At 40.2% G+C, this 132978-nt stretch overlaps 2 protein-coding genes across 2 annotated transcripts; one reads left to right on the top strand and one right to left on the bottom strand.

Annotated features, from left to right (window-relative positions):
• Positions 1-919: 919 nt before the first annotated feature.
• On the top strand, positions 920-93827 carry PPP2R5A (protein phosphatase 2 regulatory subunit B'alpha). Its single transcript, XM_081254857.1, has 13 exons — positions 920-1229; positions 48029-48225; positions 50895-50996; positions 76896-76988; positions 80420-80550; positions 82046-82105; positions 83025-83133; positions 83942-83995; positions 89113-89163; positions 89457-89576; positions 89665-89792; positions 90714-90815; positions 92609-93827. The coding sequence occupies exons 1-13, from the start codon at positions 1046-1048 to the stop codon at positions 92739-92741; spliced, it is 1464 nt and encodes a 487-aa protein (XP_081110983.1). The 5' UTR covers positions 920-1045; the 3' UTR covers positions 92742-93827.
• Positions 93828-94362: 535 nt separating this feature from the next.
• On the bottom strand, positions 94363-127866 carry PACC1 (proton activated chloride channel 1). Its single transcript, XM_081254871.1, has 8 exons — positions 127694-127866; positions 123544-123640; positions 108836-109045; positions 107264-107415; positions 102267-102409; positions 100915-101059; positions 98303-98410; positions 94363-96641 (listed from the first exon to the last, which is right to left on the bottom strand). The coding sequence occupies exons 1-8, from the start codon at positions 127727-127729 to the stop codon at positions 96480-96482; spliced, it is 1053 nt and encodes a 350-aa protein (XP_081110997.1). The 5' UTR covers positions 127730-127866; the 3' UTR covers positions 94363-96479.
• Between the last annotated feature and the right edge of the window lie 5112 nt (positions 127867-132978).

The raw sequence follows: 132978 nt of genomic DNA on the forward strand, positions 1-132978 counted from the left end.
ACGTGAGAGTGGCACTCCGCTTGTCATCCTCACTAACGATTGGCTGTGGCCGAGGTCCGTCATACAACCACGCCCCATTCCTCTGCCTAACCCCCCAGTTTGATAGCCCTTGCAGGAGGCCAAGCTTCACCCCGTTGCTGCCGCTTAGCCCTGCGATTGGCTGAGGTAGCTGGCATGCTTTCCCACCCCTTACTCCTTCCCGGGTCTCCGAGAGGCTGGCGGGACCCCGCGGAAGTTGTCAGTCAATCTCCTCCCTCCCCATCCCCCGAGCGGTCCCTCCCCCTGGCCGCGCGCCCTAGCGCGCGCGCACACACGCACTCACACTCCCCCCTTGCCTCTACCCAGCACCTTCTCAAGTTGTAGCGGTCGCCCGCCAGGGGTTCTCTGTTGGCTGCGGAAGGGCGCGTGGGGGAGGGGGTTCGGACTGCTCGGCGCTTCGAGGAGCGAGTGTGTGTGCGCGCCCAGGGCCGGGGCGGCGGTTCACCGCCCCGGGAGATGAGGGGTCGGCGCTGACAGGGAAGATTGGACACCGCGGCGGTGGCGACAGCGGCTCGGAGGGGACCCGCGATGGCAGCGCCTCGGGAGGAGGCTCCAGGCAGGGCGGGCTGCGCTAGCTGCGGCCACTGAGGTGCTGGCGGGCCGGCCGGCTGGCGACCCGGGCTGCAGGGACGAGAGGCGCTTTCGACGTCCGCACCCCAGTGTCCTCGCCTCAGTTGTCTAAACTTCGGGCTCCCGTCCACCAGCCCTCCGAACTCGGAGTCAACAACTTCTTCACCCCCCCCTCTACCCCCGCCCTCGCCTCCGTCAGCCCCGGGAGCTCGCCGCGCGTCGGGGACCAGGAACCTCCGGCATTGAGATGTGGCCGTGAGGCGTCGGTGGGCGGCGAGGAGAAGCTCGGCGGCGCCCGGGAGCGGGAGGGCAGTGCGGCCGGGGGAACGGGGCGGAGGGGCGCGAGCTCTCGGCGCCTCTCCCCCGCCTTCTCCTCCTGCCGCTGCCCGTTCCGTGCAAGCAGCAGCCGGAGCTGCCAAGCGCCAGGGCCGTGGTGATGTCGTCGTCGTCGCCGCCGCCGGCGGGGGCTGCCAGCGCCGCCATCTCGGCCTCGGAGAAAGTGGACGGCTTCACCCGGAAATCGGTGCGCAAGGCGCAGAGGCAGAAGCGCTCGCAGGGCTCGTCGCAGTTCCGCAGCCAGGGCAGCCAGCCGGAGCTGCACCCCTTGCCCCAGCTCAAAGGTAACCTCCGAGGGCGCAGCCCGGGGAGGAACGCGGGCGCTCGCCTCCGCGCCGCCAAAGTCGTTTCTTCATTTCTTTCTGGGGCTTTCTTCTGCCCAGCTGGGGCTCGGAGTGTGTGAGTCGCGTTCCCCATGCTTCCTTGGCGTCCTCCCACCCCCTCTGATTCAAACAGGTTTGCTGTTAAGAGCCTTGCTTTTCTCACTTCTGGGTTCACCTCAACTCTTCCGGTCTTGGAGGAGGTCAGCACCCCTCCCCACCTGCGCGCTCTTTTAGCTGCCCTTGCGACTGGAACTCTCCTCTTGCGTCCCGAGGGGTAGAGTTCTTCACTCTTCTTCCCCGAGCCTTGCCCTTACCCATCTTGCTTTAACAAGCTGTCTTACGTTCCGACCTTCCCTTTCTGAGACCTGCCTCCTCTTTTCGGCCACCCTTAGCCAATCCTTTCCTTTTCAACTATAAAGCGCCTGTACGCACTCTCTCCCTAACTTTCCTTCCCATTGATAGTTCCTAAGAGTCGTACAGACCAGGAATCCTAATGCAAACACCGGTTAGGAGTTACCTGGTCTTCAGATTTATTTATAAAGAAAAAGCCTAAAAAATCTGACCAGTGTAGTGTCTTACTTACTGGGTCATTAGATTTAAATGTTCCCTTTAGCCCAAAGAATAGAAAGACTTAAAATACTTTATCGTCTGAGAAGATACACACGGTAAACTTGGAGAGGTGTTAAGGAGTAGTGTCGCTTTGCAATGGAATGGGAACTTAGTTCGCCAAGCAGTGATTCCAGGGACTTTGTAGGTTTGTACAGTAATTCAGATTGGTATCCGTGTCAATGCCTTGCAGGAGAACTTGGCACTCCTTTTGGCTCACTCCTTTTTCCCACTAGGTTTAGAGGATTAAAAAAAGAAAGAAAGAAAGAAATTGGTTCCTGGTGTTCTAGTTTATTCTTTGTGGATTACTGCCTTTTAATTTTATAATTTTAATGTCTTTGCTTTTTATGAAATAGGCATCATCATGGAACAAGATGATAATGGTCCTAAACATTCGAATTTTTTTTTCGACAAAAGAAACCTGATAGAAATCTAGATCATCTGTTTTGCAAGGCCAGGAAATGAAAAGTTCATACTGAAATAGATAAATGTTCAGCAGGTTTTTCTATCAGTTTGAAAAAGCTCCAGCATCCCCTTTAAGGCCAGTCCGGTTCTGATTTGTCTTTGGGCCTATGAATCCAGTCTTAGTTTGGCTAAGAGTCTAAAGAAAACCCCAGCTCAAATCACAGTTGACCTGCAATAGCTCTGGAACCCCATTCAGATCCTACACTGCCCTGCCTCTTGGGGTGCTTCTAAATTACAGACATCCCACAGCCAGAATCAAACTGACTTTTTTTTTTTTTTTTTTAATATTTTCTCCCATTCTTTTTTTTTTTTTTTTTTCTTTGCGGTACGCGGGCCTCTCACTGCTGTGGCCTCTCCCGTTGCGGAGCACAGGCTCCGGACGCGCAGGCCCAGCGGCCATGGCCCACGGGCCCAGCCGCTCCGCGGCATATGGGATCCTCCCAGACCGGGGCACGAACCCGTATCCCCTGCATCGGCAGGCGGACTCTCAACCACTGCGCCACCAGGGAGGCCCCAAACTGACTTTTGAAAGAAGGTTTTATTTAAGATGTGTAGCCTGTGGTACTGCATTTATCATTTGCTATTTAGCATACAAAAATTGTGAAAATTTACATAGCATAGTCAACAGTAGACCACAATGGTAGGCATTGCCAAGACTAATTCTTGAGTGATGTCATAGCTATAAAAGAATATCGTCTTACCTATTAGGACATTGAACTACTATTCATGAATTTAAAATTTTAAACTTAACTAAAACATAGATATTTTTACCTTTTTAATTTTTTTTCATTAAATTGGCAAATTATTTTTGCAATTTGAAGGTTTGGTGCTAGTGTTTTTCTTTCATGTTTCTTTAATTTGCTTTTTAGTAAGATGTTCCTTATATTGTCTTTTTAATATAATATTTACTTATATTTAATAAAAATAATTGAATATTAGATATATGGTTGCTTCAAGTCAGGAGATGCAATTTGAATATATTTTGTTTTTAAAAGCCTAGCAAAAATATGCAGAGTCAGTATTCATCCAGGTTTCATGGTGTATAGTTCAACAAGTTGAAGGTGCCATTGAATGTTTTATTTATAGTATTTTGCTCACTAGTAGAGAAAAAAATAAAATTGGAACTTTAATTTTATTCTATGTTTTACATGAAAATATAGTATTCTTTATAAGGAAAGTTACGTATTCAGGATAAATTTATGTAAATTTAATTGAGGAATAAGATTCTTACTTAGATTACCCACTAGGAAAAACTAGTTTTACTCCAGATGCCAAAATGCTTGAAAAGTGGTTTTTTAAAAATTCAGTTGCTTCACTTGGTACTTTGGCAGTGTCTTTGATACCACAACGTTGAGTGCTTTTTCTGTCAGTAGTAGTTTTTTCCATTTGTGGCCTTAACAAAAACCAGTGGAAAGCCCTGTAATACATGTATAAAAGAGAATTTTTCTTCCTGCTCTGAAATATAATATTGCTGTGGAGTGATTCAATGTCTGTAGCCATCCAAAATCTTTTAAGTGTTTATGCCAATCTGCTTATGTTACACTTTGTCCACATGAATCTAAACTGGAAAGGTGCCAGCTATTTTCCTTAAAGCATGCTATGGGTAAAGAGTAACAAAATAATCCCACTTTTTAATCTATAAGAAGTTTATTCGTGTGAAATAATTTAGTAAGTGGGTTGCAGGATTTTAATGGTGAGAATGTTCAGAGAAAATTCTGTTTTATTACAGAAACTATTTAAAAAACAAGCCTTGTTAAAAGGATGTTTTAAAAATGAGAAACTGTTATGTGGGTCATCAAACTTAACTATCTTATATTTTATAGCTTAAAAATTTTTTTTTCCAAAATACTTGAAATTTCTTATGTTAATTCTGTAAGTTCCTCTGAGAACTAGGTATTAGAAAATAAAGGTAGGAACATTCTGTCAATCATTTTTTTCTGTATTTAAATTTACATTAGTATAGTACTTAATTTTTCTACCTTAAACTTTTCCTCTGGTAACCAACAGTTAGGAGACTTTTAACTTTAAAAAAAAATCAGTTAATTGGAAGCTTTTCAGTCTGATTAACCTTTTTTGTGTAAGTCTCTAGAAGGATTGGTTTGGTAAAATAGTAGATGCCATACAGTTATATAACATTTAGCATTTACAAATTAATTTACACTTTTCTTTATATTTTTAAATTACAAAAACAGTATTGCTCATAATAAGTGAAATAGTCCAAAGTTGTGTAACATCTTATCCCCGATATCCCTTGCTTTTTCACACCTAAGGTAATATTGTGACAATCCATAGCTCAATGTATTTTTACAAAAATTATATTTCATTGTGTTATCCCAGCAACTCTGTGCAAGACCAATATTGTTCCCAGATGAGAAAGCTGAGGCTTAAACAGCTTAGTTTCAGGCCTGTGATTACTTATCTGGATGGTGTTGCACCTGACACCGGAACCCAGGTTAAATGATTTCAGTATTTTTGCTGTTATCCTGCTTTATGAAATTTGGGCAGTATGATAGAGTTGGGTCTTTGGGGTCAGCCCTGGGTCAAAGGTAAAATTTTAATCTTTCTGAGTTGCTTTCCTTATCTGTAAAATGGGGATAATACCTTCTATCTCCCCAGGATTTGGGGGATTAAGTGAAATAATGTAATTAGTGCCTAAAAATAGGCAAAGAATGTTAGTTCCCATTCTCTTTGATATTTGAAAATCCAGATCAAAGGTATTTTCTAAATGAAGGATTCACATAAATTGTAAACTTTGCTAGTGTACTTAATGTATAATTTGTTTATAATCAGTTTTCACATATTCTTTATGTGAAATGAGGTGAAGCTGTAACATCAGCATAAGTGTGGATGTGGAAATAGGGTAGAGTGACTATTTAAAATATTGGAAGTTGTAGTTAGAAGTTTTTTATCAAGCAGAGAAATTGAATTAACCAGTAAAATTGTATAGATGTGCATTTCTTATGGGAGACAGCCAGTAAATGGCAAAGAATAGAATGAAACTGGATTTGAGATTGAAGTCCCCTTCAGATGAGGTAAAGAACTTACCAAGTTTCCTCAGTTTCTTGGTTGGTATATTCTTAGAAGCTGGGTCCCACTGGAGGTATTGAGTCCAGTAACAGTGGTGCTCATTTGAAGTGCTTTGCTTACCTATAGGGAAAAATTTTTTTTTGTTTTTCTTGATGTATGTGGTCTTTTAGGGTATCTGGAACAAGAACAATGACACGATTTGAAATTTCATAACTAACTTAACTTCTTTGTGCTGGTGAGGGACACTACTGACTCAACTTTTAAGGTTTATAGATTTCTTTCAAAATTAATTTCATTCCATCTAAACCCAAAACCCGTTTTAGTAATTGGGGTGGCAATAAAGGAGAGTTGAAATTCGTCTGAATATGTTAAAAATGTTTGTTTACAAAGGGATATAACATTTTACCTATTTTAGGACTGTCTTCTGGAAGTAATATTATATTTCTTCTGGTAGACTTACATTTAAATTTTTAAAAACTTTTTAAGGATATACTTCTAGAGAAATTAATATAGTGTCTGTTGCTGGCCTTCACAGGAAGGAAAAACTTCCATTTAAGTCTAACTTAACATCTTCAGAATTCCTATTTAGGGTCAAATTTCTTTTTCCCCCAATGTTATTACCTCCTCTGATTCTTAATTGAATTTTGGATCCTTTTATGAAGTGCCTGTAAAGTGAGAATCCAGTAAAATGTATTTAAGTAAAATAGTGTGATCACTGGGATAGAGTACCATCCTGTAAATAGTACACTTAAACTGTCTTCCTGTATCATTGATGAGTCACAGTTGCTTTGGGCTAGTTGTTTAACCCCTTTGGCCTTCAGTTTACTCATTTTTACTTGTAAGAATAATATTTTCCCCTAATAAAATCACAAAAATGAATTAGTCTTTAATGACGTATTGCCTCTCTTTGGATGACAAAGACAGGTTTATCAACAAAAATCATAGATTTGGGAAATAATAGATTTTCGTGTGTTTTTAAAATTTTAACTTTTTAAATTGTAAAAAGCTGGGGATATAAAGTAGCTTATTTTTATTGTATGTGTTTAACAGTGTTCTCAACCTGGCTGTGCACTTAGAGAGTTTTAAAAAACATCAGTGCCTGGGTCCTACCCTCAGGTGATTCTAAATAAATTGGTCTAAGGTAGGATGCAGGCATTTGTATTTTTGAAAGCTCCCAGGATGATTCTGATATGCAGCCAGGGTTGAGAATCACTGGTTTGGCATTATCTGTCTATTGATTTAATTCATTAATTGAGACTTTGTCCTTTTCTCTGGATACTCGCGGCTCATTACCCAGCCTATTAACATTTCCTGCCCTCACTTCACCTCGTGCTATTTACTTTTCACTCTCTTAACTTTACTGCCCCCTATGGCTAATCAGCTACTTTCCTGAAGGGGGATAGTGCTCTTGGATTCTGGAGTTTTAGGTGTGATGAGTTGATTCTATTGGATTTTGCTGTAGTTATCGTAATTAAAACTCAGCTATTATCCTTTGATACAAGGTGGTCAAGTTTTTTTTTTCTCTCTGTGATTTTCGGAGCTGTGGCTGAGCTGTCAAGTAAAAGTGAGAACATAAGACAGCAGTTTGCCTAGTTTTAATCCCATCATTCAGAAATGTAAAGCTGATACTTGCTATATGTTCACAGCATTATTCTGCCTCTTGAAGATTTAGAACTAATATTACTAGTGTATATGTTGACTATTAGGTGTTGAACAGATGAGATATTGTTGATCATAACTGTTTTTGGTCATGCCTTATATTTATTTAGCGTCAAGTAATGTTTTTCTTGTGGTTGCTTTGACAGCACATACACTAAAACTGAAACTATTGAAGATTAGCATGATTCCTGCACAAGGATGACACACAGATTTGTGGAGTATTCCAGATTTTTGCAGAATAAACAGGGCGTTTTAGAAAGAAAAAGAAAAAGAAATGTTTTTCGTCAGAGTGTTTTTACATCTATCATCTTAATCTTGACCACAGTTTTTTACTGAAGGTAGGGCAGCAAGGACCTGGGGCCACTTATATTCCATAACTCTCTTTTGTCTTTGGCCTTTCTGCTCACCAGTTTGAATGATACCTGTATTTGTTGATTTGTTGGGCTGAGTCAGTGTCAGTTATGAAGTGATGTTCTCCCTCCAGAATGAGATGGTAAAATTTTTGTGAAAGCAGAAGTCATCTGTGTTTTCATATCCTATTACAGTACCAAATACAGTGTCCTGTGCATAACAAGTGTGGTCATGTAGGCGGAGTCACTGTTTTGATTAAGAAATTACCTGTTGGCCCTCCCTCTACACACATTCCCCATTATTGATTATGCTTCCTTCAGTGGTGTTCCGTGCTATCCACCACCAGATTGGTTCTCTTCTGTTTGTGTTTTGTTTTAATATATTTGTGCCTAAATCTGATTCAAAGTTATGTATTTTGGGTTTTTAGTAGCATGATAATAAATAGTAAATGTAGGTTTGAAACAAAGGATTGTTTGCTGCTGTATTTGTGCTTTGCCAGTGACTGGTTTAAGTGACGTGTAACATTATTGATAGATTTATTTCTAGGAAAGGTATTGTGTAAGGTCTGTGTGGAAAAGTAATACTGGGTTGACTTCCAGATGTGGACAACTGTATATAAATATTGGGTAAACTGAAATAACTAGTTTCCAGTAATTTCTAAATTTGAGGCTCAATTTTTATTTATAAGGATGTCCTTGAAGGAGATGAAAGGAACAGATTTTAAATATATAATTACTTTCAGTGCATTATTATGTAATAGGGAACCTAAATGCTTTACTGAAAGAGTTTTACATGACAGGCTAGGTTTATGTGAAATAAGCTCTGCTTGTCTGGGCAGGATATTCACTAATGAGCAGTTTCAAACCACTTTTTATATATATCTTTTTGAACTTTTCCTTGAAGGAATTTGTTTATGTGGGTTTTTCGTGTAATGGTGAATTTTAGAAATCCTGCAATTTTGATCAGATTTCTTAAATCTATTAGGATTTTTTTTTGTAGTTTGCCAAATATGATAGGTTCACATTATAAAATTCAGAGAACCTATTTCTAACTTGGATACTGAAGGCAAGGGATTTCTTGGGAACTCACTCCTCCTACTGGAATGGTGATGCTAATTGCATTTACTGTAACATTATTGTGATGTTATATCTAGTTGAGCCTTCCAGTGCTGAATGGGACCTCAGAAGTCATTCTGGTTTAGCTTTCATTGGGAATGAGTTTCACTCTTGTTCTAAATAAATAGCCATCTTGTCATTTCATCAGAAAAGCTTTCTTTAAGGTAGGGAGAAGAAGTACAGGGTTTTTAAGCTCTTAGATACTCTCTCAGATTTTGCTTTAGTTAGTGAGGAAACTGCATAAACAATAGTTAAAAAGATGTTAGGTGTATGAAACTAGAATTTTTTAATGACTGGGCTTAACTTGTAGTACAGGATAATAAAATATTAAATATAGCTTCAAAAATGATACATTTTCTCTTTTTAATTGGATTTGCATTTGATTCTCACTCATTGATAACGGATATTCTAGAATTATAGCTGTTACCAGAAGATGATGATTATTTGAACTCATAGTTAATCCTGTGCCTCTAAATTGATAAAGTCAAAAGGATGAGACAGTTTTTGTCATAAGCTCTGAATTTTGATTTAGCAAAACTGGGTGTTTTTTTAAAGCATAATTTTCCAAACAGACTTTTCTAAAGATAAACATCTGTTGAAGTCATAAGTAAAATAAAATATAATTTCTATAGGAATATATATTTGCTTTTTTTTTTTTAACTTGTACTACTGTTCTTCTTATAATTAGCCAGAGGAAAAAGATTTTGTTTGCCTGCTGTGAAACTAGATACATACTTTGCTTTCAAAATCTAGTACAGAAATATTTTCCTCTTTGATGTTCATCGTGCTTAAATTTTAGGTGAACCATTGTAGAGATTAAAACTTTTACTCAGTAAAGTGAATAAAATGATGAATGCTTTTTCTTTCGAAATTAAATGTCTTTAGGGGCTTAGAGTCTGGTGGGATAAATATAGACATGTAAGCCAGTGGTTTCAATTAGAGACAAGTGCTGTGATAAGAGTAAGCAGTGAAAGCCTAGGGGAGTGTGTGAGGGACCCAACTCAGTTTTGGTATGTGAGGAGAGAGATCAGGGAAAGCTTCCTGGAGAAGGTGACAGGTAAGCTGAGACCTGAAAGGCCAGAGGTGTTAGACCAAGACACATGGGTTCTAAGAGGTCCACCTAAAGGACAGTATGGGCAACCCCAGAGGTAGGTGAGCATAGCGTATGTTGGGAACTGCCAGCAATATATGTGGCCGTGATAAAGATTATAATAGGGAACTGGCCAGACAAGAGACTGGAGCAACAATTAGTGTCTAGGTAACAGCCTTGATGCCATGTCCTGCACTTATTCCTGACAGTTGTGTGAAGAGTGTATTGGGAGATGAGAGTGAAGAATACTAGTTAATGCTGGCACAGTAATCCAGGCAAGAGATGATGGTGGCCTTATCTAAGTGGGGATAGGTGGTATTACAGGGGGACTTGGTGAGAGGGAAAAATCAGTGATGATACATTTCTAACTTGTGCAACTAGATGTATGGTAGCAATTTACTGAAAGGGAAGAAGAGTGGAAGATATGATGTGGGAGAAGATAATGGTTCTACATGTGGGACAGGTTGAAGTGCCTGTGAAAATAGAAGTGAAGAGTCTAGTAGGAAATCAGATATTTGGGTCTGGAGCTAAGTAGAAAAATCTGTGCTAAAAATAAGAATTTAGGAGCTTTAGATTAAAGGTGGCATTTGAAGAGATGCAACTGCTTACTGAAAATGTATATAGAATGAGAAGAGGGCAAGGAATACCATCATTTAGAGGATGATCAAAGAAGAAGGAGCAACAGCTTGAGTGGAAGACAGGAGAGAGTAGAGACAAGGCAGTCAAGGGAAGAAAATATGTTTTTAATTGGTAGTGGGGTGGGGCTAGTAACAGTGAGAAGAGCTGCTAGCAAGTCAAATAAGAATGGAAATGTTTCCATGGGTTTGGTAGTCTTCAGGCAACATTTGTGACTCTAGAGGGGTTTCAGAGGATTGATAGACTTGAAACCAGACTTCTCTAAGGAGAAGTGAGGAGTGAATGGAAATTGGGAAAGCCAAGTCAGTAAGTATGGACATCTCTTTCAGGAAGCTTGACAATTAAAAAAAAATGTATCACTAGCTGCTGGGTGGAGAATGGATTGTAGCAGAGCAAGATTATTAGAAGGAGGATCAGTTAGGAGGTTGTTTTAATAGGCTAGATGAGGCATGATATGGCTGGGGCTAGGGTGGTAGCAGTAAAGATGGAGAGAAAGAGATGTATTCACAATATAACTAAGCTACGACTTGTTGATGAATTGTCTGGGGGAGATGGACAGGCAAAGGTAGGAGCCAAAGATGTTTCCCAGGTGTTTTAGCTTGGACAGCTGCGTTGCATAGGTCTACCCCCACTGAGAAGGAATACATTAGAAAAAGAACCAGATAAAGAGGGAAAATCCAGAGTTATATTTCAGAGATTTTAAGTTTGAGATGTCTTTTGGAAACCTAGGTATAAAGACTTTTGGATGTGTGAATCACAGAGTGCCCATTGGTAATTTCTGTGATTTCTAAACATTCATTAAAATATTTTCAACGGGGCTTCCCTGGTGGCGCAGTGGTTGAGAGTCCACCTGCCGATGTAGGGGACACGGGTTTGTGCCCTGGTCTGGGAAGATCCCACATGCCGCGGAGCGGCTGGTCCCGTGAGCCATGGCTGCTGAGCCTGCGCGTCCGGAGCCTGTGCTCCGCAACGGGAGAGGCCACAGCAGTGAGAGGCCCGCGTACAGGAAAAAAAAAAAAAAAAAAAAAAATTTCAACGTTGTTTATTAGAAAATGTTCATAGTTTGGGATGCTGGCCACTTGGTCTTTTGGGCAAAATGGGATTATATATTCCCCATTCAGTGGAATGTCTGTGTATAAGACATTGTGCAGTGGTAAGATGTCCTTGGTATATGTGTGAGGTAGATTACAGAATTTGTTGGGACAGGTTCATGAGTAGGGTTAGTTACTTAAATCGGCTGTTTTCTGCCTTTAGACTATAAGTTAGTTGGGACAGGTATGAATAGGGTACTTAATCGGCCGTTTTCTGCCTTTAGACTATAAGTTAAGTGCTCCAGGACCTGAGATCCATAGTACGCGGGGCTCTCACCGTTGTGGCCTCTCCCGCTGTGGAACGCAGGCTCCGGACGCGCAGGCTCAGCGGCCATGGCTCACGGGCCCAGCCGCTCCACGGCATGTGGGATCCTCCCTGACCGGGGCACGAACCCGTGTCCTCTGCATCGGCAGGCGGACTCTCAACCATTGCGCCACCAGAGAAGCCCCAGTACCTGGTTTAATATTTATTGAATGAAATAATGAAGCAAATGCTATTAAATTGATTTAAAGAAAAATACCGTTTTGTGTCATGCAGTAATTCACAAATGTATAATGACTTATAATTGAGTAATAGTTTACATACAACCCCAAATTTAGCATTTTGTTGATGAAGAAACCAAAACAGGTAGGTTATATTCTTGCGCAAGTCATTTATAGCTTCATCTTCTCAATTGATTCGTATTGTCTGCACTAAAGCAAAATTAGCATGTTATTGTCTAACAGTGCAAAGGAGAAATATTTGTAGTTGAGAGCCTTACAAGAGAGATAATGATTTCTTTTAGATCCTGGGCAGGTAGGCCAGTACTGAAAGTAGGTTTTTCTAAGACCCTGTAAAGCAGAGCATCTTTATTTTTTTAAGTTTTCTGGTATAAAAATGCTTCATTGATCTTTGCAGGTCTCCCTTTTAGCACAATTCTTCCCTTTTTTTAAAGTAATGAAGTTTTTCTGAAGAAGAAATTGGAGAACGGTTGTTTTATGAATGAGTACTGAGAAACAAGATGAAATGAACTTTTAATCACTCCGCACATTTGTGTCAGAGCTAGATTTATAATTTGGAGTCTCTACTCACTTAAAGTTTTAATGATATGTAATGAGCAGCTTTGAGGAATTATGGAATTATTATGGAATATCAAGACTGATTAGATTCTACTTATTTTTGCTTCTCTGTTCTATACACAAGCTATGTACACACAGTTTTTGAAAACTTTTTTTTTTTAAACTATGACCACATTAACAAAGTACTGTCTTCCTGATCATTATTTCCCAATTCAAGGGAGGAAAATAAATTGGTGCAAGATAACTGAGACTTGGATATAAAAGTCAATTGGTCCAATTCATCTATCACTTTACTGATTTTATTCTCCTGAAAACTGAGAAAAACTGAAATTAGACAATATGTCATCTAAGTAGTTTTCTACATACATTTGTGACTAAATTTGAATCCAAAGTGGAAATAAAGTAGCAAATGTAACAATGAATGCTTTTAAGGTGCATTTAATTTTCACAGTCATATTTCCTTCATAGGAAATTTCTATCATTCATGTAGGAGAGGTAAAATATAACCCAGGTTTTACTTAGCTACCAGATACCCAGGCACTGATTTTGGTATTTCATATATTTTGATAATTCTGTTTTTAATTTGAACCACCTGTATAAGCTTACACATAATCATATTTTGATATTTTGAGAACTTCTTTTTTTTAAAAAAAAAGATCTAGAAAAGTAGCTTCTCCTGTGGAATAGGAATGACTATTTTAGGATACAGTGCTTGCTGTGAGTCATGAGTGAGTCTCAGTTTTCATGGTTTTCCAAAATAAAGTCATTTAAAGACTATGCAGTGAGAAATGTCATATTCTTAACTACCCTATTTCTTGTATAATGGATTTATTATTTTTGTAAAAACTTACAGACTCACTCTTAAAAACAAGTCAATAGAAAGTAAAAATCCCCAAGCAGAGGAAACTTCTAAAATTTTGAACATCTTCCTATATTTTCCCATTAGTGAGATCATATAATGTATGTTGTTCTATAACCCATTACTTTCACTTTAATGGAATGCTATAAATAGCATGTTTCTGAAAGAAAAAAAATCTATTTAGAATTGTTTCTGATTAAACTTTTTATTTTTGGAAATACTGAGTGAAATAATTTTAAACCTTGATTATGAAAATTCATTATGTTAAAAGGAGAGGAAATAACTTCTAAGAGTACTGGTGTTTAATTTTAGGGAGATTATACATGGATCTCCTAGAAAATCTGATTAAAGGAATCCATCATCTCAGAAAATATCATATACAATATTTTGTATATAATTTCAGGGTCCTTGGATTTGTAGCACCACCGGCATGCTGAAGCCCGTCTCTGGTCAGATTGAGGAGGGAAGTGGGTGGGTTGTTTTGTGGCCCTTAGGCCCTGCTCTAGAGACTTGAACCACCTTGTTAAAGTAGGTAGTCCTTTTCCTAACACAGTAGCAGGTGTTGCTTAGGAGTTGCAGGTAGAGTTAGCTGCAAGATGGAACCTCATCACAGCTATGGAAACCATCTATAAAGATCTGTTTTAACACTTCTTGTTCCCCAAGGGTCCCAAATGAAACGAAGATGCTTCTAAAAACCTTTATTTAATGAATAGATTTTATATTCAAATTGAATTAAACAGATGACACAATATTCCATTTATTTTTCTAGGAGACTTTTTCAGTATTCTGCTTCTCAAGGTTCTACATTCCAAGAAATCCATATAACATGCCCCACTAGCTCATCTTCATTTCTTGTTCTTACCTTCTTTAAAGTGGTTTTGATAACAAAAGGTAACATAATTTTTTGAAATAAAAATTGAACAGTATATTTTAACCCTTTTGTAGTATAGTAGTTGTGAATGTATCTGCATTTGAATGGTAATTGAGTAAAGCATGTAAATATTTATGTAAAGTTTTAGATAGTACTCTAGGGGTTTTCTTAAAATGGTATACATTTGTATATTAGAATGCATTATCAAACTGGTAGGGTTCATGTATTCAAATTCCCTAAGATGTGATATCTACAATTTTTCCCACCATTTTCAAGTTTAATGAAATCATAGACCCTTACCTAAGTCATATTTAGTTACAATGCTGTGAATCATTTGTTAATAAACGTTTCCATTGTTACCTTATAAAAGCTTGATCCTCTAAAGTTTCAAATAAAAGCTGATTTTAGACTCTTAGTTATTAATGTTCTAGGGGTATTGCCAAAAAAAGCTGCATGTCCTATATTCTGTGCCAGTTTCTTAAATTAGAATCTTGGATTGCATCCTCAGCGTGTCACTGTAGTGGTATTGCTGGGTTGCTATGATACGGTGCTTGTTCTGTAATTTGTAGCATGAATCTTATATGAGAGCCTACTTTAGATTTCAAATATGTGAGCAACAGTAATTGGGAATATGTTATCTTTTTTCTTTAAGGAAAATTATACCTATAAAACTGTTATTTCTGTTACAAATTACGATATCTAGTACTTCAAACTATTCTTAGATGTAAAATAGAGGATTAACAATGAACAACTTGAAATAATTTGGTTATCCCTAAGAAGTTTAGTTTATCACATTGACTTTTATGAAAATGGACAAGAAATGGAAGGCTTTGTGATAATGAATATTTTAAAATTTTAGTGTTCTTGATACTTGAGGTCTTGAGAGAAACGAATATAGACTAGATTTTCTGGTAAGATTCATTTGAGACCGTACTAGCAAAACTATATTACGAGGGAAAACTCAAAATTATCTTACTGTACTGAATTTAATATTTTTTATTCAATGAACTGTTCTTAAAACCAATACTACATAGCCATGTTAATAAACTATTATTATTATCTCTTTATAAAAAAATTTTATTGAAGGATAGTTGATTTACAATGTTGTGTTAATTTCCACTGTACACCAAAGTGAGTCAGTTATACATATATATATTCTTTTCCATTATGGTTTTTTTTTAACATCTTTATCGGAGTATAATTGCTTTATACTGGTGTGTTAGTTTCTGCTTTATAACAAAGTGAATCAGTTATACATATACATATGTCCCCATATCTCTTCCCTCTTGCATCTCCCTCCCTCCCACCCTCCCTATCCCACCCCTCTAGGTGGTCACAAAGCACCAGAGCTGATCTCCCTGTGCTATGCGGCTGCTTCCCACTAGCTAGCTAGCTATTTTACGTTTGGTAGTGTATATATGTCCATGCCACTCTCTCACTTTGTCACAGCTTACCTTTCCCCCTCCCCGTATCCTCAAGTCCATTCTCTAGTAGGTCTGCATCTTTATTCCCATATATGTGTTGGCATACGGTATTTGTTTTTCTCTTTCTGACTTACTTCACTCTATGACAGCCTCTAGGTCCATCCACCTCACTACAAATAACTCAGTTTCGTTCCTTTTTATGGCTGAGTAATATTCCATTGTATATATGTGCCACATCTTCCTTATCCATTCATCTGTTGAGGGACACTTAGGTTCCTTCCATGTCCTGGCTATTGTAAATAGAGCTGCAATGAACATTTTGGTACATGACTCTTTTTGAATTATGGTTTTCTCAGGGTATATGCCCAGTAGTGGGATTGCTGGGTCATATGGTAGTTCTATTTTTAGTTTTTTAAGGAACGTCCATACTGTTCTCCATAGTGGCTGTATCAATATACATTCCCACCAACAGTGCAAGAGGGTTCCCTTTTCTCCACACCCTCTCCAGCATTTATTATTTGTAGATTTTTTGATGATGGCCGTTCTGATGGGTGTGAGATGATATCTCATTGTAGTTTTGATTTGCATTTCTCTAATGATTAATGACATTGAGATTTCTTTCATGTGTCTGTTGGCAATCTGTCTATCTTCTTTGGAGAAATGTCTGTTTAGGTCTTCTGCCCATTTTTGGATTGGGTTATTTGTTTTTTTGATATTGAGCTGCATGAGCTGCTTGTAAATTTTGGAGATTAATCCTTTGTCAGTCGCTTCATTTGCAAATATTTTCTCCCATTCTTTTTTTTTTTTTTTGCAGTACGCGGGCCTCTCACTGTTGTGGCCTCTCCCGTTGCGGAGCACAGGCTCCGGACGCGCAGGCTCAGTGGCCATGGCTCACGGGCCCAGCCGCTCCGCGGCATGTGGGATCTTCCCGGACCGGGGCACGAACCCGTGTCCCCTACATCAGCAGGCAGACTCCCAACCACTCCGCCACCAGGGAAGCCCTTTTCTCCCATTCTGAAGGTTGTCTTTTAGTCTTGTTTATGGTTTCCTTTGCTGTGCAAAAGCTTTTAAGTTTCATTAGGTCCCATTTGTTTATTTTTGTTTTTATTTCCATTTCTCTAGGAGGTGGGTCAAAAAGGATCTTGCTGTGATTTATGTCATAGAGTGTTCTGCCTATGTTTTCCTCTAAGAGTTGGATGGTGTCTGGCCTTACATTTAGATCTTTAATCCATTTTGAGTTTATTTTTGTGTATGGTGTTAGGGAGTGTTCTAATTTCATTCTTTTACATGTACCTGTCCAGTTTTCCCAGCACCACTTATTGAAGAGGCTATCTTTTCTCCACTGTATATTCTTGCCTCCTTTATCAAAGATAAGGTGATGATATGTGTGTGGGATTATCTCTGGGCTTTCTATCCTGTTCCATTGATCTACATTTCTGTTTTTGTGCCAGTACCATACTGTGTTGATTACTGTAGCTTTGTAGTATAGTCTGAAGCCAGGGAACCTGATTCCTCCAGCTCCGTTTTTCTTTCTCAAGATTGCTTTGGCTACTCGGGGTCTTTTGTGTTTCCATACAAATTGTGAAATTTTTTGTTCTAGTTCTGTGAAAAATGCCAGTGATAGTTTGATAGGGATTGCATTGAATCTGTAGATTGCTTTGGGTAGTAGAGTCATTTTCACAATGTGAATTCTTCCAATCCAAGAACGTGGTATATCTCTCCATCTATTTGTATCATCTTTTATTTCTTTCTTCAGTGTCTTATAGTTTTCTGCATAGAGGTCTTTTGTCTCCTTAGGTAGGTTTATTCCTAGATATTTTATTCTTTTTGTTGCAGTGGTAAATGGGAGTGTTTTCTTAATTTCACTTTCAGATTTCTCATCATTAGTGTATAGGAATGCACTAGGAAGGAAATTTCTTTCCTTGTGCTAACTTTGGGGTTTTTTTGTTCTTCTTTCTCTAGTTGCTTTAGATGGTTTATTTGAAATGTTTCTTGTTTCTTAAGGTAGGATTGTATAGCTATGAACTTCCCTCTTAGAACTGCTTTTCCTGCATCCCACAGGTTTTGGGTCGTCGTGTTGGCATTGTCATTTATTTCTAGGTATTTTTTGATTTCCTCTGATTTCTTCAGTGATCTCTTGGTTATTAAGTAGTGTGTTGTTTATTCTCCATGTGTTTGTATTTCTTACAGGTTTTTTCCTGTAATTGATATCTAGTCTCATAGTGTTGTGGTCGGAAAAGATACTTGATACGATTTCAGTTTTCTTAAATTTACCAAGGCTTGATATGTGACCGAAGATATGATCTATCCTGGAGAGTGTTCCATGAGCACTTGAGAAGAATGTGTATTTTGTTGTTTTTGTATGGAATGTCCTATAAATATCAATTAAGTCCATCTTGTTTAATGTATCATTTAAAACATGTGTTTCCTTATTTATTTTCATTTTGGATGATCTGTCCATTGGTGAAAGTGGGGTGTTAAAGTCCCCTACTATGATTGTGTTACTGTCGATTTCCCCTTTTATGGCTGTTAGTATTTGCCTTATGTATTGAGGTGCTCCTATGTTGGGTGCATAAATATTTACAATTGTTACATCTTCTTCTTGGATTGATCCCTTGATCATTATGTATTGTCCTTCTTTGTCTCTTGTAATAGTCTTTGTTTTAAAGTCTATTTTGTCTGATATGAGAATTGCTACTCCAGCTTTCTTTTGATTTCCATTTGCAAGGAATATCTTTTTCCATCCCCTCACTTTCAGTCTGTATGTGTCCCTAGGTCTGAAGTAGGTCTTTTGTAGACAGCATATATATGGGTCTTGTTTTTGTATCCATTCGGCCAGTCTGTGTCTTTTGGTTGGATCATTTAATGCATTTACATTTAAGATAAATATTGATATGTATGTTCCTATTACCATTTTCTTAATTGTTTTGGGTTTATTATTGTAGGTCTTTTCCTTCTTTTGTGTTTCCTGCCTAGAGAAGTTCCTTTAGCATTTTTTGTAAAGCTGGTTCGGTGGTGCTGAATTCTCTTAGCTTTTGCTTGTCTGTAAAGGTTTTAATTTCTCCATCAAATCTGAATGAGATCCTTGCTGGGTAGAGTAATCTTGGTTGTAGGTTTTTCTCCTTCATCACTTTAAATATGTCCTGCCATTCCCTTCTGGCTTGCAGAGTTTCTGCTGAAAGATCAGCTGTTAACCTTATGGGGTTTCCCTTATGAGTTATTTGTTGTTTTCCCCTTGCTGCTTTTAATGTTTGTTCTTTGTACTTAATTTTTGATAGTTTGATTAATATGTGTCTTGGCGTGTTTCTCCTTGGATTTATCCTGTATGGGACTCTCTGTGCTTCCTGGACTTGATTAACTATTTCCTTTCCCATATTAGGGAAGTTTTTAACTATAATCTCTTCAAATATTTTCTCAGTCCCTTTCTTTTTCTCTTTTTCTTCTGGAACCCCTATAATTCAAATGTTGGTGTGTTTAATGTTGTCCCAGAGGTCTCTGAGACTGTCCTCAATTCTTTTCATTCTTTTTTCTTTATTCTGCTCTGCAGTAGTTATTTCCAGTATTTTATCTTCCAGGTCACTTATCCGTTCTTCTGCCTCAGTTATTCTGCTATTGATCCCTTCTAGAGAATTTTTAATTTTATTTTATTATTTTTTTTGCGGTACACGGGCCTCTCACTGTTGTGGCCTCTCCCGTTGCGGAGCACAGGCTCCGGACGCGCAGGCTCAGCGGCCATGGCTCACGGTCCCAGCCGCTCTGCGGCATTTGGGATCTTCCCAGAGTGGGGCACGAACCCGTGTCCCCTGCATCGGTAGGCGGACTCTCAACCACTGCGCCACCAGGGAAGCCCTTCTAGAGAATTTTTAATTTCATTTATTGTGTTGTTCATCACTGTTTGTTTGCTCTCTAGTTCTTCTTTAAACGTTTCTTGTATTTTCTCTATTCTATTTCCAAGATTTTGGATCACCTTTACTATCATTATTCTGAACCCTTTTTCAGGTAGACTGCCTATTTCCTCTTCACTTGTTAGGTCTGGTGGGTTTTTACCTTGCTCCTTCATCCGCTGTGTGTTTCTCTGTCTTGTCATTTTGCTTAACTTACTGTGTTTGGGGTCTCCTTTTCGCAGGCTGCAGGTTCGTAGTTCCCATTGTTTTTGGTGTCTGTTCCCAGTGGCTAAGGTTGGTTCGGTGGGTTGTGTAGGCTTCCTGGTGGAGGGGACTAGTGCCTGTTTTCTGGTGGATGAAGCTGGATCTTGTCTTTCTGGTGGGCAGGTCCACGTCTGGTTTTGTGTTTTAGGGTGTCTGTGGCCTTATTATAATTTTAGGCAGCCTCTGTACTAATGGATGGGGTTTTGTTCCTGTCTTGCTAGTTGTTTGGCATAGGGTGTCCGGCAGCTTGCTGGTTTTGAGTGGAGCTGGGTCTTCGTGTTGAGATGGAGATCTCTGGGAGATTTTCGCCGTTTGATATTACATGGAGCTGGGAGGTGTCTTGTGGACCAGTGTCCTAAACTTGGCTCTCCCACCTCAGTGGCACAGCCCTGATGCCTGGCTGGAACACCAAGACCCTGTCCTCCACACGGCTCAGAATAAAAGGGAGGAAAAAAGAAAGAAAGAAAGAAAGAAAGAAGATAAAATAAAGTAAAGTGAAATAAAATAAAATAATTAAAATAAAAAATAATTATTAAGAAAAAAATTTTTTAATTAAAAATTAAAAACAATTAAATTAAAAAACACCAAAATTAAAATTAAAAAAACACCAAAAAATTAAATTAACACCAAATTAAAAAACACCAATTAAATTAAACACCAATTAATTAAAAAAACACCAAAAACGGACAGACAGAATCCTAGGACAAATGGTAAAAGCAAAGCCATACAGACAGAATCACACACAGAAGCATACGCATACACATACACACTCACAAAAAGAGAAAAAGGGGAAAATATATATATATCATTGCTCCCAACGTCTACCTCCTCAATTTGGGATGATTCGTTGTCTATGCAGGTATTCCAGAGATGCAGGGTACATCAAGTTGATTGTGGAGATTTAATCTGCTGCTCCTGAGGCTGCTGGGAGAGATTTCCCTTTCTCTTTATTTGTTTGCACAGCTCCCAGGGTTCAGCTTTGGATTTGGACCCACCTCTGCGTGTAGGTCTCCTGAGGGCGTCTGTTCCCTCTCAGACAGGACGAGGTTAAAGGAGCAGCTGTTTCGGGGGCTCTGTCTCACTCAGGCTGGGGGCAGGGAGGGGTACGGATGCAGGGCGAGTCTGCGGCGGCAGAGGCTGGCGTGACGTTGCACCAGCCCGAGGTGCGCCGTGCGTTCTTCTGGGGAAGTTGTCCCTGGATCCCGGGACCCTGGCAGTGGTGGGCTGCACAGGCTCCTGGGAGGGGAGGTGTGGAGAGTGACCTGTGCTCGCACACAGGCTTCTTGGTTCCGGCAGCAGCAGCCTTAGCGTCTCATGCCAGTCTCTGGGGTCCGCGCTTTTAGCCGCGGCTCGTGCCCGTCTCTGGAGCTCCTTTAGGCGGCACTCTTAATCCCCTCTCCTCATGCACCAGGAAACAAAGAGGCAAGAAAAAGTCTCTTGCCTCTTAGGCAGCTCCAGACTTTTTCCCAGACTCCCTCCCGGGTAGCTGTGGTGCACTAGCCCCCTTCAGGCTGTGTTCACACAGCCAGCCCCAGTCCTCTCCCTGGGATCTGACCTCCGAAGCTGGAGCCTCACCTCCCAGCCCCCGCCTGCCCCAGCGGGTGAGCAGACAAGCCTCTCGGGCTGGTGAGTGCCGGTCGGCACCGATCCTCTGTGTGGGAATCTCTCCACTGTGCCCTCCGCACCACTGTTGCTGCGCTCTCCTCCGTGGCTCCGAAGCTTCCCCCCTCCACCACCCGCAGTCTCTGCCCACGAAGGGGCTTCCTAGTGTGTGGAAACCTTTCCTCCTTCACAGCTTCCTCCCTGAGGTGCAAGTCCCGTCACTGTTCTTTTGTCTCTGTTTTTTCTTTTTTCTTTTGCCCTACCCAGGAACGTAGAGAGTTTCTTGCCTTTTGGGAAGTCTGAGGTCTTCTGTCAGCGTTTAGTGGGTGTTCTGTAGGAGTTGTTCCACATGTAGATTTATTTCTGATGTATATGTGGGGAGGAAGGTAATCTCCACGTCTTACTCTTCCGCTATCTTGAAGCTCTCCTCCTCCATTATGGTTTATCACAGGATATTGACTATAGTTCCCTGTGCTATACAATAGGACTTTGTTGTTTATCCATCCTGTATATAATAGTTTTCATCTGCTAATCCCAGACTCCCAATCCTTCCCTCCCCAACTCATCCCTCCCTCTTTGAAAATACAAGTCTGTTCTCTATGTCTGTGAGTCTATTTCTGTTTTGTAGATATGTTCATTTGTGTCATATTTTAGATTCCACATACAAGTGATATCATATGGTGTTTGTCTTTGTCTTTCTGACATACTTTGCTTAGTATGATCATCTCTAGGTTCATCCATGTTGCTGCAAATGGCATTATTTCATTCTTTTTTATGGCTGAGTAATATTCCATTGTATTATATATATATAAAACACATCTTCTTTATCCATTCATCTGTTAGTGGAGATTCAGGTTGTTTCCATGTCTTGGCTATTGTAAATAGTGCTTCTATGAACATAGGGGTGCATGTATCTTTTCCAATTATAGTTATGCCAGGAGTGGGATTGCTGGATCATGTGGCATTTCTAGTTTTTTGAGGAGCCTCCATACTGTTTTCCATAGTGGCTTCACCAATTTACATTCCCAGCAGTGTAAGAGGGTTCCCTTTTCTCCACACCTTCTCCAACATTTATTATTTGTAGACTCTTTAATGATGGCCATTCTGACCAGTGTGAGGTGGTACCTCATTGTAGTTTTGATTTACATTTCTCTAAAAATTAGTGATGTGCCTTTCGGCCATCTGTATGTTGTCTTTGGAGAAATGTCTAGGTGTTCTGCCCATTTTTCAATTGGGTTGCTTATTTTTTTTGTTATTGAATTGTAGGATCTGTTTGTTTATTTTGGAAATTAAGCCCTTGTCAGTTGCATCATTTGCTAATACTTTTTCCCAGTCCGTAGGTTGTCTTTTTGTTTTGTTTATGGTTTCCTTTGCTGTGCAAAAGCTTATAAGCTTGATTAGGTCCCATTTGTTTATTTTTGCTTTATTTCTATTGCCTTGGGAGACTGACCTAAGAAAACATTGGTATGATTTGTGTCAGAGACTGTTTTGCCTGTGTTATTATCTCTTATGTGATGGTTTTGAATTTTCATTTACATGTTCCGTGAAAATTTCTAATTTAGTATTATAAATTAGTATAGGCAACATAAAGACAAAAACAAGGGTATTCTAAGCATCCATTGTATATATTGTACATTTATGGTGGAATGAAGTTTATGTTATTTTTACGTGTATTTGATCTTTAAACTACAATTGATCTTTAAACTTTTACTCTCTTTCAGTAATGTCTTAGGTATTTGATATGAAAGTATTTTAGAGACCAGGACTGGACTAAATTTTTAAAACACATTTATTTAGATATAATTTATGTACCATACAATTCACCATTTAAAGTATACAATTCAGTGGCTTTTGGTATATTCACAGATATGAGCTACTATCACTACAGTCAATTTTAGAACATTTTCATCATCTCAAAAAGAAATGCCATACTCTTTAACTATTACCCCCACTATCCCCTCATCCCTCCCACCCCTACCCTAAGCAATCACTAATCTACATTCTGTTTCTATAGATTTCCCTATTCTAGACATTTTACAATAATGGGAGCCTATAATGTATGGTCTTTTGTGACTGCTTCTTTCCACTTAGCATAATATTTTCAGAGTTTGTCATGTTGTTGTACATATCATTACCTCATTCCTTTTATGACCAATTAATACTCCATAGAATGGCTTTAACACCACATTTTATTTGTCCATTCATCAGTGGATGAACATTTGTGTTTTTTCCTCCTTTTAGTTATTATGAATAATGCTGTTATAAATATTTGTGTACAAGTTTTGGGGTAGACATATGTTTTCATTTCTCTAGGGTATACCTACACGTAGGAGTGGAATTGCTAGGTCATGTGGTAATTCTGTGTTTAATCACTTCATAAACTGCCTCACAGTTTTCTGCTGCAGCCCCACCATTTTACATTCTCACCAGCAGTGTATGAGGGTTCTGATCTTTCACATCATCACCACACTGTTATTCTGGCTTTTTGATTATAACCATCCTAATGGACATGAAGTGATATCTCTTTGTGGTTATGATTTGCATTTCTCTAACGACTATTGATGTCAAACATCTTTTAATGTGCTTATTGGCCATTTGTTATACCTTCCTTGGAAAAATGGCTCTTCAGATCCTTTACCCAATTTTTTAAAAATAAATTTATTTATTTATTTTTGGCTGTATTGGGTCTTTGTTGCAGTGGGCAGGCTTCTCATTGCAGTGGCTTCTCTTGTTGCGGAGCATGGGCTCTAGGCACACGGGCTTCAGTAGTTGTGACACATGGGCTCAGTAGTTGTGGCTCGTGGGCTCTAGAGCGCAGGCTCAGCAGTTGTGGTGCACAGGCTTAGCTGCTCCATGGCATATGGGCTCCACACACATCCCAGACCAGGATCGAACTCGTGTCCCCTACATTGACAGGCGGATTCTTAACCACTGCACCACCAGGGAAGCCCCTTTGCCCAATTTTTAATTGAATTGTATGTCTTTTTATCATTGAGTTGTAAGAATTCTTTATATATTCTTGATATAAGTCCCTTTGTCTTTTCACTTTCTTGCTGGTGTCCTTAGAAGCACAGATGTTTTTAATTTTGATGAAAACTCCAAGTTATCTTTTTTTTTCCCTTACTGCTTTTGGTGTCATATCTAAGAATCCTTTCTAAATCCAAGGTTATGAAGATCTACCCTTATGTTTTCTTTTAAGAATTTAATGGTTTTAGTTCTCACATTTAGGTCTTTGACCCATTTTGAGTTAATTTTTGTATGGAATATGATGTAAAGATTAAAATTTACTCTTTTGTGTGTGTCCCAGCACTATTTGTTGAAAATACTATATGTTTTTCTCATTGAATGGTCTTGGTTCCTTTGTTGAAAATCAGTTGGCACATGATTTTATTTCTGGACTCTTAATGCTATTCCATTCATCTGTCTATCTATCTTAATCAGCACCACACTGTATTGATTACTGTTGCTTTGCAGTGTGTTTCGAAATGGGGAAGTATGAGTCTTTCTACTTTATTCTTTTTATGTTTTATATCTTGCCTTCCCAACCTGCCTCTAAACTCCTGAAGGCAGTAACTTGTCTCTGACTTTCAGAATTAACCCCAAAGGATTGGTTTTCAAGATTGTTTTGGATATTCTTGGTCACTTGCAATTGCAAGGCTTAGGTTATTGATTTGTGATCTTTATTCTTTCTTATATAGGCATTTACAGCTATATTTGTCCCTCTAAATACTGCTTAAGCTACATCCCGTATGTTTTGTGTCTTCATTTGCATTTGTCTCAAAGTATGTTATGATTTTCCTTTTGATTTCTTCTTTGATCGACTAGTTATTTAATACTGTGTTGTTTAATTTCCTCTTATTTTTGAATTCCCCAAATATTCTTTCTGTATTATTGAGTTATAATTTTATTCCATTGTGGTCAGAGAACATGCTTTGTATTATTTCTGTGTTTTTAGATGTTTTGAGGTTTGTTTTATGACCTGGCATATGGTCGGTCCTGGAGAATGTTTCACGTGCACTTCAGAATATATATGCTGCTCTGATAGGGTGGAGAGTTCTATAGTAAATAAAAATTCTGTAGTGTTCTTTAGAAGTCTGTTAAGTCTAGTTGGTTTATAGTGTTGAACAAGTCTTCTGTTTCCTGTCGATTTTCTGCTTCAATGTTCTATCCATTATTGAAAGTGAGATATTGGACTTCCCTGGTGGCGCAGTGGTTAAGAATCTGCCTGCCAATGCAGGGGACAAGAGTTCGATCCCTGGTCTGGGAAGATCCCACATGCCTCGGAGCAACTAAGCCCATGCGCTGCAACTACTGAGCCTGCACTCCACAGCCCGCGAGCCACAACTACTGAGCCTGCGTGCTGCAACTACTGACGTCCGTGCATCTACAGCCCATGCTCTGCAACAAGAGAAGCCACCACAATGAGAAGCCCATGCACCGCAAGGAAGGCTAGCCTCTGCTCACCACGACTAGAGAAAGCCTGCATGCAACAACGAAGACCCAATGTAGCCAAAAGAAAAAAAAGTGAGATACTGAAATCTCCAACTATTATTGAGTTGTCAGTTTTTTCTTCATGTATTTTGGCATTGTGTTAGTAGGTGCAAATATCTTTTTAATTGTTTCATCTTGCTGATGAATTGACCATTTTATCATTATAAAATGGCCCTCTTTGTTTCTAGTAAATTTTTTGTTTGCATTAAAGTCTGTTTATCTGATATTAGGATAGCCACTCCAGCTTTCTTGTGATTGTTTGCATGATATATCACTTTACATCCTTTTACTTTCAATCTGTTTATATCTTTGAAGCTAAAGTATATCTTTTGGAGACAGCATATAGTTAGGTCATTTTTTAAAATATCCAGTCTGACAATCTCTGCCTTTTGATTGGATTGCTTAATCCATTCATATTTAATGTTATTGATATGGTTGGATTTATGTCTGCTATTTTATTTTTTGTTTTATATATATGTCATGTCTTTTTTGTTCTGTATTTTCTCTTTACTGCTTTCTTTAATATTAAGTTTATATTTTCCAAGTCAGCATTTATGTTTGTTTAATTTGTTTTCACTGTATCTTTTTTAGCTTATTTTTAGTGATTGCTCTTGGGCTTACCATATGCGTATTAATTTATTGGAATCAACTTCAGATTTATATTAATTTAGTTCCAGTGAGATAATAGAATCATTACTCTATATTCCTCTATTTCCTTTTCCTCCTTTTTGTGGCATTATTGTTATACAGTTATATTTATTGATGTTACAAACCCAATCATACATTGTTATAATTATTGTTTTACCATAAGTAGTTATTTCTTTAGCCCAGTACAGTTTTGCTCCCACCCACCTCCTTTGTACTGTTACTGGCAAATATATTAGGTATCTATATGTTAATGACCCAACAATAATACATTGTATACATATTATTTTATATAATTTAAAATATCAGTTAAGAGGGGCTTCCCTGGTGGTGCAGTGGTTGAGAGTCTGCCTGCCGATGCAGGGGACACAGGTTCGTGCCCTGGTCCAGGAAGATCCCACATGCCGTGGAGCGGCTGGGCCCGTGAGCCGTGGCCACTGAGCCTGCGCGTCCAGAGCCTGTGCTCTGCAACGGGAGAGGCCACAACAGTGAGAGGCCCGCGTACAGCAAAAAAAAAAAGAAAAAAAGAAAAAAAATCAGTTGAGAGAAAGAAAAAATATGCATATACTGTCTTTTATAATTATATAATTACCTTTACTCTTGCTCTTTGTGTGTGTGTGTGTGAATTTGAATTACTTTCTGTAGTCATTTGCTTTCAGCCTGAAGAAATTCCTTTAAGGAAGGTTGGCTAGTGATAAATTCTCTCATTTTTTTGTTTATCTGGGAATGTCTTTATTTTGCCTTCATTTTTTAAAGAGAGCTTTGCAGGATTTTTGGTTGATGGCTTTTTCTTTGAGCAGTTTGAATATGTTATTCTGCTGTTTTCTGGCCTCTACTGTTTCTGCTGAGGAGTCAGCTGTTAATCTTATCCCTGTACAATCTATTTGTTTTTCTTTTGCTGCTTTCAAGATTTTCTCCTGTCTTTAACTTTCAGCATTTTTACTATGATATGTGTATTTGTGGATCTCCTTGAATTTTTCCTTCTTGGAGTTTGTTAAGCTTCCTCAATGTGTAGGTTAGTGTTATTCAATAAATTTATTTGTTAATCAAACCCAAGATGTCCCAAGATGTCCCAAGAAGCTCTATTCATTTTTCTTCACCTCTTATCTTTTCCTCTCTGTCTTCTCATTTCCTAATTTCTATCATTCTGTCTTCAAAGTTCTGTAATTCTTTCTTCTGACAGTCATGTCTACTGTTGAGTCCCTCTGGTGAATTTTCCATTTTGTTATTATACTTTTTGATGCAGAATTTCCATTTGTTTCTCTCTGTGTGTTAATTCTGTCTCTTAATTGGTATCCTCTGTTTGATTTGACATTGTCACATCTTCTCTACTTCTTTAACCATGGTTTCCTTTATTTCTTTGAACATATTTACAGTAGCTGCTTTGAAGTCATTTTCTGTTAAATCCAACATCTAATTGCTTTCACAGGCAGTTTCTGTTGCCTTTTTTTTTTCTTAGTGTATAGGTCATACTTTCCTGTTTCTTTGCACAGCTTGTAATTTTTTTATTGTAAACTGGTCATTTTAGACAACATAGTCTAGCAACCCTGGGTACTGGTCCTACCCTTTGTTGCCTATTACTTTTGTTTGTTTGTTTGTTTGTTTAGTGACTGGGTGACGTTTTCCTCCACCACAGCATTAAGCCTCTGGTGTTCCTCAGCAAGGCAGCTTTGGGTATGCCCATAGTCCCCCTGAGATAACAGTAGTTGTGACAGGGCTCTCTTTGTCTCCTCCTGACCACAGCCCCAGCTTTAAATTCCAGTGACTTTCACCTAATTGCTTACTTGTTTTCAACAATGCCGTGGAGCATACTTCTTCTACAGAGCAATCCAATCAAATTTGGGCTCCTTTGAAGGAATATTTCCTGACATCAGTGTTTGATATTTGTTCTGACACCAAGAGGGCTCCTCCAAGCTGTTCCTCTACCTGGTGTTGACCTGCAGAGTAGCCAGCCTAGAGTTTAGCCTTATATCCTCTTTGAATCTGCAAATCTCTCCATTACCTTTTACCACAACCTCAGTTGTTTTGAGGGGTTAAGCTTGAATTTAAGCTTGAACTTTCCCATGCTCTGTTGAAAATGAAGTCTTTGGAAAGAGACATGGCTTGCTTCCCCCCTATCCCACTGCCCCAGGCAAAATCTCTGAGCCAGGGCTCTGGAGCTGGTGGTGGGGAAAATGACAGACTTCTCTCTGAGGGACAACACACTTTAGGAGCTGAACATGAGGTGGAGAGGGGGCAGTAGCCTGATATCTTGGCTTTTCCTCTTCCAGTATGGAACCATAGCATTACAGGCCAAGACTAAGGTAATCGGGGCTCTAGTATTCTCAGTGAGTGGTTCTGCACCAAAAATAGAGTCTCTGTCCCAGAAATACAGGTTGGGCAGAAGAAGGGAGCCCCTCTTTTCGACTACACTGGCCTGGAAATTGGCCTCAGCAACAGGTAGCTGTGGGCAGAATGAGAAATGCCAGCATTCTGCTCCACATCTGAAGAAAGCTGTCTGACTGGGAGCTGGAGGTAGAGGGAGCCTTATGTTCTCTCTTTTTTTTTAAAATTTATTTATTTTTTACTTTTATTTTTGGCTGTGTTGGATCTTCGTTGCTGTGCGCGGGCTTTCACTGGTTGTGGCGAGTGGGGGCTACTCTTCTTTGTGGTGCACAGGCTTCTTATTGCGGTAGCTCCTCTTGTTGCAAAGCAGGGGCTCTAGGTGTGTGGGCTTCAGTAGTTGTGGTATGCAGGCTCAGTAGTTGTGGCTCACGGGCTCTAGAGCGCAGGCTTAATAGTTATGGCACATGGGCTTAGTTGCTCCGCGGCATGTGAGATCTTCCCAGGCCAGGACTCAAACCTGTGTCCCCCGCATTGGCAGGTGGATTCTTAACCACTGCACCAACAGGGAAGCCCCAAGCCTTGTGCTCTTGACTGCACCTCTCTGGAGTGGAATTTCTGCCTACTGAGCTGGGAGGAGGCTGTCTTGGTTCAGATACCAAGACTGGCTTTTCTTACCAAATTACCATAGATATTCTTGGATAGATGTTTCCTCATTTACTTTTTTGCCTTAGGACCATTTCCAGAGGCTTTAAAAGGTTGTTTTAAAAATGGTTTTCATCAGCTTCACTGGAGAGCAGGTCTGTGGAGCTCTTAACCTTGTCTTGCTAAAAGTTGATCTCCCTGTGGACTAAAAATGTAGCTTCTTTTATAGTGAAAATTAGTACTTTACAATTATCTAGGATTTCATAGCTTACAGGTATGTAATAATGCCAGTAAATTTGAAAACTTAGAGGAATTGGGAAAATCCCTTAATAAACAGCTTTCTCAAACTGACACAAGAAGAAACAAAAGTCTGAATAAGTCATATCTATTTAATTGAATCCTCATTAAAAACCCTATTTTTAGGACATTATAAAAAAAGATAATTACAGACCAATATCCCTTATGAGCATAAATGGAAAAATCTTATACAAAAGTATAGCAAATTGAATTTAGCAACATATACATAGGATGATACATCATGATCATGTGGGATTTATGCCAGGAATCCAAAGCTGGTTTACATTAAAAAACGATTTGCTGAATAAATAAAATAGAAAAATCATATCATTACTTCAATATAAATAAAAAAGTAGAAAATTCCTTTTCTGTATAGTTACCTTCTCTCTAGTACTTTTCCATACAAATTCCAGCCACCTCAGTAGCCCTGATCTACACTATTTAGCTCAGTAAGGCTGCTGGCTGTTTTGAAGCTATATTGCTTCTCCCTATGCTGCAATCTGGAAAGTGTTAACAGGTAGAACTGGTGCAATTATGGGACTCACTCTGTTTTCCTTCTCTCAGGGATCGAAGTCCCATACTGCCTGATTTTCAACATCTGAAAACAATTATTTCATATATTTTGTCCAGTTTTCAGTAGTTTACTATAGGAAGATTAATCTGCCAGAAGCAGAAGTCTTGCCCACACTTCTTGTCATCCTTATGCAATGGGTATGAAGTGATGTATGGCATTTCATACATAAATTCATATGTATAGTTTATATAATACATATTTACATTTTTCTCCTTACCAGTGTGGTTAAATATCTTTTCATATGTTTATTGGTCAGTTGTGTTTCATGTGCCCTTCTGTAGGTTTATTTGCCTTTTTCTTACTGATTTATAGGTTTTTTTGTGTGCATCTCTGGATACCATCCAGAGTTGGTTATAAAACGCTTAAATGTTTTATAATTTTTCTATTCACATTTAATTCTCTTAGAATTAATTTTTATAAATGATGTGAAGGAGGGAATCTAATTTTTTTATATGAATAGACAGTGGTCCTTGCATAATTTATTTTAAAATTCCCCACTGACTTTTTAAAACACCAATTCTATTATATATTAACCTCCTATGTATGTACACTGGCATGTTTCCAGGTGCCTTATTCACGCCCCCCCACCATGGTCTTTTTGTCTATTCCTGCACAATACCATTTAATTTTGTTTTTTAAAAATAATTTTATATATTTTATTTACTTGGCTGCATTGGGTCTTAGTTGTGGCACACGGGCTCAGTAGTTGTGGCTCACAGGCTCCAGAGCGCAGGCTCAGTAGTTGTGGTGCATGGGCTTAGTTGCTCCACGGCATGTGGGATCTTCCCAGGCCAGGGCTTGAGCCTGTGTCTCCTGCATTGGCAGGCGGATTCTTAACCACTGTGCCACCAGGGAAGCCCCCACCATTTAGTTTTAATTACTATATGTGGTAAGATGACTGTTCCCTTCTTCATCTTAAAAATCATCTTGGCTATTTTTGGCTCTTTATTTTTCCAGACAAATTTTAAGATTAAGTCTTCAAGTTCCAACAAAACACCCTGTTGCAATCCAAACTTTATTCCCTGTATAGAATCATTGGGGAAGATGTTGAATATTCTCATCCATGGATACAATGTATGTTATTTACGTCTTCAATATATTTCTTAAAAGTCTTATAATTTTCTTCATAAAAGTCATTTTTGTCCTTTGTTAGACCTCTCAAATTACTTGCCCCTGGAACCCAGTCACCGTATTATGAGGAAGCTCAGGCCACATGGAGAGGTCACATGTGGGGGTTCTGGCACTAGCCCCAGCTAGTCCTTCAGCCAAAGGCCAGAATCAACTGCAAGACATATGAATGACTGAGTCCTCACATGAGTCTAGTCCCTAGCTTTCTAGTTTTCTAACTGAGGCCTTAGACATCATGGAGCAGAGATAAGCTGCCTCTGCTGTGTCCTATCTGAATCTCTGACCCAAAGAAATCGTGATAGATAGTATAATAATTGTTGTTTTAAACCACTAAAGTTTGGGATAATTTATTATTAAGCAATAGAAAATTAATACACCAGACATCATTCTGATTATGGATTGGTTTCTCCTGTAGGTCTTCCTAAGGTCTAATTATATTCTAATATAATAAGAATATTTTAATATAGTACATGGAATAATTTCTCATCCTAAATTAATACATTTGCATTTATTACTGTGTCATGAGCTTGGCTAATTTATATTTGTATTGTGTATAAGAAGAAACCATGTATTTGCATGTGTAAGGCAGAGGAATAAATTCAGACATTGAAAATTCATCATGAACACCATGAGAAACATACCCATGTGGTTGAGAATGAGAGTTTTCACATTCCATGATATTTCTGTAGTCAGATACAGTTGTACAATGTTAGAAAACCTGAACTTGTCTTAAATACCTCTTGATTTGGTGGTACAGTCTTTCTAAATATGTTTCATAGACTGACACCAAGAGAGTACAGTGTAAACTTCCTTATATTTTTCTAAAGACTCTAATTTACTTCAAGAAAATTCTTACGAAGTTTTCTAATAACAAATGAGTCAGTGTGATCAGCTAGGCTATGTACTCAACTACATAGGTATTATTTTTCTCAAATAGTTTATTTGTGAACCTTGAGGTCTCTCATGACGCCAAGGTATTTCCAGGAAGAATCCACCTTGGAAGTCACATAGCCTCACTTTTATGACCCAGACTTGGAAGTCATGTAGCAGCACTTCTGCAATACTCAGTCTGTTCCCTAGAAGCAAGTCACTTTAGTCCAGCCCACATTCACAGGAGAAGTAGACTCTGCCTTTTGAAGAGACGAGTGTCAAAATAATTTGTGGACTAATTTTAGAACTAGTACACTTGATAAGCATGGAATTAGAACAAGGGAAGTTTTATAAATATTTAATGGTATTAGGCTTAACATAACCTGATTCTCTGTCTCACAACAGAGGACGTAGTCGTGTTTAATTGTCCTGGTAGACTTAAAATCCTTTGGCTAAAGCTTTTTACTCATTGGGTAGTGTTTGGATGGGCATTGTCTTTATTTGCTTCTGCAGAGAATGAAGAAGAATGATGGGAGAGTGCATCCCAACCAGTGCATGTGCAAATAGGCCATTTGGGGAACTTTAAGTATCAGTATAAATGGAACATGGGATGTAAAGGGAGGAATGATGGGAAATGAAGTTGAAAAAGCAGTGCCCCTCAGTTTCTCCTCCTCTCCTTTTACCCTCACCTTTTGTCATCTTTACATTTTTAAGGCTAATAACATTTTCTGTAGCCATAATTAAGTTTTCTGTAAATTGTAAGTTAATTCTAAAAGTTGAAAGCCAGTGAACAAGGTCTATATTGTGTGACTGTGTAGGCTTCAGAGCTGCATAATGTAATTATATTTCCTTTCTTATATACTTTTTTTTAGTATTTCCTGGAGTTTCTAATTGTCTTTTTTTTGCATCTTTAACATACTCTTGGTTTTTTCCTCCAAATCTTCATGTGATAAGATATCCTAATGATTCTGCTTTAGAGACCACTCTCATGGGGCCTTCTTTCCTCCTGCTCTAAACTGATCCACTTGTTCTCTAGGCCTGCTTTCTTGAATTTCCCTAATTCCTGGATTCCATTCCTTTCTCTTTCTCCCTGTTGCTACATCATGTCCTCAGAATTTCCTATGAAAGGATATGAGGGTGCTAAGTTTTCCAAGTATTTGTATGTCTGAAAATGCCCTTTTTGAACCCGTATACTTTACTGATACTTGGCTAGTTACAGAGTTCTAGATTGGCATAAGAATTCTAGTGGCAGAGCCCCATTATATTCTGGCATCACTCTTGCTGATAAGAAGTCTGATGGAGATCTGCCTCTGGTTCTTTTTTGAGCGACTTTTTAATTTGAAAGCTTTTAGTCTTTTTTCATGGGCATCTGAAATTTCGGTGTTAACTAAATTATCCCTTTGTTTAGGTTTTTTTCCCCTGCTGATTTAGTTTTTTTTCATGTTACAGGCTTTCCTCGAATACCTGGTGATTCTTTATAATCTATTGATATGTATGAGTGAACAAAACAAAAGTCACTTCAGAAGTTGGATGGGATTTGTTGACGGTCTAGTTTTGTTTAGAGTAATTGGGCAGGGAACTAGTTAAAAGCTAGAATGTATGAATATTTCTCTGGGACTATACAGTTTCTTTAGGGAAGAACTTTCCATGTTTTTTTTGTTTTGTTTTGTTTTGTTTCTTGGGTTTTCTTTTTGTTTTTGTTTTTGCCTGGAGCATGAATGCTTCACTGTCTTTTGGAGTGGGGTACTAAACTGCATAGCACATACAGATTTATGTCATCCCTCCTATTTTCAGTTCACTTCTTAATCCGTCTTCTATTTCATCTGATGTTTCTAATCTGTAGTTCTGTAGGAACCTCACCTGTAATACCTTTTCTGTTTATTCTAGGATGTGAGTTCCTCTCTTTTGGGTTTGTCACTTACCACTTAATGTCCTTCGAATATTCCAGAAATTTGATTGTCTTTTGCCTGGGGGGACCATTCTTCTATTCTCTTTGATATTGTGGATTTATCCCTCTCCCTCCCTCCCTCCCTCCCTCTTTCTCTCTCTCTCTCTCTCTCTCTCTCTCTCTCTCTCTCTTTTTCTGGTCTAATCTTTTAGAGCAGGGGTCCCCAACCCTGGGCCTCAGACGAGTAATGGTCTGTGGAACTGGGCCGCCCAGCAGGAGGTGAGCGGCAGGCGAGCAAAACTCCCCATCTCTCGCATTACTGCCTGAACCATCCTTACCTTACCCCCAAACCCCCCACACCCCCCAGTCCGTGGAAAAATTGTTTACCGTGAAACCAGTTGCCAAAAAGGTTGGGGACTTCTGTTTTAGAGTAAAGGGAAGGAGATAAACAAATTTACCATTTTTAAGTATATTCATTGTGATCTATAAGTGGGTAAAGATTTAGAAGATAGCTATTAAAAGAACAGTTGATATTTCAAAGACAGTAGTCTTATATAATACTTGTTTTCCTTACATTCTAGGTGATTTGGATCCCAGTTTTATTAGGGATATTCTTTGTGATATTGGGCATGCTATGTAGTGTGGGATCATATTGTACAGCAGTGGTTTTCAGGTTTTTTTTTTTTTGACTGAAAACTACAAGAAGAAACACATTTTACTTTACAACTCAGTTCTCATATAATGTTTCATAAAATAACACTCTTACATGTAATATGCTGGTATTTTATATTTAAGTTCTGGTTGTGACCCACTAAAGTTATCTTATTCTACCCACTAATGCATTGCAACCCACACTTGGAAAAACAGTTCTATCGAGCACTATTTTTTAAAGTGTGACCCAGATACATGATCAAGTTGAGTGTTGAAAAAACTTAACAATTTAGAGATAAGAAGGAAAAATCTAGCTGGGCTTTTGTGAGTTTTAAAAGTTGTGTTAACAATTCTCCAAAGATGAAATGCCTCACTTCCCTAGAATTATCTTGATTCTCTAAGGGCATGGATCTCAACAGTGGTGAGAATTCTTGAGTCCGATCAAGTTTCAGTCATAATAATAAAATAGAAGACAGTTAAGTTTTTAAAGAATTCATCTTTGAATTCTTTGAGAGGGCAGACAGCAGAAGCAAGAAGAACTACAATCCTGCAGCCTGTGGAACAAAAACCACATTCACAGAAAGATAGACAAGATGAAAAGGCAGAGGGCTATGTACCAGATGAAGGAATAAGATAAAACCCCAGAAAAACAACTAAAGTGGAGATAGGTAACCTTCCAGAAAAAGAATTCAGAATAATGATAGTGAAAGAATGGAGGCAAAGATAAGGAAAGCTGCAAGAAATGTTTAACAAAGACCTAGAAGAATTGAAGAACAAACACCTAGAAGAATTAAAAAACAAACAAATGGAGATGAACAATACAGTAAGTGAAATGAAAAATACACTAGAAGGAATCAATAGCAGAATAACTGAGGCAGAAGAACGGATAAGTGACGTGGAAGACAGAATGGTGGAATTCACTGCTGCAGAACAGAATAAAGAAAAAAGAATGAAAAGAAATGAAGACAGGCTACAAGACATCTGGGGCAACATTAAACACAATAACATTCACATTATACGGGTCTCAGAAGGAGAAGAGAGAGAGAAAGGACCTGAGAAAATATTTGAAGAGATTATAGTCGAAAACTTCCCTAACATGGGAAAGGAAACAGCCACCCAAGTCCAGGAAGTGCAGAGAATCCCAGGCAGGACAAACCCAAGGAGAAACACGCTGAGACACATAGTAATCAAATTGACAAAAATTAAAGGCAAAGAAAAATCATTAAAAGCAACAAGGGAAAAAATGAAAAATAACATACAAGGGAACTCCCATAAGTTTAACAGCTGATTTCTCAGCAGAAACTCTATAAGCCAGAAGGGAGTGGCATGATATATTTATTTATTTATTTATTTATTTGCGGTACACAGGCCTCTCACTGCTGTGGCCTCTCCCATTGCAGAGCACAGGCTCCGGATGCGCAGGCTCAGCGGCCATGGCTCACGGGCCCAGCCGCTCCACGGCATGGGGATCTTCCCAGACCGGGGCACGAACCCATGTTCCCTGCATCGGCAGGCGGACTCTCAACCACTGCGCCACCAGGGAAGCCCGATATATTTAAAGTGATTAAAGGGAAGGGATTTAAAGGGATGAAAGGGAACCTACAGCCAAGATTACTCTACCCAGTAAGGATCTCATTCAGAATCAACGGAAAATCAAAAGCTTTACAGACAAGCAAAAGCTGAGAGAATTCAGCACCATCAAACCAGCTCTACAACAAATGCTAAAGGAACTTCTTTAACTGGGAAACACAAGAAAAGGACCTACAAAAACAAACGCATAACAATTAAGAAAATGGTAGTAGTAACGTACATATCGATAATTACCTTAAACGCGAATGGATTAAATGCTCCAACCAAAAGACACAGGCTTGCTGAATGCATACAAAAACAAGACCCATCTATATGCTGTGTACAAGAGACCCATTTCCAACCAGGGAAACATGCAGACTGAAAGTGAGGGGATGGAAAAACCATATTCCATGCAAATGGAAATCAAAAGAAAGCTGGAGTAGCAATACTCATATCAGATAAAATAGACTTTAAAATAAAAGAATGTTACAAGAGACAAAGGAGGACACTACATAATGATTAAGGGATCAATCCAAGAAGAAGATATAATGATTATAAATCTATATGCACCCAACATAGGAGCACCTCAATACATAAGGCAACTGCTAACAGCTCTAAAAGAGGAAATCGACAGTAACACAATAATAGTGGGAGACTTTAACCCCTCACGTACATCAATGGACTGAGCATCCAAACAGAAAATTAATAAGGAAACACAAGCTTTAAATGACAAAATAGACCAGATAGATTAAGTTGATATTTATAGGACATTCCATCCAAAAACAGCAGATTACACTTTCTTCTTAAGTGCACATGGAACATTCTCCAGGATAGATCACATCTTGGGTCAGAAATCAGGCTTCAGTAAATTTAAGAAAATTGAAATCATATCAAGCATCTTTTCTGACCACGACGCTATGAGATTAGAAATCAGTTACGGAGAAAAAAGACATAAAAACACAAACACGTGGAGGCTAAACAATACGTTACTAAATAACCAAGAGATCACTGAAGAAATCAAAGAGGAAATCAAAAAATACTTAGAGACAAATGGCAATGAAAACACGACGATCCAAAACCTATGGGATGCAGCAAAAAGCAGTTCTAAGACGGAAGTTTATAGCAATACAAGCCTACCTCAAGAAATAAGAAAAATGTCAAATAAACAATTTAACCTTACACCTAAAGGCACTAGAGAAAGAAGAACAGACAAAACCCAAAGTTAGTAGAAGGAAAGAAATCATAAAGATCAGAGCAGAAATAAATGAAATAGAAACAAAGAAAACAGTAGCAAAGATCAGTAAAACTAAAAGCTGGTTCTTTGAGAAGATAAACAAAATTGATAACCCATTAGCCAGACTCATCAAGAAAAAGAGGGAGAGGACTCAATAAAATTAGAAATGAAAAAGGAGAAGTTGCCATAGACACCAAAGAAATACAAAGCATCCTAAGAGACTACTACAAGTAACTATGCCAATAAAATGGACAACCTGGAAGAAATGGACAAATTCTTAGAAAGGTATAACCTTCCAAGACTGAACCAGAAAGAAATAGAAAATATGAACAGACCAGTCACAAGTAATGAAATTGAAACTGTGATTAAAAGTCTTCCAAGAAACAAAAGTCCAGGACCAGGTGGCTTCACAGGTGAATTCTATCAAACATTTAGAAAAGAGCTAACACCCATCCTTCTTAAACTCTTCCAAAAAATTGAAGAGGAAGGAACACTCCCAAACTCATTTCTATGAGGTCACCATCACCCTGATACCAAAACCAGACAAAGGTATTACCAAAAAAGAAAATTACAGACCAGTATCACTGATGAATATGGATGTAAAAATCCTCAACAAAATACTAGCAAACAGAATCCAACAGCACATTAAAAGGATCATACAGCATGATCAAGTGGGATTTATCCCAGGGATGCAAGGATTCTTCAGTATATGCAAATCAATCAATGTGGTACACCATATTAACAAATTGAAGAATAAAAGCCATGTGATCATCTCAATAGATGCAGAAAAAGCTTTTGACAGAATTCAACACCCATTTATGATAAAAACTCTCCAGAAAATGAGCACAGAGGGAACCTACCTCAACATAATAAAGGCCATATATGACAAACCCACAGCAAACATCATTCTCAATGGTGAAAAACTGAAAGCATTTCCTCCAAGATCAGGAAGAAGACAAGGATGGCCACTCTCATCATTATTATTCAACATAGTTTTGGAAGTCCTAGTCTCAGCAATCAGAGAAGAGAAGGAAATAAGATGAATGCAAATCGGAAAAGAAGAAGTAAAACTGTCACTGTTTGCAGATGACATGATACTATACATAGAGAATCCTAAAGATGCCACCAGAAAACTACTAGAGCTAATCAATGAATTTGGTGAAGTTGCAGGATACAAAATTAATGCACAGAAATCTCTTGCAGTCCTATACACTAATGATGGAAAATCTGAAAGAGAAATTAAGGAAACACTCCCATTTACCATTGCAACAAAAAGAATAAAATACCTAGGAATAAACCTACCTAAGGAGACAAAAGACCTGTATGCAGAAAACTATAAGACACTGATGAAAGAAATTAAAGATGATACAAACAGATGGAGAGATATACCATGTTCTTGGATTGAAAGAATCAATATTGTGAAAATGACTATACTACCCAAAGCAATCTACAGATCAAATGCAATCCCTATCAAATTACCAATGGCATTTTTTACGGAACTAGAACAAAAACTCTTAAAATTTGTATGGAGACACAAAAGACCCCGAGTAGCCAAAGCAGGCTTGAGGAGAAAAAATGGAGCTGGAGGAATCAATCTCCCTGACTTCAGACTATACTACAAAGCTACAGTAATCAAGACAATATGGTACTGGCACAAAAACAGAAACATAGATCAATGGAACAGGATAGAAAGCCCAGAGATAAACCCACGCACCTATGGTCAACTAATCTATGACAAAGGAGTCAAGGATATACAATGGAGAAAATACAGTCTCTTCAATAAGTGGTGCTGGGAAAACTGGACAGCTACATGTAAAAGAATGAAATTAGAACACTCCCTAACACCATACACAAAAATAAACTCAAAATCGATTAGAGACCTAATGTAAGATTGGACACTATAAAACTCTTAGAGGAAAACATAGGAAGAACACTCTTTGACATAAATCACAGCAAGATCTCTTTTGATCCACCTACTAGAGTAATGGAAATAAAAACAAAAATAAACAAATGGGACCTAATGAAACTTAAAAGCTTTTGCAAAGGAAAGGAAACTGCAAACAGAGAACCATCAGAATGGGAGAAAATATTTGCAAACGAATCAATGGACAAAGGATTAATCTCTAAAATATATAAACAGCTCATGCAGCTCAATATTAAAAAAACAAAAAACCCAATCCAGGGGCTTCCCTGGTGGCGCAGTGGTTGAGAGTCTGCCTGCCGATTCAGGGGACACGGGTTCGTGCCCCGGTCCGGGAAGATCCCACATGCCGCGGAGCGGCTGGGCCCGTGAGCCACGGCCGCTGAGTATGCATGTCCGGAGCCTGTGCTCTGCAACGGGAGAGGCCACGGCAGTGAGAGGCCCGTGTACTGCAAAAAACCCAATCCAAAAATGGGCAAAAGACGTAAATAGACATTTCTCTAAAGAAGACATACATACAGATGGACAAGGAGCACATGAAAAGCTGCTCAACATCACTGATTATTAGAGAAGTGCAAGTCTAAATTACAATGAGGTATCACCTCACACCAGTTAGAATGGGCATAATCAGAAAATCTACAAACAACAAATGCTGGACAGGGTGTGGAGAAAATGGAACCCTCTTGCACTGTTGGTGGGAATGTAAATTGATACAGCCCCTGTGGAGAACAGTATGGAGGTTCCTTAAAAAACTAAAAATAGAATTACCATATGACCCAGCAATCCCACTACTGAGCATATACCCACAGAAAACCATAATTCAAAAAGACACATGCACCCCAATGTTCATTGCAGCACTATTTACACTTGCCAGGTCATGGAAGCAACCTAAATGCCCATCAACAGACAAATGGAGAAAGAAGATGTGGTACATATATACAATGGAATATTACTCAGCCATAAAAAGGAATGAAATTGCGTCATTTGTAGAGACGTGGATGGATCTAGACCCTGTCATACAGAGTGAAATAAGTCAGAAAGAGAAAAACAAATATTGTATATTAACACATATATTTGGAATCTAGAAAAATGGTACAGATGAACTGGTTTGCAGGGCAGGAATAGAGACACAGATGTAGAGAACAAACGTATGGACACCAAGGGAGCAAGTGGTGTGGGGTGTGGTGGTGGTGGGATGAACTGGGAGGTTGGGATTGACATGTATACACTAATATGTATAAAATGGATGACTAATAAGAACCTGCTGTAAAAAAAAAAATTCATTCTCCAGTCGGATTTTAACTGTTATGTGTTTTGCAAGACATATCTGTTTTTCAGATAATTCCTTGATTGTGTAGCTTTTCTTGCATCTTTAATACTTTACATGAAGAGCTTTTTATATTGAGGATTTAATAATATTTTTCAGAAGAGTACTTTTAGTAAATCCTTAGCTCTGATATTGTTAATGAAGAGATGCATATAAATATGAATATAATATATTGGTGTTTCAGGTCTGTTACATTGTATTCTTAAGTTGTGATTAAGTTTCTTTGAAGCAACATAAAGACTTAAGACATTTAAGATTGTTGAATATGCTATATTATGATCATAAATGGTGGTCTGAATTGCTCCCAGATCAATACTTAGGGGGAGGTCAAGCTATGCTAATAGGTTTATGTATAGGACTGGGTTTTTCTCTTTATTTATTTATGTTTATTTTAATATTTATTTATTTGGTTGCTTGGGGTCTTAGTTGTGGCTTGTGGGCTCCTTAGTTACCACATGTGGGCTCCTTAGTTGTGGCAGGCAGGCTCCTTAGTTGTTGTGGCATGCGAACTCTTAGTTGTGGCATGAATGTGGGACCTAGTTCCCTGACCAGGGATTGAACCAGGGCCCCTGCATTGAAAGTGCGGAGTCTTATCCACTGCGCTACCAGGGAAGTCCCTCTCTTTATTTAAATGGCTGTCACTAGGATCTTAAATGCTCATCCCTTATTTGCTCACGATTCATATACACATTTTGGAAGAAATTAATATTTATTTGAAATAGGAACAGTGTCATCTTTCCAAGAAGACCAGATTTAAACTGCTCCAACAAAATTTTGGGGTCTCCTATAATTAATTTCAGAGTGACTAGCAAATACTGTGTTGTACTTGGGGCATGTTGCAAAACAATTACATTGTCAGCATCCACCATTCCAGTTGCTATATGATGTAGCACTGTAAGGTTTTCTGAACTTTTCCTGTGAATTAGTATGTTTCCAGGGGTATTTTTATTTTTGAACCTCTAAATGGAATTCTGATGGATAATATCAGTTAATATTGCAGGGAGAATCCCAGGTAAGGAAGTTATCACTATAGGAATCAGAATGGACATTATTATCCACATTGAGAATGGCAAGTGGATAATCAACATAAGCCTAGTAAAAATAGCCAAGTAAAAACAGCATGTGACCTAACTGCCTTAAAGTAAGGCATTGCCATACTGAAACACCACTGAGTGTGACAGACTTCATTTGCAGGCATGCTTGTAATGGGGAAGCTGAAGTATAAAGTGGTCAGTAGATACTGTTAGTGCTTTTTACATTTAGTGAACAGAATTTTTTTTTTTTTTGGCTGTGTTGGGTCTTCATTGCTGCACACGGGCTTTCTCTAGTTGTGGCAAGCGAGTGCCACTCTTCGTTGCAGTGTGCGAGCTTCTCTTGTTGCAGAGCACGGGCTCTAGGCGCACAGGCTTCAGTAGTTGCAGCACGCAGGCTCAGTAATTGCAGCACACAGGTTTTAGGGTGCATGGGCTTCAGTAGTTGTGGTGCGTGGGCTCAGTAGTTGTGGCTCGCGGGCTCTAGAGTGCAGGCTCAGTAGTTGTGGCACACGGGCTTAATTGCTCCACGACATGTGGGATCTTCCCGGGCCAGGGATCAAACCCGTGTCCCCTGCTTTGGCAGGTGGATTCTTAACCACTCCACCACCAGGGAAGGCCCTAGTGAACAGAATTATTACCCATTCTTTTCCTCACAAAGTATTTAATATTCATATTTATGAAATATAGCCAGAATGTAGTCTGATCTTTTTTCAGCTTACTGAAATATAGTTTTTGCTTTTTGTCTCTTTTTCTTATAAGAAAATTCTGAAAATTGATGTTTCAGAAAGGTGCCTAAGAGTTGGGATTATATTAAACATTGACAAGTGCGAAATATTTTATAATTTTTTAATGATAAAAACAATGATCTCATCTTTTCTTACTAGGGTAACCATTATAAGAATGTTTTCGATCTATATGAAAAGGTTGCTTGTCTTGAACCTAGAAGCAGGCCAGCCAACAGTAGACGACAGGAGCATTCTCTTCTTTCACTTAACCTTTTACAATCTGATCACCTCTTCCACCGCTGTTTTACCTTAGTTGCCAAGCAGCTCAACACAAAGTGATTAAATATAGCAGTCAAATATCTTGTAATATCTGTAGCTTTCCTGCTTTTAATTAATCCTGATTTTATTTTTAATTGTTCTCCTTATATTTAATCTTGTAAGTGCTCTCAAATTCTTTTTGACTCCAGGTTATATAGAGAATAGATTGTGTGTATATGTGTGTGTGTGTGTGTGTGTGTGTGTGTATACATATATATATGGTAAACAACCATACCTTTTACATTTGTTTATCGCCTGATAGCATTATTTTTTAATGTTTTGTATCTTGCCTTCCCAACCTGCTTCTAAGCTCTTGAAGGCAGGAAATCATCTCTAACTTTCAAAACTAACCTTAAAGGACTGCTTTGAAAGTTAAATAAATAGACATAGGAAACAGAGTTGTATTTGGCATGAAGGAAGCGCTAATGTTAGCAGCATTATGTTTTATTATGTAGCACAGTAGACTGTTCAATAGAACATGGATTACCTACAGGAGGGGTTAGGTAGGAAAAGATTTTTCTATTCCCTAATACCTAAAAATAATTGAGGTTTGGACATTTCTATTTCAACTCAGAGCCAAAGAAGTTGAAATGTTAACTGCTTTCTAAATATATCTAATGTTTGGGAAAATTCAGATGTGACCTGTTCCATCCAAATATTAGGTAATGCTGGGATATAATTCTGGAGGAGAAAGCAACTTCAAAGAAATCTTTAGGCTAAGTAGCGGATTACTGAATGGAGTAGCTATGAAAAACATTAATTTCTTCCCAAGGAGACTCAAGAGTTAGGTGCCCAGAAAGAGAAACTTCCTAAAAAAAAGAAAGAAAAAAAAAAGAAAAAGAAACTTCCTTTTTATATATAACATGTTCCTGAATCTACTGTTTGTCAGTCTTGAAAATCATTTTGTGTCTTTTAACATGTTAGCTGTAGGCTACTAGCCTGTCGTGTAAGAGAAAAATGCCTTCCATTTGTATCTACTTTGACATATATGCACTCACCTTCATGATCATTATCTCATTTAATCCATTTAAATCAACCATCAAGGTAGGGTATTGATAAAAATGGTCATTGTTATAAATTCTTAAGCATAGATATGTTGTAATAATTCACTATTTATGCCAGCTTTGATATGCAGCCTCTTTTCCTTGTTCTATAGCCTATTTTAATTCAGTGCATAATCTTTTTTTTTTTTTTTTGTGGTACACGGGCCTCTCACTGCTGTGGCCTCTCCTGTTGCAGAGCACAGGCTCCGGACGCGCAGGCTCAGCAGCCATGGCTCACGGGCCCAGCCACTCCGTGGCATGTGGGATCTTCCCAGACCGGGGCACGAACCCGTGTCCCCTGCATCGGCAGGCGGACGCTCAACCACTGCGCCACCAGGGAAGCCCTCAGTGCATAATCTTATTCTTCAAATTCAGAGTTTTTTCTACCATCAAATACACATTTGTTGGCTCCTTATATACCCTATGCTAGAAGTAAAAGAGATAAAAAGGAAAGCCTGCTCAGTGAATGATCCTTGCCCTTGAGGAACCTGAATTCTTTTGATGAGTGCTAAAAGAAATATTCATTAAGTACAGGCCCAAAGTTAATGCATGCTCAAGTGTATGATTGAGATTGTATTATAGATGTCCAGAGAAGGGAGGGACCAGTTTATCCTGATCTACCTAAGGGAAATTTGGTGGAGAATGTGAGATTTCAGTTTATTCTTAAAGGATGAGTAGGATTCGGAAGCATAGGGGAGGAATCTGGTAAGGTATTTCAGGTAGGGAAGAGTCTGAACAAAGATACGGCCTTTGGAGAACAGAGAGAGGAGTGATTTCACATAGAGAAGGTGGTTTGGAGGTGGAAGGAGAGAATAGCGCTGGCTATCTAAGGTGATCTCTGATTGAACTGGGATATTGTATGAATTTGTATTTTTTTAGCATAAGGAAAAAAGCTTAAAAATATTTTAAAACTCTCTTAAACTGAGTTACCTTCTAAAGGTATGGCACCTATTTCCCCAAACCATCATTATAATGTAATTTCACTTATATAGATATGTGTTATAATAGACAGTATAAAGCTATACAATAAGGATGTAGATATATTTATAAATAGATAGAGATATTACTGAGTAATGGAGAGAACTATGGGGATTTCTTGTACAGTGTGAGTTGAGTTTTTTTTTCTTTTTTTTTTCACCACAGAAAATATTTAATAAATCCAAAAAATGGAAAGAAGAATATAATGACAGAAGAGTTTCTGTCTCAGTTCTCTGAAACTGAGTCCCCCATAGGAAACTGGTCCCAAAAGTTCTTGAGGGTTCACTGAAGAAACCAGTTTGCTAATGTTTTTCATCCTTTCAGTGTTCAAAGGTGTAGAACGACTCCTTGCCCTTGTCAGTTTAAACAGTCACATCTCCGTCCCCCAAAGGTTAAGAGTCTGGTGCAGATCCATAAAAACGGGGGAGGGAGGAGTGCTGGGGAAGGCCTGTCACTTCAGGAGGGGCTCCACCTCTCCAACGGCAGGAAGAGAAGGAACCACGCAGGCTCCAGCACCTCGCTCCTGCAAATGCATAATCCGGTCACATGGCCAAATTCTTACAGCCCAAATTATCACCCACTTCTCTAATGAATAATACATACCCAATCTAATAAGTTTAGCCTGATTAGGAAGCTTACAAAAAGGACAGGTGTCCATCTTCTAGTTTTTCAAGCCAAGTATTTGTATTAAGCAGACGTCTATTTAGTAATTGAAATAAACTAAATGCCAATCTTAAGTGGATACCTTTTTTTTTTTTTTTTGTGGTACACGGGCCTCTCACTGTTGTGGCCTCTCCTGTTGCGGAGCACAGGCTCCGGACGCGCAGGCTCAGCGGCCATGGCTCACGGGCCCAGCCGCTCCGCGGCATGTGGGATCTTCCCGGACCGGGGCACGAACCCGTGTCCACTGCATCGGCAGGCGGACTCTCAACCACTGCGCCACCAGGGAAGCCCAAGTGGATACCTTTTTAACTTTAAGGGAGAAAACACCAAGAGAATTTAAGAAAAAGGCCGTTTAAGATACAGCTAACTTCTCAGGGAATGAGCAGATTCTCCTTAGAATAACTAATGGTCGTTTTGGGATGAACTAATATAGTGAATTATGACTGGTAAGATTATATGCAGTATGTATGCCGGATGGTGCTTCACTCTCACCTGCAATAGAATGAGGTTTAATAAACTTCTGGGTAAAGATAACTGTTTAACAAATTACTTGGTATTGAAAGTAGTTGCAAATTTAATGGTCTTTTTTTAAAAGGATACATAAAAATGTTCCCACAAAAGAACAGTTCGAATAAAGGTGTTCTTGAATCAAAAACTTTATGGAAGTGATCATCAAAAATGTCATGTACTCTGTCAATATTACATGAACTCTGATGCCTATCTTAGGATTGTAGACCTTGGCTTTCATGTAACAGAGAGCCATTATTGATTTTGGAACATAGAATGTTATGCAAATTCTTTGTAAGTGTGGCACTACCACAGAAGAAGTTGCTGCTGGCATAGCCATAAATGGGTTGCAGCAAATTCAAAATTTTTTTAGAATCTTTATATTTTTACTTCAAAAGTCATGTGAATTTTGTTGTTCTTTATAATACATATATGTTTGGTTTTTTTGTAAATATTATGTTTTAAGTTATTGACCAAAATTGACTAATCAAAAAGATATGCTGTATTTGTCTTTTTTGTGTGAGTGGGCTTAGGGTATCTGACCTCCTATATTTTAGCAGTACCTTATCTAGCTCAGCTTTTTAAGGACAGCACTTGAATATAGCTGCAAAGTTATTTCACTTGGTTTCCTACCCCAGAGGAATTAAAAAGCATGGGCATCCTTGGTTAGGTTAGCATCTTTGTGAAGATTTCTACCTCTATCTTTATATAAAGCAGGCATTGGTTTTGAATGCAGGAATACTGTTGTATACTATGAGCTCAATATCAGTATTGGAATACATGATTTTTAAAAATTTAATCTCAGTAGTTCAATAAACAAATAATTGAGCTGAATAACTGAAGGTCCTTGTTTATAGATTTGAAATTCAGAAGTGAAATTTCATTACTTTTTGAATGTTGCAAACAAAAAGATTTAATACATTTGTTAGAATCAAATGATTATAATGTGCCCATATTTTTATACTCAGTAGAAGATAAAACAATAAACATTTACTGAATGCATGTTGTGTGGCAGGTACTGTGCTAGATAATGAGAGGGCGGAGGGAGGGGGAGAGAGAGAGAAAGAAAGGGAGAACACTTGTTTCCTGTCTTTGGGGGCCTCGTAACCTAAGAGTATAATACATGTAAAATATAACTGCCATATAGCACAGTAAATACTACAGTAGAGATAGCACCTAAGATACATTTGGGTAAATGTGGATTAACCAACCATTTTAGCTTCAGTGCCATAGAGAAAGCTTCTGAGAATGGAATATGCTTATGCTGAAACTTAATAAATGGGGAGAATTCTCAGGGTGGAAATGTGGGAAAAGGGCATTCCAGGCAGAGGAAATAGTGTAAAATCTTCAGGAAATTGCAGAGAGCGTGATTTAACCAAAGTGAAGGTGCATGCTAGATAGTGTTGAGAGCTGACTTGGCCGTAGGCAGCTTCATTTTGTATACAATCCTAAGGAGTTTGAACGTCATTCTGTAATTTTTGGAGGATCATTGAAAAGTATTGAGTATGATCAGAATGATTCTCATTTTAGCAAGATTTTAGCTTTTGAAGTAGTTGAGAGGATAAATCAGGAATCGCAGGTTATGGCCCCAGGCAAGAGAAGCAGTTAGGATGTCATTGCTGTAGTCTAAATGATGAATGTGAGGGCCGTTACGGTGGCAGAGGGAATGACAAGAAAAGGATAGATTCCAGATAAGTTAAAGAAACGGAATCAATAACATTTAATGATTCATTGTGGGTAGTGAGAGAGGAGGAAGATAGAAATTCATGTCTGGTGTGAATAATGGGATTAGATGGGTAAATTTCTCACTAGATTTTTGAGAGAAATTTTACTTTATGTATGTGAATAGCTTCTACAAAATTGGTAAACATATGAAGGTAACTTCTGAGTAGGTCATTTCTAAGTTTCTCTTTATTTTTATTTACAGATGCCACTTCAAATGAACAACAAGAGCTTTTCTGTCAGAAGCTGCAGCAGTGTTGCATACTGTTTGATTTCATGGACTCTGTTTCAGACTTGAAGAGCAAAGAAGTTAAAAGAGCAACACTGAATGAACTGGTTGAGTATGTTTCAACTAATCGTGGTGTAATTGTTGAATCAGCGTATTCTGATATAGTAAAAATGGTAAGCTTCTAGACTTAAGTTCCTCAGATTTATATAAATTCAAGTAAGATCTGAGGTGTAATTATGATTTAATGAGACTGATTTTTAATAAATATACAATAATTAATGTGCTCAAAAGAATGTTTTTTTAAAATAGTCCATTTGAAAGATTATCCATCCATTTCAATGATGGTGTCATTGCTTTATAATAGTTTGGGGATTCAGTAGCCACAATGGCTGGTGGCTACCACATTGGATAGTGCAGATCTAGAGCTTAGGAGAAAGATATAAGCTCAAGATCATACAGATTGATAGATAATTAATGTGCAGCTGAATAGTTGCGGAGAAAGAACATCTAAAGGGGGAAGAAAAGACCAATGAAAGACTATGGGGCTCTCAGCATCTCAGCAGTGGATAAGAGAGTCAGGTCTAAAATAAATCTTATTTAGGACATTTTGATATCATATATGTAGATTCTATAACACTGAATTTTAATCAAAACCTGGGACCTTTAAGAAGTTAAATGATATAAACAAAAGTTTGAAATATCTGATGTGAAAAGTATTGAAGTAAGGTTGTTTAGGATACTGTTTATTAATTATTTAACCATATTCTCCATCAAACTGTAGAAATTTGTTTCGGACTTGTGGTTTTTGTATTTTGGTGCATAACAAAATACAAAAAATTCATTTGGAATAATTAGAGTCACTGAGTACACAATTTAAGCTTAAATGTTGCTTATAGAAGGTTATAGCAAGTATAATCTAAGCTATAAACTATACAAGTTAGTTGCCTTAATTTCTTTCCCTGTGCCTCATATATGTTCTGGGGGAAGAGCAAAATGTGTAAGAAAGTTAAATTTGACCCTAATATACTAGTTGAGTTTTCTTTCATCATATTGTACTAGAAGACCAATTAAAAGGACTTAGGACATTTTGGTTAGTTTTTTTCTTTTTAAAAAAGAAAATAAAAGCCTTAGGATTTTTTTAAAGATTATCTCTAGAGAGAACATTAATCAAAATGAAATTAGCTTCCTCAATTCCACAGATAATTAAAAGAGACAGTTTGAGAATATAAGTATTGATTATTGATAGACTTTGTATTTTGTTCTTTGTTTTGTGTTTGTCATTAAAAAATGTTCAGGGACAAAATGCAGTATTTCCACTTTATTGATTTCAAATGGTTTGTATTCAGGAATTTTGAAAATCCTAGGGAAGATATTTTTATCTCTAAAGTTGTTGCCTCAGATATTGAAAGTACTCAAATATTTGAGTCAAGTTATTTTGTAATTTTCTATTTACTAATAAATTCTGAGATTTAATTTCTTTTCCCAAGTAAAAAGATGTGTGTGTTTTGTCCTTTTTTTTTTTTTTTAACTTCTAGGTACTTAATTTCTAGATAAGAAGCCAACTCACCCACTTAGTTCTTTAAAGCTCTTCTGTGTATTTGCTGTATACAGTTAATTTTATTGGTGGCTACAAGGTTTAACTTTTTCTTTTACTACCAACAATAATAAGTATGATTTCAAAGGCAAATTATGCCCTCCTATGGGATATATTGTTCTCTCTATGACTTTCTGCCACTCTGTGGAATTGATACTTATCAAACTATTTATTGGCTCTGCCTTCATATACTGGCTTTGAGTTCTAGCAAATCAAATTCTGGATTATAACTTTCTAAGTCTTATGGTTATAGTAATTGACTGTTAGCAGTTATTTGGATTACCATAGATGCTACTTCATAAGAATGGTTGGGAATTTGCCTGCACCACCAAACAACGCTTGTCTCATCCTCTGTTCCCCAAATAATTTATCTTAAATGTCCAACCCCTCAAAATTAGGGCCTTACATGTTTACTAAACCATTTGGTCTGTCAGTCTGTTCATCATTCTTCAGCGAATTTTGAGTTGGGCTCACAATCCATCCTTTGCTAGAGAAAAAGGATATGCAGTTTACTTTGGTACTAAGACAGACAATGTGAAAGATGAAGTTATAACCTAAAATGAAGACTCTGAAATGAAGAGTCTCAAAGCATACCCTTATTCCAGAGAGATTAATATTTTTTTAAAAAAATGCTCAGAGTTAATGAAATACAGTAAATTAAGTCATCATGGGGTATTATAACTATGTCTGTAATGGCAGTGAATAACTACGTCTGTAATGACAGTGAAAGTATTCTACCCCCATCCTCCTCTTCTTTAGTGTGGTGTGTATGTGTAAGAGATATTTTACCAAACTCTTGGGTTATAAGGTATGTAAATGGCTGGGTTAGAATATGGGGGGAGTTGTGGAAAGATAAAAAGAATCAAGTTGGGGATAGGGAGAGTTAGGAACTTTATGCTCCGCCCCCCCACCCAGTTCCCTCACATCCTCTTTTTTTTTTTTTAAAGCAAAACTTGGAAAGAAAAACTTGTGATTTAAGGAAGAGGAGTCTAGAGGTAATCTGTACAAAGTTTGATGTCTATAGAAGTCAGAATTATGGGACAGAGAAAAGAGAGAAACAAATGGCTGCCTTCATATCTTGAAGAGATTTATAGGTTTTGAACTAAGCTTACAGCCACAACTTAACCTTTTTCTTAAATAAAGTTATCTTAAAAATATTTCATTTTGCATTTTTAAATTCAATTAAGCAACAAAAACATATGTTTATGTTTATTTAGAACATGATTCTAAATTTATTTTTCTTTACAGATCAGTGCTAACATCTTCCGAACTCTTCCTCCAAGTGATAATCCAGATTTTGATCCAGAAGAGGATGAGCCCACACTTGAGGCCTCTTGGCCTCACATACAAGTATGGAACATAACTTTGTATTGACAATTTTTACATTTATTATATTCTGCTGAAATCACAGAACTCTGTTTTAGACCTGAGTGTCTATTTAAAGTACTGGACTTTTAATATGTTTTCTTAACATTTTCTTTTCTTAAAATATTGCTTTTCACTTTTTTTATTGTGGTAAAATACACTTAACATTTACCATTTAAACCATTTTAAAGTGTATTCCATAGCATTAAGTGCATTTTTAATGCTATGCAACCATCACTACTATCTAGTTCCATAACCTTTTCATCACCCCAAATGGAAAACCCCTTTGTCATTAACAGTCACTTCCCATTCTCCCACCCCCACAGCCCCTGGCAGCTTTTCATCCACATTCTGTTGGATTTGCTTGTCCTGGATATTTAATATAAATGGAGTCATATAATATGTGGCCTTTTGTGTTTGGGTTCTTTCACTTACCATAATATTTTCAGGGTTTATCAGTATTGTAATGTATCAATATGTCATTCCTTTTAATGGCTGAATAATATTCCATTGTATGGACATAGCACATTTTGTTTATCCATTAATCAGTAGATGGACGTTTGGATGGTTTCTACCTTTTGGGTGTTGTGATTAGAGCTGTTAAGAATGTTACACATTCATGTACAAGTTTTTGTTTAACCTCTGTTTCCTATAGGTTTTGATATGTTGTGTTTTCGTTTTCATTCATTTCAAAATATTTTTTGATTTCCTCTGTGATTTATTTGGCCCATTAGTTATTTAGGAATGTGTTTAATTTCTACATATTTGTGACTCCCAGATTTCTTTCTGTTACTGATTTATAATTTTATTCCATTGTGGTTGTAGAATATACTTTGAAGTTTTCAATCCTTTTAAATTTATTGAGGCTTCTTTTTATGGTCTAGCATATGGTTTATCATGGAGAATGTTTCATGTGTACTTGAGAAGACCATGTATACTGTTGTTGTTGGGTGGAGTGCTGTGTTGAAATCTCTTAGATATAGTTGGTTGTTTAAGTCTTCTGTTTCTTTGTTGATGTTCTGTCTAGTTCTATCCATTATTGAAAGTGAGATATTGAAGTCTCCAACTATTGTTGTTGAATTGTCTGTTTCTCTCTTCAGTTCTGTCAGTTTTTGCCTCAGGAATTTTGGGGGCCCTATTGTTAGCTGCATATGTTTATAATTGTTTTATCTTCCTCTTGGATATGTCCCTTATCATTATAACTTTAATAACAGTTTTTGTGTTAAAGTTCATTTTTTCTGATATTTACTGTCTAACTGCCGCTGTCTCACTCTCTTTTGGTTACTGTTTGCGTGATATGTCTTTTCCATACATTTACTTCTTATCTGTTTGTTTCTTTGAATCTAAATTGTGTTTCTTGGGAATTCCCTTGTGGTCCAGTGGTTAGGACTCTCCACTTTCACTGCTGAGGGCCAGGGTTCAGTCCCTGGTCAGGGAACTAAGATCCTGCAAGCTGCACAGTGTGGCAAATAAATAAATAAATAAATAAATAGTGTTTCTTGTAAGCACCATGTAGTTGGAACCCGTTTTTTTTAAAATCAATTTTGACAATCTCTGCCTTTTGAGCAGTGTTTAATTCATTTACATTTAATGTAATTACTGATAAGGTAGGATTTATGTCTTCCATTTTGCTGTTTTATGTCTTATATCTTTTTTGTTCCTCTATTCCTCTATTATTACCTTTTGTACTAAATAGGTATTTTCTATTGTACCATTTTAATTCCCTTGTTTCTTTAACTATATTTTTTTGAGTTACTTTCTTAGTAGTTACCCTAGGGATTACAATTAGCATCTTAAAATGATCTAGTTTGGTTGAATACTAACTTAATTTTAATAGTATAAAAAATTTTGGTCCAGTATACCTCCATTCCCTCCCTCTTCCTTTGTGGTATTACTGTCATACAAATTAGATCTTTATGCAGACATAAAATAGCATCTTACTGCACTTCACTTTATTGCACTTTGCAGATATTGCATTTTTTACAAATTGAAGGTTTGTGGCAATCCTGTGTTGAACAAGTCTATCAGAACCATTTTGCAACAGCATTTGCTTACTTCATGTCTCAGTGTCACATTTTGATAATTCTTAGAATACTTCAGACTTTTACATTGTTACATTTTTTTATGGTGATCAGTGATCTTTGATGTTATTATTACAAAAAGATTACAACTTCCTGAAGACTCAGATGATGGTTAGCATTTTTTAGCAATAAAGTATTTTTAATTAAGGTATGTACACTGTTTTTTTAAACATAATGCTATTGCATACGTAAGAGACTGTAGTGTACACATAACTTTTATATGCATTGGGAAACCAAAAAAAATCATGTGACTTGCTTTAGTGCAATATTCGCTTTATTATGGTGGTCTGGAACCAAACCTGCAATATCTCCAAGGTATGCTAATACCTTGTACACTCATTAACACAGTTTTGTAATTATTGCTTTATGTGGTTGTCTTGTAAAGCAGGAGAACAAAAGAGTTATAAATAAAAGTACATTTATACTGTCTTTTATATTTACCTATGTAGTTACCTTTACCTCTTTATTTCTTTCTGTGGATTCAAGATATATATGGTGTCCTTTCATTTAAGCCTGAAGGATTCCTTTTAATATTTCCTGTAAGGCGCAATAGTATTTCCTATTTGTCTGTTGATCTGGTAATCTCTTAATTTTCCCTTCATTTTTGAAGGAGAGTTTTGCTGGATATAGAATTCTTGGCTAACTGCCTTTTTCCTTCAACACTTTGAAGGTGTCAACCCATTGGTGCTCTGGTGTCCATGGCTTTCTTGTGACAAGTCAGCTATTAATCATATTTAGGATCTTATGTATGTGATAAGTTATTTATTACTTGCTGCTTTGAAAATTTTCTTTGTCTTTAACTTTCTGTCTGTTTGATTATGATGTCTCTAGATATGCATCTCTTTAACTATTCTAGTGGGACTTCAGTGAGCTCCACTTAATAGTTCATTGTATAAATTAATACTTTTCATCAAATTTGGGTTGTTTTTAGCTATTTCTTCAGCTATTTTTCTTCATCTTTCTCCTCTCCTTCTGAGACTCCCATTATGTGTATCTTGGTATGATTGATGGTATCCCACAGGTCTCTGAAGCTCTGTTCATTTTGTGTTCAATCTTTCTTTCTACACCTCAAACTAGAAAATCTCTATTGACCTTTCTTTTGCCAGCTCAAACTGTTTTTCATTGTTTTTTGTGAGACAGCAAATTTACTGAAGTCCTCACTCTGCCATTGCAAAAGTCCATCTCTGTAGCACATCTTTTTAGTTGAGACTGAGGGAGGGATAGTCTTCCTGCCCTAATGCCATTGTGTGACAACTCACTCCTCATAATTATTGGAAAATTGGTAATAAAAATTTATTATATAGATTGGTTCAAGATGGCGGAGTAGAAGGACGTGGTCTCACTCCCTCTTGCAAGAGCACTGGAATCAAAACTAACTTCTGAACAGTCATCAACAGGAAGACACTGGAACTCACCAAAAAAGATACCCCACATCCAAAGACAAAGGAGAAGCCACAATGAGATGGTAGGAGGGGTACAATCACAATAAAATCAAATCCCATAACTGCTGGGTGGGTGACTCACAAACTGGAGAACGCTTATACCACAGGAATCCAACCACTGGAGTGAAAGTTCTGAGCCCCACGTCAGGCTTCCCAACCTGGGGGTCTGGCAACGGGAGGGGGAATTCCTAGAGAATCAGACTTTGAAGGCTAGCAGGATTTCATTGCAGGACTTCGACAAGACTAGGGGAAACAGACTCCACTCTTGGAGGGCACACACAAAGTAGTGTGTGCATTGGGACCCATGGGAAGGAGGAGTGACCCCATAGGAGACTGAACCAGACCTACCTGCTAGTGTTGGAGGGTCTCCTGCAGAGGCAGGGGGTGGCTGTGTCTCACCGTGAGGACAAGGACACTGGCTGCAGAAGGTCTCAGAAGACTACTTGACGTGAGCCCTCCCAGAGTCTGCCATTAACCCCACCAAAGAGCCCAGGTAGGCTCCAGTGTTGGGTCTCCTCAGGCCAAACAATCAACAAGGAGGGAACCCAGCCCCACCCATCAGCAGACAAGCGGATTAAAGTTTTACTGAGCTCTGCCCACCAGAGCAACAGCCAGCTCTACCCACCACCAGTCCCTCCCTTCAGGAAACTTGCACAAGCCTCTTAGATAGCCTCATCCACCAGAGGGCAGAAAGCAGAAGCAAGAAGAACTACAATCCTGCAGCCTGTGGAACAAAAACCACATTCACAGAAAGATAGACAAGATGAAAAGGCAGAGAGCTATGTACCAGATGAAGGAAGAAGATAAAATACCAGAAAAACAACTAAATGAAGTGGAGATAGGCAACCTTCCAGAAAAGGAATTCAGAATAATGATAGTGAAGATGATCCAGGACCTCAGAAAAAGAATGGAGGCAAAGATATAGAAGATGCAAGAAATGTTTAACAAAGACCTAGAAGAATTAACAAACAAAAAGAGATGAACAATACAATAATTGAAATAAAAGTTTCAATTTTCATTTTTCAACCTCTGGCAGGTTCAAATTTCAACCTCAGGCAGAAAGTTTGTTAAGAATTCATCTTGAGAGGGCAGACAGCAGAAGCAAGAAGAACTACAATCCTGCAGCATGTGGAACAAAAACCACATTCACAGAAAGATACACAAGATGAAAAGACAGAGGGTTATGTACCAGATGAAGGAACAAGATAAAACCCCAGAAAAATAACTAAAGTGGAGATAGGCAACCTTCCAGAAAAAGAATTCAGAATAATGATAGTGAAAGAATGGAGGCAGAGATTGAGAAGATGCAAGAAATGTTTAACAAAGACCTAAAAGAATTGAAGAACAAACAGAAGAATTAAAAAACAAACAAATGGAGATGAACAATACAGTAAGTGAAACAAAAAATACACTAGGAGGAATCAATAGCAGAATAAGTGAGGCAGAAGAACGGGTAAGTGACGTGGAAGACAGAATGGTAGCATTCACAGCTGTGGAACACACTAAAGAAAAAAGAATGAAAAGAAATGAAGACAGCCTACGAGACCTCTGGGACAACATTAAACGCAACAACATTCGCATTATAGGGGCCCCAGAAGGAGAAGAGAGAAAGGACCCGAGAAAATATTTGAAGAGATTATAGTCGAAAACTTCCCTAACATGGGAAAGGAAATAGCCACCCAAGTCCAGGAAGCACAGAGAGTCCCAGGCAGGACAAACCCAAGGAGAAACATTCTGAGACACATAGTAATCAAATTGACAAAAATTAAAGGCAAAGAAATATCATTGAAAGCAGCAAGGGAAAAAATGACAAATAACATACATGGGAACTCCAATAAGGTTAGCAGCTGGTTTCTCAGCAGAAACTCTACAAGCCAGAAGGCAGTGGCATGATATATTTAAAGTGATGAAAAGGAAGGGGTTTAAAGGGATGAAAGGGAACCTACAGCCAAGATTACTCTACCCAGTAAGGATCTCATTCAGATTCAATGGAGAAATCAAAAGCTTTACAGACAAGCAAAAGCTGGGAGAATTCAGCACCATCAAACCAGCTCTACAACTAATGCGAAAGAACTTAACTTTAAGTGGGAAACACAAGAGAAGAAAAGGACCTACAAAAGCAAACCATAACAATTAATAAAGTGGTAGTAGTAACATATATATCGATAATTACCTTAAACGTGAATGGATTAAATGCTCCAACCAAAAGACACAGGCTCGCTGAATGCATACAAAAATAAGACCCATCTATATGCTGTCTACAAGAGACCCACTTCAGACCTAGGGACACATACTGACTGAAAGTGAGGGGATGGAAAAACATATTCCATGCAAATGGAAATCAAAAGAAAGCTGGAGTAGCAATACTCATATCAGATAAAATAGACTGTAAAATAAAGAATGTTATAAGAGACGAGGAAGGACACTACATAATGATCAAGGGATCAATCCAAGAAGACGATATAACAATTATAAGTATATATGCACCCAGCATAGGAACACTTTATTACATAAGGCAACTGCTAACAGCTATAAAAGAGGAAGTCGACAGTAACACAATAATAGTGGGGGACTTTAACACCTCACTTACACCAATGGACAGATCATCCAAAATGAAAATTAATAAGGAAACGCAAGCTTTAAATGACACAATAGACCAGATAGATTAAATTGATACTTATAGGACATTCCATCCAAAAACAGCAGATTACACTTTCTTCTCAAGTGCACATGGAACATTCTCCAGGATAGATCACATCTTGGGTCAGAAATCAGGCTTCAGTAAATTTAAGAAAATTGAAATCATATCAAGCATCTTTTCTGACCACAACGCTATGAGATTAGAAATAAATTACAGAGAAAAAATGTAAAAACACAAACACATGGAGACCAGACAATACGTTACTAAATAACCAAGAGATCACTGAAGAAATCAAAGAGGAAATCAAAAAGTACCTAGAGACAAATGACAATGAAAACACGATGATCCAAAACCTATGGGAGGCAGCAAAAGCAGTTCTAAGAGGGAAGTTTATAGCAATACTAGACTACCTCAAGAAATAAGAAAAATCTCAAATAAACAATCTAACCTTGCACCTAAAGGAACTAGAGAAAGAAGAACAGACAAAACCCAAAGTTAGTAGAAGGAAGGAAATCATAAAGATCAGAGCAGAAATAAATGAAATAGAAACAAAGAAAACAGTAGCAAAGATCAATAAAACTAAAAGCTGGTTCTTTGAGAAGATAAACAAAATTGATAAACCATTAGCCAGACTCATCAAGAAAAAGAGGGAGAGGACTCAAATCAATAAAATTAGAAGTGAAAAAGGAGAAGTTACAACAGACACCACAGAAATACAAAGCATCCCAAGAGACTACTACAAGCAACTCTATGCCAATAAAATGGACAACCTGGAAGAAGTGGACAAATTCTTAGAAAGGTATAACCTTCCAAGACTGAACCAGAAAGAAATAGAAAATATGAACAGACCAGTCACAAGTAATGAAATTGAAACTGTGATTAGAAATCTTCCAACAAACAAAAGTCCAGGACCAGATAGCTTCACAGGTGAATTCTATCAAACATTTAGAGAAGAGCTAACACCCATCCTTCTCAAACTCTTCCAAAAAATTGCAGAGGAAGAAACACTCCCAAGCTCATTCTATGAGGCCACCATCACCCTGATACCAAAACCAGACAAAGATACTACAAAAAAAGAAAATTACAGACCAATATTACTGATGAATATAGATGCAAAAATTCTCAACAAAATACTAGCAAACAGAATCCAACAACACGTTAAAAGGATCATACACCATGATCAAGTGGGATTTATCCCAGGGATGCAAGGATTCTTAAATACACATAAATCAATCATTGTGATAAACCATATGAACAAACTGAAGAATAAAAACCATATGATCATCTGAATAGATGGAGAAAAAATTTTTGACAGAATTCAACACCCATTTATGATAAAAACTCTCCAGAAAGTGGGCATAGAGGGAACCTACCTCAACGTAGTAAAGGCCATATATGACAAACCCACAGTAAACATCATTCTTAATGGTGAAAAACTTAAAGCATTTCCTCTAACATCAGGAACAAGACAAGGATGGCCACTCTCATCACTATTATTCAACATAGTTTTGGAAGTCCTAGCCTCGGCAATCAGAGAAGAGAAGGAAATAAAATGAATGCAAATTGGAAAAGAAGAAGTAAAACTGTCACTGTTTGCAGATGACATGATAGTATACATAGAGAATCCTAAAGATGCCACCAGAAAACTACTAGAGCTAATCAGTGAATTTGGTAAAGTTGCAGGATACAAAATTAATGCACAGAAATCTCTGGCATTCCTATATACTAATGATGCAAAATCTGAAAGTGAAATCAAGGAAACACTCCCATTTACCATTGCAACAAAAAGAATAAAATAGCTAGGAATAAACCTACCTAAGGAGACAAAAGACCTGTATGCAGAAAATTATAAGACACTGATGACAGAAATTAAAGATGACACAAACAGATGGAGAGATATACCATGTTCTTGGACTGAAAGAATCAATATTGTGAAAATGACTATACTACCCAAAGCAATCTACAGATTCAGTGTGATCTTTATCAAATTACCAATGGCATTTTTTACAGAACTAGAACAAAAAATCTTAAAATTTGTATGGAGACACAAAAGACTCCGAATAGCTAAAGCAGTCTTGAGGGAAAAAAAGCGGAGCTAGAGGAATCAGACTTCCTGACTTCAGACTATACTACAAAGCTACAGTTATCAAGACAATATGATACTGGCACAAAAACGGAAATGTAGATCAATGGAACAGGATAGAAAGCCCAAAGATAAACCCACACGCCTATGGTCAACTAATCTATGACAAAGTTGGCAAGGATATACAGGGGAGAAACGACAGTCTCTTCATTAAGTGTTGCTGGGAAAACTGGACAGCTACATGTAAAAGAATGAAATTAGAACACTCCCTAACACCATACACACAAAAAAACTGAAAATGGATTACAGACCTAAATGTAAGACCGGACACTTTAAAACTCTTAGAGGAAAACATAAGAAGAACACTCTTTGACATAAATCACAGCAAGATCTGTTTTGATCCACCTCCTAGAGCAATGGAAATAAAAACAAAAATAAACAAATGGGACCTAATGTAACTTAAAAGCTTTTGCAAAGCAAAGGAAACTACAAACAAAACGAAAAGATGGGGCTTCCCTGGTGGCACAGTGGTTGAGAATCTGCCTGCCAATGCAGGGGACACGGGTTCGGGCCCTGGTCTGGGAAGATCCCACATGCCACGGAGCAACTGGGCCCGTGAGCCACAATTACTGAGCCTATGCGTCTGGAGCCTGTGCCCTGCAACAAGAGAGGCCGCAATAGTGAGAGGCCTGCACACCATGATGAAGACTGGCCCCCGCTTGCCGCAACTAGAGATAGCCCTTGCACCGAAATGAAGACCCAACACAGCCATAAATTAATTAATTAATTAAAAAAAAAACAACGAAAAACAACCCTCAGAATGGGAGAAAATATTTGCAAAGAAATCAACAGACAAAGGATTAATCTCCAAAATACAAAAACAGCTCATGCAGCTCAATATTAAAAAAACAACCGGGCTTCCCTGGTAGCGCAGTGGTTGAGAGTCTGCCTGCCGATGCAGGGGATACGGGTTCGTGCCCCGGTCCGGGAAGATCCCACATGCCGCGGAGCGGCTGGGCCTGTGAGCCATGGTCACTGGGCCTGCACGTCCGGAGCCTGTGCTCCACAACGGGAGAGGCCACAACAATAAGAGGCCCGCGTACCGCAAAAAAACCAAAAAACAGAAACAAAAAAAAACACAACCAACCCAATCCAAAAAAGGGCAGAAGACCTAAATAGACATTTCTCCAAAGAAGACATACAGATGGGCAAGGAGCACATGAAAGCTGCTCAACATCACTAATTATTAGAGAAATGCAAATCAAAACTACAGTGAAGTATCACCTCACACCAATTAGATTGGGCTTCATCAGAAAATCTACAAACAACAAATGCTGGAGAGGGTGTGGAGAAAAGGGAATTCCCCTTTTGCACTATTGGTGGGAATGTAAATTGATACAGCCCCTATGGAGAACAGTATGGAGGTTCCTTAAAAAACTAAAAATAGAATTACCATATGACCCAGCAATCCCACTACTGGGCATATACCCAGAGAAAACCAGAATTTAAAGACACATGGGGCTTCCCTGGTGGCGCAGTGGTTGAGAGTCCGCCTGCCGATTCAGGGGACGCGGGTTCGTGCCCCAGTCCAGGAGGATCCCACATGCCGCAGAGCGGCTGGGCCCGTGAGCCATGACTGCTGAGCCTGCACGTCCGGAGCCTGTGCTCTGCAACGGGAGAAGCCACAACAGTGAGAGGCCCGCGTACCATAAAAAAAAAAAAAAAAGACACATGCACCCCAGTGTTCATTGCAGCACTATTTACAATTGCCAGGTCATGGAAGCAACCTAAATGCCCATCGACAGACGAATGGATAAAGAAGATGTGGTACGTATATACAATGGAATATTACTCAGCCATAAAAAGGAATGAAATTGGGTCATTTATAGAGACATGGATGAATCTAGAGACTGTCATACAGAGTGAAGTTATGTCAGAAAGAGGAAAACAAATATCGTATATTAACACATATATTCAGAACCTAGAAAAGTGGTAAAGATGAAGAGGTTTGCAGGGCTGAAATTGAGATAGGTGTAGAGAACAGATGTATGGACATCAAGAGGGGAAAGTGGCGGGGGGTGGGGGAATATATTATATAAGTAGGACCAATTCTTCCATTAAACCTTCCCAAACTAATTCTATCTAGCTCTAACTGCTTCAAACATTCCCCTCAAATATGTGACCTTAATGTAATATCATCTAAGGTTCACTCAGTTGAATCACATTGGCACTACCACATTTGATACTTCAGTAACTAGAACTCTTTAGATAAGATTCAGAGTAGAACATCTTACACCTCTTATGTGTATTATGAAAACTGTTACAAAAATTCCATTATAGCTATAAAATATACTTACATGTGTTTAGAGTTTCTTTTGCACATGCTGTTATATAGCTAGTCTTTATGATGATTGGTTTTTTTACTATATACATTAGGTTTTATTTTTGTTCCCCAGAATGTCTAATTAAAATACTCTGAGAAGACTCATATGACACCTTCAGTTTACAGATATTTTCTTATTTTCAAAATAAGCAAAGCTCTGAGGGAGAAAGTGAAAGTAACTCTTGCCTAATGCTTTAACTATAATGACTTTAATATTTTTTTATTGAGCTGTAGTTGATTACAATATTAGTTTCAGGTGTACAATATAGTAATTCAAAATCTTTATAAATTATACTCCACTTTAGTTACTGTAAAATGTTGGCTGTATTTCCTGTGCTGTATCCTTAGAGCTTATTTATTTTACACATAGTAGTTTGTACCTCTTAATCCCCTATGCCAATCTTGCCTCTCCCTGCTTTCTTCTCCCTGATGGTAACCACCAGTTTGTTCTCTATATCTGTGAGTTTGCTTCTTTTTTGTTATATTCACTAGTCGGTTTTATTTTTTAGATTCCACATGTGATATCATATGATATTTGTCTTTCTCTGTCTGACTTATTTCACTTAGCATAATACCCTCCAAGTCCATCCATGTTGTTGCAAATGGCAAAATTTTCATTCTTTTTTATGGCTGAGTAGTATTCCATTGTGTATATATATCTTTTTTATCTATTCATCTGTTGATGGACACTTAGGTTGCTTCCATATCTTGCCTATTGTTTTTGTTTTTCTTTTTGGCCACACCATGTGGCATGCAGAACTTCCCTGACCAGAGATCAAACCCATGCCCCCTGCCGTGGAAGTGCAGAGTCTTAACCACTGGACCATCAGGGAAGTCCTTACCTATTGTAAATAATGCTTCTATGAACATTGGTGTGCATGTATCTTTTCAAGTTAGTGTTTTTGTTTTCTTTGGATATATACCCAGGAGTGGAATTGCTGGGTCCTATGGAAGTTCTATTTTTAGTTTTTTGAGGAACCTCCCTAATATTTTCCACAGTGCCTGCACCAATTTACATTCCCACTAATAGTGCACAAGTCTTCTCTTTTCTCCATATCCTAACCAACATTTGTTATTTGTGGTCTTTTTATAATAGCTATTCTGACAGGATGACTTTTGTATTTTTACGATAGTATTAGTGACCTAAAATCTGCAGGCAAGCACAGTGAAGTGTTGTTCTAGGGAACTGAATGTATTTACCTACATATGACCAACAGCATTATTTATGAGACTGCTGATCATTTTTACCTAATTATATTACATATACATCATCTTATTTAATCTCCATAGTAAAACTATAAAGTAGGTATTGTTCATATTTTTATAGATAAGCTTAGATGAAGCTAAAATAGATTAAGAATCCTGCCCAAGATTATACAAAAAGTGGTAGAATAAGATTTACAACAAAAGTGTTACTCCAGAGTCCTTGCTCTCCATTATTAAAAGCTTTACTGCCTTCCCTAGATATCATGTGTGGCTCTAAAACAAGTATATACAAATTCTTATGAAGTTTAATTAATACCTTTTAAGCTTCATTAAGCACCAATAATTAAGCACCAATCTCCCACTAGCTATCACTTTTTCTTTTTTAGCCCTCATAAATTACCTTTTAAAGGTATGATTATACAGGTACAGATGTGCCTTAGTTAAAGGGAACAAAAGTTTATATACACACATTCTAACAAGAAATAAAGAGAATTAGTATCATTACAAAGTATGGTGAAATGGAAATGATTCTGGTGACAGACCTCTACTCAAATCCCAGTTTTGATAACTTTTCTACAGAAATGGCCTTAGTTAAGCTGTTAAATTTCTCTGCATCCTCCTTTATGAAACTGGCCTAAAACAGGGCCTTGTAAGAACTGAATGGGATAACATCTGAGTGGAATCTAGCACAATTTTTTAAAACTGTACTGTTTTCTTTGCCTTCCCATTTTTTAAAATATATACTTTTGATATTTAGGAAGAGGTATATATTTTTTGTTATGGTTACCTTTATGCTGATACCTTTAAATGATACCCTTGGTTCCCTCTTTTGTAGTTAGTTTATTGATTCTCAGAATGAACAATATTGAAGGTAGTAAGTAGTCTTTTCTTCCCCCACTTCCTTCCTCTCTAGCATCTCATGTAAAGTAATAATAGCCTTTTACTTTCACAGTAAATACTTACATGTCAATTCAGAGCTTCTTCTACTTCCCATACTCTTCTCCTTCCCCTCCTCCAACTCCCAATTTCTGATAGTTGTACATAGTTAGAATATATAACTGATTTTGTACTATTCTGTCACCTTTATGCCCAACACTTGTCATTAGTTATACAGGTAATATATTTAATATTTACTATCAATCCTTATGAAAAGTTTCTCTGACCATTTCTTGGTAATTTGAAGCTCATTCTTTAGTAGAAGGGCTCATGGGAACACTACTTCCTGAGTTGTTGCATGTTTCATCTCAGTTTGTCTCTAGCATTTATTTATTTTTTTTATGTTTAAAGGTCAATTTGAATTGATATAAAGTCCTTGGTTCAGCGTCTTTCCTTAATTTCCTTAAGTACCTTAAATATGTTATTCCATTGTCTTCTTATTTCAGTCTGATTTTTTTCCTCTTATATTCTTGCTCTTTCTGCCTGGATGCCCAAAGGATATTTTTCCTTTAATGGCCAATTGGTTTTTTGTTTTTGTTGTTGTTTTTTGGTTGCATTGGGTCTTTGTTGCTGCGCACAGGCCTTCTCTAGTTGCGTCGAGCAGAGGCTACTCTTCACTGCGGTGCATGGGCTTCTCATTGCAGTGGCTTCTCTTGTTGCGGAGCACAGGCTCTAGGCGTGCCAGCTTCAGTAGTTGTGACTCAGGGGCTCTAGAGCGTAGGCTCAGTAGTCGTGGCGCACGGGCTTAGTTGCTCCTCGGCATATGGGATCTTCCTGGACCAGGGCTCGAACCCGTGTCCCCTGCATTGGCAGTGGATTCTTAACCACTGTGCTACCAGGGAAGTCCCGCCAATTGCTTTTCTTGGTCTATACATAAGTGTTGATTTTTCTACATCAGTTTTCCCAGTTGAATAGTGTTCTTTTGCTGTAAAAAAAAAAAAAAAAAACCCACTTTTATTTCTGAAAAGTTTTCTTCAATAATACTTTTTAGTATTTCTTTTGTTCCACCACATTGTTTTCTTCTTTGGGAATACCTGCTATTCATATGTTGGCTCTTTGCTTCTGTCTATATATATCACTTTCTCTTGAAATCTTTTTGTTTTTCTTATCTCTTTCTTCATTTTGTTGGATTGTCTTTAATTTTTCTTTTTTCCATACTCACTTTCATTTTTCCATTACTCTGGTTGAAAGGCAGACTGAAAGAATCAATATTTAGTTTTTCCAGCTTCAGTAGTAGAGACATGCAGGGGAAAGGGAATGGGTGTTAGATTAGCTAAGCAACAATGCCTGCCACAGGCTTGAACCATTGGAGGCAAGAGTCTATCCTGAATAAAATGAAAAGTGATAGATTTGTTAATGACAGTAGGATGGATAACATCAGCTATTTTCTACATAGTTCCTGGGAGATAGAGAGGAACCTTGCTTTTATATATGGGTGTTCGGTGTTGCTTCAGATTATATTGTTTGTTTGTTTTTGGCCGCACTACATGGCTCACGGGATCTTAGTTCCCCAACCAGGGATTGAACCCAGGTCCTCAGAAGTGAAAGTGTGGAGACCTAACCACTGGACCACCAGGGAATTCCTCCAGATTGTATTGTTTAGTTTTTATTTTACAAGGACTTATATTTATTAGTGCCATTTCATTCTATTTTTATTATAAAAGATGAGAAAGAAATTTACATTCTAAACTATTTGGGACACTTTAAAGCAATAGTCTGCCTCATTATTTATTCACTCTGTCTAGCACCTATACATCCAAATAAACTGAAAGAGGAATCCTAGGATTAATGTAAACTGATAAAAACTTGTGAGATTTATCAGCACATTAGAGCTTATAGAATAGAAAATCTGAAGTGGTAAACTATGTTTTAGTAGCACTGCACAGGGTTCATCTGAAATTTCATGTCATAGTTGGTATAAAATTAGTGATACTAGGTTTAATGATGCAAAGGTTTTAAAAGCATGAAATTCTCATTAGCCAGTAAGTTATATATATTTCTAATCACATGTAGTTGGATAACCTGAAAAAAAACCCTCAGTCTTTGAATTTTTAAAAACAATTTTTCCATTAAGATATTTTTATATGCCCTTGGGAATTAACAGTAAATATGCAGCCATATATACAGTGTGCTTTCTGTTTTTCACTGGTATGATTTGAAGTTTCACTTAAATTCACTGGAACTAGTGGTTCTTAACATTTTAGGAGATGGTGAGTTACTTTCAAAATATGATTTTTTAAAAATGAGTTTTCTCTCAAGACAAATTCATAGATACCCAAGAAATATTACATAGCCATGGTCTTCTGATTAAAAGGCTCTGCTCTGGATATATATGTTTATAGTTAAAAATCTTTCTAGTAACTAAAATTTGGTATACAGTTTTTAAATTTGGCAGTCAGATGGTCTGTTAAATGCGAAGTGAACTGATTGATAGGATTTGTCAGTAGCTACATCATTATTTAGTCATACTTTTTTTAGAGTGGAATGTTAAAGCTGTTCTGATGAATGAAATTTTAGAGAGTGTAGCACTGAGGAAGTTTGCTCAATGAAAATTTCTTTCCTTGTTGTTAATATACCTTGAATCATGTCACCTGGAATTTTTTTTTTGTACTAAAAGTTTACATTTTACATATAGCTTATCAGGTCTTTGATGCTAGAAATTAATTTGCCAGGATGAAAAATAAACATTAAATTTAGTTAATGAGGGGAATAATCTCAAGTAATTTCAGACCTTTCACATTTTTGTTTCTTCAAACTTTTTGTGAATTTTCTAAAAATGTGCTAATTTACAATTTCTTTTTACTTTTTTTTCCATACTGTAATGGAAATACTAATGAACAATGGAATAAATGGAAGAAAGAACAAAAGAAAGGCCATTTTAGCACTGGGGATAGTGAATTGGCCATATCTTTTAATTTACTGAGTATTATATGATAATTATTGATGTAAAACAGCTATAAGTTATTTTTAAATTTTCTTTCCTAAGTATTATTGCTTTGTATTTATTGAAGACCAACAAGATAGTAATTTTCTATATACCTACTTCTAGATAATTAGAGAGGCATGACTGCTATACTAACCTGGAATACAGACAGGTTATGTAGTATTTTTATTTTCTTTTATCAACTATCTTCTTTTTTTGGCACAGATAATTAAGATGTAATTATGTAGGATACTGAATAGAACACAGACCTTTTTAGGATAACTTGATTTGAGGAACTAGAGGCTCTTCTTTATGATCTGTATAAGTAGAAATTTAAAGTGGGGACATATATATTTTATAATGTACACCTTCACATCCAAATAGCTCTTGACCAGATGCTATATTTTAAATATTTGCATGTTCTAAGAATCAAAAATTATAAGGATTATGACTTAATGCACCAACGCTTATACACAGAAATAGAAAAGGAACATCTTTTATCCTTATTTTAAGGTTGAGAAACATTTTCATTACTTTGACCTTTTTAATTGTAAATAGTGATTTGTTATTAATTATATTTTTAATTATTATGGTTAAAAGAGCAGCGGAAAAATAGGCTGATCATATTTAAGCTATTCAAGGTTTGTGCAGAATATGTCCTATTTTTAAAAGGAGAAAAAAAAACCAACCCAGATTCTTATAGAACTAAGATTTTGTTAGTGTTTGCTATGTCCCAGGCAGTGTTCTAGGCACTTAATATCCGTCATTGAATTTAGTATACGTTAATTCTTATATAAATTCTTTCAAATATTAAATCAGTTTTTAAAGCCCCGTTTAAATTATCTTCCTCTCAATGGAGGTGGGAAAACATTCAGTCAGCATACTCCTTAAAAAGGGGCCTTTGTGTATTTGTAAATCATTAAAGTTGCTTTTAAGTCTGCCTTTCTAAGCCAAACATTTCTAGGTCCTTTAGCTTTTTCTACAGGTCTTATTTTCAAATACATTAATGATCTATGCTGTTTTGTGGTGTACCTTCTAAAATCTTTTATTGGTAAAGACCAGAATTTTATGTATTTTATTTTAACTGCCTTAGAAAGGACACAGTACTGAATAGAATGCTAAGATTATCCTTCTTTCCTTACACTTTTTAGTTATCTTTCATCTTTTAGGGTATTTTTTGGATTAAAGGAATAGGAGGACCTTGAACATATGTAAAGACTGCCATTTTATTAGAGAAATAAGCCCATTGCTGAAAGTATCTATTGTCCCTTTGCAGCACTGTTTGTTAGGTTCTTGGAGCAAATTATTTTTTCATGTGGAAGAACACAGAGAAACTTTAATACAGAAATACAAATACAGTTTCTCAACTATGATTTTCATTCATTCGGCAAATATTTATTGGGCATCTGTTGCGTTTCAGGCATTATTCTAAATATTGGGGGTAAAGCATTGAAGTAATAAGCAAACTGTCTTACACTCTAGGGGAAAAGAATAAATAATACTATGTCAGGGTGTGATAAATACAAGAAAAAAAGTAATGCAGGATAAAGGGTATAGAGAGAGTGACAGTGGGGGCAGGGTACAGTTTTATAGAAGCATGGTCTTAGTTGTGCCATATTGAAGAATTTTAGCTCTGTAGGTCACTCGTGTTTTTCGACCTCTGTTTGGGATTACTCAACATGTATTTAACCTTTTGTCATCATCTCTTCAGTGGTGCTAAGTTGATTGCATAAAAGCTTTTTGCTACTCATCTTGACTGGTCACTTAATTAATGTTCACTGTGTCAGGTAAGTGATGCAGATGAAACCTGTGTAGGAAATGATGTGTCATATCTGTGATAGGCGCAGGTTTCAACTGTATATGTGATTTAGAGGATTCATTTTGATCTGGAGCTTGATGTCATGTAAGTCTCCCAAAAGACATGCTGTTACTGTTAAAACTAATAAGCCTTAAGCCCTGAATTTCTGGTGTACATCTTAAGAGGTAGAATATACAGGCGAATGCATGCCATGCTTGACTCAGGGCTAACTTGGCCCCTCCTTACCACAGCTTTTAACTTGGAATCTGCATAAAGAGTCTTCTGATTTCATACCCACCAGCCCCTACGCTACACCATCTTCTTCTTGAGACATCTACCTTTCTTATAAAAGCCCTCCTCTTTCTTCTCGATTTGTCCAAAATCACACCTAATGCAGGGCTCAAGTTTTATGTCCTCCTTAAAACTTTACTGTTGACCTTATTCCACAGTGATATAGCCCTTTTCTAAATGTCTCCTGAACTCATAGTTTGTGCCATATAGTTTTTGTGTATATACCATTTTATATGTTTTTATTTTTGTTACTTCCCCAGTACGTGAATGAGCTTTTTGGAGCTTACCTGCTATCTATTCACACTAAACACAGTTAAAGGAAAACTTGTTTCTTCTACCCTCAACATTTCTGACACCAAATATATAGATTTTCTGCACCAAGAAATTCTTCAGTTCTCTGTGAACATCAACAGGGTGTCCTACAATTTATTCATTCTGACACTAACTACCCAGAGTTAGCAAGGACCCCAGGGGTTAAGGGCTCAGTCCATCAAGACTGGGGTCTTGCCATCACTGCAGTTGGCATTCGAGAGTCTGGGCCTCCCATACTTCTGACTAACTGGCTATAAATCTGGGGTTACCATGACCCACTCTTCTGGTTCAATAATTTGTTATAACAGCTCACAGAACTCAGGGAAACACTTTACTTACTGTTACCACCACTTTCCCCCCTTGGTGTCCATACATTTGTTCTCTACATCTGTGTCTCAATTTCTGCCCTGCAAACCAGTTCATCTGTACCATTTTTCTAGGTTCCACATATATGCGTTAATATATGATATTTGTTTTTCTCTTTTTCACTTACTTCACTCTGTGTGACTGTCTCTAGATCCATCCATGTCTTTACAAATGACCCAGTTTCGTTCCTTTTTATGGCTGAGTAATATTCCATTGTATATGTGTACCACATCTTCTTTATCCATTCGTCTGTCGATGGGCATTTAGGTTGCTTCCGTGACCTGGTTATTGTAAATCGTGCTGCAATGAACATTGGGGTGCATGTGTCTCTTTGAATTATGGTTTCCTCTGGGTATATGCCCAGTAGTGGGATTGCTGGATCATATGGTAATTCTATTTTTTAGTTTTTTAAGGAACCTCCATACTGTTCTCCATAGTGGCTGTATCAATTTACATTCCCACCAACAGTGCAAGAGGGTTCCCTTTTCACCACACCCTCTCCAGCATTTGTTGTTTGTAGATTTTCTGATGACACCCATTGTAATTGGTGTGAGGTGACACCTCATTGTAGTTTTGATTTGCATTTCTCTAATAATTAGTGATGTTGAGCAGGTTTTCATGTGCTTCTTGCCCATCTGTATGTCTTCTTTGGAGAAATGTCTATTTAGGTCTTCTGCCCATTTTTGGATTGGGTTGTTAGTTTTTTAAATATTGAGCTGCATGAGCTGTTTATATATGTTGGAGATTAATCCTTTGTCTGTTGATTCGTTTGCAAATATTTTCTCCCATTCTGAGGGTTGTCTTTTGGTCTTGTTTATGGTTTCCTTTGCTGTGCAAAAGCTTTGAAGTTTCATTAGGTCCCATTTGTTTATTTTGGTTTTTATTTCCATTACTCTAAGAGGTGGATCAAAAAAGATCTTGCTGTGATTTATGTCAGAGAGTGTTCTTCCTATGTTTTCCTCTAAGAGTTTTATAGTGTGCGGTCTTACATTTAGGTCTCTAATCCATTTTGAGTTTATTTTTGTGTATGGTGTTAGGGAGTGTTCTAATTTCATTCTTTTACATGTAGCTGTCCAGTTTTCCCAGCACCACTTAATGAAGAGACTGTCTTTTCTCCCCTGTATATCCTTGCCTCCTTTGTCATATATTAGTTGACCATAGTGCGTGGGTTTCTCGCTGGGCTTTCTATCTTGTTCCATTGATCTATGTTTCTGTTTTTGTACCAGTACCATATTGTCTTGATTACTGTAGCTTTGTAGTATAGTCTGAAGTCAGGGAGTCTGATTCCTCCAGCTCTGTTTTGTTCCCTCAAGACTGCTTTGGCTATTCAGGGTCTTTTGTGTCTCCATACAAATTTTAAGATGATTTGTTCTAGTTCTGTAAAAAATGCCATTGGTAATTTGATAGGGATTGCATAGAATCGGTAGATTGCTTTGGGTAGTATAATCATTTTCACAACATTGATTCTTCCAATCCAAGAACATGGTATATCTCTCCATCTGTTTGTATCATCTTTAATTTCTTTCATCAGTGTCTTATAGTTTTCTGCATACAGGTCTTTTGTCTCCCTAGGTATTTTATTCTTTTTGTTGCAGTGGTAAATGGGAGTGTTTCCTTAATTTCTCTTTCAGATTTTCCCTCATTAGTGTATAGGACTGCAAGAGATTTCTGTGCATTAATTTTGTATCCTGCAACTTTACCAAATTCATTGATTAGCTCTAGTAGTTTTCTGGTGGCATCTTTAGGATTCTCTATGTATATTATCATGTCATCTGCAAACAGTGACAGTTTTACTTCTTCTTTTCCAATTTGTATTCCCTTTATTTCTTTATCTTCTCTGATTGCCATGTCTAGGACTTCCAAAACTCTGTTGAATAATAGTGGTGAGGGTGGACATCCTTGTCTTGTTCCTGATCTTAGAGGAAATGCTTTCCGTTTTTCACCATTAAGAATGATGTTTGCTGTGGGTTTGTCGTATATGGTCTGTATTATGTTGAGGTAGGTTCCCTCTATGCCCACTTTCTGGAGAGTTTTTATCATAAATGGGTGTTGAATTTTGTCAAAAGCTTTTTCTGCATCTATTGAGATGATCGTATGGCTTTTATTCTTCAATTTGTTAATGTGGTGTATCACATTGATTGATTTATGTATATTTAAGAATCCTTGCATCCCTGGGATAAATCCCACTTGATCATGGTGTATGATCCTTTTAACGTGTTGTTGGATTCTGTTTGCTAGTATTTTGTTGAGGATTTTTTCATCTATATTCATCAGTAATATTGGTCTGTAATTTTCTTTTTTTGTAGTATCTTTGTCTGGTTTTGGTATCAGGGTGATGGTGGCCTCATAGAATGAGTTTGGGAGTGTTCCTTCCTCTGCAATTTTTTGGAAGAGGTTGAGAATGATGGGTGTTATCTCTTCTTTAAATGTTTGATAGTATTCACCTGTGAAGCCATCTGGTCCTGGACTTTTGTTTGTTGGAAGATTTCTAATCACAGTTTCAATTTCATTACTTGTGACTGGTCTGTTCATATTTTCTGTTTCTTCCTGGTTCAGTCTTAGAAGGTTATACCTTTCTAAGAATATGTCCATTTCTTCCAGGTTGTCCATTTTATTGGCATAGAGTTGCTTGTAGTAGTCTCAGGATGCTTTGTATTTCTGCAGTGTCTGTTGTAACTTCTCCTTTTTCATTTCTAATTTTATTGATTTGAGTCCTCTCCCTCTTTTTCTTGATGAGTCTGGCTAATGGTTTGTCAACTTTGTTTATCTTCTCAAAGAACCAGCTTTTAGTTTTATTGATCCTTGCTATTTTTTTCTTTGTTTCTGTTTCATTTATTTCTGCTCTGATCTTTATGATTTCTTTCCTTCTACTAACTTTGGGTTTTGTTTGTTCTTCTTTCTCTAGTTCCTTTAGGTGTAAGGTTAGATTGTTTATTTGAGATTTTTCTTATTTCTTGAGGTATGCTTGTATAGCTATAAACTTCCCTCTTAGAACTGCTTTTGTTGCATCCCATAGGTTTTGGATCGTCGTGTTTTCATTGTCATTTGTCTCTAGGTATTTTTTGATTTCCTCTTGGATTTCTTCAGTGATCTCTTGGTTATTTAGTAACGTATTGTTTAGTTTCCATGTGTTTGTGTTTTTTTCTCTGTAATTGATTTCTAATCTCATAGTGTTGTAGTCAGAAAAGATGCTTGTTATGATTTCAGTTTTCTTAAATTTACTGAGGCTTGTTTTGTGACCCAAGATGTGATCTCTCCTGGAGAATGTTCCGTGAGCATTTGAGAAGAAAATGTAATCTGCTGCTTGTGAATGGAATGTCCTATAAATATGAATTAAATCTATCTGGTCTATTGTGTCATTTAAAGCTTGTGTTTCCTTGTTAATTTTCATTTTGGATGACCTGTCCATTGGTGTAAGTGAGGTGTTAAAGTCCCCCACTATTTTTGTGTTACTGTCGATTTTCTCTTTTAGAGCTGTTAGCATTTGCCTTATGTATTGAGGTGCTCCTATGTTGGGTGCATATATATTTATAATTGTTATATCTTCTTCTTGGATTGATCCCTTGATCATTATGTAGTGTCCTTCCTATCTCTTCTTTATTTTAAAGTCTATTTTATCTGATATGAGTATTGCTACTCCAGCTTTCTTTTGATTTCCATTTGCAAGGAATATCTTTTTCCATCCCCTCACTTTCAGTCTGCATGTGTCCCTAGGTCTGAAGTGGGTCTCTTGTAGACACCATATATATGGGTCTTGTTTTTGTATGCATTCAGCAAGCCTGTGTCTTTTGGTTGGAGCATTTAATCCATTCGCGTTTAAGGTAATTATCGATATGTATGTTCCTATGACCATTTTCTTAATTGTTTTGCGTCTGTTTTTGTAGGTCCTTTTCTTCTCTTGTGTTTCTCACTTACAGAAGTTCCTTTAGTATTTGTTGTAGAGCTGGTTTGGTGGTGCTGAATTCTCTTAGCTTTTGCTTGTCTGTGAAGCTTTTGATTTCTCCATAGAATCTGAATGAGATCCTTGCCGGGTAGAGTAATCTTGGTTGTAGGTCTTCCCTTTCATCACTTTAAATATATCATGCCACTCCCTTCTGGCTTGTAGAGGTTCTGCTGAGAAATCAACTGTTAACCTTATGGGAGTTCCATTGTATGTTGTCATTTTTCCCTTGCTGCTTTCAGTAATTTTTCTTTGTCTTTAATTTTTGCCAGTTTGATTACTATGTGTCTCAGCATGTTTCTCCTTGGGATTATCCTGTATGGGACTCTCTGCCCTTCCTGGACTTGGGTGGCTATTTCCTTTCCCATGTTAGGGAAGTTTTCAACTATAATCTCTTCAAATATTTTCTCGGGTCCTTTCTCTCTCTCTTCTCCTTCTGGGACCCCTATAATGCAAATGTTGTTGCATTTAATGTTGTCCCAGAGGTCTGTTAGGCTGCCTGCATTTCTTTTTATTCTTTTTTCTTTATTCTGTTCTGCAGCAGTGAATTCCACCATTCTGTCTTCCAGGTCACTTATCCGTTCTTCTGCCTCAGTTATTCTGCTATTGATTCCTTCTAGTGTAGTTTTCATTTCAGTTATTGTATTGTTCATCTCTGTTTGTTTGTTCTTTAATTCTTCTAGGTCTTTTTAATTTTTTTATTTTTTTTTATTTTTTTTTTGCGGTACGCGGGCCTCTCACTGTTGTGGCCTCTCCCGTTGTGGAGCACAGGCTCTGGACGCGCAGGCTCAGCGGACATGGCTCACGGGCCTACCCACTCCGCGGCATGTGGGATCTTCCAGGATTGGGGCGCGAACCCCTGTCCCCTGCATTGGCAGGCGGACTCTCAACCACTGCGCCACCAGGGAAGCCCGCTTCTAGGTCTTTTTTAAACATTTCTTGCATCTTCTCAATCTTTGCCGCCATTCTTTTTCCGAGGTCCTGGATCATCTTCACTATCATTATTCTGAATTCTTTTTCTGGAAGGTTGCCTATCTCCACTTCATTTAGTTGTTTTTCTGGGGTTTTATTTTGTTCCTTCATCTGGTACATAGCCCTCTGCCTTTTCATCCTGCCTATCTTTCTGTGAACGTGGTTTTTGTTCCACAGACTGCAGGATTGTAGTTCTTCTTGCTTCTGCTCTCTTCCCTCTGGTGGAGGAGGCTATCTAAGAGGCTTGTGCAAGTCCCCTGATGGGAGGTACTAGTGGTGGGTAGAATGGTAAATTTTAAAAAATTTTATTTATTTTGTCCATTTATTTTTGGCTGTGTTGGGTCTTCGTTGCTGCGCTTGGGCTTTCTCTTGTTGCAGTGAGCAGGGACTACTCTTCATTGCAGTGTGCACATTTCTCATTGTGGTGGCTCTTCTTGCTGCGGAGCATGGGCTCTAGGTACATGGGCTTCAGTATTTGTGGTGCTCCAGCTCAGTAGTTGTGGCTCGCAGGCTCTAAAGCAGAGAGAGACTCGGTAGTTTTGGCACACGGGCTTAGTTGCTCCGTGGCATGTGGGACCTTCCTGGACTAGGGCTCGAACCCGTGTCCCCTGTATTGGCAGGCGGATTCTTAACCACTGTGCCACCAGGGAAGCCCTCATTATAATCTTAATTCATACTTAACATTAAATATTAAGTTAGATAATAATTAGACCAGATAAGCATCACTCTTTTTGCATAGTTGGGCAAAGATGAATCAAACCAAACAATATTTACTCAGATCTCAAAACTGTTGTTAGCCTTAGCATATTATTGAACTCACTGCAGTAAAAATTTGCTATTCTGTGGTGAATGATGGAGCTCAGATCTGGTAATGCTTTTTGTATGTTGTGAGGTCTGTAAATTTAGTGTAGCAATTTTCCCCACCTCCTGTCTATATTGTGGCCTAACTGGCTACCTAAATGTTTATTGAATGACTATTTTTACTTTGGGATCTAATCCTCCTTTTTTGTTTTTAGGGTGCCAGCTTGATATGTTGTTTAATAGCTAGTAAATTAAGGCACATTTTGGGCTAGACTCCTGCCTTTTATAGCTATTAGGTTACCATAGAAAAAAACTTCAGTGTTTTTGCCTTTCTCCTTGAAAGGTAGATGTAGGTGTGATGTAGGTAAGTTGAACTAAACATTACTTTTAATTCTGATTTGTGGTAGCAAGTGAATATTTTGCTATTACAATAGTCCCCCTTTATCCACGGTTTTGCTTTCTGCAGTTTGTTACCTGGGATCAAACGCAGTTCAAAAATATTAAGTGGAAAATTACAGAAATAGACAATTCATAAGCTTTAAATTGTGCGCCATTCTGAGTAGCATGTTGAAATCTCCCATCAAGATGTGAATCATATCTTTGTCCAGCATATCCAGCCCATTAGTCACTTAGGAGCTACCTCTGTTATCAAATCGACTGTTACGGTATTGCAGTTCTTGCGTTCAAGTAACCCTTATGTTTTACTGAGTAACAGCCCCAAAGTGCAAGAATAGTGATGCTGGCAGTTTAGACATGCCAAAGAGAAGCTGTAAAGTGCTTCCTTTAAGCAAAAGGTGGAAGTTCTCAACTTAATAAGGAAAGAAAAAAAGCATATGCTGAGGTTGCTAAGATCTATGAAATTCTGAGGAAGGAAAAAAAATCGTGCTAGTTTTGCTGTCACACCTCAGACTGCCAAAGTTATGGCCACAGTGCTTAGTTAAGATGGAAAAGTCATTAAATTTGTGGTTAGAAGATATGAACAGAAAATAGGGTTTGGTGCCATTTGAGGGTTCAGTCATCCAGTGGGGGGTCTTGGAACTTAGCTCCCATGGTTAAGCAGGGAATACTGTATTTTTAAGATGTTTGGCACTTTTTAGTAGAAGGCTTGTTAGGACTTCTAGTTTATTCACTGTGGTGCACAGACATTTCTTGCTGAGCCCTGTACTTACATGATTTGGTTCATTACTTCCCAAGTGTGGATAAGATATCCTGGTTTTGATTTAATTTTTTCCCACTGTAGTTTTATAGAAAGACTTGAAGTTTTTCTCTTTTTTTAAATTGATATTGATACACTGCCCCGTATAATTCAGTTTACTCTTACCTGGAGGTTTCTGATCCTGCATTAAAGGAGCTCTGGAGATTAAGCTGAGGTAGGTTAGTGGTCCCCTGGAGAAGGGTTCCCGGTGAGTATGGAGCGCAAAATAGTCTTCTAAATTAAATATTTTATAGGCATCTGGCTCCTGTAAGTTAATATTTTCAATGAATGATGCAACACAATAAATAAATCCCAAAATCTACTAGCTTAGGAGACCAAACTGTGCATATATATTTAGTTTTTTCAAAACTGTTACCAACTCATGACATTTTTTAATGAGATCTGAAATATCCTTACTAAGTTGGTAAGGGAGGTATGTTTTTGGTATGAAGTAATGACTTAAGGTAAAATTTTATAGGCATCATCTTAGCTTTTATTTCACTTTGTCTTGTAGTTGGTGTATGAATTCTTCTTAAGGTTTTTGGAGAGCCCTGATTTCCAGCCTAGCATTGCAAAGCGATACATTGATCAGAAATTTGTACAACAGGTAAGGAATTCTGATGTCTTAAATTTTTATATTCATCTTAGCAATGATTTATTAACTTGTGATTAAAATAGTCTTTCAAAACTTTAAGGATTTCTGTTTAACAGCACTTAATATTCTTGCCAGGCAATGAGAATAAAAGTAAGTAGCTTTGAGAATACAAGAGTATTTTTTAATCAAGGGTGGCCTTCTAGTGAAGTCAATCAAATTATCCTATCCAATCCTAAATCCTCATAGTTGTTTTATAAAGACCAGAAAAGCAAGCCTTTCTGGAATATCTAACTTAGAAAATTTGGTATAACTAGGGAGGAAACCTTTTTTAAAATCTTTAAGTCTTTGAGCTTGAACTTGACATATGGTTCTAAGCACTATGACTTTGAAATGACAGAGGGTGGAAAAAATAGAAATGGAATTATTGTTAGAAGTTTGGGCTTTATGCTCCTTTCTTATCATCAAGTGTCACTTACCTTTCCTTTTTTTTTCCCCCTTCCCATCTTAGGCATTCTAGTCACCCAGTTCCTAAACCACAGATAAAATGTGATCTTTAAGAAGAAAAGGAGATAGAGTTAAACATATGTGATACCTTCTTTCTTTTTATAAGTTGATTATGAGTTGGTTTTTGGGGATCCTAAATACTCAAAATTAGTTTCTCAGAATGTGTTTATTTTTATTTTCAAAATCTTTTCAACAATTTAAAGGTCTCTTTTTAACTATGTGGTCTTTGCTGGCCCTAGACAAAATTGTGAAGTAGACCAAACCTCTCTGGGTACATTTTCTCTTTTGAAATACTTATCTGTAAGTTGGGTCTCATTAGGAATTCTCCTCTTCTAAACTAATTAGCATTTTAAAGAAAGGTAGGAGATGGGTGGAAGGGTTGTAATGAAGTGCTGAGGCCAGGATTAAAGATCATTACAAGGACGTTTGCTACCCTCTTCCCACCATTGTGTGTCCCCTAGGATAAAGATTATACAAGCATGAGTTCCACATATTTGGAGTTCATTTTTGGTCATTTCCTGTAACTACCATATAAAGTATTTTGACTAGTAGCTGTGAAGTATTGATAAGTGAAGAACATTGTCAAGAATATGTCCTTCAGCCATTCAAGTAGTTCTTCGTAAACTATGAAGAAATATTAGGTGTGTGTTAACAGTAAAATGTTAATTTCATTTCAATAACAAGTTAAAAGCAGTCAGATTAAATGGAGCTGTGTTATTTTGGTCATTGCAATTGAATGCATATTTATTTCCTTCTGTAGCTCTTGTGTGCTACAGAAGGAATACAGTGTATTAAAGGCACTTTAGTAATGCCACGTTAAATTGTATTTAAGATAATAGCAGGTTGAGTGGAACAATTGCCTTAGGGCTTCCTCACTCTGGAGCTTGAGGTGTTTTGGCTGCTATATTATTCAGTGGATTTGAGGGGGAACAAGAAGAAAACTGGTAGGGTAGGACCCATTTTCTACGTTCTACTCTAAGTGCCTGAATTATCTGAGAAGCCAAGGCCCAATAATTTGTTTCTAGCAGTTTACATCACTGTGATTTCACAGATCACTGCTCTGAGGTATTCTTAGTGTGTTGCTTCATTCAATAAATATTACTATGAGAACTCTCAGCTTTTGTATTTTGAAATTATTTGATTACGTGGTAAGTTTAAGACTTAGAAGTACAGGAGAAAGATGTAAAGTATAAATTTGGACGTTTATTATTTCAAGAGAAGAAAACAAGTGTGTAGTTCCAGGTTATGTTCAAATCATAGGATTTCAGAAGGAGGAAGCTAAGAATTATTGAGTGCTTTTTATGTGCCAGGCACTGTCCTTACATGCTTTTATATAAAGAGCTAGACTATATCCAAATTCACAGAGCTAGAAAATGGCACAATCAGGATTTGGTTATATTTGATTATATATAAATAGATTGTAAATTTGATTATATAAAATAGATTGTTTTATTTAGATTGTAATATTTCAAAATAACTTATTTAAATAGATTTGACACTTAGCTATCAACTGTTCTCTACTATTTTACGTTGACCCTGAGGATCAACTTGTATTACATAATGTTTGTTCTTGAATTAGACATAGCGACCTTAACAATTAAGGGTTCCTTTTATTAATTTCAAAGCATATCTTCCAAGTAAACCCAACATCAGAGCTTGGATTTGAGTGTCTTAAGTGAATAGTTTAGCTATTTTAATTAGAATAATTTAAAGTGACTTAATTAGGTATATTAACATAAATTCTCATACTCTGTGGATATTTTTTGCTGGAGCCGCATGCAGTACTTAATAATCTAGCAAACAACAAATGCAAACTATAAGCCAGACACTTTAGGGTTATATAAATGTGACTAAAGTCATCACTACTCTCAAAGAATACCCACTCTTGTAGAAGAGATACACATGTAAACAATTACATATAATTCAAGACAGAATGGAAAAAGAACTTAAGCTTCAGAGCATGCCATCATGACTGTAATTATCAATCCCAAAGTACAGAACATAAAATTCCTTGACAACTTCATAGGTAATTGTATTCTATAAAGAGAGGTTATTGTATATTTTTTCCTAAGAAAATCCAGTGTTTCATTTAAAATACAGTAATACTTTTTTTTGAAGAATTTCAGTTTCTTTACCATTTTAAAATGGAAATTTGAGCTTTTGACTTTAAATTTTTCAAAGATCTCTTTGTCCTGCCTCTGCTGAAGAGTTGTGTAGAGGTGTAGGAGAATGCTGATTTGGCCAATTTGAACTGGTTTAAAATTTTTCAGCCATTTGCTAAGCTGACTTTAAATAAAAATCTGTAGTCTCATCTTTTATTTCAGTGTTATTTCATGAATGATTTTCTCTCTGTTAGCATATATCTACCAATATTTTACCTATTAACTAAATATTAATTTTTGAGCTGTTGGCATGGTGACTTGAATGTTTTTAGTGTAAGATCACAAAAAAAGAAGCCTTAGTTTGTATAAATTTTCCTAGTAAACTAGAAATACGCATTTGTGCATGTGTATTTTTTAAACTTCATTTATTTGACAAGTTGCGGTCTACAAGCTTAAGATTCTGTATGTAGTTTTGACATACTATAAAAAAACATTAAAAAATCTCTCACATTTCAACACTTTAAAATTATGAGCCATGTTTAGTAGTCAGGAGTAGGTCAGCATTTTAAAATGAGTGGCAAGGCCAAAAAACAATATTCCACTTCTTGAAGTGTTTATATTATTTATTGTGTGTCATTTTTCAAAATGAAATTAAAAAAATACTCCATAAGCTTTTCTTTAGTTTCATTATTTAGCAAGAATAAAGTCAATCTGATGAGGCAGAATCTTTTTAAAACTTTTAAAGCTTTTGTGGATTATCTTAAAATCAAAATTAGAATAGAGTGAAGTTTTAGCTCGATTATTTTTAAAAAGTAATTTCTCAGATTTTTTTTAAAGCTCCTGGAGCTTTTTGATAGTGAAGATCCCAGAGAACGTGACTTCCTGAAGACCGTTCTGCATCGAATTTATGGGAAATTTCTTGGATTAAGAGCATTCATCAGAAAACAAATTAACAACATTTTCCTCAGGTAAATTGGTTGTGTATTCATATACAGCACTTTTTATTCCCTTCCATATTTTCTTTTTATTCCAGTTCTTTTAGGTTAATTTTTTTAAATAAATTTATTTATTTTATTTATTTATTTTTTGGCTGCATTGGGTCTTCGTTGCTGCATGCAGGCTTTCTCTAGTTGTGGCGAGCGGGGCCTACTCTTTCGTTGCGGTGCATGGGCTTCTCATTGCGGCAGCTCTCCTGGTTGTGGAGCATGGGCTCTAGGTGCGGGGCTTCAGTAGTTGTGGTGCGCGGGCTCAGTAGCTGTGGCTCACAGGCACTAGAGCACAGGCTCAGTAGTTGTGGCACCCAGGCTTAGTTGCTCCGTGGCATGTGGGATCTTCCCGGGCCAGGGCTCGAACCTGTGTCCCCTGCACTGGCAGGCGGATTCTTAACCACTGCACCACCAGGGAAGCCCCTTTAGGTTAATTTTTAAAGTCTGAAACTTAGAAACTTAACTGATAGTATTTGAGTCATTTTTAGCCTGTTTTGTGGATATCATTTGATTGCATCTAACTTTTTCTTGTAACTTCTCATCTAAGTGGATAGTAGTAATGAAGACAGTTTTTAGTAGATAATACCGGTGTTACTGATGTTTAAAATTTATTGAGAGGAGAGTTTGTCTGGTTATCTATTTGAGCACTTGTTTAAAAAATTTTGTATAAATACCATTTAAATCAGTAGCTCTTGGCAGTATTTTCATTCGATTTTCTGACAAAGCTAATTAAATTTATCTTTTGACCACTTTATCAATGAAATCTATTGAGTAGTTGGTTCAGATTAGGAGATTTTGCTTTAATACCCAAATTTCAGGTTTGGTTTGTTTGAGTTAATAATGTGGCAAAATTAGGCTAGCATTTTCACACTGTAACAGTCAGAGATGAGAAATATTGCCTCCTCTAGAGAGAACATCTTTGTCCAGCTCTCTGTTGTTCTCTCTGGGGCCTTGCCCATCATTTATGGTATCTTCCCTGCCTATCCTGTCATCATTTGAGTCTATGACTCCCTACTTTAAAGGCGACCCTAATCTTAGAAAGCTAGTCAGCCTGTGTAGTTTAGGCTTAGAGAAATTCTGAATAAAAGTGGCTTTATTACATGAGTCCTTTTCTCTTAGAGTTACCTATGAGTAGAGGTTTCCTATTTTAAAAAGTATTTCTTTGAGAAGACCCATCTTCCTTATAGTAAAGTAAAGTAAAATAAAATATTCCAGATGAAATTATATTGTTATCTTAATATATAGCAAATTTTAGCAAAAGTATATGTGGTTTAATAGGAAATAGACCTTCTTTTATAAGATTGCTAAGAAGTAACTGATTAGGGCAAAATAGCTTACAAAGAATTCATTCCTAAAGTGTGCTTGAACATTTCTTATATTTGCCCCTTAGATTTCTTTGTACCTTCCTACATCTTTTTCTCAGTTTAATTTTCTGATGTTTGATTTTTCTTTATATCTATCTTTATTTTAAATTTAGGTTTATATATGAAACAGAACATTTCAATGGTGTTGCTGAACTCCTTGAAATATTAGGAAGGTAGGTCAGTTTTTTGTTCTTTTTAAGAATTAAGTAACTTTGAATGCTTTATGTATTAAAATAGCTGGGATTGGAGAAATTATTTCATATTTTAGAGTTTGAATATATAGTATAAGGCATAGTTTCTCAACTGAATTCTTATTATAGCTTTTTAGGGGGTCAGCATATTAAAATAGTGCCATGCAAGACATCTGTTTCAGAATAGACTTGTGCTTTTGAAGCTGTGGCATATTTTATGCCTGATCTTGCCAGACTGCCTCAGAAACCTATAGGATCTGATTGGGAAGAGATGAAATAAGTTATAGTGAATCTTTGATGAAGTTACAGGAATTCTTGTTCAGATGTTGATAGATCATTCCTATACATCTGTTCTTTTTAGAAGAATCTACAGGCTTTGATTTTAGTTTATATGAACATTTTTGCCTTCCTTATTCACCACATAGCAGTATTAACATGAGAGAAGTTTAGACCCTCTATTTATGTTTAGAGAATGGTTTTTGTCTCCTCTGTTAATACTTAGAGAATGATTATGGAGAGAACTTAATTTCAGATCTTTCAATAAAGTAAGAGAAACTACCCATTTACTTCAGAATATATTGAAAATTCTAACAATATTGTGATATTGACTCTCCTGTGCTTTAGAGAAGAAAAATAAAGGCATGAATAAGTGATAGGCTTTATAGAAAACATGAAGTTGCTTACTGGGACATTAAATTGGCAGTCCTCGTTTTCTTTGGGGATCACTGAATGACTTAAAGAAGCAGACTTCATAGTGATAGTCTAACGTAGTTTGCAGATGAGTAAGTCATTCAACACCAGGACTGAAGCAGAGCAGTTCCTAGGTACTTGGGGATGTAATAACTTTTAGAAATAAAGTAGTAACTACGTAACCCTTCCCCTGCTTTTTTTTTCCCTCCAGTATTATCAATGGCTTTGCATTGCCACTGAAAGCAGAACATAAACAATTTCTAATGAAGGTTCTTATTCCTATGCATACTGCCAAAGGATTAGCTTTGTTTCATGCTCAGGTAAGTTGCAGGAGATTTCAGGTGAAATGAATGTTGTTTCAAAGACTGATATAAAGGCAGAGAAACTGAGAAATATTGAGGTGGCAATTTTAAGTATATTTAAGCAATTTGCTTTTGTAAGTTGCCCAAAGCAAATTTTTACTGTATCATAATTTTTAAAGCATTATGATATTTAGTGTTCTTAAATAAGCTGAATGAACTGTAAGTATAGATACAGGAAAGATCAAGTTCTTTTCTGGTCCAGGCCCTGACCTAACTCACTGTGTGACTTTGATAAATCCCACATATCTGCAGAATGTTCCATCTAGCCTCAGTGACCTAGTTAGAGAATGGTTTTAGTTTCCTCTGTTAATACTCAAAGAATAATATCATATCAGCATATATGTTAGAAACATGCTGAAAAACTAAAATGTTAGCTCTAGTCTTATTTCAGTCAACTTTATTTATTTATCTGTGTATGTATCTATTAATTTAGTGTGCTATAGTTACACTTCTGATTTGTAAGACAAAGACAGTGCTTTTAATTCCCCAAAGAACTGGTCTGCCACCTAATTGATATCGAAAGATTGATATGTCCAACTACATTTTCTTTAATATTTCAGTTAACTTAATATTCAGAAGTTACTACTGAAAAAAGGACATCTTTTTTGAAGTAGAAGTGACTTGCACAACTATGAGTATATTCATTTTTATATATTGTGATAAAGTTTGTCAAAATGAGGTAGTTTTGTTAGCTAAATATAAAAATGCTGCATTACTAAATGTTATTTCATTCAGTGATATTTATAAACTGTCCCTTGTATTTTAGCTAGCCTACTGTGTTGTACAGTTCCTGGAGAAAGATACAACACTAACAGAACCTGTAAGTGTTTTACTTATTTTTAAGTTTTTGGTCTACATTGTAGCATTTTATTTTAGCTTTCTTTATTCCCTTACAGAGTTACCAAACAGTAGTAGTAATATATTTTAAACTAAAATCATTTAGAAGAAGGAAAGTGAGGTTAATGTGTACTCAGAGAACAAGATTGGGATGGGGAGCTCTCATGAGTTATAATGTATGTCTTGAGTAACTTAAATGTAGATTAAAATTAATATATAGTAGTTAAGATGTATGAGGACAGGATCAAATGACTACAGTGAAATTTTATATACATGGTACCTTCAGTGATAGTCTTTTTAATCTTCATTCACCTTCTGAAAGTAAAACATAAAACATACTGTAAGGGTCCCAAAACTATTCCCTTGAGTTTTGTTTTTTCTTTAGAAATAGGATTTCCCCTCTTATTAACGGTAAACCACATGATAGGGATTGAAAACATTTCCTTGCCTTTGGTGATTAAGACATAATCTTGGAATAAAGATTGTTTACTTTATGAATCAACATAGCAATTCAGTCTTTGAATTCTGCTGCTTACTAATTGTCTATAATACAAAGATTCAGGAGAGAATAAAAATGTTATGAAAATTGAAGATTCAAGAAAAACAAAAGATAAGTTTAGGGAAAAACAGAAAAGGATAAAAACATAGAAAACAACATTTTAACCTTGGTGAAGTAAGTATTTTGAGAGGGTGTTTTCTAGGTATCCTAAATCTAAATATTTAAACTAAGAGTTCTTGAAGAATAGCAAGGGGTTTGAAGGATTTAAATTATATGATTTTCTTTATATTAGAGTTTTCTTAGGCCAGAGGCACTTGAAAAAAATTATGTACTTAGTGTTCTCCCTTTGACTTGAGCTTTGTCTGTGTAAAGGAATGAAAGATATTTTTCCACTCCCTGATGTTTAGAGTTTTAGACTTTTTAGGCTTGCAGTTCTTTCTGGAAACAGCTAAAAACAGTTTTTAAAGACAAATAGGAGAATTAGAAGCCCAGTATTTACATGAAAACACATAAACCTCTAAAGTGAAGTAAAACTTAATGCAAATCCATGATAGCTCTCATTAGAATTGAGACAAAGAAAACCCATAACATGGTTCATGCTTGGTGAATAATAAACAGATATAAATATAATTAAGTTAATATGGAGTGGATCGGGGAGACAGCTGATTTCTTTTTATAGAGTAAAAGGTTAGGGAGAGGGATGAGGGCCAGACATTTGGCTTAGATGAGTTGGGTTAATAGAAATAGGAGCAGCATGAGGAGATAAAATGTCCAAGTTGACAAAGGAAAATATTTTTCAATTAATAAAGATCTGTAGATACAGAGATCTTGTAATTTCTACTAATAGGCCATTCTAGCACCAAAATTAAGGCCATAGTACTTGGGTTTGAGCCCTAATACTCATTTTCTAGGAGGCTGGAATTCATATCAAAGCTTCCTACAAATTGTAAATAAGTCAGAGCTTTAGGTAGTTTATTACATTCTTTATGCCCCTAGATCTTCTATTGAATTATTTTATTTTCCAAAATGGAAATGACTTTATTGTTACTTCCATTTATGAAAGTAATGTGTTAAAGCATAATGTGGAGGAAGTTCCTTAAAATCTGATCCCCTAAAGATAACCATATAAATTGGTGAATATATTTCTATAAATTTTTTTCTGTACATATATTTATGTATAGGTTAAACAGTGGGACAGTGCTGACTAGGTTTTTTCACTTGTCAATATAATGTGGATATCTTTCCATATTAATCTGCTTCATTTTTTCACTAGTCACATCAAATTCCATTATATGGATTATCATAACATATTTAATCAATCCCCAATTCATGGACACTTGAGTTATTGGAGTTTTCATTGTTAGAAGCATGTTGCTGGGTGTGGGGTTGTTTTAGGGTATTGGAATTATTCTGTGTCCTGTCTGTAATGTTGGTTACAAAAAAAAAAAAATCTATGTGTGTATAAAAAACCCTGAGAACTGTACACCAAAAAAAGAAAAAATTTTACTGTATGTAAAATTTTTAAAAAGCCAAATTACTAAGGGGGGAAAGTGGCGGGGGGGATGGTGGTGGGATGACTTGGGAGATTGGGATTGACATGTATACACTAATATGTATAAAATGGATAACTAATAAGAACCTGCTGTATAAAAATAAAATAAAATAAAATTCAAAAATTCAAAAAAATATAAAACCAAATTACTGAAGTTAAAACCATATTGCTGGGTCAAAGAGTACAGTGTGTGAAGGTGCCTATTTTCCCTTATCAGCCAGTGCTGAATATTGTTTTAAATTTTTGCTAGTCTAATAGGTATGAAATATTTTAATTGGCTTTTTAAAATTATTACAGCCATCCTTTTATATGGTTATTAGTCATTTGTATTTCTGTGTCCTTTGCCTACTTTTAAGCCTTTGCCTATTATATTTTGTAAATTTTTTTTACCCATTTGGAGTTTTCCTTTTAACTTTGAATATACTGTTTTTAATATTTGCCTTTTTAAAGAACTAAAAATTTTTTATGTAGTGGAATCTATTCATTATGGCTTCTGGCCTTGATGTCATGCTAAGTAAAATCCTTCTGCCCTTTGAGATTATAAAAATACTCTCTAGTATGATATTCTAGTTATTTTATGGATTTAGTTTTTACGTGTAAAAACTTTATTCCATCTATAATAGTTTCCTAGGGCTGCCATGACGAATTACCACAACCTTGGTGGCTTAAAATAACAGAAATTTATTCTCTCACAGTTCTGAAGGCCAGAAGTCCAAAATCAAGGTGTCGGCAGGGCTGCACTCCCTCCAGATGCTCTAGGGGAGATTCCGTTCCTTGCCTCTTCCAGTTTCTGGTGTCTCCAGGTGTTCTTGGCTTGTGGCTGCATCGCTCCAATATCACATTGCTGCCTCTTCTTCGGTCTCTCCTCTGTGTTATCTCTTACAAGGATACTTGTCATTGGATTTAGGGCCCACCCAGATAACCCAGGATGCTTTCATCTTGAGATCCTTAACTTAATTATATCTGTACAGACCCATTTTCCAAATAAGTCACATTCATAGATTTCAGAGATTAGGACATGAACATATCTGTTTGGGGGCCACCATTCAACCCACTACACCATTTGAAATTGAAATTTTTGTGTGACACGGGTAAGGAATTGTTTTAGTTTTCTATTGCTACATAATAAATTATCACAAAATTTCGTGGCTTAAAACAACAAACATTTATTATTGCATAGTTTCTGTGAATCAGGAATCCAGGCGTGACTTAGCTGTGTCCTCTGCCTCAGGGTCTCTCACAAGGCTGCAGTCAAGGTGTTGGCCAGGTATAGCGTTGCATATAAAGTCTCAGATGAGGAAGGATCTGCTTCTGAGTTCACGTGACTGTTGTTAGCATTTGGTTCTTCAGATGCTGTTGGCCAGCAGCCACCCTCAATTCCTTGGTACTTGGGCCTTTCCAACATAGCAGCTTGCTTTATCAAAGCTTGCAAGACGAGAAGGCCCTAGAGAGTCTGCTCATAAGATGGAAGTCACAATCTTTTGTAAATTTCTCATGGAAGTGACATTCTGTCCCTTTTGCCACATTCTGTTGGTTAGAGGCAAGTCAGTAGGCCAATCCACACTTGAGGGAAGGACTCAACTACACAAGAGTGTGAATTCAGGAAGTAAGGATCATAGGAGATCATTTCAGGAGTCTGCCTACCAAAGGAGTTCCTTAAAATCTGAGGAAAATTTTTTTTCTAACTGGTGAGCCACCAGTTCAAATACCACCAATTAATTGACTAATTCAGCTGTTTCCCAGGAACTGAAATGCCACCTTTGTCATATATTAAAACCTCATATATACTTGAGTCTGTCTAGGTATTCCTCTGTGTCATATATCTTCTCTGTCAGTTTCCATGCTACTACCTTATTGTTTTAATTATTTTTCTCTGATTATTGTAACTGATACTTTGTTTTAAAAGGTATTGATTTTTACATATTTATCTTTTATCTGACCACAATTGAATTTTCCTACTCATTCTAGTAATTTTTCATCTTTTAATATTTAAGCAGTATATAATTATCATACACTTAGACAAATAAGTATAATTCTGATATCCCTTTTCAACATTATTCATCAGATTCTTATCTTACTGGATTGGCTCCAGAACAGTGTTCTTCCCCAGTTTTAATTTGGATGAGTGTTCTTCATTACTAGACAAGACCAATAACTAAATTTACTTAAAAGGCTGTCAGAGATTTATTTCCACAAAAGCACCAGGCCCAAATGGTTTTACTGCCAATTTCCAAGAGACCATTATATAAGTTGATTGCTGATGGTTTCTGATAAATTCTTAGTTCTAGCTTACTAGATTGTTATCAGAATATGTAATCAATCAAAAAATCAAGTAACTTCAAAATCTTTTGAGATGATCATACAGTTTTTTTTTCCCCCTTTTAACCTATAACTATAATGAGTTGAGCCATCCTGGAATTTCTGGAATAAGTTATTGGGTAGGTAGCAGTATTCTGTTAATATACTGTTATATTCGGTTTAATACAGATTTTTGCAACTATGTTTACTTAAATTCACGATCCCTTGTTTTGTTGTATTTGGGTTATCAAGACTGTGCCAGCTATGAAATAAATTGAGAAGCTTTCTGGCTTTTTTGGGTGCTTCATAATGGTTTAAATAACAGGAATTATCTGTTCCTTAATTTCTCCCTAAAATAACCTCCCTTCCTCACCCCACCAAGTCATTATCTCATACTTTATTTTCTTAGTAGGAAGTAGCACTTACTACTATTAAAGTTATTTTATTTATAAGTTTAATTGCTAACTTATGTTGGTCTTCCTGCTTCATGAAAATCAGGGACCTCCTTCTGTCTTATTCATCAATGTGTCCCTGGCACCTAGAACAGTATCTGGTACAAAGGCACTCAATAAGTATCTGTTGAATTGGTAGAAGTCTAAAGCTGAGCAGAGTAAGGGGGGATACACATAGTTATGGAATACTATTGTTCTCCATCAGAATGAATATTGATATTACAATTATTTAAAATTTCCTGAGATTAACCAGATTCTTTGCTTAATTCATGCTAAATAAACTTTTCCCTTTTTTGCAGGTGATCAGAGGATTGCTGAAATTTTGGCCAAAAACATGCAGTCAGAAAGAGGTGCATTTCATTCACCAAAAACAGTGCATTTTATTAGAACTTCTCAATCTCAGGGCTATAAACCATGCTTCTTTGGGCTGGGTGTATCATCACTGCTACCAAGCGGGAGATGTTCTGTGGGGATTAGAGAGACTTGGTAGAATATCTGTACATCGTAGTAAATTGCATATACTATCAAGATTTTTTTCATCCACTGTTTAATTTGTAGGTTAACCTTCTCATTTGTGTTTTCTATATTAACATCATGTAATTTGTCATATTATGTTTCTTAAAAGAAAATTTTTTTAACCTAGGTGATGTTTTTAGGAGAAATTGAAGAAATCTTAGATGTCATTGAACCAACACAATTCAAAAAAATTGAGGAGCCCCTTTTTAAGCAGATATCCAAGTGTGTATCCAGTTCTCATTTTCAGGTATGATGTTTTCAGTGAAGCCATTTTTATTTTATACTATTACTTCTTTTCTCTTTTAGTTTTGACATTTCTAAATGTCCTTTTTTAGGTTGCAGAAAGGGCGCTGTACTTCTGGAACAATGAATATATTCTTAGTTTGATTGAGGAGAATATTGATAAAATTCTGCCAATTATGTTTGGCAGTTTGTACAAAATCTCCAAAGAACACTGGAATCCGTAAGTGTCTTTTATGTTGATTGTGTTATTTTTGTGTTTTTGTTTTTTTGACCTCTTTGTCATTTGATCTCATAACTCATACTTATGAAACCTGTACAGATTTGGAATTGATGCCAAGGTTAACATCACATAGTTATATTTTATTCTGCACTGAGTTTTATGAAGTTGTATGTGTGTCTGTATGTTCTGGGGGTTTTTGTTGTTTGGTTTTTTTTTTTTTTTTTTGAGCAGAGAAAGGTTTATTGCAGGGCCAAGGAGAAGGGGTGGCTCATGCTCAGAAATCCTGAACTCCTGTATGTTCTTAATTTCTATTTAGAATTGCAAATCTAGGGACTGTCTGGTGTGACATTCTGTACCAGTGTGTGGTTAATCCCTGTTGGGGAGACCAACCCAACATCTGTAGAGGATGCACAGGCGACTGTGTGCTGCCAGTATCCAGTCTCACCTCCATAGCTGGCCTAGCCCAGGGAGAAGCTTCAGTGCTCAAGGTCACATCAGTGATGTTTAGATTGTATACATTCTAAATTCTGTAACATCCTTATCCTGTTTTTTACTTTTCTTCTTACAACTTACGGTAATTGGATCTTTCTCAACTTCTTTTAATGTTGTTACTCAGGGTTTGTGATAGTAGACTCTAGAGCAGACAAGAAGCTGACCATAACATTTTTAGGGTTTAATCTAAGCATGATACAGTGGGAAGGACTGTATCATGGAAGGAGTTTTTGAATCAGACCGACCATCTCTACTACCACTGGCTGTGTGACCTTGAGCAAATTACTAAACTTATTGAACTTCAGTTTGTCAGCTCTAAAATAGATTGACTGAGTCAGCTAGCATCTAACCCATTTCAGAGATGATAGTGTTACATTTCCCATCTGTTAGTAGCATCAGTAACCCAGCACTGGCTTGTTTTCATTTTAGGACCATTGTAGCACTGGTGTACAATGTGCTGAAAACCCTCATGGAGATGAACGGCAAGCTTTTCGATGATCTTACTAGTTCATACAAAGCTGAAAGACAAAGGTATTTGACATTTTTATTTATAGACTTATCTGTACATTTTAGATTAGTTGAATGTGATTCAGTCCAATAAGGTATTCTAAGTTAAAATTATGTTTAAGAAGCGAATTGCTGCAGTAGGATAAATTGAGAGATTGGGATTGACATATATACACTAACATGTATAAAATAGATAATAAGAACCTGCTGTATAAAATAAATAAATAAATAAAATTCGAAAAAGCCAATTACATTTAGCATTACAATTTGAATGTCTCTAATAAGTACTTTAAAGTCATTTCCAGGTAAACTCCTAATGGTTAGATTATGATTTTAATGTGGATCATAAATTCTGTTTATCTCATTCTGAGCCTTAGACTTTATCAGTATGATAACATCTGCATTGTGAAATACAATTTTTGCTGAATTTTAAATACTACTTTACATAATTATTTTTACATTTATGAGAATTGCTTTTGTCCACATGGGCTTCCATAGTGAGCTTATTCTTCAACTGTTCCTTGCACAATAATTTGATAGTTTTTAAGCTTCACATTTTAACAAAGTGGTATTTTAAAGTCAGTATAGTTCCCTTTTGGGAAGAGGAAACTCACATAAGGATATGTCTGTGCCTGAGTACTATTACTGATATTTTGTTCCTTGCAATGTATATTTTAGTGACTAAATGGTCACACACATTAGCATTTAGGAACTTGGCTTAGTGATTACCTCTTTTTGAAAATTTCATAAATTACCACAAAATAATGTAAAAATCACTTCCTTCTCATATATTTATTCAGTTTCAATAACTGCTGTACCTGAGCCCATTTATTTCTAATAAGTGTATTAACTATTCTGTTTGGAAAAGCTGATCTATTTTGACTATAAGTTCCTAGTCCTGGTTTTCTGGTGGCAAGTAGAGAAAGGATCTCTCTTCTTCAAGGCCATCCTAATCCATCAATAACTAACTCAATGCATTATTTCTTTTAAATAGCACCTTTCAGGCAGGAATAGAAGTTAGGTACATAGTTTGAGTCCCAGGAAGCAATGTGAAGAAGGAAAAATGACTAGGATCATATGAAACTTATATTTGAAAAATGCATATTTCACATAACTAAGAGCGATCATTATATCTTACTGGCTGCGTAAATCAGCACTTTTGTCCCCTTAAAGCATATGTAACTGCAGAACGGTAAGCCCATGGTTTTTTCACATGTTCAGATAGCCCTTCAGAATAGTTTGGTCCAAGTTATTCAGAAATGTTCTCTTTAGAACTGAAATTAAGTAGTTGAAGCAACATATTTTGAGTTTTGCTTTTTTAGAGAGGTTATTCAAACTTTAAAGTCTCCTTCTGACATGCAGGAGACAACACATAGTAAGACACAGACTGGTTGGCAGCTAGCGATGTGGAGCCAAAGGGTATGGTATGGCTTCCACCTGGAAATGGCTCCAGGCTGACTCGTGACCAGCACTTCAGTCTGTCGGCAAAAACCCACTGCAAGGGGTTTACTGCAAGGGGTGACTAAGTACTTTGCCAACCATAAAGCACAGATGCCACAGTCGGTGGTGGTGATAAAATGCAGGGAGGGAAGGCGAACGATAACTTTCAGTCGGTACAGGAGCCACACGGACGTGGTATTACACTTAGGAGATGAAGATGAGTAACGTGGTGCTCTAGGTAATATAAAGTCTCAAATGCTTTAGTAGAGGGATTTAAGTGAAATGTGAGTGAACAGTCCAGCCAACTGCCAAACAGCATGTTTCTTCAAGCTCTGAAATAAAAGTTTCTAACTACAAAAGTCTTGCTTTATTTACAGGGAGAAAAAGAAGGAATTGGAACGTGAAGAATTATGGAAAAAATTGGAGGAGCTAAAGCTAAAGAAAGCTCTAGAAAAGCAGAACAGTGCTTACAACATGCACAGTATTCTCAGCAATACAACTGATGAATAAAAAAAGCCTTCCACCTCCGTTGGATAGGTGGTTTTGTACACTTTTTTGAAATATGTAAAAATTAGGAAACAAACCTCATCAGTATAATATAATTAAAAGGCCAATTTTTTTTCTGGCAACTGTAAATGAAAAAAAATATATGGACTAAACATAGCTCTGTGCTATATCATGGCCATAGTATATTGTAACCTTTGTCTAATCATTGATTTGTGTCACTCTTCTGAAGTTTCACAGAAATGAATGAACTTTATCATCTATGATATGAGTGAAATAATTATGGGAGTGGTAAGAATCATGACTTGAATTCTGTTTTTGGTTGTGTTGCACATAGATATAGTAGTCTGCTCTGTATATTTTTCCCTTTGATAATGTGCTTTTCACATTGCTGCAGACCTTAGTTACATCCTAGGAAAAAGACTTTCCTAAAATAAAACTAAGGTGTAATTCTCATCCTTCCCTTCATCTCTCCCAGAAATATGACGGAGGGAATTACTTGCCCTAAGCCTTCCTTCATAGAGATATTACTGTACTCTGGAATTTGAGCAAAAACTTAAATTTCCAGGCTTTTTAAAGCACAAATTATAAATAAAAGCTGGGAAAGTAAACCAAATTCTTCAGATCGATCCTTATGAACATCCCCCTTCACCTGCAGCTCCCCAGAGCGCTGAGCACAGATTAGTGGGGGCAGTGCCGTGAACACAGCCTGCCTCTCAGTTCATTCCTCCTCTTCCTCCCAAAGGCTGAAGGCAGGGCCTTTCCAGTCCTCACAACCTGCCCTTCTCCAGTACCTCCTGATGCAGGGATGGAGGCTTTGAGTCCCACGGTGTGGTGATGCAGAGCGCTCATTGTCACTGCCTGGCTTTATGTAAAGGAAATGCAGTAGGCTTCCTCTGTAGGGTTCTGAAAAAGCTGACTATAGAGAGGTCGTATATGTTTCTCCTTGGTCAAGTATTTTCTCACATTTTGTTATCAGAGTACCATTCCAATCTCTTAACTTGCAGTTGTGTGGAAAACTGTTTTGTAATGAAAGATCTTTATTGGGGGATTGAGCAGCATTTAATAAATCTATGTTTGTATTTTGCCTTACGTCGACTTTGCTTTTTTCAGCACTAAGGTTAGGCGCTCGGAAGAAGCCTGCCCCTGCCCCTACGTACATACATACGTGTATACAGAGAAAATTTTAAGGCAAATTGCAGGTTGTACACCAGTTAAAGAATAGGAAGATTGTGTGCCCGAGTCGAGTGTTCTAGCCATTTACCAAAGTATATCTGTTGTATAGAATTTTCACATAAAATTCTAAGTTCTAGGATATCCTTCCATCTTCCTTCATGTCCCTTTATGTTTGGAGGATGGGTTTAACTTACCTTAAATGTGTGTACATATGTACATAGTTTTAATTGAAATAGACCCATGGGATTTCCCTGCTAGTCCAGTGGTTAGGACTCCATGCTTTCACTGCCAAGGGCCCGGGTTCGATCCCTGGTCAGGGAACTGATCCACATGCCGTGCTGTGCGGCCAAAATAAAATAATAAAATGAAATAGACCTAGGAGGACAACTATCTATCTCAAAATCTATAAGTAATAATAGCACTGTTTTTTTATGGGGGCAGGGAGATGATTGATTGTTACAAAGTTTTCAACTACTGGTGTCTGCTGCTACTCTTTCACATCCATGAAAAACAACTCTAGCACACTATTCCTAGGTCACTGTGAAAGCACCTCGTTCTGCTTGCTGTGAAACCAGGAGAAACTCCTCTTCATTTCGGGACGTGGCTCCTAGTTTACGATGCTCTCAAATGGCCGCCACCTCAGCCGTCCAGGCCCAGTGCTCTTGCCAGATGCTGTGCACTCACCTAAGGCCGGCCGGGGGGATTTACTGACAACTGGGGGCAGCACACGGAGAAGGAGAGGGTGACCCTGCTACAGAACACAGCAAAAGGCAAGCCCCAGCCTCCCCAGAAGAGACAGTTGGGTCTAAATGTCTATTTTGTGGACGGTCTAGGCATACATTTCTTCCGCTGAAGAGCAGCCAGAGTAGATTTTGGCAGACTGCAGCTAATAGTTGTTGTTGAAGAAAGAGCTAGAAATGCCCACTTCCTAATTAATTAGCTTACTTGAAAGCACATTCAAGAGGTCTCCCAACTTTCTACAGTACAGGAAGTACAGTTTTAATATGTTCATTGGAGCAAATTTTGTTAGCTATTTAATATTAAAGTGGTGTGTCATTTTTAGAGAGAATTTAAAAATACACATACCTGTTTTTCAATGCTGTTAATAAGCTTTAATGCCTGGCTTTGCATTTGCCTTACAATAAGATTTTATAGAGACAGGACCTAGGCTAAAGTTTGAATGTACCTGCTTCTGGGCCGTAGAAAAATAGCAGGGAATATTTCCTTACACAAGTTCACTTTTAATAATTCAACCAAAAACCACAGTTTCTTGCTGCTAACTAGATATGAGATTAAAATTGCCCCACGCATACATTTGAGCTGTTCTCTTTGAATTATCTAAAACCGGGTTACAAAATTGAAGAAATGCTACCGAGTCCTCTTTGGAGCAAAGGGCATGTAAATAATTTAAAACTCTGCAAATAATCTTCATAACCTGAAATCAGCCGATGGCTACCATGTGAAAAATACCCAGAGGTTACTCATCTCTGTCACAGGCTGGGCTGAAAGCTGTGAGGGTCATACTGAAGGCCCCTTTCTCAGATGGGTGGGGGGCTGTAGGACAGGAAGAGCTAACACAGCTTATTCATGGGGCTTTACTGTCACTTCCTGACCGCGTGCCATCTATCGCCTGCCCACCTTGCCCTTCCCTGGACGTGGTCATGATGTACCTCGGGAGTCCAGACCTGTCCATCGTGGAATTTCAGGCTCACACTCCCTTTTATTTGGAGGTCACAGAATGAAAGCATACTGGTGCCTATTGATTGAGCAGATATGCATACCGGCACACTGATTCCTTTTGTATTAACCTAACTTTTATTCATCTATTAATGAAATCATCAAAATACACTGAGTAGGCACCTACTATGTACACATGTCCTAGTGTTTTTGTATGTTCATCATGCCTGCATCAACCAATATTCTAGCCAGACAGGTAGGTGGCTAGTCAGTCCACAAGAGATCTAATTACTAGTTTTTCTAGTAGCTTTAAAAAAAAGTCTCATTTAATACTTAACAAACAAGAGAGCGTGTCAGGGGCTGGCAGATGGCGCCAGAGACATGAGGGGTTTTGCATTTCTCACACACGGTACACCGGTTCCACAGCATGACCTCCACACCCGAAGAGTCACTGGTGGGGGAGAAGAAAATCACACTCTCCTGTCCATTTTTAAAAATCTCAAGAAAAAACCCTAAGGTCAGAGCCTTAATCATCCTGTTAGACCTTAACTATACACCAAACCAAGAAGGAAGGCAGCTTCCAAAAACCTTCAGGAAACTGGATTATATCTAATTCCATCTTCCACAAACCCTATTCATGTCATATGTCAAAAAATGTTCATTAATAATTTAAATACTTAAATAACGGTTAAGGTCATCCATTGGATCTGTTCCATTGGGCTCTAGACAGTCTCTCTGAGGACCAGTTAGAAGCTGCAGTGTGACAGGCAGGCCCCCAGCAAGGCCCGTTTCTTCAAGTGAGGACAGGATTGCTGGCAGCTAGGTTTACCAAAGCAGAAGTGATGAGAACTTCCATGAACTCGGGCAGTCCTACGAACAACGCAGGCGACTTCAGCTTATGTGGTTCGTTGCCTGACCTCTTTTTTTAAGGTATCTCTTCCTAATTTTGATCATCCACTTCACACTCAGTTTGGCAAATTCTGCAGCTTTAAATAATGCCAAGAAGGCCCCACAGAGAAGAGCGATCGTGTTCCAAGGATTGGCGGTGATTATCTGCAAAACAGAAACAAGCAAGTTTCTCTGTTGGCTTCCATTTTTGATTTTCAGTGTTATTGTAAAAGAGCCCCTCCAGTTGCTGAGGCAACAAGAAAAACAACTGGTTTCTAAAACTGCCATAACTCCACACTTTGTCCATAGCTCAGTTTGAGGAGAAAAATACTAATCCCTCCCTACAATAAAGTGATCCTGAAAGCAAAAAAAAATTTTTCAAAAAGCTCTGCACAAATAAGGTACTCAGTCCTGAGCTTTAAATTTCTGGCCTAACCCACAATGTGACTGACCTTGCTTTGAGACAAATCTCCCCCCAACTATATACCCCATCTGTACGGTCAGTTCCTGTTTGCTTCCCATCTCACAGTGACTCTCACCTCCCCTCCCATCCAGTCCAGCGACTGCCTGTCCTCCACTCACCTCATGGACTCCTGCCTGCAGATGGGCCCCTCCAATTTGCCCTGCCTGGGACACTTTCCTCCCACCTCGGGTTACTAATCCTTCCAGGCCCCTCACAGCTTCCTCTGACCACTGAGCCAAAACCCTCTCGACTTGAGCAGAGAGATTTATCCCACAAACCCCTCTGGCAGGTCCTTACTGTCTGGAATTACTTCCTTTACAGCCCAGATTGTTTTCTCACTGACTGTGCAACTCCTTCAGGCCGAGGTCACGGCTTGTCTGTCTGAGTTCCCCGCTTGGTAAACACACAGCACTTCTAAGACCCAGTTCAGCAGGGTGACCTCAGGCTCACATATGAAAGTTACACCACCACCACCACCATTTAGGACAGTTGTGAAGCTGAGGGACGACGCAAGTCAGTCGGCCTCGAGCTCAGGGCTTTACTTGGCCCATAATAGGACTTCATACTGAACACAGTAGGTTAAAAAATGTTGGATCACACGTTTTACGTGTGGAGCTGAAGGCGCTCATTCTTCCACGTGGAGTCTTGATTCAGGGAGTCTGCACATGCCTACGTGTACACGGCCCAGCCAGGCCACGACTAGCGGTGGTGGGATCATGGGGCACATCCACATCACAGAGACCCTCCCCGTTTGAGCCTCAGGTTTGAAATGTCTTCCCCCAACCCACGAGCGTATCAGGACATTTTGTGATGATCTAAACAACAATCAGTATCAGATCTGGGACTGGCTCTGGTAAATGGCATCTCACGAATGTTCTTTTGGCAAAGCCGTCCCATCACCCCTCCCCTTCTGAGATGGTGAGTCTGGGATCTGGCATTAATTGATGCTCTCTTAATTTCTGATTAGTACCTTTCTGCTCTGATTTACGACAAATAAAAAATGACTCTCATCCTACAGAGAACCAATAAAGAAGAATGGCTTCCAACAGCAGTAATCTAGATTATTAGCTTAATGCTTTCTACTTAGTTCATTCACTATCACTACTCAGTGGCTACGCTGGACTAAGCACCGCGCTGGACACCAGATAAACGGTGAACAAAGACGAAGCCCTCACATTCACAGCTACGACAGTCCAGGGTTAAAGATGAGGTCAATTAAACACAAATGATATAGAAAATGAATGTCACAAATACGAAAGACACAGAAATCTGCGCTATGACAGAAGATGAGGACGGCCTGCAAGGATGCACCAAAATGCCTCGGGGTGGGAACCTCCCTCTAAAGATCGGAGATAACACTCACGTCTTGGACTTTCTGGATGAAAGGATCTTTCCATTCAAAGACCACAAAAAACAACTGAGCACTTTTTTCGGCCGCTGGCCTCTGGTCAATGTAGTTAACCACGCTGGTCTAGGTAGAGAGGAGAGAAAACAGTGTTACACCGCTTCTGCGTCCCTTCCTGGCCAGGGCCATGGGGGAGGAGAGGGTAGTTAGTGGAGCTGAGACCTTGGCTCTCCTCACACCATCTTTTGGAGGGAGAGAGCCAAAAACCTCCTCTACACGATATCCCGAGACTGGTCCCAGAGCCAAGGCTTTACGTTGCTTTCCATCATTCTTTGAGGAAAGAGACAGGATCTGGGGTGCACAATAGGTGTTTTGGATTGTCACTGAAATCTGTCGCTAGGTATCTGTACTCCTGATTAAACCATTTTCAAAGTACTGTGCAAGACTCACAACTAAAAGCCATAAAAATCCCAAATGTCAATATACTTGACCTGAAGAGCTGAGTATTTCAACCCTTCCAGTCTGCAGGGACCAAGTACAGCCTCGCAGTTCTGCCCATCTGAGCACTCCCTGTAAACAGCAGGCGGGCTTGGTGAGGCCTGCTTACAGCTTCTACAGGGGCTGCGAGGTGAAATGGAGAGCAGACGGGTTCCAGAAGTCTGGCTGGGCCATCATCTGGTCTGAGCCTCTGCTTTGCTCTCATAAAATGGGGGGACAAAATGCCATTTGGGGGGACATTTTTTGTCTTCTGAGTTGTAGAGAGGCTCTCATGAAACAACACACAGGAAAAGCATTTTAAACTTTAAAACGTGATATAAAAACATTAAAATTTTTTAAAATTTTTGTTCGAAAGAGTTCACATCCCCCACCAAAGACTTCCAATGCAGATGATGCTGAGAGGCACACAAACATTCTACAGTGCACAGGCTCACGAGGGTCTGGTCCACTGGTTTCAGATCACAGCTGGAGCTACTAGGAGAGCCGGGGTAGCCTGGGGAGACCTAACTGTAAGGTGAACACACTGAGTCTCATTTCTCCGCTGATTTGGGGGCCGGATGAGAAAGAACTTGGAGTTCTTGGAGAAAAGTGTGGCATAAATGTCCAGGAGATGACAGTTATCTTACAAAGTACGAATAAGGACCTATTGCCAGGTGGTCGTTGCCTAAGGCAGGAAAAAAGCCCTGTCCCTCTGAAGAAAACTGGCTTCAAGCCGTTCCCAAAGGCCTCCAATCTGGAATCGTCCTAGGAGCGCAGCGTGGGGAGGGGCAGACCCGGACGAGAGCCCGGCTTCCATCCACCCTGTCGGTTGGAGCGGGTCCTTCTCCAAGCCAGCCCCTTCCTAAAGCTGCCCCTCGGAGTCCAGCCCAAATGGAAAACCTCTAAGGAGGAGGAGGGGATGCGAGACCAGAGCTGTCTCCTCGCTGCCTCTGCAGGCACCCAGCCACTGACACGTGGGATGGCCAGGCCCTGGGCAGGGATGCTGGCAGGATGGCAGCACCCCTGCAGAGGTGGAAGCCCCCCAGGCAGGGGTGCGGCCTTGCTTTGGGTGGTGACTGCCTACCGGCCCTGCTGAGGCAACCAAATTGTCCCGTCCCTCCATCCCTCCACCCCCGGTGCCACGCCTTTTCCCAACGTCCTCTCCAGCTGCCCCCAGGATCACAGCCTATCTCCTGGCCCCAGGTCAGGGGGCTGAAAGCTTTTGGATCACGCTTCCCACTAGTAAAGAATTCTGAACACGTGCCAACATATTTATAACTTTCTTAGAAGTGACATAATATTACTATTATCGTTCTAATGTTACATGCATTTTAAAACATTCAAAAATAGAGAAAGGATGAGGTTTTAAAAATTAATACAAAAAGAGGGGCTTCCCTGGTGACACAGTGGTTAAGAATCTGCCTGCCAATGCAGGAGCACGGGTTCGAGCCCTGGTCCGGGAAGATCCCACATGATGCGGAGCAACTAAGCCCGTGCGCCACAACTACTGAGCCTGTGCTCTAGAGCCCGCGAGCCACAACTACTGAAGCCCGCGTGCCTAGAGCCCGTGCTCCACAACAAGAGAAACCACAGCAATGAGAAGCCCGCACACCACAACGAAGAGTAGCCCCTGCTCGCCACAACTAGAGAAAGCCCGCACCCAGCAACGAAGACCCAATGCAGCCAAAAATAACTAATTTAAAAAAATTAATACAAAAATAAACCTAGTATTTTCCTCCTGCGTCCCAGTGGATCACCATGCACCCCACACTCCAGAGGCTACCATATCCAGTCTCTGCCCTGAAAATAGTCTACTTTTTTATGCAGCGGCCAGCCTCTCAGAGCGCGGCCAGGCAGGGGAGTACAGCAGAGCTAAAAACAGGCATCAGAAGGAGCCGCGTGAGGTGCCACTCTGTAGAACGCTCCGCCGTGTGCACTGTGAGGGCTGCAGCGACAAAGGGAAAGGGCCTGGGGTGTGCCCTGCCTGCAGAAGAACACGCAGACTCCCGGGCACCGGCTCCTTTCTCATCCTGGCGAAGGCCTCCTCACCCCAAAGACCCTGTGCACCGGTCACCCCCTCTGCGAAGCTTCCCTCCACCCTGCACTCAAGGGTGGAGTCAGCAGCCATGCGAAGCGAGCCCAGCACCACCTACCTCCTGCCGGAACTCCACCGCCTCCCGCCCGTCCTCCTCCTCGGTCTTCACCAGGGACATCTTGACCCAGGTGCGGAAGCCCCCTGAGAACTTCCAGCCGGAATAGGCGCTCTCGCAGGCCTGCATGAAGCCTACCCTGTCTGGGCTTGGAGGGCAGAGAAGAAAGGTCCATGTTAATCAGGCGGGATTCGAACGTGGCCAGACTCAAACTCCAGCCCCTATGTCAAGCCGGTTTCTCTGCTGGTAGCACCAGGATGCTCCCACTGCCCACTCCCCCCTTCCTCAAAGGCCTGCTTTTTGGCTTCCAGAGGGAAGGGGGAGCTGTCAGCTGCCTCAAGGCACGAGCACGGTCGCTGAGGCTCCCGGCAGGAGAAGCCCGCCCCCCCAGCACCTGCTCCCGGGGAACCCAGCACTGCATTCTGTAGACGCGCTCCCAGTGCCTCGGAAAACTCTGGGTTTCAGCAGCCCTGGGGTGCCCTCACTGGCCCTCAGCCTCCCTGAAGGGCCAGAGAAGGGAAGAGGCTTCCCCAGGGAGCTCTCAGCCAGGGAGGACACCACAGCACCCACTCGGGATGGTGCAGACGTGGCAGGCAAGTGGCAACCGCATGGCGGTACTGAGGACCCACACAAGAGGAGCAGAAAGGGGCTGGGCAGGCAGGGGACACGGCCAGCTTCAAGCAGGGAAGGGAGAGGGAACTCTAGGTGGCAGAAGGTGCCGAGGAGGCGGCCCCGGGCTCCAAGATGGGCAGGATTGGGGCGCTGGGGTGTGAACGGCGGTGGCAGTTCATGGCCTCGTCAGCTGGGGGAGCGGCCTCCTCTCTGCCCTAGCTGCCGCCCGGCTTCCTTGAAATGGAGCCCCAGGGCCACGCAGGACCTGGAGGGACTGAGTCACCCTCGCTCAGGCCCGTGCCGAAAGCGCTCCCATGGCCCATGACATGAGCACTCTGGGCCCCAGAGGTGGCACCACACACGAACAGGAAATTGCATCCTCCTGCTAGAAACACGTGGCAAACAGGCCCTGAGCCCTCTAGCAGGGCTAGACCCAGTTCCCGGACACCGTGGGGAGCCAGGCCCAGGGGAGGGGCTGCCCTCCAGGGGCTCACAAAACCCCGTCCTCGGCAGCCCCAGCCAGGAGCGGTGGGCCCCACCAACCTCCCTCCAGGACTCAACCAGCGCTGCGTTTCGGAACCCCCTACACCAGGCTCGCCTGACTGTGTGGAGAGGCCCTCCTCCAGGCCAGTGGCTCATCCACAGCCCTGCTTCCCTGCACCCTCTGCCCCAGCCCAGGGATGGGCACGGCCAGAATGAGAGAATGAGTGTCGAGCAAGCCCGCCCTGAGCTCTAAAGGCCACCTTTGCAGGAACTCCTGGAAAGAAGAGAAGAGGAGGTAATCGATGGCGCTGAAGTCCTCGCTGCTCTGGTTCAGGCGGAACTGGAGGAAGACCAGCTCCCGCTTCTTCACCTCCCGGGGCCCCTGCACAATCAGGGCGGATTTCTGCGGAGACAAAGGCCAGAGTCTCAGCTGGGAGAGCCGCGTGGGTGCTCCTGAACTCACCTCGGGCACACAGGGCTCCTCACCCCACCCCACGCCCAGGAACAGCGTCTGGACCAGGCCTGACAGCAACCTGTCCTCCCGCCACGAGCCTCACTGGCTGGCAGTGCTGGGGAAGCTCTTTATTTAGAAAGGGTACTAACTTCCATCTGGTATAGGTACAAGTGTTTTTTTCCAGTCTGTCACTTTCCCATTAACTCTGTTCTAACGCCATTTGTTATATGAAGCTCTAAAGGTGATGCAGTGAAATTTGTCAGTCTTCTTCACAGCTTCTAGATTTTGCTTGCTAAGGGAAACCAAAATTCTATCAATATTCTCCTGTATTTCTTCATAGCACTTTTTAAAAAACTTTACATTTAGATACACAATATGCCTGCCTTTCAGTTTTGTCTATGGTATGAAATAGGGATCTCACTCTCACTACCCAAACAGTGGGCAGACGCAGGTTTGACCCCTGAATGTTTACTCATTCTGGTATCTGACTGGGCAGGTCCCCTCCACATCACTCCCCACCCCATCCCCAAACCTGGCAGGGTTATTCTGTGTACATGCTCTTTTTTTTTTTAATATATTTATTTTTATTTTTGGCTGCGTTGGGTCTTTGTTGCTGCGCACGGGCTTTCTCTAGTTGCAGCGAGCAGGGGCTACCCTTCATTGTGGTGCGCAGACTTCTCACTGCAGTGGCTTCTCTTGTTGCAGAGCGTGGGCTCCAGGTGTGCAGGCTTCAGTAGTTGTGGCTCACAGGCTCTAGAGCGCAGACTCAGTAGTTGTGGTGCACAGGCTTAGTTGCTCCGCATCATGTGGGATCTTCCTGGACCAGGGCTCGAACCCGTGCTCCTGCATTGGCAGGCGGATTCTTGACCACTGTGCCACCAGGGAAGTCCCCACATGCTCTTCTAAATGTACTTTAAAACCAGCTTGTTAAGTTCCATAAAAAAATTCAACTGGGACTTTTAACTGTGATGATACTGCATTTACAGATTGGGGAGAAACATCTTTACATCTACTTTTATAAATACTATACTGAGATTTGAAAAGAGTATTCTGACAGGTACAGTGTTACAACATGCACTTGCTCTAAGTTTATTAATTGTGCCAATTCAATTCTCACTTCTTATCCTTACTACTTTCTGTCTGTTTGAACTGTGAATTTGAGAGAGGTGTTAGTAACACTCTAAGGTGATAGTATTTTTTATTTCTAACAGGTTTTGCCTGAGGAATACAAAGGGTATGCTGTTTTGCAAATAAAAATTTATGGCTGTTAAGTCTTAGTGGGGAGAAGTGGAGTTTGAACCTCTTGTCTACATAAACAGCCCTCTTTTAACTCTTTGCATCTGGAATTCCATTTTAACTGACAGTAAAACTGCCACTCCACTTCTCTGGTTATGGCTGCATTTTCCCAAGAGATCTCTGTCCATCTGTTTATTTTCAACCTTTCCATGACAGGTTAAGGGGCAGCAGAGAATGCTAACTGTCCCCAGTTTCCATTATCCACTTCCTCCTGCAGAACCAGTGCTGCTTCCCCAGTTGCAGATTTTAGCAGGATATAGTCGCCCACTGGAGGTGCATTTCTGGCCTCAGATGTGGCCATGGGACGAAGTTCCTGGAATGAGCACAAAAGTGACTCACACAATCCCACGCCAGGCCCTTAGCGGGGAACTGCCCGCCCTCTGCTGCTCACCTTCCCGAGATCGGGCAGTGCACACGTGCTGGTGGGTCAGCACTGACCCCGAGGACCGAGATGGCGCCCAGGGATGGCAGAGTGACAGACAGAAGCCTTCACTGGCCATCCTGCGAGACAGCACTGCCCGCACTCACAGACGTCCCCCAAGAAAGAAACAGCCCTCTCTTATCTCAGCCACTGTGTTTGTCTGGAGTGTTTGCTTTTGTACAGGAGCTTAGCCTGTACTCTGACCAACATAAGTTGTTTTCCAGAACTGGAGTGCTGAGGGAACAACCACGTGAAGATAAGGCATCAACTTCACATTTGGACACCGGGAATATGGCAGGCGGTGAGGAAACAGACATGGGTCCTACAGGCTGGAATGGCAGTGACCCTAACTGCGCCAGAGCAAGGCATTTGGTAAAAACTAACGAGATTTAATTGAGGGTACAAGAGGTAGAGACTAGAAAATAAATGCGAATCTGAAGATTGATGAAGCAGGACCAGATGAGCCCCTTGGCTGGGATGCTTTCACGTGGACGCAACAGGATGTAAACAGCCAGAAGCTCACGTTTCTGCAGACATCTCACTGCAAATAAAGGGGCTGCGGGCAGCAGAAGGATAAGGACTGTTCAGCCCCCCAACCTATAGAGCCCAAAGCCGCGGGGCCCAGGGAGGGCCTGTTTTCTAGTGTCCACTCCAGAGGATGGGCCCAGCGGATCACAGCCAAGGCAGGCTCTCTCAGTGGACAAGGCCAGGGCAATCCAGGACACAGGAGTCTCTGCCAAGGTGCAGGCGCTGCCGCCCGCCTCTGCCTTCCTCCCCGGGGGCCGAGGCAGGACACCTCACAGGTCCCACCCAAGGGGCTCCATCAGGCTTTGGGGGCGGCCATGCTTCCCGCTCTCCCCTTTCCCTCCGGAGCTCCACTGAGCCCCTCTGCTCCTCCTCCGTGGCTCTGCACTGTGTAGAGGGGACCCGGTACCCAGGGAGTGGGTAAGCGCTCTCTAGTTTACAGCTGTGGATGGCAAGGAGCCCCAGTGGTGAAGACTGCCCATCACCCAGGGCTGGAGACAGGTAACTGCAGTCAAATTAAGTTTTCATGGAAATGACTCCCCTTTTTGCCCTTACTTCATGGGTTTCTATTATACTTAGTTAAACGATGTAACTATTATAAGAGATACAACTGGCATGAACAGGTTTGGGACACAGGGACTCCTAGTTAGCGTACTACTCAATGGGGAGCCGAGAGGAAAGACGGCTGGAGAGCCTATACCTGCAGTGCCATCTAAGCGCGCACGGGCCTCCAGTCGGTACACAGGGAACGGAGAGAGCGGGGAATCCAGACAGACAGCGTTTGTATTACCTAGCTCTTCATTAAAATTTTTTAAAGTTCTTTTCCTTTTAATTTAAGTCAGCTTCCATTTCCCTGGAGTCCTGTTTTTTCCTCTCCATCCTTTTATGTGGTTGGTTTCGTGTAAAAGTCTAGTGGCCCTTAATTCTCCATTCTTCTTTCTGAGTGAAGGGTTAGGCTTACTAGTACAGGTCTGGGCTGTGGGTTTCTTCCTAACAGGCCCTCTCCCAGGCTCGCCCTTGCCTGGGGCTGACGGTAAGGACGCTCAGAGGCAGCGAGCAGAGAAGGCCAGCAGGCCAGGCGCTATGCGTACTTCTCTTCTGGGAAGAGATTCCTTTCTGATGGCTCTCTCCTTCCATTGTGGATGTCCAATCTCAAGTTCTGCTCTGTTTCTCTCTGCTGGCCCAGTGCCCAAGCAGGGAACCTCCCCTTAGCTTAGGTAGAGAATGGACCCAGAGCCTTTTCCCCAGAGCAAACACTGTCCCCAGCAGCTCTGCGTGCCCCGGGAGGGCTAAAAGCCTGGCAGGCGGTCCTGTAATTATTATCCTGACCTGCCCTACAGCAGCCCTGCTCTTTAATGTGCTGACACAGAGCCAGCAGTTGGAAGGAAAGTTTTCACCTCTACAGCAGTCCTCTCCGGCATCTGTTTTAGGGCATGGGTTTTCTCTGATTTTGCTCCATCAATCTGACCCAGTGTGCTATTTATATTTTACACCAGTTCCTCAAAATTTCTGGTCCTCAGATGATACCCGTCCTTGGGTATTATCGATATTTTATCTTATTCTATTTTTTGCAGGAGTGGGAATCATTTCAGCAGGATTTTAGGAGGAGGTCTAGAACAAATATTAATGAAAAAGTCTTAGTGGGATTCTTTCATCTCAAGGCCCACCTGTAGCTCCTTATCACCCAAAGGAGCAGGTCCTTCTCCACAGCAGACACATGCTTTCCTCATCTGGCCGGTACTTCTGTCCACAACTTCACCGCCCACTGACCTTCTGGGGGCACCTGGCCCTCCAGAAACACCCACCTGTGGAATTTTGCTCAGAGGCACAAACAAACATGCTGTTTCCTCCCTTTATGCCTTGGTGCAGAGTTCCTCTGCCTAGAAAACCTTTCCTTCCTCTCTTTGAGCTGGAAAACTTACCTAGCCCTGTTCAATCCTTTTGGAAACAAGGATATGGGATGAAAAGGAGAAGATGTAAATATATACGAAATTCCTTCCCTGCCTCCAGAACCCTGTGCAGACACTGTTCCCCGCCGCCGTCCACTCCCCGGCTGAGCGGAGCTGTGGGTGACGGCAGGGCGGGGGTCCTTGTTCCCGGACCAGCGCTCCTTCTTACACTGGCATAGTTACTCCAAAATATGGATGCCTAGGCCCCGCCCCCAGGAACAGTGATACAGGTGGGCCCACATGGAACCCAGAATCTTTGCTTTCAGAAGGGATCCTGGCAATTCTGTCAGGCAGTCAGCTATGGGACCCACTTGGCTGTGTCACACCGGCCCCACCCTGCAGCCCGCCACCCTTCCATCCAGGACAGGATCTTATCACTTTGTCGGGAATCCCGGAGGGTCACTCAGAGGAGGCCGAAGGCCCCACTGCCCTCCCTGAAAGCAGGTGAGCCAGCCGCGGCCAGACTCCACTTACGAGTGTTTGCCAGGGGCCGAGGGCCCACACCACGGTGGGGAGTGGGGAGGCCACCTGGCAGAAAGAAGACTGGGGTTCTCAGGGTGCGAGGCCAATGGAGCATGCTGCCCAGACCCAGCTCGGGGAGACGAGAGTTACCAGGGTCTGATTGGAGAAGGGATCTGTGTAGTTGATCCTCTGGGTGGTGCAGTTCATGTCTCCTGGCTGGCCGGGGCTCTTCAGAGGTGGAATGACCTCGTAATGGTGCTTACAGCTGAGCAGCTGGGCCTGACCGGGGTACAGGGCAATGCCTGGGGGACAAACAGGGAAAACTGAACGGTCACAGTCCCTCACCACACCCCTAAAATCATGTCACATATATTTTTTCACACCCGCCAACCACCTAAGTTCAGGACTCCCTGGGTGACTGCAGATGAGGGAGAAGAAAAGTGTCACAGAGGATGGGGAACTACACACCCTGCCCTCAGAAAGCCCTGCCCTAATGGAGGAGACAACTGCCCCCTCAGTAAGCCCCTCCCAGCCAGGGATGCAGCCTCCCCAGTGCCTGCACCAAAACCCGTCCCGCTTCAGAACCCTGCTCCACACCCTCCAAGGAGGCCTCTGAGACAAAGCCGGGCACTGCCAGGCCCCCCGCACCGCCGCCCACCCACAGACTCACTGGGCAGCCCTCGGCTACGGGACTCCCCAGGTCTCATTCCGTCTCGCATCTCCTGCCCAGACTGGGAGCTCCAAGTGTGCAAGTCGCAGCCCCAAACCCCTCCCCCTCCCCCAGCCAAGGCACCTCGTTCAAAGCTCTAAGGACAGCAGCTGTTCTAACCTCAATGGCAGAAACACTGAGAGCAGCATGTGGCCCCAGACATAGGCAGAGTCAGACCAAGAGACCAGATAGAGAGAGTAAAACCCACAGATACAGAGACAAAAGCAGACAGAGAAGAGGAACAATCACAAAACAGGCAAAGACAGGCAAGAGCACTGGGACCAGCACACCTGTCAAGAAGCCCCAGGCAGAGGGGACCTGAGACTCGGGCTCTGCCCTGTGAACAGACCATCCGAGGGTCACTCGGGGGCATCCTGGGGACAGAGCCTGAGCTCACAGAGCTCACACCTCCCGGTCCACTCCACGCTGCCAGAGCCCAGTGCCAGCCCCACCGCCCCGGAGCAGACAGCCCGCTCTACGGCAGAGACAGCCCCTCGCAGGGACAGGAGAGGTACGGATGATGTGGCCTGGGAGCCCCTCTCCAGGCAGGGCCCCGCCCACCTCTGGATGGCCTCGCCTCCCTGCCACCTGTAACTCCCACTTCTCCGCATCACTGGCCTCTGGCTCCAGCCAGGCTAGACTCATCCTCTCCATAGAAGCCCTCTGCCTCCCTATGCTCACCTTTGCTCCTGTGGACCCCCCTCCCAGAGAAACTCTCTTCCATTTACCAAAGCCCAGCTCATATCCTGCCACTGAGCATAAGCATTCCTTGCCCACCCCAGTCCTGCAGCGACCACTCCAGGCTCGGTCCACCTCCCTCCTTGGCATGTGACACTCTGTTGGGTACCAACAGCAGCTCTTGGGGTGCATAACCCACATCTAGACTGTGCTCGGACTCCTCTGCCCTGCCCGTGGTGCCCAGCAAGACGCCAGGAGTGCGATGGCAGCTCAGGGAGTATTTGCAAGTCGATGCCCCAGACCTGGGCCTGATGTCTGCCTGGGGCAGGCTCTACCTGGGGCGTCGTAGCGATCCACCTCCTTGTAAGACACCGACATGACAGGGTGCTTGAGTTTCTCACGAAAGTCCGTGATGGTCTGGTAGACCAGGAAGACGGCCACGGCCATGAGCAGCAGGTAGATGAAGATGAGCAGCACCGAGAAGACGTTCTTCAGGCAGGCCTTGCTAAAGCGGATGCTGCTGCAGGCGGACTCGCTGTCCAGGGCTGAAGGACAATGACACACACGTGATCCAGAGGAGGTGGGCAACCTCCAGGCCCACGACCTGCTTTACCAAGGAGGCAAGGTCGCCCACACATCCAACCTCCCCACCTCAGCCCTCACATCTGAATCACAACACACGGCCCCTGTCGACACTCACCACACACCTGCTCTGCCAGGAGGGGGACCCTGAGCTGAAGGAGGTGCCCCTCTAGAGGGACAGACAGTTACAACCCAGCAAGGGAGCCGGCCCCAGCCTACCTCTCTGGCCCCATCCCCTGACCACTCCACTCCCACAGGACCAGCTGTAATAAACAACTGTTCCCAGTGTGCCTTCCTCAGCCCTGGAGCCCCTCACACCCCAAGCCTGGCCTGAGGCACTGCTACTGCTGACTCCTAACTCATCCTTCAGGGTTCAGTTTAGAAAGGCATTTCCTCAAGGAAGCCTTCCCTGACCCCATAACTTGATTTGGGCACCCCTTCCTCAGTGCTCCCAGGGCCCCCTATGTCCACTGTCATCACTCTGCAATGTTACTGTCTACATGTCTTTTTATCCCCCTAGGCTGTGAGCTCCATGAGGGCAGAGACAGGGCCAGTCTTGTCCATACTGAACCCCTAGACCTTCACGCTGTGCCTGGAATAGAGCAGGCATTCTGCAACTAGATGGTAAATGACTGAACGTGTCCCGATGCCAGCCCCTCCCCAAAAGTCCTATGTTGAAGCTCTAACCCCCAATGTGACAATATTTGGAGACAGGGCAGTTAAGGAGATAATTGGGTTAAACAAGGTCATAAGGACGGGCCCTAATCCAATAGGACTAGTATCCTTATAAGAAGAGGGAGAGCCCAATGGCATTTTTCACAAAACTAGAACAAAAAATTTTTTAATTTGTGCAGAAACACGAAACACCCTGAAAGCCACAACAACCTTAAGAAAGAAGAATGGAGCTGGAGGAATCATGCTCCCTGACTTCAGACTATACTACAAAGCTACAGTAATCAAAACAGTATGGTGGGGGGGGCGCACAAAAACAGAAATACAGATCAATGGAACAGGATAGAAAGCCCAGAAATAAACCCACACACTCATGGTCACCTAATCTATGACAAAGGTGGTAAGAATACACAATGGAGAAAAGACAGTCTCTTCAATAAGTGGTGCTGTGAAAACTGGACAGCTACATGTAAAAGAATGAAATTAGAACATTCTCTAACACCATACACAAAAATAAACTCAAAATGGATTAAAGACCCAAATGTAAGACTGGATACTATAAAACTCCTAGAGGAAAACATAGGCAGAACACTCCTGGACATAAATTACAGCAATATTTTTTCTGATCCAACTCCTAGAGTAATGGAGATTTAAAAAAAAAGGGGGGGGGGCCAATTAAACTGAAAAGCTTTTGCACAACAAAGGAAACTATAAACAAAATGAAAAGACAACCTATGGTCTGGGAGAAAATATTTGCAAACTATGTGACTGACAAGGGATTAATTTCCAAAATATACAAACAGCCCATACAGCTTAATATCCAAAAAACAAACAACCCAATAAAAAATGGGCAGAAGATCTAAAGAGACATTTCTCCAAAGAAGACATACAGATGGCCAAAAGGCACATGAAAAGATGCTTGCTCAATATCGCTAATTATTAGAGAAATGCAAATCAAAACTCCAGTGAGGTTACCACTTCACACCAGTCAGAATGGCCATCATTAAAAAGTCTACAAATAACAAATGCTGGAGAGGGTGTAGAGAAAAGGGATCCCTCCTACACTATTGGTAGGAAGGTAAATTGGTGCAGCCACTATGGAGAACAGTATGGAGGTTCCTTAAAAAACTAAAAATAGAATTACCATATCATCCTGCAATTCCACTCCTGGGCATATATCTGGAGAAAACTCTAATTCGAAAAGATATATGCATCCCAATGTTCACAGCAGCATTATTTACAATAGCCAAGACATGGAAGTAACCTAAGTGTCCAATCAACAGATGAATGGATAAAGAAGATGTGGAATATATATATATATACACATACATACATATATATATACAATGGAATACTACTCAGCCATAAAGAAGAATGAAATAATGCCATCTGCAGCAACATGAATGAATCTAGAGATTATCATATTAAATGAAGTAAATCAGAGAAAGACAAATATCATGGGATATCACTTATATGTGGAATCTAAAAAAATGATACAAATGAACTTATTTACAAAACAGAAATACAGACACAAACACAGAAAACAAACTTAGGTTACCAAAGGGGATACTGGAGGGGGTGTGGGGTGAGATCAACTAGAAGTTTGTGATTAACATATACACACTACTATATATAAAATAGGTAAACAACAAGGACCTACTGTGTAGCACAGGGAACTATACTCAATATCTTGTAATAATGGAAAAGAATCTGAAAAAGAGTAAATAAAAAAACATATATATATAAAACTGAATCACTCTGCTGTACACTCAAAACTAACACAACATTGTAAATTAACTATATTCCACCCCCCAAAAAAAAGAAGAAGAAGAGGGAGAGACACCAACAATGCATACACACAGAGAAAAAGTCACATGAGGGGGTGACAGTGGACAGAGTTCAAGGCTGGCAGAGCAGTCAGAGAAAGTTAGGGGGAAACCTGAAAGGGAGGGAGCCACATAGGGTAGTCAACTCCCAAATCTGCAAATGAAATATGCTCAACTTCTTGACTGGAGACACCAGGAGGGCCAGCAAAAAAGCAGCAGCTGGAAACCAAAAGATCTGAGTGGAGATTTCAGCTGCTGCTAATGCAAGGAACATAGATTAGAACTTGAGTCTTGTCATTTTAGCTACCTGCTAAGACAAAAATTCTTCAGAGAATCATAAGAGAATCCAGAACCTCCATAACATGTCATTAATAATGTCTAGTGTTCAATTAAAAAATCACCAGACATGCACAGAAACAAGAAAATGTGACCCATACTCAAGGAAAAAAGCAGTATAGTAGAAACCAATGCCAAGATGACCCCAAATGTTGCAATTAGCAGACAGGAATTTTACAGCACTTTAAGGATTTAAAAGAAAATGTAAGGATAAGGAATGAACAGAGGGGAAATAGAGAATCTGAAACTGTAGAAAAGAACCAATGGGAATTCTAGAGCTGAAAAGAAAAATAAATAAAATGAAAAACTCACAGCATAGTCTTTAACAGCAAAAGATGACAAGAAAAAAAAGCCAGTGTAGTTGAAGTTAAATGAACAGAAATTATCCAATCTAAAAAAAAAAAAAGATTGAAGAAAAAAACTAACAGAGCCTAGACAACTGTGGGACAATATCTAGCAGTCTAACAACACGTAACTGAAGAGAGAAAATGGATCACAAAAAATATTTGAAAAAATAATGGCCCAAACTTCCCAAAACTGGAGAAAAAACATCAATTTATAGATCCAAGAAGCTCAATACATGCCAAGCAGGATAAATAAGAAAAACAACCCTATGCAAATCATAGTCAAACAGCCAATGCAAAGGTAAGAGAAAAATCTTGAAAGCAGCCAGGAAAAAAAAAAAGGTATATTACATACAGGAAATTATATCTAATGATAGGTTAACTTTTGATCAGAAATAATGGAGATCAAAAGACAATGGAACATCTTTAAAGTACTGAAAGAAAAAAATTCTGTCAACTGAGAATTTTAAAATTCCAGCAAAACTGACCTTCAAAAATGAAGGGGATAAGGTTATTTTCAAACACAAAAGCTGAGAGAATTCATCACCAATAGACTTGCACTACAATGCACGCTAAAGAAAGTTCTGAAATGACACTAGATGGTAACACTCAGATGTATAAGAAGGAATAAAGATCCCTGGAAATGTTAAATAGGCAGGTAAATATAAAAAGCTGTTTACATATTTTTAAAATTTTAGGCTATCTAAAGCAAAAATTATACAACAATATTGTAAGGTTTTGTAACTTTTGGGAAAGAAGGAACAGAGAAACAACATATAAGACATAGAAAACAGCAAAATGGTAGAACCAAATGCAACCATATCAATAATTACTGTAAATGTAAATGGACTAAACACTCCAATTAAAAGGCAGAGACTGTCAGCCTGGATTAAAAACTAGATCCAGCCAAATGATGTCTATAAGAGATGGACTTTAAATACAAAGACACAAGAGTATTTGCTCATAATTATTTCATTTTCTTTTATTTAAAAGCACAAAAGCAAGAGGAGCACAGAAGTTTTAAATGTCCTAGGTTGACAGAGAGAAGGAAATCATTCATTCTTTACTTCTACAAACATACATCAAGCATCAACTCTACACGCAAGACTTTGTGCTAGGTGCTTCAGGGAGATACCAAGAAAGAAGGATTCATGGTTTGTGCTACCAGTGCTACAGGATTCAGAAGGATGTGAAGATGTAAAATGTGAGATTTCCTTTTCTTGGAGGGATGAATGGGGAGTGCAGGGCTAAGGGCAGAGATCAGCAAAGGCTTTGTGGAGGAGGTTGCATTAGCCCTGTCCCTAAAGCACCAGGAAGATTTTGAGGAAGAAATAATTTGGTGTTCATTATTCATTTGTTCTGTGAACTGAAAGACCAGATATCTAGGCCAGTGGTAGAGTAAGAGCTTGGTCTCCAGCCCCAGCTCTGCTACTAAATATAACTACTCTGTGACCCAGGACAGTTACTTAATGCTCCTAAGGCTAACTTTCTTCATGTGAAAAGGAAATAATCATTTCAAATGAGAGATTGTTGTAAAATGCACTATAGAGTGCCTGCTCAATGAATTACTGTTATTGGAGACAGAACGTACCCACTACCCCTCAAAAAATGAAGCCCTCAGTGATGAAGATAACAAAGATGAAGAGCATAGAATGACAACCTCATAATAATTAACTAGAAAAAATATATGCTGAAGATAAAATGGGGGTGGGGCAGAATACAGCATCTTTCATATAGTAGTCATGTAATGTTTCCATGTCTGTTAAATGAATGAATAACCCAAATAACAGATGAACTAAGTCTTACAATGCTTACTAGCTACCCTGAATTGGTCAGAGAATACCAGTGTATTTCAGGCACATAAAACTATAAACCAACTGGTGTGCCTTATTATTTTTGGTAATATAGTTTAGAAAATTCTTACTTTACAGGAATGCCAATTTCCAGAAATGTCTGTGTGGTTCCTTCAGGCTGTGAAGAACAGGTTAATGCTGACGATGGCTGTTTACTCTAAGAGGAACCAGGAAGCCCCAAGGAAATCCCTTGGGTAGCTGAGAGTGAAGCCAAGGTACAAAGCAGCTCTAGTTCTCCAAAAGGAATTAAAGCAATTCACTTTTTCAACTTCCTTTGTCTCTGATTCTCCTTTGGCTGCTTATTGTTTAGTAGGTCCCTAGTGGGACTGTGTCAATTTCTGCACCCTCACAGCTCTGCCACCTGCCTTCCCACTGTGTTCCTCTCAGGACCCTGCTCCACTTTTCTCTTCAAGTCCCTCTCTCTGAGTTTTGCATGCAGACCCCCTCCTGGAGAGTATCCTGTATAGGGTACCCCATTAGGCACATTACAAGACACTGCCCTTCTCCACACCCAGCCTGTAGATGGCTTCCCTTAGCTCTGGTGCTGATTCCTGATCAGTCACATGTAGCTTGGCTACAGGGCCACAGGACCCAAAGTACAGTGGTTTGTGCACAGGGACCTACCCATAGCTGTTTTGCTTGGAAGGCACTCCCAGCCCCCATGGTCCATGTGAGACCACAGGTTCACTTCAAAACATGGCAGGTAAAAGCATATTCACTGTCATGAGCTGCTCATAACTGCAGTGGCAACGGGTTTCAGGTTGCTACATTCTAAGGGGGCTTGAAAAGATCACAAGATGAAAGTGAAGGAACTTCAAATGACTGAATTGCTGTGTAACATCTGAATAGAATTTTTAAGAGTTGGTAGGGACCTGAAAGGCTATCTGGTCCAACCCCATTCCTTGTGCAGTGATCCTGGTCTCACAGTCAACAACTGGCACAGAATGAGGGTCCTAGAGTCCTGACTCCTAGCGCATGCTCTTCTGCCACATGACAGTAAACATCAGTCCTTAAGATTCAGTTACTACTGATGATAAAAGAAGATCTGATTGAAAAAACATAACTTCAAAACAAGCAGAACATTTTTAAGGTAAACTGCATATTACGTCTAGGCTGTACAACATGATGAAGATGAACAATGACAGGCATCTGTGGGCAGGTGTCTCCTCTATCACAGCCAGAACAACATGATTTGAAATGTTCTGCCTTCATGATGCCTTTGGTTAGGGAAAGAGGTGACTTTCTCCCTACTTATTCTCGAAACTTCAAAAAAAAAAACTAATTTAAGGCAAAAAGGCAAAAACTTTAAGGCAAAAAACTAATTTAACAAAAAGGTCACATGACAACTGCACAACCTGCATTTGTTTGGCAGGGGTACCTGGACAAATTACTCTCGTGGGAACACGGGCCCAGAGTCTCTTCTGTTTCATTCACAGAAGCCAGGTTTAGCCTCTTCACAGGCCCTTCACTGATCCACAAATTGGCATGTAACGTAAATAAAACACTGTAGAATTGTTTATCATCCACATGTGCTATACGTGACACTCCAATTCTAAAAGTAGACACCGTTTCATTTTACCATTCTTTTAGAAAGGTGCTGGATATTTGAGAAAATGTCCCACGCACTCTGCAGTCAGAAAAACCAAACTCTGGCTTTTTTTGTGGCAAGCAGGATTAATTAAAATTTAAAAGTATACATCCTTTATATATATGCAAAGTCACAGTAGTAGAAGAGAAAAATAATGCACAAGATTTTCTTGGGAAAGGTAATTTATGAGTTTTGTAAAACCCATGACAGAATTGCTTCAAAAACCCAAACTTGCCCCAGAATGTAAGTCAGGCCATTAAGAGGATATGTAAAACATTGTGGGACCTTTATTTACAGGAAAGGAAACTGGCTGACTACCGCAACTGTGCAAAACTCTACCTTGCAGAGAGCACTGGGCTAAGATGCATTCAGATTGTGAAAAAGAAACGACTTCTTTATCTTTTTTTCTTTTTAGTGATGTGGTGGGTTTGTTTTAATTTTGTTTTGGTTTTCCTGTGAGATATAACTTACATACCATAAAATTTACCTTCTTAAAGTGAATATATTTTGTAGTTTTTAAAATATTCACAAGGTGTATAACCATAACCACTATCTAATTACAGAACGTTGTCATTACCCAAAAAGAAACTCCACACCCATTAGCAGTCACTCCACCTTCCTCCTAGTCCCTGGTAACCAATCATCTATTGGGTTGGCCAAAAGTTTCATTCCGTTTTTTCCATAAGATGGCTCTGGTAGCACTTAGCTGTCCTTAACTTCGTTCAAAACAATTCTGTTAGATTGTATGTGAGAGCTGTCATAACAGCGTGCATTTAAAAAAAAATTTATCAAAATTTGTAAATTTCTGTGTAGCCATTTTAATATTGAAGATAGAAGAAAAAGAGCAACATTTTCAGCATATTATGCTTTATTATTTCAAGAAAGGTAAAAACACAACTGAAATGCAAAAAATGATTTGTGCAGTGTATGGAGAAGGTGCTGTGACTGATTGAACATGTCAAAAGTGGTTTGCAAAGTTTTGTGTTGGAGATTTCTTGCTGGAGGATGCTCCACAGTTGGGTAGACCAGTTGAAGTTGATAGCAATCAAACTGAGGCATTAGTTGAGAACAATCAATGTTATACCATGCTGAAGATAGCTGCTGACACACTCAAAACATCCAAATCAAGTGTTGAAAATCATTTACACCAGCTTGTATGTTAATCGCTTTGATGTTTGGGTTCCACATAAGTTGAGCCAAAAAAACCTTCTTGACCATATTTCCACACGCAATTCTCTAACATAATGAAAATGTTCTGCTTTTTTTTTTTAAGATTTATTACTTATTTATTTTTGGCTGCATCAGGTCTTAGTTGCAGCATGCGGGCTCTTCGTTGCAGTGCACGGGCTTCTCTCTAGTTGTGGCGTGCGGGTTTTCTCTTCTCTAGTTGTAGCATATAAGCTCCAGGGCACAAGGCCTCTGTAGTTGTGGCGCACGGGTTCCAGAGTGCACGGGCTCTGTAGTTTGCAGCACGCAGGCTCTAGTTGAGGCACACCAGCTCAGTAGTTGCGGCACACGGGTGTAGTTGCCCCGCAGCATGTGGGATCTTAGTTCCCTGACCAGGGATCGAAACTGCGTCCCCTGCATTGTAAGGTGGATTCTTTGCCACTGGACCATGAGGGAAGTCCCAAATGTTCCGTTTTTAAAACAAACTGTGACGGGCGATGAAAAGTGGATACTGTACAATAATGTGGAATGGAGGAGATCATGGGGCAAGCGAAATGAACCACCACCAACCATACCAAAGGCCGGTCTTCATCCAAATAAGGTGATGTTGTGTATACAGTGCAATTGGAAGGGAGTCCTCTACTATGAGCTTCTTCTGGAAAACCAAACGATTAATTCCAAAAACTACTGCTCCCAATTAGACCAACTGAAAGCAGAACTCGTGGAAAAGCATCTGGAATTAGTCAACAGAAAACACATAATCTTCCAACAGGATAACGCAAGATGGCATGTTTCTTTGATGACCAAGGAAAAATTGTTACAGTTTGGCTGGGAAGTTCTGATTCATGTGCCGTATTCACCAGACATTGCATCTTCGAATTTCCATTTATTTCGGTCTTTACAAAATTCTCTTAATGGAAAAATTTTCAATTCCCTGGAAGACCGTAAAAGGCACCTAGAACAGTTCCTTGCTCAAAAAGATAAAAAGTTTTGGGAATGTGGAATTATGAAGTTGCCTGAAAAATGGCAGAAGGTAGTGGCACAAAAGGGTGAATACATTGTTCAATAAAGTTCTTGGTGAAAATGAAAAATGTGTCTTTTATTTTTACTTAAAAACTGAAGGCATTTTCTGGCCAACCCAATACTTTCTCTGTCTATAGATTTACCTATTCCAGGCAAGTCACATAAATGGAATCATATAATATGTGACCTTTTGTGTCTGACTTCTTTCACTTTACTTGTTTTCAAGATTCGTCCATGTTGAAGCATGTATCAGCTCTTCATTCCTTTTTATTGCACAATAATATTCCATTCTGTGAACATACTATTTTATTTATCCATTCATCAGTTGATGGACATTTGTGTTGTTTCTACGTTTTGTCTATTATGAGTAATGCTGCTATGAACTTTCATTACAAGTTTTTGTGTGGACATAAGTTTTCATTTCTCTTGTGTATATACCTAGGAGTAGAACTGCTGGGTCATATGGTAACTCCTTTTGAAGAACTGCCAGACTATTTTTCACAGTAGCTGTACCATTTTACATTCCCACAAGCAACATATGGGGGTTCTAATTTCTCTATATCCTCACCAAAACTTGTTAATCATCTTCTTATTGATTGTAGCCATCCTTGTAGGTATGAAGTGGTATCTCACTGTGGTTTAGATTTGCCTTTCCCTGATGACTAATGATGTTCAGCATCTCTTCATGTGTTTATCGGTCATTTGGATATCTTCTTTGAAGAAACATTACTCAGATTCTTTGCCCATTTTTTAACTGGGTTGTCTTTTTATTATTGAGTGTAAGAGTTCTTTATATATTCTAAATACAAGTCCCTTATCAGATATATGATTTGAAAATTTCTCCCATCCTGCGGGCTATCTTTTCACTTTGATAGTACCCTTTGATGCATAAAAGTTTTTCATTTCGATGAGGTCCAATTTACCTATTTTTCCTTTGGTTGCTTATCTTTGTCTATTCTATTAATATACAACTGTTTCCATGGAGAACTGATTGTAATGACTAATTAACTGTTTTCCTCAATGTGATTACATCTCTGATGTAGTAAACTGCTTATTCAATTAGCATGTCTGGTCTCATCTCTCCCTTCGAAAAGAGTAATAAGTGGTTGTGCTTCCCCTGATAGAGAGGCAACGAACAGACTGAGGCTTTTACCACATTATGGTATGGAATTCTTTATCTCAGAGAGTAACATTGGGAACATAATCCTGGGCGCTAGGTGCTTAACTCGAACCTCAGCTGCTAAATGCTCAGCAGCCTCATACTGTCTTCCTGTCCTGCTACTCTTAGTTCCAGGCCCTGCATTCAACTCCAGCTCCACCTCCTCTTCTGGCCTCCAAGTGTGGACATCCTCCGAGGCTCAGTCTCCATGGCCCTCTCCTGCTCATTCCACATTCTGTGTCTCTGGCTTTCTTCCAGGCCCCTAAACCACCCACTACGGGTCCTCTCTCCAGTCAATCCTATACCTCTCACTGCCTCTAGGTCATCTCTAACCAGACCCACCACATCAACTGAAGCGTGGTGTGTGCACCGCAGACGAGCATCTTCTCTTCCAGCCACCTGCCCCTCTGGACTCTGTCTCTGTATGGTATTATTCTCCCACTCACCTGGCTTCAAACCTCAGAGTCTTCTTTGGTTCTTTCTTCTCCCCCTCCCCTACATCAAAGCAGCCTATCACATCGGCCTTCAGCCTTTGACGTGGCACAGTTGTCTCGCTTCACCTTAACCCAGGCCCACAACCTGCCACACTGATCTTCCTAACATGCCCACTTCACTCCTCTTACTGCTCTGCTCCAATCCCTTTAAATACTGCCTGCCCCCTAGAGAAAGTCCAAACCCCAACACTCAAAGCCACCCCCAGGCCGGCCCAGCTGAGCTTTCCTATCTCACCTCCCTCTGCTACTCCCACCAACCCTCTGCTCCAACCACTGTACCACCCACCGATTCTGAAACACCCTATTGTCATTCCCATCTCTCTGTGTTTGCGCACACACCCCTCCCCGCCGGCCAGCCCTTCTTTTTCACCCATATATCACCCTCCTTCAGATTAATCCCACTTCCTTCACCAACCAGCCCTCCTTCATTCACTCCTGAGGCACCTGTCTCTAGCATTTCTTTGGCCCTCATTCATTCATTCAAGTTGGCTTATGTGAGATGCCTTCCTGCTCCAAATCCCCACCTCCCTCTCCCAGGGTACCAATACACACTGAGCACCTACAGAGGGCCAGGCACTCTACCAGGCACTGGAGTTACAATGGGGGTAGGGAGGGGACAAACCTTTGTGCCTCACAAAACTCAGGGTCAGGGCCTAGGGGCTGACACAATTAACGAAAGAATTATAGTCAATAAATGGACACTCTCAGCTGTGCTAAATGCTACAAAGGAAAAGTACTGAATACTAGAAAGCAGGTAACAGGGAGAAAAAGACCCCATTAGGTAGCTCAGGGCAGGCTGTGTAGAAGGAGGGCAAGTTCTTCTTTGGGTAACCTGCCTTCTCTCTCCACATGGCCTGAGTTCCCAGAAGTAGGCCATGCCTCACTCACCTTCTTCGTGGTTTTAGCATTGGGCATAAAGGTGAAGGAATCCATGAGTGACTCTGGTGGAGGAAGGGGAGGATTTTGGAACAAGAAAGCATCTCATCCAGGAACAACTGAGCCAGAGTCAGAATACGTTCAGAGACAGCCCTGGGTTCAATTTGAGCCCTGCTACTCTTTAACTCTGAGCACAGTACTTAACCTCTCTGTGCCCCCGGTTTCTGTCTATAAACTAGGACTAACCACCTCCCTCAAGAGGGTGGCTGGGAAGATTATGGGATAAAGTATATAGAAAAAGCCCTACCCAGGCCTAGTAGAGGAAAGCACCTAATCATTGGTGGCTGCTGTCATTACCATTATTTGTATTATTCTTAGGGGACTCAGAGGCAGGAAATGAGCTCTGAAAGTTGTATACCAGGTCATCAAATTCGGGCCAAGTCACTACTGAGACCAGCCAAATGGGCTTCTGAGCACTGGATTGTCTACGGTCTAAACAGGAGATGCGCCCAGGAGAGTTTCCCCAAAAGCAGGGAAGGCTCTTTGCCAGCCAAAGGAACTACCCAAAATTTGCTCTGCCTGAGGTCTGGCTGCCTGCTCTGACTGATTTCAGGCTTTGAGGCCCCAGGAATCTGAGGCAAAAGAGAGGCTGCCAAGGTCGAAGGTCATCATGGCCACTTCCTAATTTGCCTGGCATTTATCTATAAAAGGAAACACAACAGGAAACTTCATCTTTCCAAGTCTGGCCTCCCTCCTCTTCCTGCTGTCACCATCTATTCTCTTCTGACCGGGGGCAAGAGGGTGGTGCAGGGTGCAGTAGGCAGAATAATGGCCCACAAGAGATGTCCACGTCCTACATCTTGGAGCCTACAAATATGTCAAGTTACACGGCAAAGATGGGATCAAAGTTGCTAATCACCTGACCTTAAAACAGGGAAATTATTCTGGATTATCTGGATGGGTCCAATGTAATCACAAGAGCTCTTTAAACATGGAAGAGGGAGGCAGAACGAGGAGATGTGAGAAAGACCTGAAGATAGAAGAAGAGACATGAGCCAAGGAAGGCAGGCAGCCTTGAGAAGCTGGAAAAGGCACTAAAATGGATTTTTTCATGGAGACTCCAGATAGGAATTCGCCTGCCGACACCTTAATTTTAGCCCAGTGAGACCCATTTTGGACTTCTGATCTCCAGGACTCTCAGATAATAAATCTGAGCTGTTTAAGTCACTAGGTTTGTGGTAACTTGTTACACACACAATAGAAACTAACATACAGGGCTTTCGAACAGTTCTCCCTGGGACCTTAGGGCTTCAGAGGTAATGCCTAGAGTCAGAGTGAGGGTAGTCAGGCTACAACGTTTTACACATTGGGCTTTAATAGAAGGATGCTTAAGATATTTTTTAAAAATCACGGGTGCAGTAGAAAGAGTCTGGGGTCAGACAGAGCTTGATCCAGTCTGTCTGCTGACCAGCTACGTGATCTTCCCACACTTCACTTAGCCTCTCTGAGCCTCGGGGCCTCATCTGGAATCATGAGGATGATCGCCTCCCAGGTTTCTTATGAGAATTAAATGGCCAATGGGGATGACAGAGCCTGGCAGTCAGTAAACATTAGCTGCCCTTCCTGCCTCCTTCCTTCTACAAAGTCCTCTCTAAGGTTTAGGCACAATCACAGAATTTCCTATCCCATTCCCCTCCCCTACAAATATGGGAATCCAGAGGAGCAGAAGCCCACCTCCCTCAATCCACCCAAGAAGCTGGAGTCAGGCTGGGACTCCATTCATTCACTCATTCATTCACTCAATGAATCCTTATTGCATGGCCAGGGCTGAATGGGGAGCAAAAGGGACTGTCTCCACCCTGGTGGAGTTTACAGTCTAGTAGAACAGACAGACATTAATCAAATAGTCAGGCAAACACATATACCATCCCATCAGCGACAGCTGCAAGGGAGAGATGTGTAGGCTACGAGTGACGGGGGAGGTGATCTAGCCAGGAGGTCAGAGAAGGCTTCGCAGGGAAAAACTGAGTGAGCTGAGAGCTGAAGGATGATTACGCATTAACAAGGTGACAGACGGAAGAGAATTCCAGGCAGAGGAATAAAACCGCCAAAAGGCCCAGTGGTGGGAGGGAGGCCCAAAGTAAAAGAAGGCCAGTATGGCTGAGGGGCAGTGAAAAAGGGGAAGTAGGGAAGGAAGGAAAAACAAATGACTTTCGGGTTCAACTGGGTGGTGATGGTACCATTCCTGGAAACAGGAGACACTGGTAGAGGGCGAAGCTGGCAGTGGGGAGACCATGAGGTCAATTCTGGACATGTGGAGTTCAGGGGACCTTTGGGACATCCTGGCAGAGCCACCATCTGGGAATCTGGATACACAGGATATGCGAACAGGTAACCTCTGGGCCAGAGGTATAACCACGGCAGTCACGTGTGAGCAAACAGTGACTAAAGCAGGGGAGGGGGCCTGAGTGAGGTCACCTGCCAGAGACTGAGAGAAGGGGGGCTCTGAGAAACATTTAACACCCAAGAGCTGGAGGGTGACTGCAAAGGAGGCTGGAAGGAGTGACCTGAGAAGTAAAGTGTCACATCATGGAAGCTAAGGAAGCAGAGCGTATCCGGGATGAAGAAGTGGTTGACAGTATCAAACATTCCTGCAAGGCTCTACGAGGTGCCACCTTACTGATGGGACCACCCAGTTGGGCGACAAAACTGGAGAGGCCTGATATCCGGGGATGAGCCCTATCGGATAATTGCCCAGAGTGCCCTGGGAAGCAACCCAGGTATTAAGAGGCTCAACTGCTGACAGCGTCCCTGGGAAAAAGGAACACAAAAACAGAGACCCAAAGTTCTTGTCATTGTGTCCAATGGCCTGGCCTCAGGATCTGGCTCAAACTAGAGGACAGAAAAGAGCAGAAGCCGGCTTGGACACATCCTCTGTCCTAAGGCTGGTTAAATATGTATAGCTCTAAAACGAGGGCAATACTTGAGATCCGACACCAGGCAGGGGCTGCGCCTCCGACACAGGTCCCCAGCTGGCGAGGAGCCTGGACTAGGGCCTCCAGCTGCAGCAGTGGCTCAGCACCGTTTGCCGGCACTTCCACCCCCAGCGCTGAACCCACTTACCTGGTAAGATCCCTGGACCCTGGACTTTGACCGCCTCCTTTTCCCGCTCGTCCGCCTGCTCTGAGTTCTCAACCACCTGATCCAACTCCTCACTCAGCTAAAGGGAGAAACAAAGAGGGCAAGGAAGTCAGCTACATCAGCTTTGCTTTTCTGGACTAGAATAAGAAAGCAGAAGGTGTTTCTCACTTAACTGTCATCAAAAAAAAAAAAAGAAAGAAATCACATGATATAGGGTATGTTATACCAATTCTACAGATTAGCACACTGAAGCTCAGAAAATTCAAATAACTTCTATGTGTTAGTTTCCCAGGCTGCGGTAACAAAGCACCACAAACTGGGTGGCTTAAAATAACAGGAATTTATTCCCTCACAGTTAGGGAGACTAGAAAACTGAAATCAAGGTGATGGCAAGGTTGGTTCCTTCCAAGGGCTGTGAGGGAGAACGTTTTCCATGCCTCTCTTCCAGTTCCAGATAATGGCCAGCAGCCCTGGGTGTTCCTTGCTTGTAGATGCATCCCATCTCCGATCTCTGCCTCCATCTTCACACGGAGTCTGTGTCTCCACATGGTCAATCTTCTTATAAGGACATCATTCATACTGGGTTAGGGCCCATTCTACTTCAGCATGACTGCGTCTTAACTAAATACATCTGCAATGACCCTATTTCCAAATAAGGTCACTTTCTGAGGTGCTGGGGGTTAGGACTTTAACATACCTTTTTGGGGAAGACAATTCAACCCACAATACTCTCCATGGCCATAGAGTGAAGAGCAAAATCCAAGTTAGTCTAGTTCCAAAACCCATGGTCTTAATCACTTCCCAAAGAAGGAGGAAATGCAAGCTTAGAATCTGCTGAGGGAGCAGAGGGAACAGAAGTTGATGTCGGAGCTAAAGTCCACCAACTCAGGCTGCAAATGGCAGAACAAAGTGGGGAGGGCAGACCAGCCAGAGACAGGTGCTAATTAGCAGCCTAATAGCAGGCAACCTCCACCTCACTTCATCAGAGTTCTCACCTGTCAAATGGGGACAATGATACAATGATAACCAACAAGGTTCCACGGCATTAAGGAGAAAAGCAAGAAACACCAAGACCAGAGTTTAGAGGAGGACCTATCACTGGATTGGGAGGTGAGGGAGGGGATAGACTTCTCAAGTATTTTCTTAGGCTCACAGGGTCAACACTTAAGGTCGCAGGACATCATTAAAAATTCATCTCTAAGAAACGAGTTAAAACAAAGCTCTTACATATCTAATATTCTTCCATCTCCTTCTCCATGCCTCTGCTCCTGCCCTTTATTTATTTATTTTTAACATCTTTATTGGCGTATAATTGCTTTACATTGTTGTGTTAGTTTCTGCTTTATAACAAAGTGAATCATCTATACATATACGTATACCCCCATATCCCCTCCCTCTTGCGTCTCCCTCCCACCCTCCCTATCCCACCCCTCTAGGTGGTCACAAAGCACTGAGATGATCTCCCTGTGCTATGCAGCTGCTTCCCACTAGCTATCTATTTTACATTTGGTAGTGTGTAAGTCCATGCCACTCTCTCACTTCACCCCAATTTACCCTTCCCCCTCCCCGTGTCCTCAAATCCATTCTCTACGTCTGTCTTTATTGCTCCTCCCCTTTAGAATCAGGTAAAGCCTCTAGTTTAAAGCCCTGAAGCCCAAAAGAAAAGAAAACCAACACGTGAAAGATGACACCATGAAACACAGGCGCACAGTGGGAAGGAACACAGATCAAGAGGTCCCCAGGGCTCTTTCCCTTTTGCTGGCCAAAGAGCAAGGAGGATGTTCGTCCTGGGAAGGCACAGCGTTCTCTGATCCAAGCCTCGCACAGGTTCAGCCTAACCCTAACACACTCCTAACCCAGTTCCCCTGCTGACTACCTGCAGCCATAATAAACCCACCTCCTTGCCTGACCCTGGCCAAATTCTCAAATGCCCCATCCTGCAAAACCAAAATCTCCCCCCAGCAAAGAAACCTAACTCGGAGCTAGGTCCACTCTCAGAATGACCCATACAAGAAAGATTCAGGAGGCCTCCTTCTTCTGAAGAAGGTGAGAGACAGGGACTTCAGAACGGTCCACTAAAGAAAGTAAGGGGAGGGGTCCTTCCAGTGTCTTCCACCAACGGAAACTGAATCCACCCTTGGCCTTACCCCTGCAAGCAGGATAACTGCCTATATTTTAATAAACATTTTAGGAGCCCTGCTAGGTAAGGAGATAATGCAGGTTGCGTGTGAATGGTGAGGGACATGGTCCTGTAAACCAGGACCCCAAAGCTCCCCAGAAGCAGGAGATGCCCACACCCTGTTAATAAGAACTAGCATTCACTGAGGGGTCACGACTGCCAGGCACTGAGCTGAGCACTTTCACAGACCAACTCATCTAATCCTCAGAGCCCTGTGAGATAGGGACTATCATTACCTTCATTTTGCAGATGAAGAAACTTGAGGCTCAGAGAAGTTAAGTAACTTGACAAAAGTCACACAAATGGCAAGAGGCGAGGCAGGATAGGAATGCGGGCTTTTTGACTTAAAAGTCCTAGTATCTACCCACTATGCTCTATTCCCTACAAACCTGAAAACTTTCAGAGTCAAGGAAAGACACAACTCATTTCCCAGGATTCCCCCACTGCCTCGGGTTCAGAATCTAGGGGCCACAGAATCCACAGCACTGGTTAAAATCCATCAGGCTCCTTTTGGACAAAGGAAATGGTAGAAGAAATACAGAAATTTGTCCCAAGTCAGATTCTAGCCCAGATCCCACACTACAAAATGGCAAGCCTCAGGCAAATCTCATCTGCCTTCAACTTGGCTTCCCCTTCTACTACGGGGCTAAGGCATCTGCTTTATATACTCCACACAGTATCATTTACAAAGGGAGAAATGTACATCAATATTGATCAGTATTGATCAAGACAGCAGCAGTTCACATGAGAAGGACTGGCAGAATGATAGACTCATCTGGGAAGTGAGACCCCTATGGAGCATGTGAGATTTGAGATCCCTCTTGCACAATGGGGGGAATTTTAACCAAAGGAGTTTGAGAAGGGGTTAAAGAAAAAGAAATGGTGTGAGCATAGGCATAGCAGGAGCACGTTTTTAATCGGTGAATTTCCAGTGTGGCCAGAACCTAGGTGGGTGAGGAGATGACGAAGGTTAACAGAAGATACAGCTGCAGGGCTGTGAAAGCTTGTAAGAAGTTTGGACTCTTCTGGGTAGACCAACGGCAGCATCAGGTATATGTAAAAAGGAATGCTCGTGGATCAAGGCAGGGCCCCCGAAAGAATCTGCCCAGCATGGGAGACACCAAAGGGAGAGTTGGTTAGAGCAGACTTGGGGACACAAACCTGAGGATTGAGGATATGGAACTGCCTGAACTTGCCAAGGGAGGGAAGAGAACTAGAAATGACCAAGGTTTGGGACCTTAGAGGAGGAGAAGGAGAGCAGTTCACCAGTGTCAGTAAGTCAGCAGGAGGAGCTGGTCTGAGGGAAGAGCTGGAACGGCACCCTGCAGCGCAGGACAGACAAGAATGAGACAAAGAACTGGAAAGTAAGAGTTACAGTCGTGGGAGGAGGTGAAAGTGGAGAGAGAAACGGAACGGGGCGAGAAGCAGCTCTGTCGGTGAAAGCACATTTTCAAAGTTGGTTGGCCATCAAAACGAGCTGTAATTATCGCTATCGTTAGCAGCTGCAGGGGCCACGAGGCCTTGGGCGTGGAGGGGGCTGATGCCCACCGCGCCTCTGCCCAGCTGGGAGGAAGGCGCGGGTGCTTCCACTTGTTGCAAAGAACCTCGGCGTGGAGGGCGGCGGGGTGGGGGGGAGTCCGCCCGGCGGACCGCGCTGCTGCCTGGGTCGGACGAGGCTTTAATCATTCACCTGATGGTTAAGGGTCGAGACTCCGGGGCCCCGGCTCCATCCTTCTGCCAAGCGAAGGCAGCATCCGGAGGAGGCTAGGCGTCCCGCTTCCTTCCTGCTCCGCCGCAGCTCAGCACGCGGGGACCCCTCCTCCGAAGCACTCACCGCTACTTGGAGGCGGGCTCTGCCCGCCCGGACGCCCCCCACAGCCCAGCCGCCCAGACCCCCGGGACCCGCTCTGCCTCACAGGAAAATTTGCTTTCGCCCCCGCCCCTGCCTTGTACCTCTTGGTAGGATGTGGAGAGCTCCTGGCGGATCATGGCACTGACCGGACCTAAGGCAAACCTGAGCCCGCTGCGATCCCCGGGAAGCAGCTAGGCGAGCACCGCGGCTGCAGCGCCGAGATCTGCCGGCTCTCCGAGGCGAAACCGGTTCGCAGGAGCGGCTTCGAGACAAGGCGGGGCGCACTCGGCGCATGCGCCTCGCCCCCGCCGCAGCTGGAGCCGCGAATGGGTTGCTGGGAAATGTAGTTCTGGGCGTGAGGGCCCCACTCCGCATTCCCGGGGTAGCGAAGCCTTTGAGTTACCCAGAGCCAGGCTTAACCCGCACGTTAGACGCACGTGCTTTCCTCTTCTCTTACTTCCTCTCTTTATTGGAGGGTGAAGGACCGAGAAAATGAGTGGAAAGTGGAACAAGGGGGCCAAGTCAGACAGGTAGGAGATCCTAATCTATAACTGAAAGAGGAAGCTTGGCCTTGTAGTTTATAACCATAGTAAATATCTGGAGAGCATTTTATATGTTACAAAGCACGTTCATGCCCATTATGCCTTTCATCCTGCGAGGAACCCTGTAAAGAGGGCATTTTTCTCTGTTTTACAGGTGAGGAAACTGAGGTACCTCGTTTCAGAAGGGATGGGGAGAAAGCCATGAACAAGTGAAGATTATTTAATCTAGGAACAGACGACAAAATCCAAGTTCTTTCCATTATTCCTGGGGCAGACACTTGGAGTCAGGACCTCTAGATTCTTGTTCTGGCTCTGCCCTTCTCCCACAGGTCTTGTAATACTCTGAGCCATCCTCTGTTCACCTTAGAATGCAGCTGCTAAACCCTGCCCTGCTTCACAGGTCCTTATTTGAGCCAGAACAGGTCATGCAGCAAAACCCAAAGGTGCTGTTCACAGTAGCAAAAGCCTCCTGCCCTGAATGTGGTGGAAAATTGGGTGTTTGCCCTGTGGCAGGGCGGACCCACATCATCCCCTCTTCCCGCTGCCTGAACAGCTGTTCTGTGTGGCTGCCCTGGGCTGCTTAGTAGTGAAGCAGATAGAGGTTGCCTATGCCTTGGTGAATGCTGCTCTGTGTTCCGGGCAGCTGCAACTCTGTAAACCCCTGCACTCAGGGCCTCTTCCCTCCTCAGTGGCAACCATAGTAGCACCAACCACATCAGAGCAGCCTGGACCTTCAGAGTGTTAGTACTGGGAGGCCTCCACCACCTCTTCTGACCACCCTACCCCAGCCCAGACTCTCTGCTCTCACATCTATTAAATGGGACAATATATATAGCACCTAACACATAGTAGGCATTCAGCAAATGCTTGTTAAATTTATGAATGGAACACTTATTCCATCCATTTCAGTTAACAGTTGCTTACCAAAACAAATAAACAACAACAAACTCATTAAATTACTTACTGCTTTACTACAAGGGAGGTTGATAGAACAAGTCACACAATCATAGAAATTTAGAACTAGAAGGAACCAGAGAAATCTAGTCCAGCCCTATCATTTCTCTCTACTCTTTGTTGGTATGACCAAACTGGAAAATTATGGGCTCCCACATTTGAAGGAGATACTGAGAAATACAATATCTGACATGGTTTAACAAATACAATGTGCCAGGCACTGGGATATAGACAAGAATAGGGTACTCCAAGGTCCTTGCTCTTGTGACTCTTCCATGCTAGAGTCAAGAAACAGACCTTGAACATGTTAATAGAATTTTCTGTACTTGCTGTCCCCAAGTCCTCTCCTCCCATTTCCACATGAGCACACAACAATCAGGCTTTTATGTTCTCCACTCCACTGAAACGGTGCGTTGTCAAATCAGATGGCCATTTCCCCATCCTCCTCTCGATCTATCAGGAGCACTGGACTCAGGTCATCCTCCCTCTTCCTTGTACACTTTCCTCCCCTGGCTTCAGGACACCACACGCTCCCACTTTGCTTCCCATGTCACTTGCTGCTCCTTCTCCAGTCTCCTTTGCCGGTTTCTCCTCATCTCCTCAACTCTACAGGGTCGTTTTCCTCAAGCTAGGTCTTTGATCTTTCTACTCACTCCCTAGGGACTAATAAAGTGGTCTCCTCTAGTCTCATGGCTTGAATTACCATCTGTATCCTAAGGATTCCCGTTATGGGTTGAATTGTGTTCCCCAAAAAGATATGTTGAAGTCCCAACCCCTGGTACCTCAGAATGTGATCTTCCTTGGACATAGAATTGTGGTAGATGCCATTAGTTAAGATGAGGTCACACTAAGCAAGGTGATCCCTTCGTCTATTATAACCTGTGAATTTACAGGAAGATGGAAGACGATAGGAACGTAGACACACAGGGTGAATGCCCTGTGATGACGGAAGCAGAGATTGCAGTGATGCAGCTGTAGGCCACTCACTTCCTCACCATCTTCAGGTCTTTCTCGCAACATCACCTTATCAGCAATGCCTCCTCTGAAGCACCCTGTTAAAACTGCAAACTCCATTGCCAGCTCGTGCCCCTACACTGCTTTATATTTCTCCCTAGCGTGTACCACCTTCTGACTTTCATTTTCAGTCTCCCTGCACTAGAATATAAGGTCCGTGAAGGCAGGATGCTTATGTGTCTTGTTCATTGCTATATCCCAGTGCCTCCAACGGTGCCTGGCAGTTACTGGTACTCAACGAGTAGTTTAGTAAATAAACGAACAAAATAATTTCACATAGTGACAAGAGCTCTAAAGAAAGGAAAAGAGACCACGTGATAGCACATGATAGGGCAGCTGTGGAGGGAGGTGCTGATTGCGGGGAGTCAAGAGAGGCCTCAAGATAGTAGTTACTTGTGAGTTGAGATCTGAGTGACAAGAGGGTCATGACGACCTGCACCCCAGGCCCATGATGACCTGCACCCCAGAAAGAGGGCACCGGTACAGTACAGGGGCCCAGGCTGGGACCCAAGCAGAAGGCAATGTGGCTGGAGGGGACCGATGGAGGGGCACTTAGGAGAAAGAGTCAGAGGGGCAGGCAGAGACCAGATCCTGGAGACTGGGTTGTGCTGATCCTGGGCTTGTTTGCTCTCAGATCCCATCCTCGCCTCTCCTGCTCAGCTCTCGGTTACCGGGACTGGCCCTGAAGGCTGGGTTTCCCCTGGGTTCAGTCGAAGCACTGCTTGGAGACTGGAGGGGATCTGGGCAAGGCGGAAGCCAGGGTTTTTTCTTCCCTTGCTCTCTGCCCCGGCAGCTTCCCTTCCATAGCTCTAGCCCCTGATGCAAAGGTTTTTTGGTGGTTGTAGCTTCAGTCAGGTGATCCAGGCTCCTAAACTCTAAATTAAACACCAGGAAGTTGCCAATCTTCCTGCTTTACTAATCTCTGGGCTCCCTCGGGGTTGCTTCTCAGCCTCTTGCATCACCTATGTAACCAACTCCCTGCATTACAGCCATTCTGTTTTACTTAGATTAGTTTCTGTTTTCCTTGCAGGTAACTTACTGATTCATTTGGAAAAATGAATCTGGGTTCAAGTAGGGAAGGGCAATCAGGGGGATGCCTGGAGAAATCCAAGGGCATATGAGCACGCTATTAAATTATAGACTCACACTCAGTGTCTCAGGGACGAGGAAGCTAGATCTGATCAGTAGAAATTATAGGGAGTTTCTTTTGGCTCAGAGCAGTTCCTAACAAATCCAGCTGCAGGGAGAGAAAGGGCTCAAGCAGAGAAGCAGCACCCTGTATGCCAAGGAACAGGATGCATCAGGAAGAGGGTGATATTCTAAGGGTTTAGAAGAGCCTCTTCTAATCTGGAGACCCTGTGACATGGTGTAATGTGGATACTGCACAGCTTACACAGCTTTTCACATCCATACCATTTTTACTTTTGATACAGTCCTATCCAGGAGGCAGGCTGGTACATTACCGATGTGGAAATTAAGATTCAGACGATTTGTGGACAGACCCTGTTTAGGCTGCTCTGCACTAGAAGCCCATTCTGTTGAACAAGTACATGGATGAGAACTTGGTGCAGTCACTGAGGGGAGGTGTAGCCTGGCGGTCAGGGGCAGACTCTGGGACACAGGGCCTGTGCTCGAGTCTTGGCTCTGCCACCTACTGTGTGACCTTGAGCAAGGCACTTAAGGTCTGTGCACTTCAGCTTCATCATCTGTAAAATGGGTGATAATATTTCTTACTTCATACAGTTACAGTGAGGATTAAATGAGTTAATACACGTAAAAGTGCTTGGCACACAGCAAGCCTATCTTTGGTGGCTGGTTCTCCCAACCACAAAATGTTGGCAAACCCCAAGAACTCAGTCTTTGGTCCTCCCTCCTTCTGACCCATGTGCCGTTCCTTGACAATCTCATCCATTCTGTGGCTTTAAATGCAACCTATATGCCAAGGATTCCAAAATTTATATCTCTAGCCTGGAACTCTTCCTCCAATTCCAGACTCATATAGCCAACTGTCTACTTGATACTTCCACTTGGCTATCTAAGTGTTCTCAAACTGAACAGGCCTGATCTTGATCTTCCCCAAGACCTGCTCCTACCGTCTCTCCTTATCTCAGTAAGTGGCAACCCCATCCTTCCAGCTGCACAGGCCAAAACCCTCAGGGTCATCCTTGGGTCCTCTCTGTCTCTCAGACCCCATGTCTTATCTGTCAGCAAATCCTGCCAGCTACACCTTCAGAACAAATCCGTGATCCACCCACTTCTCACCACCTCCCTGGCTACCACCTGGGGCCAAACCATCATCAACCAAATCATCTCTCGCCTGGATTATAACAGTAGCTCTCTGCTTCAGTCCTTGACCTCCCTGCTTCAGTCCTTGACCTCCCCTCCTACCCCTCTTCCCTCCCCGCTCTTCCTCCAACAAGCCGGGTACTATCCTTCCTCAGCATTTAAGCAGTTTTCCCTTTGCAGGGATTGTCCTCCCCCAGGTTACCTCCCTCACCTCCTGTAGATGTTCATACAAATACTGCCTTCTCATTGGGGCCTTCCCTGGTCAGCCTATTTAAAATTGCAACTCCCAATGCTCCCTATCCCTTTGCCCACTTTATTTTTCTCCCTAGCATTCATCACCATCTAACATACTACTTATGTATCGTGTTTGTCTATTTCGCCCATAGAATCCACGCTCCATGGGGCGTGGGTCTGTCTTGTTCAGCGATGTGCCTCCAGTGACCTGGTATATGGAGGCCCTCAAAAAGTATTTGCTGAATAAATCAGTGAAGAAATCCTTGCACAAATGTTAGCTATAATTATTTCAGTGCATGTCTTGTGCCCTACCCTCTGCAAAAATCCTTTGGGGACTCGAAATTTAAACACAACTG

Source organism: Mesoplodon bidens, assembly GCF_964165515.1.
Source record: "Mesoplodon bidens genome assembly, chromosome: 2".
NCBI classification, from domain to species: Eukaryota; Metazoa; Chordata; class Mammalia; order Artiodactyla; family Ziphiidae; genus Mesoplodon; species Mesoplodon bidens.

What these genes read in the sequence shown, in the direction of transcription:
- PPP2R5A (XM_081254857.1), top strand. Translation starts at nt 1,046, where the DNA reads ATGTCGTCGTCGTCGCCGCCGCCGGCGGGGGCTGCCAGCGCCGCCATC. An exon ending in ATCAGAAATTTGTACAACAG is followed by an intron (nt 76,989 to 80,419) that starts GTAAGGAATTCT and finishes TTTTTTTTAAAG; the next exon opens with CTCCTGGAGCTTTTTGATAG. An exon ending in CTCCTTGAAATATTAGGAAG is followed by an intron (nt 82,106 to 83,024) that starts GTAGGTCAGTTT and finishes TTTTCCCTCCAG; the next exon opens with TATTATCAATGGCTTTGCAT.
- PACC1 (XM_081254871.1), bottom strand. Translation starts at nt 127,729, where the DNA reads ATGATCCGCCAGGAGCTCTCCACATCCTACCAAGAG. An exon ending in GGATCGCTACGACGCCCCAG is followed by an intron (nt 107,416 to 108,835) that starts GTAGAGCCTGCC and finishes TTTGTCCCCCAG; the next exon opens with GCATTGCCCTGTACCCCGGT. An exon ending in TTCCAGGAGTTCCTGCAAAG is followed by an intron (nt 101,060 to 102,266) that starts GTGGCCTTTAGA and finishes CTGCCCTCCAAG; the next exon opens with CCCAGACAGGGTAGGCTTCA.